At 37.4% G+C, this 103,764-nt stretch overlaps 2 protein-coding genes across 2 annotated transcripts; one reads left to right on the top strand and one right to left on the bottom strand.

The window, feature by feature from the left end:
• Positions 1-13,546: 13,546 nt before the first annotated feature.
• On the bottom strand, positions 13,547-32,451 carry LOC117334314 (regulation of nuclear pre-mRNA domain-containing protein 2-like). Its single transcript, XM_033893841.1, has 9 exons — positions 32,074-32,451; positions 29,503-29,632; positions 28,848-28,948; positions 27,742-27,908; positions 25,028-25,154; positions 21,459-21,634; positions 19,751-19,952; positions 19,169-19,258; positions 13,547-18,673 (listed from the first exon to the last, which is right to left on the bottom strand). The coding sequence occupies exons 1-9, from the start codon at positions 32,234-32,236 to the stop codon at positions 16,671-16,673; spliced, it is 3,159 nt and encodes a 1,052-aa protein (XP_033749732.1). The 5' UTR covers positions 32,237-32,451; the 3' UTR covers positions 13,547-16,670.
• A 238-nt stretch (positions 32,452-32,689) lies between these two features.
• LOC117334852 (chondroitin sulfate synthase 1-like) lies at positions 32,690-93,140 on the top strand. The gene is given in 3 exon segments (XM_033894676.1): positions 32,690-34,149; positions 91,251-92,495; positions 92,497-93,140. Coding segments are annotated over 3 exon segments (2,460 nt in total). The 5' UTR covers positions 32,690-33,252; the 3' UTR covers positions 92,815-93,140.
• Positions 93,141-103,764: the final 10,624 nt, after the last annotated feature.

The raw sequence follows: 103,764 nt of genomic DNA on the forward strand, positions 1-103,764 counted from the left end.
TGTTTGAAACCGAATACACAGTATTTTACTGAACGTTTAATAGTTGTTTGTGTGTATCTATTTGTTTAATTTGTGACTGAATGACATTCCAACTCTCTTGTTACTTGTGTCTTGTCCTGAGTGGCCCTATTGAACAATATGTCCAGATGTTGTATCTTTGATCGCCATTCAAGTGGATTCTGCCTCATATTTGTTCCTGAAATACATTCTATAAATGGTAATTATATCGTGTTTTTTCGGTGTCTTCTTGTCAATATCCTTGATCACTGTCACTGGGTCTGTGGAGTCAGTGACAATATCATATTATATGTAAAAGTGTGTTTTAATGCATAATGTACAGTGTATCTGTAGTAGCGTTCGGATACTTTGAGATTTCTATACCTAACAACAAAGAATACCGACACAATACCGAAACCGCAATTCTAACTCAAAGTCTAGAAAACAAGTTAGAGTATGAACAGAAAACACAGATTTGCATGGAGACCCTGGGAAACAATTACAAGGATGATAGAACCAGGAGTTCCGGGAGGGTAAACGTCGTCTGCTTCATCGACGACACTCGCCATATAATCTAGACTAAATTCGGGTTAGTCACAATCTCAAAATCATAATTAGATTGGTGATATTGGAATCAGTAGAAGTGGCAACAAGCGTCTGACTTCATATCGCATAAAGAATACTGTCTAAGGATATCATAACAAGCATAAAACTTTCTCATGACTTTCATCAACCTGTATTTCTTGAAACCTTGTAATTTCTGTCAGTAGTCACGGAAATCGTGACAATTCGAACAAGTCCTTAAATATCGAATAAGCTGGGACATGCAAACGTCTAAGGTAGGGAAGCAGAGGTGTTACTACAAACCTACTTTTCATCATAACACCATAAATTATAACGACAGCTAAGGTTGTGCAAACAAGTCTGTGGCTGATACAACACTCATCTATGTTATAATAGTCGTACATGTTAATAACTTAAAACAAACAGGCGTCACTGTACCTAACAGATAATATAACACTATAAAATACTGGAGATAAAAATGATAGAATGGTGTCAGAGGGATGAAGACCAGACAAGAAAAGGTATGTCAGGACACGGAGGATACACCAAAACAAAACGAAAGACAACATGATAAAACCAAGAACGGCGAAATCTACATTGTTGTCATAACCAGAAATATCTATGGCATGATGCAATTTGAAAATGGCATTATCTAAATTTCATGTCTGGCTATTTTTCCTTTCTTGTTTAAGGTCTGTATAGTTTGCAACTACCATCGATGGTATTTTTTTAATGGTTGTTACTCAACAGTCAATTTACCGAAAAATAAATGAACTAATCAGCATGACTGTGACTCCCCATGGACGTATAACAAGGAGGGCTCCCTAACTAGATCTTTAGGTTAATTAACATGGCGGTGTGTAACTAGCTACATTTTTATTCAATAACCAGTATTAAGACTTGGTAACTAGCTTTGCTAATTAGGTGACATGACTAAGACTTGATGTCTATTAGAACAGTAAGACAATCCCTTTTAACATTGATTGCACACACTAGTCGGCCTTATTAGTGAGGTTTGATTTAGTTTTGCATTGTTTAACGTTCAATCAACAGCTAAGGTCGTTAAAGGACGGCCTCCACTGCGTGTATACTGTGTCTGTGTATTATATGTTTTGGGAGGCTGGGGTATATTCATGTTTGTCTCCTTGTGATAGTGCGAAACTGATGTCGACTTTATAGTGCTACCCCACTGAAGTATACTGCCGACGACACCCAGCAAAACACAGAAAATGCTGAGCGTTAGACAAGAGTGTTAATATTTTTATAGACTCTGGTATGTCTCGGTCAGGGGACAGAACCCAGGGCCTTCCTCACAGGGACGAACGCTCATCTGAAAGCTAAAAGTGGGGCAGTGTCAAAGGAACAAGAAAGAAGAGAAAAGATAAGATCCCAAATTTAGTCGCCTCTTAGGATCATACGATGGGGCGGCAGGTACGATTGTTACGCCCTACCTACGAGTCAGTTAAGGAGAACATCACAATAAACCTAGGTGTTGTTAACTTTTAAACCATATTAAAACCCTCGTTGGTCTTGTTAGCTTTTTTAACGTTACTTCTAAGCTAGTTAAGTTTTGAAAAATAAAAAATTAAACGGATTTCGATTATTAATGAGATTTATATTGTTTCACCAGTTTGCGAAGATTAGAAAATTGTCTTTTCTTCAGTGACTATAGGTAAACGATGATAGAATACCAAACACCAAATTAGAAGAGTCATTGGATCCAATGTACATAAAATTCGAGATAAAAATATATTCGGCTCCCATTGCTGTCCCTTCCTCTATGAAAACATCTTTTGTCTTAAATTCTAACCACGTTTTATTTATATATATATATATTTACTGTGCGTACACAAAGGACTATATTCTAAGCTGTTTAATTAATCTTGTTTTATAATTATATGATAATGATATACAACATTTATATAGCACATTAACCAAATTGCAAAATTACTCTAATGGCTTCACATCACCTAATATAATAATAAATTCTGAGAGTTTTTGAGGAGTAATGACTTAATGTCCATATTGATAACATATAACGTTAAAAGCGATAAATAGTGTTCTCCTATTCGATGTAAAAACCCTTTACACGTTTCGTCAGTACATCTTAACTCTACAAATCAGTGAGTATGTGGCTGCTGTTATTCCATGGAGCCCGGAGGATGTTTATTCCCATTGTCTTGTGATAATACCCGTGTAGTGGCTTACCACATGACAGGTATTACAGTTCTATTGACAAGGCTGTGTTAATAAGGAGAGTATTGGTATCAAAATGACACTGATGTTGATACAAGGCACTAAAGAATATTAACACTTTCGTCTTTGTCAGTATTGAACGCAAACGAATCTTGTATGTTTGGAAAATACAGAGTAAATAAATTTTCTATAGAACTTTGAGTTCATTGAAGTACATTTTTGCTCATTAATACCCTTAAAATCCACAGATATTGAAATGAGAGGATGGAATAACGGCCAGTAAGTCAACACAATCTTACTACATTAAAATCGCCTTTAATCACACCGGTCTGTAAACCTACCCGTAATATTACAATTTGTAAAATAGCACACCACTGTTTTACATGTAATCCAACTTAATTGAAAAATGAGAATCATTCTAGCATGCCTGTCCCGAGTACGCAGGAGTAAGCGAACTGAGAGCGGTGTGGGCTGTTATTGGAGAGGAACCGGTTCAACCTAACACCGTTACCTCAAATTCTATCGACAGACAGAGTGTTACAATTTATCATTAAAAGACTGGGTGAAGTTCTATCATTACATTAGTTATTAATGAAGCTATTGAAAATAAACATTAAATGAAAAATCACTTGTCCATTTTATAGAATAGGTCAATAATTTGGAATGATTATTGCAGTGTTGTGATGTGTGTTCTGTCCGACACTTCAAAGGTATCTACTCATATGGAAGGCGTTCTGTATCAAATATGAAATAGCTCAAAATAATTTAAGATAAAACTATACAAAGGCTTTGTTCGATTTTCATTGTCATATTCCAATGTTGTTTATTGACATTTGGATCCTAGTCACCGTCAAGGTTTCAAACCGCACAGGATTCCATGTCGAATCTTCCGTAACAGATTACGGAACCTGCCAGCGAATCCCGATTAAGCACTTATGGCAATGTTTATTATATTTGATTATATTTATCAATTACTGTTTCTCTTTCACATTAATTATTTAACACGTAAACTAAAAATACCACATATAAGTTTTATATCTGCATTTATCATGTTTGTATCGTGGAAATGGCGGTCAGTTCATGGTTAACGAGACCTAACACTGCGACAAAAACTAGATTAAAACCACGCGAAATTCCATTGTTCTTCAGAAAGGATCCTAGCACTATTCTGTTATTTGTTAAGTAAATATTGAAGAGAAAAGTATATTTTAAAACCAATGTTACAATTTAAATTTGAGTAAAATCGGACATTTATCACCACTACACGATCTTCAATACAGTACATTTAATAAACAAAATAATATCACGTCCTATATTTATAGCAGCAAAATTCATAAAACCAGTAACAAGAGCCATGATAGATTAAAAACTAACGGCGCCATGTATAGTTATTCACAGTTTGTTTTTATCACCAAAACATAAAAAAGAAAAATCAATTAAAATCCAGAAACACTAGAATTTATCTGATATAACGTATAGAATTTCTATAGACCGTATATGAAAACATATTAACAATCATACAACAAAACTATGATATAATCTAACTAGGAAGAAGTGGTATTTACAGGAATGTAAATGCCATCTAGCGCGTGCCTTTTAAAACATCATAATTGTAGCAACGGAAACGACAATAGTTCAACGTCAAAATGGCTGTCCTAACAAAACGAGCACGCATGTCAGTAATGGAGAACTTATCTTAGTTCAAACCTGTTTATGATGTATATAATACATGTATTATTTACAGCATAAACAGGTTTGAACTAAGATATATAAGTAAGTATTGTAAGAAAGTGTAAATATAAACAATATCTACCTTACCATATTTTATTTTATTATGTCTCTTCAGATGTATATAATAAGTAAGTATTGTAAGAAATGTAAATATAAACAATATCTACCATATTTTATTTTATTATGTCTCTTCAGATGTATATAATAAGTAAGTATTGTAAGAAATGTAAATATAAACAATATCTACCTTACCATATTTTATTTTATTATGTCTCTTCAGATGTATATAATAAGTAAGTATTGTAAGAAATGTAAATATAAACAATATCTACCATATTTTATTTTATTATGTCTCTTCAGATGTATATAATAAGTAAGTATTGTAAGAAATGTAAATATAAATAATATCTACCATACCATATTTTATTTTATAACGTCTCTTCAGATGTATATAAGTAAGTATTGTAAGAAATGTAAATATAAACAATAGCTACCTTACCATATTTTATTTTACTATGTCTCTTCAGATGTATATAAGTAAGTATTGTAAGAAATGTAAATATAAACAATAGCTACCTTACCATATTTTATTTTACTATGTCTCTTCAGATGTATATGATAAGTAAGTATTGTAAGAAATGTAAATATAAACAATATCCACCTTACCATATCTTATTTTATAACGTCTCACCAGATGTATAAATATAAACAATATCTACCTTACCATATCTTAATTTATAACGTCTCACCAGATGTATATAATAAGTAAGTATTGTAAGAAATGTAAATATAAACAATATCCACCTTACCATATCTTATTTTATAACGTCTCTTAAGATATTTATAATATAGCATTTAATAGTGTAGGAAGTGTAAATATAAACAATATCCACCTTACCATACCTTAATTTATAACGTCTCACCAGATGTATAAATATAAACAATATCTACCTTACCATACCTTAATTTATAACGTCTCACCAGATGTATAAATATAAACAATATCTACCTTACCATACCTTAATTTATAACGTCTCTTCAGATGTATATAATAAGTAAGTATTGTAAGAAATGTAAATATAAACAATATCTACCTTACCATACCTTATTTTATAACGTCTCACCAGATGTATAAATATAAACAATATCTACCTTACCATACCTTAATTGATAACGCCTCACCAGATGTATAAATATAAACAATATCTACCTTACCATACCTTAATTTATAACGTCTCACCAGATGTATAAATATATACAATACCTACCTTACCATACCTTAATTTATAACGTCTCACCAGATGTATCTCTTGTCTTTTTTGTATCGAATTTTAATGTTTTTATCATGGCACCTATCTTAGAAAAGTTTCAAAAATCTACCATCGATTCTAAAACCAGTCAAAGGGACGCAACTATAAGAGTCGCAAAAATCTTTATCAATCAAAGTCGGTCAAAGGGACGCAACTGTTCGTCCAAAATCATTCTATTTTCCGAAATAAGACCTTTAAATCCCAATGATATATATATATATATATAAATGAATTCCATCATATCTATACATGTATACATCATTTGCTACTGACGTAACGCGCTGTGTTTGTGATAGCATGCGTAACATAAAATGAATACAGGTCGTTCCGGCCCCCCGAGTCGTTACGGCCATTGTCGTTCCGTCCATAGTCGTTCCGGCCCCTACCCGGTCCGGCCCAGTATACTTAGTCGTTCCTGTATGCTGTAGTACAATGTAATGTATGTATATTGAGCATTGCATGTGTTAATACCAACTTAAGAAGTACCTCTATCGACCACAGGACTATAATTAGGGCCCCGCATCGAGAGATGCGGGTGCCCTATAGTAATCAGGTTGTCCGTCCGTCCGTCCGTCTGTCCGTTTTTTTTCTTCTACACAAAAATGATTGAAGGAGATAAAGGATTTGTATCAAATTGGAACTGATGATTCCTCATGCATCCTAGATCAGATGTGTAGTATTTCATGCAAATCGGATTCAAAATGGCTGTTAGGCGGCCATATTGGATTTTAACATTAACATGAAAATACTGGATCTTTGTTGTTTTTAACTGTTCACTATTTGATTATGCAAAGTTGTCAAGAAATAAACCAAGAGTTAACTGACAGAATGATCAAACTCATAGTTCAAGGTCACAAGTTCAAAGGTCAACGGTCAAGGTCATCCTGGGTCGGCTTCAAAATGCCAGGTAATCGACCCTTTTGGATTTTAGCAGTCAAAACAATTTTGACATTTTCTTATCAATGAATGATCTTGTTCTCAATTGGAAACTTTGATTGCTTCAACAATTTAAATTCGTTTGAAGGATTTAAAAGGTCTAAAATTGTCATTTACTTTTTTTTTAGAAAATGAATGTAATCCTATCATTATTCAAAAGGCTTTATTCAGCACAAATCATCTAATAACATGAAATGTTTGTGCTTACTTAGTTTTCCGACGTGATATCACCATCAACTTCTCCTATACTAATAACCTAAGTTGAATATAATATTATATAACTTATTGTAGTTTGTACTAATAACCTGGTTAATTATATAAATTTCCCATTGAAGTTTGTACTTATAACCTGGTTAATCTTATAACCTGATTGATTTTAATTTGTAGCAATAACCAGGTTAACTGTAATTTTGTTTAATAAATAACCTGGTTTATTAGGGCCCCGTATCGAAGATGTGGTGCCCTATAGTAATCAGGTTGTCTGTCTGTCTGTCCGTCCGTCTGTCCGTTTTTTTCTTTTGCGCCAAATTATTGACAAGAGTTGAAGGATTTCGGTGAAAATTGGTACCACTTACAAAACCGTCTGTTGCCATGGTAACAAATGGAGGTTTCTGATTGGTTGAAATTTCTATATTGTTCGATTTCGGTGAAAGTTGGTACATAGTGGTTTTTAGGGAAGCCAAACACAATGGTACCACTTATGAAACCGTCTGTTGTCATGGTAACAAATGGAGGTTTCTGATTGGTTGAAATTATTGGGAATTTTCGAGTTGATTTTGGGAAAAAATCAGGCTAAAACGCATTGAGAATGGGGTCGTTTGGCGCACCCAGTTATATAGGCAGGAAAAACACTGACAATAATTATTACATTTACCCTGAAGGGTCAGACACATAGCGGGGCCCTTTCTGACGTGTCAGTGTTCTAGTTTTATTTTTATTTCAATACATATGCAGGCATATAGCTGCTTGACTGTAAATACCGGTAAAATGTACAAGTATATTATCATTATAATAGTAGTTTAAAGTATTCCGTGTCGACATTCAACATACTAGTAGTTCCATACAGCTCCTGTCGACATTCACCATAGTTCCATACAGCCCCTGTCGACATTCAACATAGCTCCATTCAACCCCTGTCGACATTCAACATAGTTCCATACAGCCCCTGTCGACATTCAACATAGTTCCATACAGCCCCTGTCGACATTCAACATAGCTCCATTCAACCCCTGTCGACATTCAACACAGTTCCATACAGCTCCTGTCGACATTCAACATAGTTCCATACAGCCCCTGTCGACATTCAACATAGCTCCATTCAACCCCTGTCGACATTCAACACAGCTCCATACAGCTCCTGTCGACATTCAACATAGTTCCATACAGCCCCTGTCGACATTCAACATAGTTCCATTCAGCCCCTGTCGACATTCAACACAGTTCCATACAGCTCCTGTCGACATTCAACATAGTTCCATTCAGCCCCTGTCGACATTCAACATAGTTCCATACAGCCCCTGTCGACATTCAACGTAGTTCCATTCAGCCCCTGTCGACATTCAACATAGTTCCATACAGCCAATGTTGACATTCAACATAGTTCCATACAGCCCCTGTCGACATTCAACGTAGTTCCATTCAGCCCCTGTCGACATTCAACATAGTTCCATACAGCCCCTGTCGACATTCACCATAGTTCCATACAGCCCCTGTCGACATTCAACATAGTTCCATACAGCCCCTGTCGACATTCAACACAGTTCCATACAGCCCCTGTCGACATTCAACGTAGTTCCATACAGCCCCTGTCGACATTCAACATAGCTCCATTCAACCCCTGTCGACATTCAACACAGTTCCATACAGCCCCTGTCGACATTCAACATAGTTCCATACAGCCCCTGTCGACATTCAACATAGTTCCATACAGCCCGTCGACATTCAACGTAGTTCCATTCAGCCCCTGTCGACATTCAACATAGTTCCATACAGCCCCTGTCGACATTCAACACAGTTCCATACAGCCAATGTCGACATTCACCATAGTTCCATTCAGCCAATGTTGACATTCAACACAGTTCCATACAGCCAATGTTGACATTCAACACAGTTCCATACAGCTCCTGTCGACATTCAACACAGTTCCATACAGCTCCTGTCGACATTCAACATAGTTCCATACAGCCAATGTTGACATTCAACATAGTTCCATACAGCTCCTGTCGACATTCAACATAGCTCCATACAGCCCCTGTCGACATTCAACATAGTTCCATTCAGCCCCTGTCGACATTCAACATAGTTCCATACAGCCCTTGTCGACATTCAACACAGTTCCATACAGCTCCTGTCGACATTCAACATAGTTCCATACAGCCAATGTTGACATTCAACATAGTTCCATACAGCCAATGTTGACATTCAACATAGTTCCATACAGCCCCTGTCGACATTCAACATAGTTCCATACAGCCAATGTTGACATTCAACATATATATATAGTTCCATACAGCCATTGTCGACATTCAACATAGTTCCATACAGCCAATGTCGACATCCAACATAGTTCCATACAGCCAATGTTGACATTCAACATAGTTCCATACAGCCAATGTTGACATTCACGACAGTCCTCACAGCTTGGTATATGCTCAAACTTACCTTTATTTTTTTCCTCACAATCTACAGTTGTGTCTCTGATAAACGCATTCATTGGTTAGTTAAAAATATCATTCACGACAGCCTAAACTTTTGCATTCCTAACAAGAGGTCCCAGAGGGGTATTTCCGTCCCATTATTGAATGGTCCATATCAGTCAAATGAAAGACTGATCTTTTCTCTTCGTTTCCCTTCTTTCACGCTTCCTTCAAAACATTAAATAACTCTATATAACACATCAGGAACAACCTGCAATTGTCACAGTCCAAAATGACCATACTCTTTAATCATCCATTTAGTTCTTTCAATCAGACTTGAATGCACACCTGGAGATCAAGGGGAACCTCTACATACAAATTAGAGAAAGACTCATAATGACCAGTTGTTTAAGAAATTGTTAATGAAGTTTCGATTATCAAAACCTATTGTGGCTGCCTGTCGGCAGGAATATGCATAAGTAGGTATCAAGGGGAACCTACAAATGGAATTTGAGAACTACCGGTAACAAACTTCAATTGTCAAAATCCAAGATGACCGTTTGTCGGCCATATTGTTTTCCGATCGGTACTGAAATGCAACATACACAACTACGAACCAAGGGAAAGCTACATATGAAATATGAGAAAGATACCTTCAGAACTTTCTGAAAACTAGCAGTAACAAGAGATCCCAGAGGGATCTTGGCGCCCACCATTGGATGATCTTTATAGGTTCCAAGTCAGATTTATCTTTTCTCTATTTATCCCTTCCTTTTACTAATCTGTATAAATTGAGAAACATCCCTCCAGTACTTTTCAAACAAGGGGAACCTATATATGAAATCTAAGATTTAGCGATAATGACTGTCTGTTGGCGATGCTGTTTTCCAACTGGTCTGACAATGCATTATATATTATAAGGGACCAAGGGGAACCTACATATGAAATTTGAGAAAGATCCCCTTCAGTACTTTCTGAGAAATGGCGATAACAAACTTCAATTGTCAAAATCCAAGATGGCTGCCTGTCGGCCATGTTGTTTTCCGACTGGTCCCAAAATGCAATATGCATAACTAGGGACCTAGGGCAACCTTCATATGGAATTTGAGAAAAATCCCATACGCACTTACTGAGAAATAGCGATAACAAACTTCAATTGTCAAAATCCAAAATGGCTGCCTGTCGGCCATGTTGTTTTCTGATAGGTCTCAAAATGCGATATGCATAGCTCGGCACCAAGGGGAACCTACATATGAAATTTGAGAAAGATTCCTTCAGTACTTTCTGAGAAATAGCGATAACAAACTTCAATTGTCAAAATCCAAGATGGCTGCCTGTCGGCCATGTTGTTTTCCGGATTGGTCTCAAAATGCAATATGCATAACTAGGCACCAAGGGGAACCTACATATGAAATTTGAGAAAGATCCCTTCAGTACTTTCTCAGAAATAGCGATAACAAACTTCAATTGTCAAAATCCAAGATGGCTGCCTGTCAGGCCATGTTGTTTTCTGATTGGTCTCAAAATGCAATATGCATAACTAGGCACCAAGGGGAACCTACATATGAAATTTGAGAAAGATCCCTTCAGTACTTTCTGAGAAATAGCGATAACAAACTTCAATTGTCAAAATCCAAGATGGCTGCCTGTCGGCCATGTTGTTTTCTGATTGGTCTCAAAATGCAATATGCATAACTAAGCACCAAGGGAACCTACATACATGAAATTTGAGAAAGATCCCTTCAGTACTTTCTCAGAAATAGCGATAACAAACTTCAATTGTCAAAATCCAAGATGGCTGCCTGTCGGCCATGTTGTTTTCTGATTGGTCTCGAAATGCAATATGCATAACTAGGAACCAAGGGGAACCTATATATGAAATTTGAGAAAGATCCCTTCAGTACTTTCTGAGAAATAGCGATAACAAGAATTGTTTACTGACGGAGGGACAGATGGACGGACCACAGACGCAGGGCGATTTGAATAGCCACCATCTGATGATGGTAGGCTAAAAACCAAGATGGCCGCCTGTTGACCAAATTGAATTCCTTTCAGTCCCAAAATGCAATATGCATAACAAGGGACCAAGGGGAACTTACGTATGAAATATGAGAAAGATCCGTTTACGACTTTTTGAAAAATAGTGATAACAAGAATTGTTTACGGACGGGCGGACGATGGAAGCTGGGCCTATTTGCAAAATGTCAGGAATTTCGTCCTTTTAACGTCTGTATATTAAAGCCAAGTAATGAAATAACTTTTAAGAAAAGTTCTTTTCAATATTAACGTTCATTATTATACATCATGTTATCTCGTATACAGATTTAGGGCAAACAAATTAATAGATTTTAGTGGAAACCAAAATTCAACGAAATCACACATAATTGTAAATGTCTGCCTAAATACGTACTATAAATCTGTACTATCTGTAACTATCGAACAATCTATAACAAGAATCCACAATCTGGAATTAATTGAAAGTTTGTAACATACTGAATTGTTTTTTAATCTCGCACGGAAACCTCTCATATGCTTCCTAGATTGTATAATGTACGAGGGCAGATTGATATGTTGTAAGCCTCATATTGAAGGATTTGAATTTTGCCGGACCTATTATATTATTTTAAACATAATCCCCTTCAGTATCTTTACACTTTTGCCAGCTGTGTTTAAAGGCCTCAATGCCACTTTATAGAACTCCTTTTCTGGACTGTTCAGAAAGTCGTCCACTGCATGTATGACGTCATCATCGGACTGAAAGTGGGTGCCTGAAATAGCTGTTTTACTGTGGCTGATTTGTGCCATTTCGTCCTCAAATCAAATATATCAATTCTCGTTCTTTCGAAAGACGAAATTTAAGTTTTGATAATTTTCGTCTTTTCGGGGCGAAAAGACGAAAGGACGAGAAATAAGATATTTGATTTTCGTCTTTTCGCGCCCCGAAAAGACGAAAGGACGAGAATTAAGATATTTGATTTTCGTCTTTTCGGGGCGAAAAGACGAAAGAACAAAATGGCACAAATCAGCCACTGTAGTTTAAAGTTTTGAAAATAGATGAAAGTCTGATGGAGCGAGATCAGATGAATACGTGGATGCTCAATCAATTTAAAGCCACAATCGTGAATGGAGCCATGGCAATGACAAACTTGTGAACAGGAGCATTGCCCTGATGAAATAACACACCTTTAGTAAGCTTTCCGCGGCGCTTACTGGTAAGTTTGATATTTTCCCGTAACTGCCTCAGAAGTGAAACACAGTATGTGCCATTAATTATGTGTCCCTTTTAGACATAATCTATCAGCAGAATACCATCTGCATCCCAGAAAACCGAGGCTATAACTTTTCCAGCCGATGGAACAGTCTTCGCTTTCTTTGGCGGAGGAGAGACAGGGTGCTGCCGTTGTTTGGTCTCTGGGGCCCATGTTTGACCCATGTGTCATCCATATTGACAACACTCTGAAGAAAGTTGGCAGGATCTTCCATAAAAAAGTTAAGATTAGCACGCGATATCGTGCGCCTGGTGTGCTTCTGATCAACTTGTCATCAAAAGTCATTTCAAGATTCAAACACATTTGACCTACGATCTTGAAAGTGGCTGAAGGTAATTCATGACAACAAATTTAATAGCTCTTTACCTCGGTATATGATTGGAGAAGCAAAATCAATGTGCACTTATGTTGAGTAGTTATTGTCAACACCTTGCCAAAATACTATGTCCATCAGGATCCCACTTTATGCAAGTTTTAAATTTTTATACATGTTTCATTGTGTTCATATAAAATCACTGCCCATATATATATACCTTATAAAAGTAAAGTGAGCAGGGGCTCATCAATAAAATAAATCTGTCCTGGAGCTCACATAAATAAACAAATATCACCCCCCCCCCCCAAAAAAAAAACCATGAGATACCATGTTAACCACCTTTCTATTTTTAAAGCGGTAAAGTGCAGCCTTTGATGCTTTACTTTGACCGATGACCACCAAAATCTTATTAGGTGAAGAGCTTGATTCTTTGATGTTATAATGTGAATATGAACTTAATCTGATAGGGATTGATACATCGTGTAGACAACCTTATCACACAGACAATTACTATACACCGCCTTACTTAGGTGGAGGTATTTCTGGGTAGGCAGTCATTTGTTGTCAATACAAAATCATAAAAAGGAAAAATAAAGTTGATTAACCCTTTTATTATGAACAAACTTGCTCATCATTTTCATTCAGCCCTAGTGTATTATCAATGATGATAAAACAGTCTAATTCAACAACAGCATCACATGAAGATGCTGTTTAAAACATGATTGCAAATGTAAAATGGCCACACACATTTCCATGAACAAGTATACACCTTCTCAACCAACCAAACAAGGCCAACACTATCACACAATGACTGTCAATGACTTGGGTCTAGTTCTACTCTACCCACAGTATATACGCGAAATCATGATAAATGATGCACAATGAATAGTTTTCTTACCTACATCAACACTCGGTCACATAAAATCTTTCACTCCAATCTTGCTAAGCTAGAATATGTTCCCCTTCAATGATTCTTTACCATAAAATGAGAGTTTTTAATTAGATCTCTTAATTGAACAAAGACATCTAATGCAAAAATATTTTCATCATACCATACCTTCTCGGCAAAATCTTTCAATTTTAACATCAGTTTCACTATCATGAATTGTCTTTAATCAAATACCATATTACATAACACAAACTATTCGGTCTTCTGCATCTCACAAATTGTGCTTCAAGATCACACATAATGTTTGTGCTTCTGGATCCATGATACAGTCCACTTAAACTAAACCAGACTATTTTTAACTAAATGAATAGAATTTGGTTCTGATAAATAAATACAAATGTATTTAACAAGATAAATCTGTAGAATTCAGAACTTTTTACAAACCAGCCAGACTATATTGTTCCAGCAAAATATGGTCTAAACAGAATACTATGTATTGGCATCTATAAATAATTTATTTAGCACTCTTATGATTTAGCAAATAATTTGAAAATATTGTAATCATTTACACAGGCACAGAGTCATATTGTTGTAAATACTATTCCAAATGCAATCTCTTAAAGACACTTAGCTCAACCTGCTCCAACACTACTGAAGCATACAGTGAGAAAATTTATTGAATTACATTTCTGAATCACCTTCCAAACTAAGCAAACAATTGTACAGTAATTTTGATCTAACTTACTCACTGATCAGCATGATACGAAGATTTTCTCAATTATTTGATAAAAGCAATAATGATAACCAAGTACTACACAACAATCAAATAAAGTCATGTAAACAACAATTTCATGCTATACTAACCAAATAGTGAAATGTTATGATCAAAACATGAATTCTTTTGACATATATGAATTAGATACAGTCAAACCTTGTTATCACAAATTATGATAACTCAAAGGCCGTGCTTAACTCGAAGAAAAATTCAGCTCCAACAGTTAAAATTATGTAGAATTTATACTCGCCTACCTCAAACACTCGGGTATCTTTTTTTATGACCCTCGTTGACTTCGAGAAGTTTGACTGTACTTGTAATAACATATATGTATGAATTCATTAGATATCTAACTGCAAACAACTGATCATGACTAGAAATAGACACAGCTTAATTCATACAGCAGAGTTCTTATTTTCGTTATTTTCACACCAAATGCTAAATGACAGCATGTTCAACGTTTTTCTCTTCATACCAGTAGCACTATGAATGGAGCAATCAAACTTGTGTGAGTAGAGAATATCATTATAGATGTCTATATAGCCGACAGAAATGAGGTATGTAAGTACACAAATAGAATGCACTTTTCACTTATTATGAATTTTTTTCTTCGGGTTGGAAAGTATGAACGTAAATAAATTTTGGTATATCACAACTAGTGTTAGACTTGTGATGTTTTGGGTTGTGACATACCAAAGTCTGTTCAGGTCCATATTTTGCACTATTTCCTAAGAAATATCAATACAGTGGATTCAAATTATTTTTTTTTACATCAAATCAATTTTTATAACAATGCTGTTTGACTACAGCATATTGTTGCGTCCTTTATAGAATCAAAATGCTGATAGGAATTAAACGTTAAAGTGGAGACTGTGTGTCTGTGTAAAATGAAAAAATACAGTGTACCTAGATATTATAAAGTCTTAATGTGACACCAATGTAGTTAATAACATTAACATTCACATATATAAAACTTCCAAAATGGCACAAAATGGTGGGCAGCTTCTTGATTTTGAGAGTTAAAATATAGACACAATAAAACCCCGCTTCACTGGAACTCATATGGTCCAGACCACTAGAGTTATACATGTGTATGTGTAAAACAAAGATGAGGTTGGGCAGAGTTCATCAGTTCAGTTTAAAACAGGGATAATTTACAGCTCTGATCATTGTCTCTATGTCCCTGATAGCAGAGAGTGATGTTTGTACATCTTCAGGGTATCCAGTTTGATTTTTAGTAATTTCAGAAGTCATATCACTATTTTTCAGATTTTAAAGGGTAAAAATTTCAGAAGTCATATCACTATTTTTCAGATTTTAAAGGGTAAAAATTTCAGAAGTCATATCATTATTTTTCAGATTTTAAGGGGTCAAAACATTGTCAAGTACACATGTCCCTTCAAACCGAGTCAAGTGTCAAAAACATACAAGGGTACAGTAGATGTTCTAATCTTGTATTTAGGAGGAAAAGCTTATCAACAAAGAATTGCAACATTAAAATTTAATTACACATAGGATCGAACATAAAACAAGGCAAGCACTCTGTTTGATAATTCAAATTAGGTAAATAGAACCCATCTGTTTGATAATTCAAATTAGGTAAATAGAACCCAAATAGATTTAGGGTTCGAGGAGATGGAGTTTCATGGACATTTTGACAAGTGTACCTAAGTAACATATATACTTTAACAGTCAGACATGGTATTAAGTGTATATAGTCTCATCTGAGACATTTTAAGACCAGATTAAATGTAGTACTAAACAAAATTAATATTTTCCAATATTTTAAACAATTTACATTCACATTATTCAGTCTGGGAACATATAGAAGTTACAGTTTTATCAACAATTCATTATAGCAATATCACAAGACAGTTTAACTGCTATTTGTTACGATCTTAAAAAATACTGTAAAATAACTAGCAATAACAATAAACTGCATTTCCATGAGAACATGATTTGTAGCTCCATCATACTTCAATCACCACATGACACTTACACACACCGGATTGCTGCCAGTCCCAATCAGACAACATGACAATAACTAGCTGTTAATATCGGTAATATGGTCTAGGAGGCCTTCTGTGGGCATCATACGGATCTGGATATGGCCTTTTTGGAGGAGTTGGGCCTCCGTAAGGGCCTCTGAAGTATGGATCCCTGTATCGATCATAGAACTCCCTACCATGAGGAGGAGGAGGAGCGGGACGACCGTAGCGTTCATAGTCACCACGATCCTCATATGGCCTCATCTCATGACTTGGAGGAAAGTTATCATGGTGGCGTCTGGGTCCACCCACATGTCGAATGTCATCTGGATCATGTTTATTAACCATTGGATCCCTGGGATTACTGTCTATAGTACTAATCTGGGTGATGATGTCATCATTATTGTTCTCCTGCTTACTTGTATCTTCAGCACTTTCAGAGTCTTTAGGCTCCTCGAGGTCCACCGGTGTTATAGTTGTCAGGTTAGACTGAGAAACATTACGTGTGAACACAGGAATTCTCGACTCATCTTCTTCCTGCTCCATTGAAGGAGGAGCAGGTCGAGCCATATTGCTCGTAGTTTTCCTCTTTAGTTTTTCTAGGAATTCCTTATGGTCATCTGGCACATGACCCGTAGAAGAGTCTGAATCCTCCCTCGACAAACGTAGTGACCTAACATGATCTGGGCTTGGAGGTTCCATGGGAGGCTTTGGAATACGTGAATTCATAGGGGAATGTTCAATAGGATCCCCTGGGCTAGGAGTGAGAGGAACCTCTCTCAAACTAGACTTTCTGTTTCTAAGAATGCTTTTGGGAGGAGCAGAGGGAGGTGTAGGGGGTGACTGGAGTGGAGATGTGGGGACAGACGACTGATCCTGCTGTATAGGAGGCCCACCCTGCGGTGGACCCTGTGTTTGGTGCCAAGGAGGGGACGAACTATGGTTTGTCTGACCCTGAAATCCACCTGGAGGTTGTCCATGAAATCCTGGATTGGGTGGTATAAAATGGGGCTGTTGGGGAACTGGGCTTTGTGGTGGACCATGTGTCGGGCCCATATTTGGTTGAGGAGGTCCCTGTTGTGGCCCCTGAGAAGGCTGCCCTTGTGGGCCTAAGGGAGGACCCTGAGGAGGCTGTCCATGAGGGCCAAGGGGAGGACCCCGAGGAGGCTGTCCTTGAGGGCCAAGTGGCGGTCCCTGAGGAGGCTGGGGGAAATTCCATCCATCTGGTCTGACAGGAGGCGCAATTGGGTTTGATGACAAAGAGGTTTGGGGATACCGAATATTTGGAGGACGAACTGGCGAGATAGGTGGTGGGATGGGAGGTGGTCTAATGCTTGTGGGAGGGGATAACATGCCGGGAGTAGATGACTGGATGGGGTTTCTCATCTGAGCAGGGATGAGGAGCTGAGGAACAGGGGGACGGGACATGGGTGCCTGTGCTAGATGTACAGGAGGCTGTGAAGGTGGCATGCTCTGGGGCTGTGACATTGGGAGAGGCTGTGACATCGGGGGTTGGTGATTGGGTGGTTGGGAAGTGACTGGCATAGGGGGAGGAACACCGGTTGGAGGCTGGGGAGTTGGGTCACGCTGTGCCTTCCACTCAGCCCAGGAGTTAGGGGGTTGTGGGGGTGGACCAAGAGGGGGTTGGATACCAGGTGTTGGTACAGGCCCGGGAGGTAGAATGGACTGAGTAGTTCCTTTTTGAAACTGAGATTTTACTGTATTTGTCAAAAGTGATAAATTTTCAAGAAAATTTGACCCGGTTTCTGAACCTTTAGTAGTTTTGGCCAAAATCTGTGTAAGAAAGTCTATGGGATTTTGATTTTTTGGTCGTGGAGGTGAACTTTCAGGCTTTTCATCCATCACTGGAGTTGCGCTTCCTTCATCCTTGACTGGAGTGTTTTCCCCATCGTTGCCATTCTCTAGTTGAATGGCTCTCAGGGCACTGTGTTTTGGTGGTGGATTGTAGACGGGAGGAGGATTGTACACCAGACTATCACCAGAGGAGCTGTGCTGCTGTAGGGAAGGGAGCATTGTAGCTAACCTGGACTCCAGGCCACTGTCTCCTACAAAACACAGCACCAAAGTCAGACATACTCGTATCAGTTCAAACATGATATATGACCTACACAGATATTCAAGTTATAATGGAAACCTCTTTATCATACTGACTCCTGTGACCTTGAAAAGTCATTTGAATGGGGAAACTTTATAACTCCTCATCTGGAATTCTGCTTAGATGAAATATTCATGTGTACTCTCTTTTTTGTAGTTTGTAGCTATCAAATTATTTAGGGGTTAAAACTTTATGGTTACCCCATGCAACAATAATACATACAACAATATTCATTGTATTTATATCTGTGGTTCCTAGCTACCTACTGGCCAAATATCAGGATTCTAGGTATTTAATTAAAACATTTTATCAATAGCTTTATATCATAAATGGTGCCTTAGTCTTATCACTGCAATAGGAAACATTATCAGCTTAGGACCATACTCAATCTGCAGAATGTGAGCAGGTATTTATTAAGCTGGTAGCATCATTGATAAATATATACCTTTATTAGCTGCAGCATTAGAGTTGTAGGCATTTTCTGCATTGTAGTTAGGTATGGTAATCCGATCTGGCATAGGGACAGGTGCTGATGCTGTGAACAAAGTATACCATATCAGTCAACAATCCAATTTATTGCACACTACATTTATATACATAACGTAAAAATGAATTCTTTGTGAAAGGAAATAAAAATAAATGAAAAAAAAAAAAAAAATTCAAAAGGCGTTTCTGACTTCATAAGCTTCTTCAGGATCTCAAATTAAAGATATTTTTTATCACAGAACTCCAAAAAACTTTTTTTTTAAATGGATTAACATGCCAACTATAACTTTATCAAACATTCATCATCTAATTCTTAACATATCCTGATACCATCCCCGCAGAGAGCATGATCACCTTAATTCTAATGTGATAACCTCACACTATATATTGCACTACTGCAAAACTAACCAAAGACAAAAAGCATTTTGTTTAGAAATAATCAAGAGGAGTTTAATCACACAAAAGAAAGGAATCTGTTAAAAATATAATATAGAAGTGTCATTATCTATTCCTTTTTGATCCAAAATCAAGTTGTACATACAGACAATGTGAGTGTTGCTCTCATTTTCATCATCTAACTCCATATCCACAGATTCAGTGTTGTCATCTTTGAGCTGGGGTGGAGTGTTTCCTGGAGATGGAGCATCCATGGATGGAGAAGGGATTGGACTTGGAAGTGAACCTTTCAGATCATCTAACTTCTTCCTCAAATTATTGATTCTTGTTCCAAAATTCTTATAGGCCTGCAAGACAAAATATCCAATCACTTTTAAATAGATACAAGTAAAATGCCAAACAAGAGGCCCAGGGGACCTGTATCACTCACCTGGATATTTTTTGTTTGTTTGCATTTGGACTTCAAAAACATACACCTACTATGATGTGACTCTTGTTCCACTCCACCTCCACAATACCTGTACAATACCCATACTGTTAGCTTTGATTTGATTTATCTAAACCCTAATGACCTCCCCACTAACAGCCAAGATCATTGCCAAATTGTCCCTGACCTTTTACCAATGACCTTAATTTTGGTCAGTTGACATCTTTTTAAATTCCTACTAACTTTGACATAATGTCATAACAAAATATTCATCAGTGGAAAGATACAAAATGTGACCTTGACCTCTTTACGTTATGACTCTGAATGACATTGATGTCAATATGTATTTTTGAAAACTGAAAATATTCACCAAATTTCAAGTCAGTCGGTCAATAAATACTAAATTAACAGCTGTGAACTTTAATTTGAGGATAAACAGACAAGGAGGCAGACAGAGATTACTATAGGGCACCAAAATCACAAATATGAACCTAATTAAGAAATGAAGAAATATTTCAAAGAATTAGACCAATTTCCCCTATTGGGCTCATCCCTCAAAGGTTGTTGCAGTTAAAAATGTAAAAACAGTCACCTGAGTTCTGATGTGTACAGTGATAAATGTTGTTGAAACTTTTTACCAATCTTTAAACACATCTCCGCCCGGTAACCTTGAAAGTACCTGTAGTTTAAGGTAATTCTTTTGAACAAACTTGGTAGCCCTTCATCCCAGCATGCTACTGACCCAATATCATGACTCTAGGTCTCTTGGTTATCGAGAAAAAGTTTTCAAAATATTTTAAGTCTTTGACCACTGTGACCTTGAAAGAAGGTCAAGGTAATTCATTTCAACAAAAATAGTAGACCTTCATCCCATCATGCATTGGTCCTCTGGGCCTCTTGGTTAAAAATTCAAAAGTTAGAATACCACAGACAATGGGCACTGCAGCATGCCATAAGCTCAATTTACCATTTGGGCTGAGTGAGCTAATAATCCAATCATTTCTAAATTAATGATAGTACCAAATATCCAGCCATCAATTGAGGAAAACAAAGAGAAATCATGACTGATTTTTTATACAATACCAAAAGTTACATACCTTCAAAAAGCTTTTGCTTTTATATTTTAAATTTTAAGTGAATACATATTTAGTTGAATCATTTCAGACATTTTAGTGATTACTTGAAGGTTGTTGTTAGTTCCATTTGCCTTGTGTTAATTAGATTACTGTGGGTGCCAGTTTATGCTGACAATCAATATCCACTGTTGGTGGTGTACTATATTGAACATTTGCTACACTATTTCCATATTTTTATAGCAGATATATAACTATTTTTTTAAATTGGAAGTATGTATTTTCTATTTTGATTGTGTTTTCCATAAAGTAATTTACATCTAATTTTTTTTTACTCTACACTGATCACTTACATTGGCCACAATTTTCGCCTCCCTGTACTGCTCATCATAAAACAGCTCACTCTGCTCCATGAGTTCGATGAGAGCCTTCCTGTCAGCTATCTCACGCTGTGCATGAGAAACACAGTCTTCCAGTTTGTGACTGGAATCTTCAAACTGCTTCGAAAACTGTTTACCATGGGACCGGTCTGGAATATAAACAGCAAAATTAAAAATGAAAACAAAATCTACATATTTAGATATCCCAGAATATAAAGTCAAAACCGGCACAATAAATTATTTTTAAAACCTCTATCTATATGTCAAAGTTACATTTACCAGGAAATACTTTCAGTACCAAGCTAATAGTATGAAGTTGTGTAATTATCACATTCTAAATGTGTATATGTGCCTTGCTATGTAAACTGTTGATATAGCATCACAAATCCCATTTGTTATATAATAATTTAATAAATTCACACTAATTGGACAATATGCAACCTTTGTTCAATAATTGAGTTTTACTTTTGGTATATGTAATGACATTAATCCCAATGAGACAAAATCATTTCATACATTGCATTTCAGATACAATATTTACAATATATTACAAAGAACATGACCATAAAACCCGACACCACACATACTTTTGGTAGGTTTTTTAGATGGTCGTTGTCATTATTACATAATATAAAATATTAGAATGTCATAAAATTGTAGAATATTTAGTCAAACAAGTAAAATTTTATAATTTACACATTTCATTCTGATACCAAACACAAAACAAAGCTTGCTGTTTTTAACAAATAACCTAGAGTTACCTCCCTTCACCTATGATTAGTAGCCCAAACAGCTACCAAAACACTACAAACTATATTTTCTTTCAGTAAACGACCATCGAGTAAGGCATTATGATAAAGTGTGAGCTTAAACAAAAGGCTCACAGGTTTTGATGTTCACCTTAAAAAAAATGAGAAAACAAAATCGGCTTGTTAGCAAAAACATTCCTAAATGTTTTCTTCAGGTTGAATAGTATGGTTTATGGATTTTCAATACACAACCAATAAATTTTCATCTTCATCAGACAAATGGCCAGGGCAGCATGTGTACACAAAGTTGTAAAACATGTACGAGTTGTCTGCGAAATTTGAAGATCAATGTTTTCAGCTATGCTGTTGTGTTACATTGCTATGCTGTTGTATTGTAATTGGACCAAAAGTATTCTATTCTGCGTCTCTTTGCCTAATACCTGGTCATATATGTGCGAAAGTATGTGTCCCCTCATCTCAAATATCGAAGACAACTTGTACACATTTTACACTTTTGTGAACACATGCTGCCCTGGTCTTTTGTCTGATAAAGGTGAGGTATCGAAATATCAGGCATAAATATTCATTGGCTGTCTAGCAAAAATATCAGGCATAAATATTCATTGGTTGTCTAGCAAAAATCCTTAAATAAACAGTCATTTGACACTTTTCGGCCCAACCCCTTAGTCCACTGAAGGTCAGACGGGCCAAAAATGTTCTATGATATACTAGTAATTCTTACCAAGTTTGAATCATTTCTAATGAAAATGAAACAAATTCTTCCCAATAATGTGATTATCAATAAGCTTATAAACAATAATGAACTTTACCACCTCTTCTGGAGCCAACGTAAAACCATTTGGCGATGAAATTTACAATCATGATACATAAAGCATATTCCGTCTGTATAGACCAAATATCATTTATTGTGTTTTTCATCTTACATAGTGTAATTACAGAAAACTAAGCTTATTATTTCCAAAAACCTGTTATATCTGATACAAGAATACATTATCTAACAAAACCTGTTATATCTTATACAAGAATATATTATCTAACAAAACCTGTTATATCTGATACAAGAATATATTATCTAACAAAACCTGTTATATCTGATACAAGAATACATTATCTAACAAAACCTGTTATATCTGATACAAGAATATATTATTTAACAAAACCTGTTACAGTGGAACTTCGTTAACTCGAAGTCGACGGGACCACGAAAAAACTTCGAGTTATCCGAGTGTTCGAATTAAGCGAGTTATCATTTTTGGTGAAAAGTTTGGTCAATATTTGTCAACATTATATAATCATTATAACTTCGCTCTGTCGCTCATCAGTTTAGTGTGAAGACTGTTCAATACATGTAAATATATATGTAATGTTTCGTTATGTCACTTGTAATTTGGTGTAGTTTTGCCGATATACAGTCACGATAAAGTTTCTTTCACTTAGTCACTTCAATAACGATCTGATGTGCAAGTCATGTTTGCAAAAGGTAAAAGATAAAACGGAATTCGACAAAATAACAAGTTATTAATGTCAAAACAAATAACCGTTTAAGTTTAACACAGATTGTATACAAAACGTATCAGAACCATTACCTTTTATTGGACATATATAAAATACTGTTTGATCGGCCTACTTACTTTTTATTGATAACCACGCCATTTCCATGTGTATTAGCACCGGAAGTTGGGCTGCGCATGTGCGTATAAAATGTTACTGTAACTGAGTTGGCATTTTATCCGATTTAATAGACAGCACTGACCGTTACAGTTGTACTCTGAACACCTCGGCAGTAATTACGCTATTGTTTCAGCAGTTTAAAGATTTAATAGGCGCCGGTGACTGTGTCATTTCTACACCTGTAAAAACATCAGCCGGGTAGATCTACCGGTGTGTCAGAGATTAGTTCCGCTTGAGCGAACGGGTAGATGAGTTGTTGACTATCGTGTGTACTGATATCGGCGACCGCCTTGGGAAATTACCTGATGTAAGTAAAGCAGTACTTTTTATCACCAAGACTTGTTGTTATAAGATTCAACCGACAATTTCTTTTATGAATTTATGAAACACTTATAATAGCATGTAGGTTAGTAGTGCCGATATGTTCAGTATTACAAACGGAATTTAGCTCTTAAAAAATGTCGGCGTTTGCCACCGATCGACGAAAATTAAACTTCGAGTTATTCGAACATTTCAAGTAGGATTTTTATTGTTGGGACCAAATTTTTACTTCGTATTATCCGAGTTTTTCGAGTTATCCGAGTTCGAGTTAACGAAGTTCCACTGTATATCTGATACAAGAATACATTATCTAACAAAACCTGTTATATCTGATACAAGAATATATTATCTAACAAAACCTGTTATATCTGATACAAGAATACATTATCTAACAAAGCATGAAGCTAAAACTACAGGTTATCCAGGATGATAAGCAAATTTTTGAAGTGAACATTGATGGCTAACCATGTAAACGCTTGCCTTTATTCGAATGTTTTTGTGACTCTGGTGACTAACCAGTAAAACTAACATGCGGGGCAATTTTTCAGACCTTAAAGGCAGCTGACACATTCCCATTTATTTCTATCATAAGCAAGATTTTTACCATAAAACTGGCTAACAGCACATTTAAATGAGATGCGTGCTGGCCTGAGAACAAAGTAATTGATTTTTGGCCTTACTGGTACACTTTCACCTAAAACACCACCTATTTTATTATTTTGTAAATTTAAACTGATGTTTATATATCACAGAGACTTCCACCAACTTTAACAACCTTACCTTTGAGTTGTTTGACAGCTTCTATGCTGGATGCGTCCAGCTTCAGACTTGACAATTGTTTACATTTCAATTCCACCTCTCCCTCTAAACGCTTAAAATTGTTGATGCGATCAATCAGGGTTTGTGGCTGTAATAAAACAAGTTTACAATAATCCCTCATGTGTTACAAGAACGCTATCACAAATAAAACAGTATTCCTAAACAATTTTGTTACTCCATTCCTCTCATATATACCATGAAATGCTCTCTTCACAAACACAATTTGTTGTGAATGTGTACATGAAAAGCTGTCCTATCTATGCGACGTGCTTGTGTCAGCTTGTCCTTTGGGTGATGTGTAACATGCTCGACCACATACAGTGAGGTCTACACTTGGTCAAGCCTCTTGGATGTCTTATGTACTGTTCTGGTATGATCATAGACGGCACTTGCTTTATAGGCTTATCATTAAGGTTGGATACCGTTAAGGACGAAACGATAAGATACAGATACCGACACTTTTTAGGGAGATAAATCGTAACTGTAATGTTTGAATTAAAAAGCTTCTTATTACAATAACCAATATGCAAGCATGAATTTCACTTTTGTTTGTGTTTTGAGCATTGTCATGATAATGGTAATGCACCAGTAGCTCAGGAATAAAGATACTAATGTAGAACAAGGGCCCAATGGGCCCAAATCGCTCACCTGCAATGCAGTGATCTTTTCATACATGGATCCTGCAGTTATTTGAAAGCATGCTACAGGACCAATATAATGTCTCTCTGCACTTTGGCTTTTCACTAAAAGTCATTTAAAGATTTAAGCATACTTGATCGACGTGACCTTGAATGGGAGTCAGGGTCATTCATTTGAAAAAAACTTGGTAGCCCTTCACCCCAGCATGCTGCAGGCCAAATATTAGGTCTCTGGGCCTCTTGGTTATTGAGAAGAAGTCGTTTAAAGATTTTAGCCTTTTTGACTCCTGTGACCTTGAATGAAGGTCAAGGTCATTCATTTCAACAACTTGGTAGCCCTTTACCCCAGCATGCTACAGACCCAATATCAACTCCCTGAGCCTCTTGGTTATTGAGAAGAAGTCGTTTAACGATTTTAGCCTTTTTGACTCCTGTGACCTTGAATGAAGGTCAAGGTCATTTATTTGAACAAACTTGGTAGCCCGTTTACCCCAGCATGCTACAGACCCAATATCAACTCCCTGGGACTCTTGGTTATTGAGAAGAAGTCGTTTAAAGATTTTAGCCTTTTTGACTCCTGTGACCTTGAATGAAGGTCAAGGTCATTCATTTAAAGAAACTTGGTAGCCTTCACCCCAGCATGCTACAGACCCAATATCAAGTCCCTGGGTCTTTTGGCTATTTAGAAGAAGTTGTTTAATTTTTTTTTAGCATATTTGACCCCTGTGACCTTGAATGAAAGTCAAGGTCATTCATTTGAACAAACTTGGTAGCCCTTCACCCCAGCATGCTACAGACCCAATATCAACTCCCTGGGACTCTTGGTTATTGAGAAGAAGTTGTTTAAAGATTTTAGCCTTTTTGACCCCTGTGACCTTGAATGAAGGTCAACGTTATTCATTTGAACAAACTTGGTAGCCCTTCACCCCAGCATGCTACAGGCCCAATATTAGGTCTCTGGGCCTTTTGGTTATTGAGAAGAAGTTGTTTGAATGGAAAGTTGACGCCGGACGGACGACGGACGGACGACGCGCCACGGCATAAGCTCACTTGCCCTTCGGGCAGGTGAGCTAACAAACCACACAAGATGTTTACATGTAAAGACTCTACATTACTAGAACATGAAAGCAATGTCTCACTCAGAGACTAGAAAAACAGGAGCAAACACACACACACAAAAATCAAAACAAGAAACTTCTAAGTCTGAAAATTATTCTTTACATGTGTATGTCAAAAAATTAGTCAAATCTCACATTTTCATCTTAATTTAATTATATCTTTTTTTGATACGAAAACATAAGATAGTCAATCTAAAAGAGATTAAAATCTTTAGTCAGTTACTGATTTCTGATTTCAACATGTCCAACTATTAACATGGAACATTTGAATATTAAACTACAAGTAAAGCTAGGATTGAAGTTTACATCGAAATGGCAGTAAAGCTGCTATGCCGTTTTGGGAAGTGGTTAAAACATTTATTGAACAAAATAACAGTTTTTGTCGGTTCTTTATGTCAGATTTTAGTATTTCATTCTTGCATATATCAATAAGGGTACCAGTATTTTCTAAAATGAGTAGGTACCAGTATTTTGTGAAATGAGTATTGGTACAGTACCAATCCTACTTATCATATATTTCATATAAATATTAGATATGGTCCTATTTTCCTCAATTCTCATTGGCTAAAGCAGGACCATGTGGAGTCAATATTTTGAGATACTGACCTAATATTTCTATTTTTCAAAATTGTATTGAATTATTCTGTTTTTAGTATTTTAACATCCGGACCATGGGTAAATACAATAGCACATGCTTGGTCAGACAACCAAGAATATTACTCCACAGAGATTTCTCTATTGACATGACAGGTGAAGACTTTATCAACTTGTGTATGTTTCCTGGATGCCATCAGCTATCACCCAACCCTTCCTAACTCTAACCTTCCCAACTATTTTGGTACCATGTTTGAAATTGTGAAGGCTTGTTAGGGTCTAGATAGAGGCTAGCTAGTTTTAGATCTACCAAACCAATACTTACCTTGAAATCAGCAAGGATCTTCGGATCAGCCTTGGCTCTCGTGTGGACTGGAGCAGGTTGGCTCTGTGTCGTAGCTGTAGTTGCTATAGAAGCTGTAGATATAGACGTAGTTGGAGCGTTTGTTACCACTGGTGATGGACGCATGGCAACGAAAGGAGATGTGGTCGCTAGGAAAAATAAACATTGATAAACTTATAAGCATGCTACATTTCACTAAATAAATATTTCTAATTATAGGTTCATTAGACTTATATCATATACAGGGCCACATAAAACATTTGTGCCAAATGACTTCTATCATAACCTTGAAATTTTGTAATTTGTAAACATATTTAACATATTTAACCTCTGTGACATAAAAAAAAGTTTATCAAAGTCATTTCATGATAGGTCTTCAGCTCAGTATGCTACTGGCCACAATATATGATGTCTGTAGGCCTCTCAGTTATTGAGAAGAATCATTCAAATATTTGAACAACCTTTGACCCAATTGACATTAAAAATGGATCAAGGTCATTCATTTGAAAATCCTTGGTAGCACTTCATCCAAGTGAGATACTGTCACAAGACCATTGTCTGTTTTTTTTGGTTAATGAGAAGAAGTTGTTTAAAGGGAAAATCTGGAGATGACACTACACCAATGCATCAACACATTATCATTTGCCCTTCAGGAAGGTGAGCTGTAAAACGTACCTCATATTTTTTTCCAAATTAAGACCACAATATGTAAGGTATATTTGGCTATTAGGTATGTGCTAACTATAAAGCGTCTGTAAAATCATGACCCATTAATGATTTTCACTTCAAATTAGTAACTATGATATATATCAATCAATGCTAGTTTCTTATTACAAAATAATCAAAACTTGAATTTACCAGTACCGGCAGTTCCCACTAAGGTACATCAGGGAAGACCTTTACATTTAGCTTTAGTTACTAAAAATTTAGGTACTACATGTACAACACCAAGTTTACAAATCATGCATCACCAGTCTGAATACAGACAGGTAAGTATTGATGCATCATATTATAGCACTAGATTTTCTTTTATTTCAGTCAAATGCAGTACAATTGGTGCAGTATTTTTACAACTCAACATGACTTACCAAGGGTATCCTGAAGTTCTGTGACAAAAGCTGGAGGGAATATATTCCTTTCTTTCCATATTTTCAAAATCCTTGTAACATTGTTTTTGATACTTTCATCTCTGTTGAAAAAAAAAGACAAAGATAAGAACTTAAAATATGAAAGTGCATTTTGTTTCATTGTTTCTTAGTATTAACAGAATCTGTGGGATGATATATATATTGCAGTGTAAATGGCATGGTTCTGTTCACTGTATTTTTTTCTCACATCACAGTACCCGGTGTCCCCAATGGTTTTCCTGATCAGACTGTTTATGGTTTTCTGTATGGTAATTAGTATTGTCCAAAACCAGCATGACGACAGAAAGACCTGCCTGCTTCATTTAAATGACATATTTGGAAACATTTTAGGTTCCATGTAACTGAAGTTTTCTAGGATTTTATCTTATTGATTATTTGCAAAATAAACGAATCAGGAGACAAGTATCGCTATACCTACTATATTGTGAGGGAAGTGAATCATTGCAGTACTGAAGTTTCATGTGTTATCACATGCCATTACAGAAAGCAGATGTAGTTTTACACTAGTTTTTTTGGCATAGGTGAAGCATTCTAGTATATGCATGTTTTCAATCAATAACTTTCCTGACAGTTTTTCTTTAATGTTTAGACTTACCGTACTAGTGACACAGCTTCTTTTAATACCTCCTTGAATCCATCCAAATAAATCAATGCCTTTTTTCTCTTTCCATTTTGAACCACATCATTGCAAACATTGAAGAGAGTTAGTCTGTGTTTTGTCGTTGCTGAAATAATGTATACATGTGTTAACTATCTGTCAAGTGAATTGAAACAGAAATATTAAAGTTTATACATTTTGATTTCAACCACCAAAAACAAGAAGCCAGGTTGCGTAGTACACCAATTGCATTTGTAAGATACCGTAACTGTACATGTATGCATGGTAACACAAGTGCCAAAATCTTTTTTGAATAATGTAGCATTGTTATCCTTTTAGGTTTTTTTTCTTATTTGTTCTTCTTTTGTGTTTTATTCTGTCTATTTCTATTTTTTATTTTGTAATATACATACATGTCTGTTAGACTATATACAAGTACATACATACATGTCTGTTGGACTTTATACAAGTACATACATACATATCTGTTAGACCATGTACATACATGTCTGTTAGACTATATAGCTACGTACATGTCTGTTAGACTATATATATATATATAGCTACATACATGTCTGTTAGACTATATATATATATATAGCTACATACATGTCTGTTAGACTATATACATACATACATGTCTGTTAGACAGATACATACGTGTCTGTTAGACCATAATTTTACGTTGGACCATATACACATGGAAACGTGTCTGTTAGACCACACATATACATTGTATATAAATTAAACCATATACATATACGTCCGTTAGACCATATATGTACATTCACGTCTGTTAGACCATATATATACAAGTCTGTAGGGTTGTTTTGTTCAGCTTCATATATATACTGTTATTGTTTTAAGCATAATTTATGCTAATTCATCTAGCTTCTTGTCATGCAAATCATTATACTGAGCTAACATATGCATGAGTTCATTAGGCCTACCAATTGCAGGGTTGCCACCTCTAGAGATGCCAAAGTGGGAAATCTCCCACCAAGGGATTGTTCAAAGTGGGAGATTGAGCGCAGCGACATTTCAACAACATAAAATTGTTTTTGTGTAGTCATTTTCATCATAAAATGCCCTAATATTGTTTTTTTAGTCTAACAGGATAGAGAATTAAATATTTCTAAATACACATCTAGATGCCATATCGTAAGCGATACTAGGAAAAAAGTGACTGTCTTTTATTTATAATGATCAGTATATAAATTATAATCTTAGAATTTAAGTGTAAATTCAAGCAAATTTAGAAATGCTTAAATTTAGAAATGCTTATTCAAACAATGACCCAAAGCAGTTACATACACATAGATCCTACATATATTTATATAGATCTATAATATTCAGGATTTTAAAAAATTTCTTTTTAATTTTTGGGTTTGATCTTTATCTATTTTATTTATTTTTTTCTCTCTTTCATTTGTATATATCAATCCAATTTATTTGCTAATCAATTCCTTCTATCTGAACGCGATATAAAAAGATCCGGAATTGTTATAGCGGCTGCTTGCTCTTCTTTCACTTTTACAAAAACAAAGATTGCAGTCCGTAGAAATGTTATTGTCAGTACGATGTTTCCACATTCATATCATTTTCATGTGAGCTAATCATTGTCAATCGTTATAAGTATTTGTTTTTGAAGTGATGGCCTGTAATTCTTATCACAAACATTATTAATTAATCGTGCCATTGCTTAAATGACCAAAGGGTATGAGACTTGATTGAAAATGGTAGGCACTGCATTGATGCCATGCAATCTGGTACATTACTAATGGCTTGCATTGACGCGATATATATGGAGGGAGATATTTTTGAAAAACATGAGATTTGTCTCATGTCGCGTGAGAGAGGTCTTCGTGGGAGAAAGCTTTCGATATTGTGAATATCCGACCGAGGATGTGAGAGGTGGCAATCCTGCAATTGGCAAAATAAAATGATAATTAAGATTCAAATCATTTTGGAAAACTGTTTTTATGCTTCTGCTTCAGATTTTTCAGTACTGTGTTTATAATTCGGGTGAAAAAGTCTCATCTTAAACCATATATAATTGGACAGTTGTAAACATTTACCGAAATGCTGTTGCTGATATTTTATTGAAATGAATTGAATGAAATTCATGTGATAGCTAAAAATGTATGTTATAGTGTATTAAATAGATGTATAGACTTTGATTGGTATTTCAATTATTAAATAGAAACTATGGTAATATTTAACTTTACATATTATATTAGCTCTCAGTCGAATGGGAATATAGTTCATCAGTAAATAGCATTATAGGGCATTTAAATGGGTTTTGTATAATTTTACTGTAGCAGTTATAACGGTATCACTATAATTGTATATAGAAGGCGATTCATTTCTTATCAGCTGCCGAAATAAGAAAACATCTGGATTGGGTATATTAGGGAGGGAGGAAGAGGCAATCAGAAATTGCGAATAATCGTCTGCATATCGTACACTGGCATGTAATCAATAATTATATATGTATACAGTATAGCCTAATTTCAACAAATCCAAAATGACACAACGATGTTATGAGTGCGGAAGCATGAAGCATACATTTCTTTAAAACCTTCAGCCACGTATCGACGACTCTTTTGAAGGCAGACTTGTGGTGAATGATCCACAGCGATAAACCCTGCACGCCATCTTGTGTGTTTGTAACATTTTCAAATTTGCGTTCCAAGTTTTCCTCGCTGGTTTTCAATGGGGATGCCGCCATGTTGTTGAACGCTGAGAAGGTCTTGCACGAAAAGGGGCGATTACGTTGTAGATTTGGGCATAATTTCTACTGACATACAAAGTTAGGTGTCACTGATATATGTGCGCAATAATTGGTCACGATAGGTTTGTAAATTAATGCATTCAAATCAAATTATCACCAAAATAAACCTGGCAAAACACACTGCATCAATGTCGGCCATATTGTAGTGTATTCACGCCGGTTCGAGATGAAAATTTTAAACATATGTTTTTTGTTATTCTATGTTTATTTACTGTAAACTTTGAAATTCCTATTTTTATGGTTATGTTAGCTTTTTTTCTAAATCAATTTCACTAAAAATCTTCAAAATAGATTTGACCCCTTTCGTGATTTCAACCGGAAGTGATGTCTCGCTTGACCTATTTTCAGACGTTTACTGTAAGGCCATTCATTCATGAGTAGGTATGCTTGTGAAAAGGTGTGAACATGAATGTAAATAAGGGAACCACATGGTTGTGTCACACTAGGCTGTCACGGCTGAGTTACACATGCGACGAAATAGCCGAAGTGTACATGGAACAGTCTTAGTGTGATCATGGCAGCCGGTCGGCTAATAACTTTACATGTGTATTGCACTTGTGGGAACTTGACAAATTTCTTCAGCGGACTTCTCACGGTTGTGAACCCGTCTCTAGTTTGTATGTCGACAGACCTGGCTGACCTTTGAATCAGGCGATAATCGCACGATGGAACAACAATAGAAAACGTGTGTTCCCTAGACTGGCTTAAAGCTCACGTTTGACTCTATGGGGAAGCCACATATTCATACCAAAACATGTGTTGAGTAATAATTACCGTTCAGTAATTACATGTGTTATATCGAGAAAGGTTCCATTTCGAAATTGTGTGTTTTTATTATGAAGGAAACAATTTAAACGTGAATAAGTAAGTGCTAACATTTGCTTACTCTACCATTAGAACAACTTGAAAAAAACTTTTCAGTCTTGTCAACTTTGTGATTTTGGTATACTTTCATGAATGACGGAAGCCTGGAGTTATTTTGCTGGAGAATGGCTCGAAGACATGGCATTCGTATCAGCCACTTTGCAGGTACAATTCTGGGTTTATTGTTTGGGGTTTTGCTTTCATCATGGTGCCGCCAAAGACTCTTACCTTGTTCTCCTATGACAGGACCCTGTTGTACGGTGCATGTAAATTACCATGTTGACATCGCTGTTGAACATATACAAATTCAAAATGGACAATTCATTGAAAATGGTAACAACAATATGAACAATGATGTGGAGTCTCCTAAATCTCAAGGATTAGACTTGTCAACTTACATTGATAAAGAAGAAAAAAGTTTTCTTCTAATTGGAGTTATCACAGCTAAGAAGTTTTTGGATACTCGAGCAGTGGCAGCCTTCCAAACCTGGGCCCAGACTTGTGTTGGAACATGTAAAGTCTTATTTTTTTCAAGTGAAGGTTCAACAACGAACAACAAAATTCCTTTAGTAGGTTTAGATGGAGTTGATGATGTGTACCCACCTCAACGGAAATCACTTTTGATGTTAAAATATATGCATGACAATTATATCGATAATTTTGAATGGTTTATGCGTGCTGATGACGATGTGTTTATCAAGGGGGACAGAGTTGAAAAATTTCTTAGATCTATTAACAGTTCAAAGCCACAGTTCATTGGACAGGCTGGCAAGGGAAAAAAAGATGAAATTGGAAAATTACATTTGAGTGAGCAGGACAACTTTTGTATGGGTGGACCAGGGATAGTGTTCAGTCATGAAACACTAAGACAAATGTCACCTCATATTGGCAGCTGTCTCCACAACCTGAGGACGTCCCATGAAGATGTAGAGGTTGGACGCTGTATCAAGAATTACGTTGGAATTGCATGTACCTGGGCATTCGAGGTAAGACACAGTTACCATCATCAGTGTATACATTAGAAATGTACTATATTGTAGCTCAATCTATGTATACATACTGTATGTATTTTGGATGCAAAATTATATAGTGCCATGAGGTGTTTTATTTCCAATACTGGTACATTATAATTACATGTAATGGTCAGAATTTAGTAATTTCTAAGGCCTAAATTGATACATTAATCACAGTAATCGAAGATGTCTGACAGTCTTCCACCATCATCATGATGATATACAGCTAAGACAACCATGTGTATATCAAACGGCAAAACATCCCTGGAACATGACAATTTGTTTGAATTGAGCCTATCAGTGATGGACGTTGTTTCTTTTGGTGTCAAGTACATCAAGTTTACGCAAAGGGGGCAGACACACATTATGGGCATGTCTGCACTCCGGCCTGATATTGATAATTCTCCATATTCCCACTTCATCTGTGACATTTTTATTTTTACTGACAAAAACTAAAGACCAAAAGACTTTTCAATGTAAAGTGTGGACTTTGGGAAAGGTATAATGACAAGTTGATGTGAAAATACTTCAAATATGTGAATTAAAAATAAGGATTGTACTTTATAAACCCACATTACATGATCTAGTAGCTAGGTCATATGACACAAGTACAGTATTGTGTATACGTATACCAGTACACATGTATTATCTTCTAAACCCCTTAAATTCTGAAGTATTATAGGTCACTCACAAATTCATCATATTATCACCAATTTACACATGGACATTGTTTTCTCTACATGTAAAACACCTGGTACTTGTACCAGTAAATTATATTAGCACTATAGATACGAGTACATGTGTATAACATACCGGTAGCTAATGTGAAAAGAGATATTATTTTTGTGATAATAGAAAAATATGTACGGGTAATACAAAACATGCTCCATAACATACATTTACCAGTAGTATCAACATCACATACATGTATTAGCCCTATTTTTTCTGGGACTGCTAATTTCCCAAAACTCCAGATAATTTAATTCCTTCCCAAATTATGGCAATTCACCCAAAATGAGACAAAATGCCTCATCATCAGTTGTATCATATAACAGGTTTAAATAGCCCTGTGTTCTGATGCATTCTTACATATGTATGTGTAGACTTTTACCAAATGTACCATGTACTGTATTATACATATGTAATGGTTGACTGATTACCATTGTTATACATGTATATGAATATTGGGTATATATATATTACAAACAGACCTTACATCACAGATGACTTCCTGGGTGTATTATATTAGCTAGTACAACTTGATCTCCCATTTCATTTTTGACACCACTCACTGTTCTGACACACAGGTTTATAATTTTATAATGTTGTATATCGTGAGGATGGATTATTTGCTAGCTGTGCCCTGTTTATGTAGTAGCAGCTAGAGAAATGATCTCTCATGATGACTGTCACTTCAACATGGAGTACTTCAAGTTTCAATTTTAAACAACATATGGTATCAATATATAACTTTTACCATGTTGAGACATATGAATTAAATTTGGACAAAAATTATCGGGGTTGCAACTCAATTCTGCCATAATTTATAAAAACGTAAAAATTAGCATTAAAATGTCACCACAAAGGGAAAGTCAAGACATTTAAAACAACTTTATTTCATGAAAGACAGTGTGACATTATTATATGATAACCTTTATCACATTTTCACCTCAGGGTACAATTTTAGTTTATCTAGGTGTCATGTTATGTTTGATAAGCAGTCTAATGATATTGTTGATCAAACATATCTAACGACTGTATATATGACTTTGACCGACATTTTGTTACAAAGAGCTAGGACAGCAATATTATTTCATTCAGTAGATCTAGAGCATCATACAGACTAATGCAAATTAAACTACAGGCAAGATTAGAGGTGTGTGGTTCAAGCCCTACATTGGGCAGTTTCTCAGGATTAGAAACTGTGACCATGGATCCCGGACCATCCTGTATTTGTTTGACACAACTTAATCTGGATAACAGGCGACAATGCAAACCTCCTGTAAATATACAGCTGTTCATCAGTGATCATGAGGTAGCTACCAGCTACTAAAAGGAGTCCTGTCCCTGAATTTAGCATGTTTAGAGCTGGGTTGTTCAACTTGTTGAGGGGTTGATAAAACTCAACCAACAAACATCATACCAACATATTGTTATGACGATTTGACTGTATAGTTTGTACTGTGTGCAAGAAATATGTCATTATCATCCTGTCTGTATATTATATAAGTCAACTGTAAACATCTGTAATTTTTATCATCTGCTAAACTAGCATGTATGTATATATTTGGCAAATACCACTTAACAACGGAACATATTAGGCAAATACCACTTAACGACGGAATATATTAGGCAAATACCACTTAACAACGGAACATATTAGGCAAATACCACTTAACGACGGAATATATTAGGCAAATACCACTTAACACAGAACATATTAGGCAAATACCACTTAACAACGGAACATATTAGGCAAATACCACTTAACAACGGAACACATTAGGCAAATACCACTTAACAACGGAACATATTAGGCAAATACCACTTAACGACGGAATATATTATACCTTTTGATGAAAATTATGTATGTGATAATTTTAATCATAAGATAACTCATATTTCTTTATTGGCTGTTTATTGTGTATATGTAAATATAATATTATCTAACAGTAAACACATGTATTTTATTACCATTGAGGACCCTATAACTTATGTACACCAGTGTGTGTTAGTTTTGTATCATATTCAGCACAACTGATCAAGATCAACAAGGGTTAATGAACAAAATTCCAATAAATCTGTTATGGTTTGTAACTAATGTTCACCATCCTAGTCAAAATCAAATCCCTTTAGATTGTTCTGTACAGATGATGAACAAGTTAAGAAAAGGTGTTTAACCACTGAGAATCATTTTACAAACTTTATGATATAAGTCTGATGTGTGATAATGGAGATCAGGATGTGTATAGTGTAATAAAAACCTTACTGTGAGGTTAAGCACCCAGAGGAATGCTTTACTCTGGAGCAATATATATAGATGACAGCTTTGATGTTCAAAACTGTTGTATCAAAACAGTCCTAAGACTTGAAATGTTGGCCGAGAATCTGGGTCAGTAATACACACAGAAATGCTGACCCAGTTTTCTCCACATACTGGCTACATGTAGTATAGGTGGCTATTTCATTCTGAAATATAGATGCGATTGACATGATATTTAGATTTGTTCAAACAAATTTTGCAAAAATAGTTTTACAAAGAAATGTATATATCATTTTGATGAGGCACTGCTGGACTCAGCATCTCTACAGCACACCAACATCCCAGATCAGTATATGTGGCCTGGTGTCCTGTATTACTTTTTTTTATTATAAAGCTTGGTTTTATTTTAGAGGCACTCTGTATATCACTAGGTATTCTTCTGAAACTTAGTAAAGAACTAAAACACACATATGAACTTGGCAGGACATCTGGTTCTTTGAGAGTTTCTCCAACTGGAGATTGTGCTCGTCTAGTTTTCCTATCCTGTTTTTGTTGACTAGATGCATGGATCAAGTGTCCCATGCAGTGTATATCGCTCACCACATATGTATGTGGTGACTCCTAGCTACCATAGTTAGCACAGTAAGTGGAGACACTTTACAATTCTTTTATCGTTTCATCGATTGCTTATAGTGATGGTCCAATAATCGGAAAATCTTAATCATCATCATCTATCTGACTATGAATCCATGCCTATTGGGTGTAAACTGTAAAATTCAAAAAGGTATCCTAATTTTCACCTTGTGACAATTGCAAGTCCTGGAGGGGACGTAGGAATCTGTTTATTTTTGTGTATGTTGTATATATATGTAAATGGTAATGTATAATAACAACTCAATTTCCCATCTTTATAATTGATTTGATATGGGAAAACCAGTTAGATTAATACTGGTATATGATGAGGTTTCTGTTATTGGGACTATATGGTGATGCAGGCCTGGTGTCACATATAATAGTTCTGTCTGTCTGTATGCTGATCAATTTGAGAATCATGAAGGCCAAAGGTGTAAATGATGGCAGTTGAACATACAGTACACTGTTTTATCTTTGCTAATACACAAAAAAGTATTTTTCAAACGGGAATTTTTCCTGTCAATCAGATAACCAAAATTGCTTCCATCTTTGGATACATATTTATGAATGTTAGAGGGATGTCCAAGTGTTAGTAGATAAGTTTTAAGTTATAATTAGAAGCATCCAGATACTAAGTTTTGTGATGTATTTATTACCGGTAGTTCACATTGATTCAGTAATTGTATGCTGGTGTTTTGGCCTTTCTTGAAGCAAACGAAAAGAAAAATGGAGAAAAGTTTAAATATAGGAAATTGCCAACAGAAACGTTGATGGAATATTTTACCCTACTTACATCAGGTTAGGGGAATTTGTTGGGTGTTTTACGATCATATGTTCCCCAAACTGACAGCTGATAACTGACGGGGTCAACCCCCTCCCTGATTTATGTAGGGTTCGGTCACTGGTCCTACATATGTAGTACTTACACTGACTGTTGGAGTACTCCCTAACACAAATGAACAAGAAACTGGCTTTTCCCACCTACTGAGGAATTTCAGAAATATTGTTCAAAAAAAAGAAATCGGTAAAGTTCTGAGAAATTGAGTAAAATACTGAAACAAAAAAAATCTGAATGATTTTTATCATTGTTTATTTTTACCTTTTTTCTCTACATACATCATTATTTTTGCACAAAGTTATGTAAATTAATTGGTTGGTGATTTTCTAAAAATAGTAATGAACCCACTGTGACCTTGACCTTAGTCTTGAAATCCTTAGCAAATACAAACTTATCCTGATCTGACCGAACAGGGAGGGCAGGATGAGATCTGACCGGACAGGGAGGGCCGGATGGGATCTGACCGGACAGGGAGGGTAGGATGAGATCTGACCAGACAGGGAGGGCAGGGTGAGATCTTGCGGACAGGGAGGGCAGGATGAGATCTGGCGGACAGGGAGGGCAGGATGAGATCTGACCAGACAGGGAGGGCAGGATGAGATCTGACTGGACAGGGAGGGCAGGGTGAGATCTGGCGGACAGGGAGGGCAGGATGAGATCTGACCAGACAGGGAGGGCAGGATGAGATCTGACCGGACAGGGAGGGCAGGATGAGATCTGACTAGACAGGGAGGGCAGGATGAGATCTGGCGGACAGGGAGGGCAGGATGAGATCTGGCGGACAGGGAGGACAGGATCGATGAGATTTGACTGGACAGGGAGGGCAGGATGAGATCTGACCGGACAGGGAGGGCAGGGTGAGATCTGGCGGACAGGGAGGGTAGGATGAGATCTGACCAGACAGGGAGGGCAGGATGAGATCTGACCAGATAGGGAGGGCAGGATGAGATCTGACCAGACAGGGAGGGCAGGATGAGATCTGACCGGACAGGGAGGGCAGGGTGAGATCTGACCGGACAGGGAGGGCAGGATGAGATCTGACTAGACAGGGAGGACAGTATGAGATCTGACCGAACAGGGAGGGCAGGATGAGATCTGACCGGACAGAAAGGGCAGGATGAGATCTGACCAGACAGGGAGGGCAGGATGAGATCTGTCCGGACAGGGAGGGCAGGATGAGATCTGACCGGACAGGGAGGGCAGGATGAGATCTGACCAGACAGGGAGGACAGGATGAGATCTGACCAGACAGGGAGGACAGGATGAGATCTGACCAGACAGGGAGGGCAGGATGAGATCTGACCAGACAGGGAGGGCAGGATGAGATCTGACCGGACAGGGAGGGCAGGATGAGATCTGTCCGGACAGGGAGGGCAGGATGAGATCTGACTGGACAGGGAGGGCAGGATGAGATCTGACCAGACAGGGAGGGTAGGATGAGATCTGACCAGACAGGGAGGACAGGATGAGATTTGACTGGACAGGGAGGGCAGGATGAGTCAAATATGGGTATAACACCATATGACTGCCACTCAACAAAATGACGTGTCACTCAACAAAATGACGAAAATCTGTGCCAGTTATAAAAAGTTGTATGTTGTATTCTTAAAGTTATATACTAGTGTTACATAACAGCTAATATGTCGTATTGATTTGTGATGTCACACTAACAGCTAGGTCATTGGACAGATAATTATACAATTAAACAGTGTGAAGGAACAGGGAAAAACACACTGCCGAGTGCCCTGACAGTAATCGAACTCGGGTCTCTGGCAATTGATAATCCCAAGCACTACCTCCTGAGACAAAGAAGCATGCTCCGTCAGCAGAGTGACAGAGACTGTCTTTAACACTATGTACAAGTCACACTGACATGTTCCTTTCACAAAAGAAACTCCTTTTTGTGAAAGTTGGAGGTTATAGATAATTTCTCATTGGGAAAGTTGACAGCTTTACTGGGTCCATTCTTTTGTGTCTTTAAACAATAGGTCTGTCTCTAACACTTTAAAAAAAACCATGATACATCTTTGGATTCTTGCATTGCAATCTTTCCTTCACAAAATCAGGAAAAATATGTGTTAGTGCTGACATAGCTGCCACCAGACAAATGTGTTCGGAAGCTGGGTCAGGGCAGCCTGTCAGATATTTCATTCCTGATGCAATATAACAGACCTTTTTGTACAAAGGGACGGTGATTTATTTACTGATTTGACAATGGTTTTTTGCCTCAACACATAAAGTTAATCATAAAAGAAGACCACATGCAATGCAGGTGTAGAATTTACGTTGGTAATATCATAACTCTGTGGATTTTAAGCCATATATACTTGGCTGTTTGTCACCCATGGGCAACAACTCTGCAATTGTCACCAATAGACAATAACTCTGTAGTTTGTCACCAATAGACAATAACTCCGTAGTTTGTTACCCATAGACGATAACTCTGTAGTTTGTTACCCATAGACGATAACTCCGTAGTTTGTTACCTATAGACGATAACTCTGTAGTTTGTTACCCATAGACGATAACTCCGTAGTTTGTTACCCATAGACGATAACTCCGTTGTTTGTTACCCATAGAGGATAACTCTGTAGTTTGTTACCCATAGACGATAACTCTGTAGTTTGTTACCCATAGACGATAACTCCGTAGTTTGTTACCCATAGACGATAACTCTGTAGTTTGTTACCCATAGACGATAACTCTGTAGTTTGTTACCCATAGACGATAACTCCGTAATTTGTTACCCATAAACGATAACTCCGTAGTTTGTTACCCGTAGACGTTAACTTTAATTTGTCAGCATCTTTTTTTGTCAGCTTCCATTTCATTTAGCCTCAGAACTTTTCGAACATCACTGCAAATGAACTGTCGTTCTGCTGTCCATTTTATAAATTGTACTGTATGTATATATAGGTCCAATGCATAGAAAAGTCTTGGAATTACTTATGATTGAGCTTAATTATTACAATGAATATATCCACACAAATGATACATTAATTCATTGGTGAAAATCATCATCTGACCTAGTGGAGTTATAAACAAAATAAAAGGATATCATCATTTGTGTTTTATCTTTTCATTATTATCAAGTTAACCTAAACTGTGTCTTAGATCTTATAACAGTTGAAAACTTTTAATTAAGTGCTTATATGGTACATGTTCAATTAAATTGAATAAATGCCATATGCTTCATGTTGGTTTGTTCAAATCGTGCAAGCACCTGCAAGGCTAAAAGCCAAGAAATTAGTAATTTCAATCAAATGCACTGCCAAAATTAATAATGGACTTGTCAGTGCCACTTTATGACATTCCAACAATGTAAATGTCAGCATTTGAGGTAGAAACCTATTTAGAATATATAATTAGACCTTGTCATATGTATATTAATCAACTTTAATTTTGTATCTGGATTAAAGTAATTGTTGATATGGACAGGATTCAAAATATGAAAATATCAAATATCATAATATTTAAAATATGAATTATATAACATGTGAAAAAGTTTTGAAATAAAATTTTTGTCAGTTCTTATCAGTATCATAAAACTTTTAAGACCGAGAATATATATATAAGTCCCCAACTCCTGCTGTTCCGGTGGATGAATGATATGGCTCAAGTTCATTTTGAGGACCCACTATTAATTTCTTAAGTATACTGGAATTCATAAAACTTTTGAAAAAGTGTGTATTGATATAATATACCTGAAAAATTACTAGACAGCCATTTTTGGTACTTTGAGAGCAAAGTTGAAGAATTTTGAAATGCTTCCTATACTGTTCACACAGGTCAGATATAGGCATGTAGGGTTTGACACTGTCGCAGGTGAACTCTGCTATTTGGTTTCGGACCTGTTCCCAGCTGAGTGTCGGAGAGACACAATTAAATGCTCGGTTCCCATGCTTTGCTGCATAAGGTTTTTGCAGACGTAGAAGTAAGCATTATCAGTGTAAACCTTGATGATTACAACACACTGCTGATTCTGCTGAGATCCACTTGACTGTAATATACATGCTGTTTTTAAAAGATTGGAAAATAATTTTTTCCAGATTTTCCATTTTATTGGTCATGTAATACTATAGATAAACATGATAATTACGAAGAAAACTGAATGTTTCTTACACATTTATACATTTTCTGAACTTGTATTTATATTTTTCCCTGGGAAAACTTTAAAAACAGAGTTGTAGGTCTCAGTGTATGATAACCTTGAAGTAAAAGAAGAATTTGTTTTTTTTAGATGGATTTCTATGTCATTTAAAAATTATACATTAATGATTTATTGGGGATTTTGTATGTTGGATACATATGAGGGGCTGAAATTGGGTAAATTTCTTTAAATGTGCTGGGAGCCTGACCAATTAGAATTCAGGACAAGTCACTTGACCTAATTTCAAATGTATACATATTTACGTATACATACTCCTTAACTTGAATGTGCAGATTTTTATGAATATTATATCCAAGTGGTACCTAGCTGGTAGGGTACATGTATATATATGTAAGGACAGAATTTTGTGCTTGAATTCAGATTTGATTATATAATTCTACAGATTTCCCAATTTGGCTGAAAAGCTGTTTTGCCAGCTGGAGAAATTGATATAAGCTGGCAACAGACTATATATGTAATATTAGGTATCATTTTGGATACATTTCTCTAGAAGAAAAGTCAAACGGGGTGTTATACCAATACAATCTTTTAAAATATGTAAGTTTGTTCCTAAAGATCTGAAGGAAAAAGTAGCTCAACTGTATATGGTAGTATCCTTGAAGTGATATCAAACCTCAGTAGCTCTAGTGATCAGGTTCAGTTTGTACTACAGGAAAAGTTTACAGCACTTTCACAAGCACTTTATCCAAATAGAAAGAGTTTCACTAGTATTTTATGTTGTTTTTTACCTCAAATCTGTAAGGTAGCAATCTGTATCATTATCCGTGTATCGTTATCGGAGATTGTTGTACGTATTTACTCGTGGATGTTGTACTTACTTTCTTGAAATTGATATGTAGGGCAATTAAAACAGGTGCTTGTGAAATCAGAAAAATCCTTGCTTATAATTATTGCAAATGTTTCTTCATGTTTTTTTTTGATGACAGATCTGTAAAAAATCATAATTCATATTAATCTGGACATTAACTTATTTCGTTCTTATCTAAAAGGAAAAGTTAAGAAATATTAGATTTATTTGGAAGACATTAAATATAAGGTTTAAGTATTATTGACATATGGAACTGATCTAAACAGTTAAATTTTGAGACATTCTGTGGGAAAAACTTTACCATTCCGTTTCTGTGTGCATATGTGTATGTCGATTTAAATTTTGTGATATACCTAATCACTCAGATGTAGATAGTTTGAATTTTTAGCCCACCATCATCAGATGGTGGGCTATTCAAATCGCCCTGCGTCCGTGGTCCGTGGTCCGTCCCTCCGTCCGTCCGTCCCTCCGTCCGTAAACAATTCTTGTTATCACTAATCCTCAGAAAGTACTGAAGGGATCTTTCTCAAATTTCATATGTAGGTTCCCCTTGGTGCCTAGTTATGCATATTGTATTTTGAGACCAATCGGAAAACAACATGGCCGACAGGCAGCCATCTTGGATTTTGACAATTGAAGTTCGTTATCGCTATTTCTGAGAAAGTACAGAAGGGATCTTTCTCAAATTTCATATGTAGGTTCCCCTTGGTGCCTAGTTATGCATATTGCATTTTGAGACCAATCAGTAAGCAACATGGCCGACAGGCAGCCATCTTGGATTTTGACAATTGAAGTTTGTTATCGCTATTTCTGAGAAAGTACTAAAGAGATCTTTCTCAAATTTCATATGTAGGTTCCCCTTGGTGCCTAGTTATGCATATTGCATTTTGAGACCAATCGGAAAACAACATGGCCGACAGGCAGCCATCTTGGATTTTGACAATTGAAGTTTGTTATCGCTATTTCTCAGAAAGTACTGAAGGGATCTTTCTCAAATTTCACATGTAGGTTCCCCTTGGTACCTAGTTATGCATATTGCATTTTGAGACCAATCAGTAAGCAACATGGCCGACAGGCAGCCATCTTGGATTTTGACAATTGAAGTTTGTTATCGCTATTTCTGAGAAAGTACTAAAGAGATCTTTCTCAAATTTCATATGTAGGTTCCCCTTGGTGTCTAGTTATGCATATTGCATTTTGAGACCAATCGGAAAACAACATGGCCGACAGGCAGCCATCTTGGATTTTGACAATTGAAGTTTGTTATCGCTATTTCTGAGAAAGTACTAAAGAGATCTTTCTCAAATTTCACATGTAGGTTCCCCTTGGTACCTAGTTATGCATAGTGCATTTTGAGACCAATCGGAAAACAACATGGCCGACAGGCAGCCATCTTGGATTTTGACAATTGAAGTTTGTTATCGCTATTTCTCAGAAAGTAATGAAGGGATCTTTCCCAAATTTTATATGTAGGTTCCCCTCGGGGACATTTTGAGACCAATCGGAAAACAACATGGCCGACAGGCAGCCATCTTGGATATTGACAATTGAAGTTTGTTATCGCTATTTCTCAGAAAGTAATGAAGGGATCTTTCCCAAATTTTATATGTAGGTTCCCCTCGGGGACATTTTGAGACCAATCGGAAAACAACATGGCCGACAGGCAGCCATCTTGGATATTGACAATTGAAGTTTGTTATCGCTATTTCTCAGAAAGTACTGAAGGAATCTTCCTCAAATTTCAATGTAGGTTTCCCTCAGTGCCTAGTTATGCATATTGGGACCAATCCGAAAACAACATGGCCGACAGACAGCCATTATCGCTAAATCTTAATTTTATATATAATAGGTTCCCCTGGTTTGAAAAGTACTAGCTATAGAGGGCTGTTTCTGAATTTACACAGATTAGTAAGACTTAGAGGAAGGGAAAAGTAGAGAAAAGATCAATCTGACATTGAACCTATAAAGATCATTCAATGGTGGGCGCCAAGATCCCTCTGGGATCTCTTGTTATGATAGTGATATAATGAATAACTCATAAAATATAGTTTTTGCACTACTCTCCAGTTTAAATTTCTCTCAGAGTCTTTATAATTAGATAAGAATCTGTCCATGAACTTTTCTCAATCAGCCACAAATCTTACTCAATTTTGATTTAAATTATTTCTTCAGACAGGTTGCCTGGTTTCATTTGAATGTTGCACGTCAGATAAGTCGGGCAGCAGCGTGTCCTAGCTAGGTCTGGGTAAGAAACGGGAAGGGCATTGAATTTAGTGCTGGTCCTTATGTTTAACAGTTGTTTATTTATTTAAGGTGCAACAGACAGGAAACTGGGAGCATTTATCAGTGGCAACATGTTACAATCAAGTACAATTTAATGAAATCTCGCTTCTCTCACCGCTATGTGGTACAAATCTTGTAAGTCAAGAAATAATGGTGTTATCTTTCGTTTTGGCAAATTAAAACACTTTTATCTCTAGATGTTGAGTATTGCTTGTGGTAATATCTGTACCATCATTTACTACCCACTGTACTCTAAATTATCAGCTTTTATCCTAGTACATGTGAATTTCATTAAGATTTTGAAATTCATTAAAAACAAGAAAAAAAATTCCTCTCCTGTACTTCTTAACAAAGTTGTTAGATCTTGTTAACCAGCTGACAGAACAAAGTTTGATCAAACATGTCAGACAGGTATAGCCTTTCAATGAGGTTATTGAGTTGAGTGGTATGATATCGGTACATGTTCTATCTTTAGAGATATCTACAAACTGTATGTTAAGTGTTTGTGTGTTGTCATCACTTTACATCAACTGCATTTCTAATGATTTGTATGCCCCTGCCATGAAAATGGGTGGGGGAGGGGGGACTAATGGTGCCCATGTCCGTCCTGTCCCGTCCCATCCAGTCTCTGTCCCAATTCAATGTAAAAAAGTATCAACTTTGGTCAAACTTCATGCAAAGGTAAAGTATGAGAACACTTGGGACATCATTGTGTTTCAGGATTCTAAGGTCAAGGTCAAGGCCAAGGTCACACTTTCTATATATAGAAAACCATCAACTGATTCATTTAAACACTTAGCAACTTCATTACTTGATAGAATTTGGTCAAACTTGATGCAAAGGTTACATGACAGCTGACTGAATTTATATCTCGGAGACATTTTCTAGTTAATAAAGTTTTATACATTGGTCTTGTATGAGAACAGCATATAGACATAATTTGTTTTGTATTTACAGGGTGATGTTAAGTTCAAAGGTCACCTGAATGCTAGAGAAAGTCTTTAATTATCATAATTTGAGTATATAGCTATTAAATTGTAAAATAGATTTTTATCAAACATTATTGTTAGTGCCCTGAGCTGTCATGTTGAATTTGAGATATCTCAAATAGGTTTAGTTTACAATGTAGGTGTTCAGGTAAAGGTTATGCTTAGCATGTACACTATCAACTCTCAAAAACTCTTTGAAGACTGTGTTATTTTTAGATACACAGATGTTATGAAATTCCTCAGCAGATAAAAGTCTAGTTCAAACCATAATCACACAGGCTTCAACATTTTTCTTGGTCATAGTTAACATTATTTCTTCCCTGAATCCTGATTGGTCACCTGTTACATGTGACTTCTACCCTGAATCCTGATTGGTCACCTGTTACATGACTTCTTCTCTGAATTCTGATAGGTCACCTGTTACATGTGACTTCTACCCTGAATTCTGATTGGTCATTTGTATCATGATTCCTTGCTTGAATCTGATTGGTAACCTGGAGTTAAGGTATAGCCTATAGGTATAATCGACAATGATAGATAGATATAGCACAAATGTGCACAAACATATCTTCTTAAATAAAACATTGAGATAATTAACTACAACTACCTTGTGAGGAATTCATTCAGATGGTGGTTGACAACACATTTACGATAATCTTGCCAGTTATAGTATCAGTAATTGGATTATATGTTGTCTGGAACATATGAGAAGTTAAATTTAGCTGCATGTCTGGAAGCTGAACATCAGTCTGTGGCTATTTTTGTCTTTGTTTAAATCCTGCTGATTGTTATATCATTTTGTTGATGTCATTGTTCCACAGTCTGCTCTGTGTAGGTGGGACAAGCAGAAATACCAACACTTTGAAGTTATACTCTCTGTAAAACAGGCTGCATTGCTGGAGATGCTAAAAGACAAGAGTTTATGTAGATGAGGTATACATCTGACAAGTGTTTGGGGAGACTGACAAGTATTGTGGGATAGACTGACAAAGGTATGGGGGGAGAAACGTTTGATGTGTGTCCCACTGTCTACACCGTGGTTCTGTCTGGTGTAACACTGGTCCACATACGGGGTAATTGACACGGTATACAACAGGTACATTCCACAGACTGCTGCATTGTTTGGGGAATCCTTATCATTGTGTATAATGCTGTCAACATAAAGATTATTATAGAGGCATAGAGGATTCTAATACTCATGTTTATCTCTAAGAATTCATTGTTTAAAAGCAAAAAGTAAGTAAGCCCATGCCAGACTTTGTGTATATATTTGCCATTGATCTGTGAAGAGCCCTGGATCCCTAACTTTGAGTCGAAGGGTATGTGTTAGCCCTCTGGGCCTTATATAGATAATGGATGAGAAATTTGATCCACTTTTATAAATCTGTAATGTCCAAATTGTAAAGGAAACTATATATATTGGAGGAAGCAGGAGGATCAGAAGAAAACTGACATAATTGGGCAGGTACCATGGAGGTCCATTTTTGTTCACAATAAGTTGTAAGTCAATAAGTAATACTCAAAATATAGCCACATAAAGATGTGATGTTTTCATGGGTTATTTTAGATCATGACCTGAAAATGCACAGACATATGGCTTTACACATACCATTAACAACTTGTCAAAATGTCTCTCTTTCAAAGCCTTTGCAAAACAATTACAAACATTTTTACTGAAGCTTATTGCTAAATAGCTTCTCAATTATCACCTTGGTGTACTATAACTAGATGGGATGTACTGTAGCTTAGGAAGCTGTGACTTTAGTTTGATGATTTTTGCAGATCTCTGTTTCGGCTAGGGATATGTAGCCATCAGTTCTCAATATGGAGACTTGTTCTGTTAGCTAAATGAGGTATGTAAGCTCCATCAGAGCTGTTGATGTGTAAATGTGGCTTTTTTTATGTTTGTTTTTTGTTTTTGAATTTCGTACATGAACCTCAATTTTTTACAAGACTGTTGAAAAACTTGCTCCACAACTTAATCATTAACTTGCAGATATATATAAATGTTTCTTTTCAGCATTTCACAATTTTTTTGTTATTGTGTTTTATATTGTTATATACAATATTAATACAAGCATTTATTTTGAATATTACCTCTTAAAGTTTGAGATATTCTATTCTAATAACAATAATAATAATAAGTTCTTTTACACACGCGCTATAGTCATAGCAATGTAGCCATCTCAAAGAAGTGGGCTGTGGTGGCCGAGTGGTTAAGGTATCCCGACACTTTAACACTAGCCCTCCACCTCTGGGTTGCGAGTTCGAAACCTACGTGGGGCAGTTGCCAGGTACTGACTGTAGGCCGTTGGTTTTTCTCCGGGTACTCCGGCTTTCCTCCACCTCCAAAACTTGGCATGTCCTTAAATGACCCTGGCTGTTAATAGGACGTTAAACAAAAACAAACAAACCAAACTCAAAGAAGTTCACAATTATGATCCATAGTTATCAGGTGTTTTAGCTACCTGCCAGTATAATATGTTTTCTCAACTCCCTGGGAGCTTACAGTCGGAGCTGCCATTCGGCACTAACGGCTTATAACACAACATTTTTGCACTGCTCTATCACATGCTCATTTACAGCTGAGTTGATTTGAACACAATGGAGTACTGTTTGTCTGTGCTGAGACTCAAACTAGCAACCCTTCGATCAGGTAACCCATATCATCCTACAGCTAGACCACCGATCAGGTAACCCATATCATCCTACCACTAGACCACCGATCAGGTAACCCATTGCATCCTACCACTAGACCAATGTGCCTCAAATTAAACTTAATGATATATCCACATAGTTGGGTGATAAGGATGACAATCTGTTACAGTTACTTTAAAATATCTCAATACATTATTATAATTACTTAATGTTTCATCCAACCATTAAAGCTTTTATGATGTATTACTTCCAAGGCCTAGAAGGTCTAGAGAAAGGACATAAAGTCTTAGTTCAACAGCACAAACCTCTATAAAAGGACACTGTCTTATTCAAACCTCTATAATAGGACACTGCCTTGTACCTACCTCTATAATAGGACATTGCCTTGTACCTACCTCTATATTAGGACACTGCCTTGTACCTACCTCTATAATAGGACACTGCCTTGTACCTACCTCTATAATAGGACATTACCTTGTACCTACCTCTATAATAGGACACTGCCTTGTACCTACCTCTATAATAGGACACTGCCTTGTACCTACCTCTATAATATAGGACACTGCCTTGTACCTACCTCTATAATAGGACACTGCCTTGTACCTACCTCTATAATAGGACACTGCCTTGTACCTACCTCTATAATAGGACACTGCCTTGTACCTACCTCTATAATAGGACATTGCCGTGTACCTTCCTCTATAATAGGACACTGCCTTGTACCTACCTCTATAATAGGACACTGCCTTGTACCTACCTCTATAATAGGACACTGCCTTGTACCTACCTCTATAATAGGACACTGCCTTGTACCTACCTCTATAATAGGACACTGCCTTGTACCTACCTCTATAATAGGACACTGCCTTGTACCTACCTCTATAATAGGACATTGCCTTGTACCTACCTCTATAATAGGACACTGCCATGTACCTACATCTATAATAGGACACTGCCTTGTACCTACCTCTATAATAGGACACTGCCTTGTACCTACCTCTATAATAGGACACTGCCTTGTACCTACCTCTATAATAGGACACTGCCTTGTACCTACCTCTACAATAGGACATTGCCTTGCAGTAAACTCTATAATAGGTTCTAAAACATTCAGATTAGAAAACTTCAAAGATGACTCATTTGATAAACACTGCATGAGTTTTGTTATAGATCTCGAGTCTCAATATCTCCTTAATCTAATTGAAAACATTAATCCTAATGGCATTTGTATCAAATAACTTTTGTCCTTGATATGGTTCAAGGTAGAGTTCTTTAACCCAACAAAGGTAAAATAAGTCTATCAATGGGAAAATAAATGTTTGCCAATTAAAACATGTATTTGAAGAAAAAGTTCAGAAGAAAAATTAAACCTTTACACCAAATGTCAAGGTCCAGACTAAAGATTAAGATGGTAAACACTTGATATTGGTACTTCTTGTCTACTCAGCAATTATATATTCCTTTATGTCAGAGGTTTTATATAAAGGGCTGCTTGAAATTGGTTTAAGGGCAAGATTTAGAGGTCTCTAAGTTCATTATGCTGAAACATCATTTTATATGTAATAACAAATTTGGCCCTTTAATGTCAATTTTATATGCATAAGGTCACTAGCTGACCTTGATACAATTCTTGAAGTCAAACATACTGGTACTGTTTCTTTAATATTCCCGACTTTGTCCCTTTTTCCATCCTTGATCTTGATCCATGCTGTATTATGTGTCCTTGACCTTTCTTACAGATGATGACACACCGATCTGTATTCGGTAGTGATTTGTCGTACTCTGTACTACATAGGACAGACTGACAGTCCCTGTCAACAGAGATCAGCATCAGAACCTGGTAGTTCGTGTGTGTAAATTGTCCCTCAAATGTGTGACCTATTGGTATGCTTGGCCTCACAGGGGTTGTTATATAATGATGATGGGCATGTACAATGTGTTTCTTGTAAAGGTCATCATACCAAGGGCCCAGCTCCAGCATTTGATCAGGCCACACTTATACACTATGGTGTAATACCATTGGCATTTTATCAAGTTAATGGGTCTTGGGAAAGAACGGCAATGTCTATTGTGATTATAATGAGTGTTATTCCATTATGATTATTGGAAGTTGTTAATAATTAACAAAATATTGAATTTTTATCTTTCGTTGAGAATACATGAAGATAGAATTTTTCCTGAAAGCAGGATATGAAGAAAAAGAAAACAATTCATTTATATGTTACAGTTAATTTCTTTTCTGAGTTTATTGTCTGATCAGCCAGGGTTATTTTGAGTTTATTGTCTGATCATGCAGCCAGGGTTATTTTGAGGTGGGATGGCATTTTAGTAGCTCAGACGGCTACTTCAATGACTAACATATAGGAAGCCCGTCATATGCTATCCAGAGTATTAGTGGGTTCAATATCTTGTCCAAATTGTCCATGACAGATGAGAATGGAAAGTGCCCTGATTGAAGGGATCAAACGACCCCCTAGGGTAATTTAGTAACTCCCATGCTACATGTACCAACTATAATGCTATCACAGCCCAAAAAAGGCAGTAACCTTACTATCAGGAAACTTTGTAATAATTAAGAACACAGACTATTCAGATAGCTATACTGTAGTATAATAGCTTATCAGTTAAAAAATCATATTGGGGCAACCTGAAGAAAGTGTGTGTTTACAATTACATATTAAATTTAAGACTGGATCTCTAGCTTTGTTGTATTCTGTGTTTTGAGTCCCACTGGGACCATGTTGTGTTCTATGTTTTGAGTCCCACTGGGACCTTGTTGTATTCTGTGTTTTCAGTCCCACTGGGACCATGTCGTATTCTGTGTTTTGAGTCCCACTGGGACCATGTTGTATTCTGTGTTTTGAGTCCCACTGGGACCATGTTGTATTCTGTGTTTTGAGTCCCACTGGGACCATGTTGTATTCTGTGTTTTGAGTCCCACCGGGACCATGTTGTATTCTGTGTTTTGAGTCCCACCGGGACCATGTTGTATTCTGTGTTTTGAGTCCCACTAGGACCATGTTGTATTCTGTGTTTTGAGTCCCACTGGGACCATGTTGTATTCTGTGTTTTGAGTCCCACTGGGACCATATTGTATTCTGTGTTTTGAGTCCCACTAGGACCATGTTGTATTCTGTGTTTTGAGTCCCACGGGGACCATGTTGTATTCTGTGTTTTGAGTCCCACTGGGACCATGTCGTATTCTGTGTTTTGAGTCCCACCGGGACCATGTTGTATTCTGTGTTTTGAGTCCCACCGGGACCATGTTGTATTCTGTGTTTTGAGTCCCACTAGGACCATGTTGTATTCTGTGTTTTGAGTCCCACTGGGACCATGTTGTATTCTGTGTTTTGAGTCCCACTGGGACCATATTGTATTCTGTGTTTTGAGATCCACTAGGACCATGTTGTATTCTGTGTTTTGAGTCCCACGGGGACCATGTTGTATTCTGTGTTTTGAGGCCCACTGGGACCTTGTTGTATTCTGTGTTTTGAGTCCCACTGGGACCTTGTTGTATTTTGTGTTTTGAGGCCCACCGGGACCATGTTGTGTTCTGTGTTTTGAGTCCCACTGGGACCATGTTGTATTCTGTGTTTTGAGTCCCACTGGGACCATGTTGTATTCTGTGTTTTGAGTCCCACTGGGACCATGTTGTGTTCTGTGTTTTGAGTCCCACGGGGACCATGTTGTATTCTGTGTTTTGAGTCCCACTGGGACCATGTTGTGTTCTGTGTTTTGAGTCCCACTGGGACCATGTTGTATTCTGTGTTTTGAGTCCCACTAGGACCATGTTGTATTCTGTGTTTTGAGTCCCACGGGGACCATGTTGTATTCTGTGTTTTGTGTCCCACTGGGACCATGTTGTATTCTGTGTTTTGAGTCCCACTGGGACCATGTTGTATTCTGTGTTTTGAGTCCCACTGGGACCATGTTGTATTCTGTGTTTTGAGTCCCACTGGGACCATGTTATATTCTGTGTTTTGAGTCCCACTGGGACCATGTTGTATTCTGTGTTTTGAGTCCCACTGGGACCATGTCGTATTCTGTGTTTTGAGTCCCACTGGGACCATATTGTATTCTGTGTTTTGAGTCCCACGGGGACCATGTTGTATTCTGTGTTTTGAGTCCCACTGGGACCATGTTGTATTCTGTGTTTTGAGTCCCACTGGGACCATGTTGTATTCTGTGTTTTGAGTCCCACTGGGACCATGTTGTATTCTGTGTTTTGAGTCCCACTGGAACCATGTTGTATTCTGTGTTTTGAGTCCCACCGGGACCATGTTGTATTCTGTGTTTTGAGTCCCACTGGGACCATGTTGTATTCTGTGTTTTGAGTCCCACCGGGACCATGTTGTATTCTGTGTTTTGAGTCCCACTGGGACCATGTTGTATTCTGTGTTTTGAGTCCCACGGGGACCATGTTGTATTCTGTGTTTTGAGTCCCACTGGGACCATGTTGTATTCTGTGTTTTGAGTCCCACCGGGACCATGTTGTATTCTGTGTTTTGAGTCCCACCGGGACCATGTTGTATTCTGTGTTTTGAGTCCCACTGGGACCATGTTGTATTCTGTGTTTTGAGTCCCACTGGGACCATGTTGTATTCTGTGTTTTGAGTCCCACTGGGACCATGTTGTATTCTGTGTTTTGAGTCCCACTGGGACCATGTTGTATTCTGTGTTTTGAGTCCCACCGGGACCATGTTGTATTCTGTGTTTTGAGTCCCACTGGGACCATGTTGTATTCTGTGTTTTGAGTCCCACTGGGACCACTCAGGGAGACAGCTATTTTATCCACACTCTCACTCATTTATATAATTAAGTGGTTGTTACAGCGAACTTGCCTAAAATTAGGCTTAGAAAACTTAATATTGTTGATTTGTAAGTTTATCAAGAAATACAAATGGTTAAGCTGATTGTGAGTTTGAATGTGTAGGTCTGGGATTTTTAACGGGCAGTCTGTGTTACCTTACATCAAAAGTATTCTCCCATCTCCTGTAATGGATAGGGAAATCATGGGAATCAAAACGTAAGTGTCTCCTAATAGAAAGTCATGAAGTGTAGATTTAGTTACGTGAGTGTTCCAGTGACACAAATCCTACATCTAAGTGTGAGTTGAACCTAGAATTTCACCTTCTCATGATGTTACCAGTGACTTGATCAATTGACATGATACTATGATACTAGATTTAGAGACAAATTTACTGAGAAAAATGGCTGGTTGTAAATCAAGATAAGACAACTTAACAAAGATGTCACAAAGCACAAGCAATTTCCTGTTTGAATCGGAAGTGGTATAGGTGCATGTACTTTCCATGAATTGAGCAACGCCTTGTAGTTTTATAAAAATTGGCAACATGTAACTCATATCTGTCTATGAAGGTTGATTTGAAGGTCAGCTGTTGTCCACTCAGCAGCTGTCCTGTATTGTCACTGCCATTGTTAGCTGTCCTGTATGGTCACACCCATTGTCAGTTGTCCTGTATGGCTACACCCATTGTCGTTGTCCTGTATGGTCACACCCATTGACAGGTGTCCTGTATGGTCACACCCATTGTCAGCTGTCCTGTATGGTCAGATTCATTGTTAGCTGTCCTGTATGGTCACACCCATTGTCAGTTGTTCTGTATGGTCACACCCATTGTCAGTTGTCTTGTATGGTCATACCCATTGTCATTTGTCCTGTATGGTCACACCCATTGTCAGTTGTCCTGTATGGTCACACCCATTGTCAGTTGTCCTGTATGGTCACACCCATTGTCAGTTGTTCTGTATGGTCACACCCATTGTCAGTTGTCTTGTATGGTCATACCCTTTATAGGACGCTTATTCGATCAAAACTCGACTATGGCTCCATCGTTTATGGATCGGCACGAAATTCTTACCTGCAGATGCTTGATCCTATCCAAAACCAAGGATTACGTCTAGTACTTGGTGCTTTTCGAACAACACCTGTGCAGAGCCTTTATGTTGAGGCAAATGAACCATCCCTAAATGACAGAAGGAAAAAACTTTCTCTTCAATATGCCGCCCAATTGAAATCCAACCCGAAAAATCCGGCTTTTGACCTTGTTGTCAATCCGAAATACCAAAACATATTTAATCAAAACCAAAAACTTTTACCAACATTTGGCATTAGAATTTCTAACTTTCTTCAGGAACTTAACATCAGTTTAGACAACATAGGCGAGTACACCGTAACTGATGTACCACCGTGGCTTATCGAAACACCTGATGTTAACCTTACTCTACATGAGAGGGCAAAGTCGAGTGTATTACCCGAAGAGCACAAATCTTCTTTTCGGGAGTGCATTGCAGATTTTCCTGATCATGTTCAGATCTACACTGATGGCTCAAAAGATGGAGTAAAGGTCTCCGCAGCATGCTATTCCGATCACCACTGCTCTTCAATCCGCTTACCAGATGGTGCCTCTATCTTCTCTGCGGAAGCATGTGCCATCGATTTAGCCCTCGACCATATCGAAGAACAACGCATCAGAAAGGCAATAATTTGTTCCGACTCTCTATCCGTCCTTCAGAATTTACAATCACGAGATCCAAAGAACATACTCATACAAAACCTTGTTTTACGAATATCTCGTATCTTAAAAAAATGCAAAATAACATTACTTTGGATTCCGAGCCATGTCGGAATTAAAGGCAACGAACTTGTTGACCGCCAAGCAAAACTTGCTCTAAATCTGCAACAAACAAATATTAAAATACCATATACAGATTTCAAACCTCTAATTAGTTCTGCCATTCAGAGTAAATGGCAGCAACGCTGGTCTCTCGAGACGAGCAACAAACTTTTTAAAGTACAACCAAAACTTAAAACATCAAAACCAAGCCGGAAGGATCGTAGAGAGGAAATAGTCCTCTCTCGGCTCCGTACCGGGCACACATATCCTACTCATTCGTTCCTTTTGAAACGAGAGGATCCACCGGTGTGTTATGCATGTGATGTTCAATTCACAGTGCAGCATTTTTTAATAGAATGTTCCGATTTTAAGCACATTCGTGATAAATACTTTCGAGTCCCGGATATGAAAACCCTTTTCAGTTCCGTGGATTCGAAAACAATATTTAGCTACTTGAAAGAAATCGATCTATTTTATAGACTTTGATGTCTTTTACGTTACTGTCTTTGACGTTCTATTTATAACAAAGTTCACATAATCTATTCGTACATATTATTTCACATAATGTACATATATATATTTTACCATTTTTAACCACCTTTTATTATAATGATGTAAATATACAATACGGATGCTTTTAAAAAATGACAAATTTTATCTGATTTTAACTTTAAAAATAAAACATGTTAGAATATTGTTTGGCCCTAAATGACCCTAGTTGTCGATGGGCCGTAAAACATAAACAAACAAACAAACAAATCATACCCATTGTCATTTGTCCTGTATGGTCACACCCATTGTCAGTTGTCCTGTATGGTCACACACATTGTCAGTTGTCCTATATGGCCATCCCAATTATAAGCTGTCCTGTATGGTCACACCAATTGTCAGTTGTCCTGTATGGTCACACCCATTGTCAGTTGTCCTGTATAAGTCACTAGACATTGTCAGTTGTCCTGTATGGTCACACACATTGTCAGTTGTCCTGTATGGTCACACCCATTGTCAGTTGTCCTGTATGGTCACATCCATTGTCAGTTGTCCTGTATGGTCACACCCATTGTCAGTTGTCCTGTATGGTCACACCCATTGTCAGCTGTCCTGTATGGTCACACCCATTGTCAGCTGTCCTGTATGGTCACACACATTGTCAGTTGTCCTGTATAGTCACTAGACATTGTCAGTTGTCCTGTATAAGCCACTAGACATTGTCAGTTGTCCTGTATGGTCACACCCATTTTCAGTTGTCGTATATGGTCACACCCATTGTTAGTTGTCCTGTATGGTCACACCCATTGTCGGTTGTCCTGTATGGTCACACCCATTGTCAGTTGTCCTGTATGGTCACATCCATTGTCAGTTGTCCTGTATGGTCACACCCATTGTTGGTTGTCCTGTATGGTCACACCCATTGTTAGTTGTCCTGTATGGTCACACACATTGTTAGCTGTCCTGTATGGTCACACCCATTGTTAGTTGTCCTGTATGGTCACACCCATTGTCAGTTGTCCTGTATTAGTCACTAGACATTGTCAGTTGTCCTGTATTAGTCACTAGACATTGTCAGTTGTCGTGTATAAGCCACTAGACATTGTTAGTTGTCCTGTATGGTCACACCCATTGTCAGTTGTCCTGTATTAGTCACTAGACATTGTCAGTTGTCCTGTATTAGTCACTACACATTGTCAGTTGTCGTGTATAAGCCACTAGACATTGTCAGTTGTCCTGTATTAGTCACTAGACATTGTTAGTTGTCCTGTATGGTCACACCCATTGTCAGTTGTCTTGTATTAGTCACTAGACATTGTCAGTTGTCCTGTATTAGTCACTAGACATTGTCAGTTGTCATGTATAAGCCACTAGACATTGTCAGTATCTACTTAAGTAGTCCTAACTAAATACTTTTGTTATTATCAATAATTATAGGTTTGATTTGGTGCTTTCCAAAGATGTCTCTGTATGTAGATTGTTACACTTACAGTTTATTCTTAAAATTACCATCATTTGAGCTACAGCTTTTACAACCTTTGTCAAAGCCCTACTCATGAATATACATTATTATTTCCAAAGACCCATCAACTTTAAGATATAAGGCAATGATAGTAAATGACACTCTGTCACTTGGTAAATGGTTAACGTGATTTTAAGTGCAGGTCTTCTCCTTATTTGTTCAACTTGATTTAACGTTGACAATTTGTTATCATATTGTAAGGTGGACTACACTGATACCATCAAACTAAAGATTCTCCTGTTATAGAAAAGTGTCTTCTGTAATTGAAACTTTAATACTGTAGCTGTCATTTTTGGTGACCCATGTAGTTTGTCTTTTGATACATATGACAAGAGAGTAATATAAGGAAAGAAAGAAAGAAAGAAAGAAAGAAACTATGCTGTGTTTGTACAAACTGTTGGTTATAATAGTTAGTACAAACTGATGGTTATAATAGTTAGTACAAACTGATGGTTATAATAGTTAGTACAAACTGATGGTTATAATAGTTAGTACAAACTGATGGTTATAATAGTTAGTACAAACTGATGGTTATAAAAGTTAGTACAAACTGATGGTTATAATAGTTAGTACAAACCAACAGTTATAATAGTTAGTACAAACTGATGGTTATAATAGTTAGTACAAACTGTTGGTTATAATAGTTAGTACAAACTGATGGTTATAATAGTTAGTACAAACTGATGGTTATAATAGTTAGTACAAACTGATGGTTATAATAGTTAGTACAAACTGATGGTTATAATAGTTAGTACAAACTGATGGTTATAATAGTTAGTACAAGCTGATAGTACAAACTGATGGTTATAATAGTTAGTACAAGCTGATAGTACAAACTGATGGTTATAATAGTTAGTACAAGCTGATAGTACAAACTGATGGTTATAATAGTTAGTACAAACTGATGGTTATAATAGTTAGTACAAGCTGATAGTACAAACTGATGGTTATAATAGTTAGTACAAACTGATGGTTATAATAGTTAGTACAAGCTGATAGTACAAACTGATGGTTATAATAGTTAGTACAAACTGTTGGTTATAATAGTTAGTACAAACTGTTGGTTATAATAGTTAGTACAAACTGTTGGTTATAATAGTTAGTACAAACTGATGGTTATAATAGTTAGTACAAGCTGATGGTTATAATAGTTAGTACAAGCTGATGGTTATAATAGTTAGTACAAACTGTTGGTTATAATAGTTAGTACAAGCTGATGGTTAAAGTTAGTACAAACTGTGGTTATAATAGTTAGCGTACAACTTGATGGTTATAATAGTTAGTACAAACTGATGGTTATAATAGTTAGTACAAGCTGATGGTTATAATAGTTAGTACAAGCTGATGGTTATAATAGTTAGTACAAACTGTTGGTTATAATAGTAAGTACAAACTGATGGTTATAATAGTTAGTACAAGCTGATGGTTATAATAGTTAGTACAAGCTGTTGGTTATAATAGTTAGTACAAACTGTTGGTTATAATAGTAAGTACAAACTGATGGTTATAATAGTTAGTACAAACTGATGGTTATAATAGTTAGTACAAACTGATGGTTATAATAGTTAGTACAAACTGTTGGTTATAATAGTTAGTACAAACTGTTGGTTATAATAGTTAGTACAAACTGTTGGTTATAATAGTTAGTACAAACTGTTGGTTATAATAGTAAGTACAAACTGATGGTTATAATAGTTAGTACAAACTGATGGTTATAATAGTTAGTACAAACTGATGGTTATAATAGTTAGTACAAACTGATGGTTATAATAGTTAGTACAAACTGATGGTTATAATAGTTAGTACAAACTGATGGTTATAATAGTTAGTACAAACTGATGGTTATAATAGTTAGTACAAACTGATGGTTATAATAGTTAGTACAAACTGATGGTTATAATAGTTAGTACAAACTGTTGGTTATAATAGTTAGTACAAACTGATGGTTATAATAGTTAGTACAAACTGATGGTTATAATAGTTAGTACAAACTGATGGTTAAGACCACCATTCTACCTAGATCAAGGTTACCTGCTCTGTTATATTTGAAACTGAAAACACAACAGAATTTATTGCTTGCCTTACTTGGGGGGGGGGGGGGGGGGGGGGGGGGGGGGGTCATGCTGATAAACAGTCATTCCAAAAAAAAGAATGGCTGTAATATATTGTAATCTTAATCATCACAAGTCATGACTTGAGAGATATAAATAGAATCTCCTCCCTGCTGAAGAAATGCAGATGTCACAATGATTTTGTGTCTTTACAAGTGCTGACATTGTCGGAGTATTGTTGCCTAGCCCGCTAGTAACTAGATATGGAATTCATGATTCTGTTCAGATATAGGTCGGGGGTACACCCTCCTGTATTTAACTGTCTGACAGGGTGGGAGGGGTCCTGGTCTACACGTGTCATTTATTGACCTCCTCTGTTAATGTTTTAGAGTATCTACAATAGGCTGCATATTTTATAGGTGATTAACTCTTGTTTGGAAAGAATTTGTTTGGATCTGAATCCCAAAATAGCTCCTGAAGACAATTAGGAGAATAGAGATTTTTTCATTTTATTAATTTTTTTTTTATACTTTTTTTTGGGGGGGGGGGGGGGGGGGGGGGGGGGGGAGGGGGGAGGGGGTAGTGATTCTAATGAAAATGCATTGAATGTAAATTGTAGCATTGAGTTATATAAATAATTATCTTAGGTGCATAGTCTGTTCAGATTTAACTCAAAATTTATGTTGTAGGCCAGAATGCAGCACCATACAGTGGTATCACTCCTAGACTTAGAATAGAGTCTGAAAGTACATAGAAATATATGTGATGTGTGTAGCATTTACTGAAATACAATCATTTTTGACTTTATGATTCAACCAGGTGCACCATCTGTAGCTTTAACATAAATAGTGTACAGTCAACTTTGCTGATAATTTCTGTGGACAATGAAAAGCAGTGTGTTATTTCCTGAGTTAGTTATATTCCCAATTCAGAAGATATATATACTGAAGCAAATGGGGTCTTAATTCTTCAATAACACTTCAGTGTTGTTAAAAATTTGGTTGTTCCCCACTTTGTTTACTCTCAAAGTGGACTATATCTTTTTATTCTGGTCTTGTGTTTGTGAATTTTGTTGTGTTTAATCATGGATTGCTGGGTTTCTTTGTATAAACTCTATTGAAGACACCATCCCCTTCATTTTGAAGTTACTATGTAACATTAATGCAGCAACGATGCAGTCAACTGAAGTATGAAGTAGGACTAGTTCCTGTATGAAGTTGGACTAGTTCCTGTATGAAGTAGGGTTATAGTTCCTGTATGAAGTAGGGTTATAGTTCCTGTATGAAGTAGGACTAGTTCCTGTATGAAGTAGGGTTATAGTTCCTGTATGAAGTAGGACTAGTTCCTGTATGAAGTAGGGTTATAGTTCCTGTATGAAGTAGGACTAGTTCCTGTATGAAGTAGGGTTAGTTCCTCTATGAAGTAGGGTTATAGTTCCTGTATGAAGTAGGGTTAGTTCATGTATGACGTAGGGTTAGTTCCTGTATGAAGTAGGGTTATAGTTCCTGTATGAAGTAGGGTTAGTTCCTGTATGAAGTAGGGTTATAGTTCCTGTATGAAGTAGGGTTATAGTTCCTGTATGAAGTAGGGTTAGTTCCTGTATGAAGTAGGGTTATAGTTCCTGTATGAAGTAGGGTTAGTTCCTGTATGAAGTAGGGTTATAGTTCCTCTATGAAGTAGGGTTAGTTCCTGTATGAAGTAGGGTTAGTTCCTGTATGAAGTAGGGTTATAGTTCCTGTATGAAGTAGGGTTATAGTTCCTGTATGAAGTAGGGTTATAGTTCCTGTATGAAGTAGGGTTATAGTTCCTGTATGAAGTAGGGTTAGTTCCTGTATGAAGTAGGGTTAGTTCCTGTATGAGGTAGGGTTATAGTTCCTGTATGAAGTAGGGTTATAGTTCCTGTATGAAGTAGGACTAGTTCCTGTATGAAGTAGGGTTAGTTCCTGTATGAAGTAGGGTTATAGTTCCCGTATGAAGTAGGGTTATAGTTCCTGTATGAAGTAGGACTAGTTCCTCTATGAAGTAGGGTTAGTTCCTGTATGAAGTAGGGTTATAGTTCCTGTATGAAGTAGGGTTATAGTTCCTGTATGAAGTAGGACTAGTTCCTGTATGAAGTAGGGTTAGTTCCTGTATGAAGTAGGGTTAGTTCCTCTATGAAGTAGGGTTATAGTTCCTGTATGAAGTAGGGTTATAGTTCCTGTATGAAGTAGGGTTATAGTTCCTGTATGAAGTAGGACTAGTTCCTGTATGAAGTAGGGTTATAGTTCCTGTATGAAGTAGGGTTATAGTTCCTGTATGAAGTAGGGTTAGTTCCTGTATGAAGTAGGGTTAGTTCCTGTATGAAGTAGGGTTATAGTTCCTGTATGAAGTAGGGTTATAGTTCCTGTATGAAGTAGGGTTAGTTCCTCTATGAAGTAGGGTTAGTTCCTGTATGAAGTAGGGTTATAGTTCCTGTATGAAGTAGGGCTAGTTCCTCTATGAAGTAGGGTTATAGTTCCTCTATGAAGTAGGGTTAGTTCCTGTATGAAGTAGGACTAGTTCCTGTATGAAGTAGGACTAGTTCCTCTATGAAGTAGGGTTATAGTTCCTGTATGAAGTAGGACTAGTTCCTGTATGAAGTAGGGTTAGTTCCTGTATGAAGTAGGGTTATAGTTCCTGTATGAAGTAGGGTTAGTTCCTGTATGAAGTAGGGTTATAGTTCCTGTATGAAGTAGGGTTAGTTCCTGTATGAAGTAGGGTTATAGTTCCTGTATGAAGTAGGGTTATAGTTCCTGTATGAAGTAGGGTTAGTTCCTCTATGAAGTAGGACTAGTTCCTGTATGAAGTTGAATGTCTGTTAGTTCCTCTATGAAGAAGGGTTAGTTCCTTTACAAAGTAAAATGTCTGTTATTTCCTCTAGGGTTAGTTCCTGTATGAAGTAGGACTAGTTCCTGTATGAAGTTGAATGTCTGTTAGTTCCTCTATGAAGAAGGGTTAGTTCCTTTACAAAGTAAAATGTCTGTTATTTCCTCTAGGGTTAGTTCCTGTATGAAGAAGGGTTATAATTAGTTCCTGTATGAAGCAGAGTGTAGTCAGAACACCATAATTAGGATTGTAATAAAATCAAATGGTGCGCTAAAATACATTTTTTTATTTTTTACCGAGGCCTACACATGGCACTCAAATTTGCAATGAAAATCTTAATAGTTAAATAAGATCAGTGATATAAAATTTCAAATTCTTTCCTTGGCCAAGGTTTGTCCTGACATCAAAGTCACATGAAACATGTCTTGATAACTATTTAATTTGTGCACGTGTACTGTAAGTTAGGCAGTGAGGTTTTCTTGGTTTGGTCCAATTTTATTAGAAAAATAGCCCAAGGTGTTAGTGTACATTAACTGGAAAGTTGTCTCCCTTGTCATTATAAAGTTGTCTCCCTTGTTATTGCAAAGTTGTCTCCCTTGTTATTGCAAAGTTGTCTCCCTTAAGAGTTACCGACCATTGTTATTATAATTGTCTGGTTTGTTATCCAGTACCACAGTATCAATGGGGAATGTAGTATAAACATGCTCCCTTCCATCCTTCTTTCATTTGTCTGTTCATCAGTTTATTAAGCTTCCCTAGATATAATCAGTTTTACATCATGTAAAAACGTTTCCCAGGGGTAGTAAAGGTTGGGAGAGTCAATCATTAAAGTAAGTGAACTTTAATGCATATTATATTTGTGATCAACTGAACTCAACAGTGATAATCTTATAATCTGTATTCCTTTAAAATGTGTATAGTTTGGACTAGATTGCTAACCCAGTCTCCTGAACTGCAGGATTAAAATGCTCCTTCCAGTGTTTTTTTTGTGAATTGAGGGGGGGGGGGGGGGGGGTATATATATATACAATATATGGGTCAAAGAAGTAATATCGAGGGTAATAATCCGGATAACACTGGATCCTTGCAAAGGTATGTCTGCATCAGTACTAGAAAATACAATAAGACACTGTAAGTTAATATATATTCAATGAATCAGTCTGTTTATCTTCTCTGTTTGTCCAGTTATATTCTTGACAGATATATATACAACTAGATCAGTAGCTTGGATATTGAGTTTTAGATGATGGATGACTTTTTATATCAACAGTTGTTATGAGAGTTGTATAAATGTTTTATGATAGGATCAGGGGCTCCATTAGCTCAGAATTCCTGGTTATAAGCCAGAAAACTTTTTGTCCTGAGTACTGGCAACCAGATTTGTGTCAATAACACTTATTCTTTGGGTCCCCTGTGATTTGTTGTAAAATGATGTTACGGTACTGAGAAACAGCTTATCCACACTTTTTGTTAAGGATGACTCTTGAAAAACTAACTGATTCATTAGTTGTGAAATGTACATCATGTCTAACTATTCATTCTTCTCTCATAGACATGCCCTTTACAATGTGCAAATGTTATGCATTAATTGTGCAGTAATGTGTAAGACCTGTGGTATTTAGTCCTGATTAATATATACTATAGGAGGAAGATTTCTGGCTCTGGTAGAAAGGTGGGAGGGGAAACCCAGACAGGATAATCTCCTGAGTTGGGAGATTATATCATCACGTGGTAAGTTAGTATGGTGGGATTATTGCCGTGGGTACTGTGGGGTGATACAGATTTAGTGTGGGGAGATTAAACATGTCACACCATGTGAGCTGATGTGGTGTTAGAGGCAAGGGCTGACGGGGGGAGGGGAGAGGCATTGGGTATATATTTAGTGCTTAGGTATTATGATGGAGTATGGTGGATTAGGGAGGGGGTACATATGGTGGGATGGTTGAGGATTAGAGAAGTGGGGCAGCTAGCTAGAATAAAATGGTTGGATGGGATTGAGTAGGGAGGGCAGAGGATTATAAAGAAGGGGCAGGGGATTATAGTGAGGTTGAGTAGGGAGGGCAGGAGATTATAGAGAAGGGACAGGTATTATAGTGGGGTTGAGTAGGGAGGGCAGGAGATTAAGAAAAGGGGCAGGGGATTATTGCAGGGTTGGGTAAGGATCAGGGTAAATGATTCGAGAAGGGGCAGAGTATTATGATGGGGATGAGCAGGCAGGGCAGAGGATTAGAGAATGAAGGGGTAGAGTATTATGGTGGGATTGAGTAGGGAGGGCAGATGATTAGTAAAGAGGCAGGGTAGGAAGATGGTGGTAATATAGGATATTATGTTGGGGTAGTGGAGAAAGCATGAAAGGAATATGTTGGGGTGGCGGAAGAGGCAGGGTAAGAGTATGGTCGTGATATAGGAGATGTAGTATATGTTACGGCGGAAGTGATGTGTGAAGTTGTTTTTCTGTTCATTAATGGCCAATCCAATGGCAGGTATTGTGTTGCCTGTTTCACCAACTGGACATAACATTCAAGTCTATATCAATTACAAATATCTACTTTAGGGGCTATCAAGACATCTTGTAAAACTAAATACCAATACAGTGTATGTCTTTTTGTAAAATGATAATTAAGTATCATATATAAATCATGTGTTTATGTGATGAGACTGTGGTTTTTTCTCACCCACAAATATTCTCGGTAGACTGATATGGACCACACAAAGGCATTCTGACCCTGTGGTGTGTAGTGTAGCTGTGAACACGGATACTGTACAGAGCTTACACCAAATGATTGTCAGGATAATGTTAGGTCACATCATCACACATCTCGGTTAATTACCCCGACAAACAATTCATGTCACTCTAAGTAAAACGATTTACAGTGTTATCGGTAGATAAGAAAACCTTTGTCAAGATCAAATACAAGTTATCTCAAGAGATAAAAACAAAAAACTTGGATGAGATAAAATATAATGGATTTTATATGTAATGGTAACTCCTACATTGTTAGTATTAGGGTGGTCGGGTGGTACAGTGGTAACGGCCTTTCACCTATCGGGCCAAGGAGTTACCTTTCCCAGTGTCAGATGTGAAAATGTATGGGGTCATCTAGCTGCCCAACCATATGGGTTTCCCTGGATACTCTGGTTTCCTTCCACACCAAGAACTGTTACATACTTCCATCTGGGCCAGCAAGTATGATTAGTATAAGAATATATACCTTGTTTTGCAATTGTTGTAAAATTGAATAAAGTTTACATATCTTTTTATTTAACATCTTACTATTTCAACAATTTGCATGAGTCTGCTTTCACCTGTCACATTTGATAATTGGGCCTTATCCCACAGCTGTAGACACTTAAAATAACATTAATGTATGGGAAGTTTTTCTATTTCTCTCATGCACTCATCATAGACAGGGCAGGAAAAATAATGTTTTCACAGGAAGATGTGAGTCTGATATCACTTTATAATTGGGAGTAATAAGTGATGAATTATCTTCAAACTTACCCATGAAAGCTCAGACTGGTTTGATAACTATTGTTATGTCACCATTAATTTTCTGAGTTATGGCCCTTTATAGATGTCCATTGTCCATTCTTTATCTTGGTTCATTATTGATGGATATCTTGGTTCATTATCGATGGATTATATTACAAATTTATAAGAGGCTTATGAAAGATCAGACAAGTTTGATAACCATTTTTATCCAATGGTTATTTTTATATATATGATGTAAATCACTTTATCATGAGACAGACTTAGGTGTTGTGTTCCCCTTACCAGTACTCGTCATTTTCAGTTTTATAGATTAATGATTCTATTAGGGCATTCTATTAATCCATATATGTATGCAAGAGATGTTGTATATGTTATTTTATATGTTGACATTGTTCACAGAGGTCTTTGTTATATCCAGGCAAATAGAGAGTTAGATAAACTGATTTTAGGTCCTTTTCATTCCTGTAAAGTAAGAGATTTGTCAGGTAGATAAGGATTTAGATTACTTTTCATCCCTGTACAAGTGGCAGTACTCCTTTGTGTTTTAGAAGTGCAGGAACACATATCTTGTTCTCATCCTACCCTTTTCTGTAGAAGTCATGTCTTAACTATAAATATAACCAGACAGATTGAGAGACATCTCTAACCCACTTAATGATATTTTTTGTCATTTTATACATTAACTTTTTATTGCATTTTTTTTTTGTATTTTAATCAAAAACATTGAGGGGAAATTTACAATATATATGTATAGAATATTAATTCAGACACATTGAATGAAATGAATACTGGATAGAATTGTGTGGACACTATTGCTAATGGAGAAACTAACACGGTATATAAATCAGACTATTTCCCATACTTCACTGCCTGATATATAAAGCGTATAGCTTGGTGCTGGTAAAATGTATATACATATATGCAATTAATGAGGATTTATTCTTTGAATTTCTTACATTATCTTTTTTTTTTTTTTTTTTTGAAAAAAATCATTAATTGAAATGGAGGCAAGCAATCTTGTTTGCATCAGATATTTAAATTAGTTTGAATTGAAGTGAATTATTAAATGTCTCCAGTTCTACATATTAATCAAGAAAGTTTTCTGATGAAATCATCAAATTTGATACATTGAGTACATGGTGCATCCTCTGATACATAGATTGCATGGTATATTATAAATATTTAATTGTGCCTGGAAAATTATCAGACAATTCTAAAATGAAGAGGTTATAGTATAGTTGAAGCAGTTTTATCATGTTGGGAGGGGCAGGGTATAAGAACTGTCTTCACCATACAGATACAGGAAGGGGTATCAATTGATGGTGTCTCGATCCACTGAGGCAAGTGATGGAGGTTGAGGTACTGCTGGACTCTCTTGTAAAAGGCTAATAAATTGGTTTGTTTTATTTTGTTTAATGTCCTATTAACAGCCAGGGTCATTTAAGGACGTGCCAGGTTTTGGAGGTGGAGGAAAGTGGGAATACCCGGAGAAAAACCACTGGCCTACGGTCAGTACCTGGCAACTGCCCCATGTGGGTTTCGAACTCGCGACCCAGAGGTGGAGGATAGTGATAAAGTGTTGGGACGTACATCTTAACCACTTGGCCTCCACGGCTCCTTAAAGATTAATAAAGTTAAAATAAGATGACAGGCAAAATGTTCCCATCATGATATTATATGGTTGTTGGGGGTGATTAGGTACATATGATGAGTGTTATTGTATATATACCACATGGTCATCAAAGTCCCATTATATGTCTAGATCTTCCATATATGGTATAAATTCCATTACATGTCTTCCATATATGGTATAAATTCCATTACATGTCTTCCATATATGGTATAAATCCCATTACATGTCTTCCATATATGGTATAAATCCCATTACATGTCTTCCATATATGGTATATATATATGGGTAAAATTCAAGAAATTGAAATAAATCTTTTGTAAGAGAGGGTTTATAGATAAGCATTTATACTCTGATTGGTTGAAAGTTTCCTTTTAGTTATATAACCTAGCTTATTTGAACAGATTCCTGAAGAATGAGTTTAACATTTTTAACTCAACATATACAATTTAATATAAACCAAATCTGATATTGAGGGAAATCTGCTTGTAATTAAATAGCTTTAAGCAATTAAATTGGTTACCATAGTTAGGAAATTTATAATGCATTGAGTTTGTAAGAGGAGTAGAAAATAGCACGGCCAGACAAGGGTTCAAACCTAGGACCACCGAACACTAGCCGGATGCTCTACCAATTGAGCTACCTTGTCGCACCAATGATCGACCCTAGTCCAGCTCTGCTACAGTTTATTGAATGACAGTTAAATTGAAAGTGAGTCTTGCTTTATATAATCTTCTAGTCACAGGAGGTGTGGGTTAGTACTGGAATGAAGGTATCCGTCCATCACATGAGCAGTATATGTACTCAAGTTGAAATTTATTTTTTGATTTGATAGTTTTTTCTCAGTTATTCCCCTTTCATGAAATCTCATATCAATGTTAATTGGGAAGTTTGGAGTGTATAAAGTTAACATTTGGCTTACAATCTCATTTATTATCAATCATTCCTGTGATTATTTAGAAAGAATTTTTACTTATTCCATAAATGATTTATTTTGACAAGGGAAGAGAACTCTTATATAGTGAACAAAGCTAAAATTCTTTTACCCAATGATTGATGATAATAATGTATCACACAATTTTAACAATCAATTATACATTCCACTTGATAATCAGTGAAACAATGTTTAAACAAACAGAAATAATTAATTTGTAATATGTTTTTATCAAAAATGTGCTGATAAATTTTTAGAGGATTTTCATGATATTGTTTTCACACTCTTCCACACCTGCCAAGTCGTCATTTATTACTGCAAATATAATGTTGTGTCAAAGTAAAAGGTACTGATGACTAATAAGAGCAAAAGACATAAAAACAAAATGTCTTCCCTCAGGCACACAGTTTTCTTCAAAGTGCACAAGACTAAAGTTCACAAGAACATCAGAAGATAAGATGAGATATCATTTCTTGTCTGAAAGTTTATATGCAGGATGAGACATTTTCTTATTGTTGTCTGAACCCTGAACTTGTGAACTTTCGATATCTGAACATTTACAAATAGCATCATATTGTTCTCTGATATCAGTGAAATACTATACAACATAAACTCCATTTAAAGTGATATTTATCAAAATAAATGAACCAAAAAATTCTGTGTTTTTTTTTTTCTAGTTTCAGGTTTTCTATAGAACCAACAAAAATATAACATGTCTGTGGTGGGTTTTTCAGTTACGCCTGGTATTGTGATATGGACTGGTCCATCCATTGATGTAGGTGGTACTATCCTAGCCTGGAGTGATAACAGGGGTAGATTCTCATTTAAATATATGATACAGTGTCTGCAGCTCAAGGTCATTCACATTTTGAAGAGTCTGGGGTCACTGAGGTCACATCATAAGTGGTCTGATGAATTTAAAGGCTTGAAAGGTCACATTTCAAAGGTGGTCTGGGAGACTAGAGTAAGGTTCAACGTAGGGGCTGCTTAGGGTCAGAGGTAGTGGTCACTGGTAGTCGATCATGCAGAACTACATGGAAAAATAATTGGTGGTTTCGTAGTATTATGGTTTTCGTAGCATTATGGTTTTCATATCGTATATCATGAAACTTTTAGCAGTGTTCAGGATATACAAACTTAGGAAGTTAATTTCATCATTGATTTTGAGAATTTGTATTTGTTTCATTTCATACCTTATCATATGTTCACATTTTCAGATATAGCTAGCTGGTTTCTAAATGATATAATCAACACAATATATCTGTAGGATTTCCAACGTTTCTGTTTTGTTACACAATGTATATCAATTTCTGATTTAGAAAAAAAACATTTCCAAATCATGTTGCCTCTTCTAATGTGCCATACCTACAATAATATTGTATATATATATTTGTGATCACAATAAAATATTGATATGTAGAAACTGTGATTCTCAAAACGTAAATTATTACAATTGTATACACCAATTTACAAATTTTAAAGTTTGAATTATACTGAATGATTGCATAATGATATGGGTTGATCAGCATGTCCCTTCACCTAGCTATACATCCATACATATATAATTTGTCAGAGATAAAGAATTCAGGGCAGGTATGGCACATCTCACAATGACCATATTTGGTAAGATTGCAGTTGAAAGTAATTCAATATGGGTGACTGATGACAGCTCAATGATGTGTATTTGAACTGTTGGGGCCATGATCTCGGTCATAGACCCCAAGGGCTCTCTGCTTTGTCCATCTGTGGGGTCAGTTAAGGTCAGTGCCTGACCAGACTGATTTTGGAGGTGTGAAGGCTAATGAAGAGGAACACCAAGTAGGGAGGGGGGAGATAAGGGTCATGCTCTCCATGGGAGAAGGTAAGGAGGAGGCAATAATTAGGGGCTCCACACAGCTGTGAACACACACTCTGTTTAGCCAGCAATACAGAAGCTGTTATAATGTTTGTGTTTTAGTCAGCAACCAGATTGATTAGCCAGACATGGCCTGGTCATCTTCATTCCGTCTCATAATTACAGGTATTACTATAGTTATTTGAAATAAAAATCCAATAATGGAGGTTTTTATTGATTACAAAATATACATGTCAAATGACATGGGATATGAAATGCTTATTAGATTGTTTGAGTTCCAGATTTATCAAAATAAAAAGTGAAACATTTCATGGTTTGTTTGAAGCTAACCAGGCTTGGTATTGTGAGAGCCAGGAGGTAACAATTGGTCAGGCCCTGTAGACACAAAGGTTACAGTTTATGCCACTTGTATAGGCTGACCTGGATTCATCAGACTGCCCAGCCACTGTACCCATACAAGCTGACATAACCTCACACTCCAACATCTCTATAATGTAGGACTATAATAAACCTTAATGGTGGAATAGATGATCAGATAAACAGGTGACTGTATGGTGGGATCCTGTAGGGAAGTTTACAGGCCAGTCGGTTCACTGGTAGTTAATGTGATGGCTGTAATGGTGAAGAGACTGTATACTTTAATCTCCAACAATTACTTGTAACTTCATACTCCAAAAAAGTTGGCATCAAGTTATCTCGGTTATTTCGTATTCTTTCCTTCTTTTAGAGACCTATAACTGTATTGTAGGCTTCTCATATTAGCACTTTAGGAACACCTAAGTGCCTAGCCGAGGTCTTGGGAGTCTGGAATATTCAGAAATATCTTGCCCTTAAGAAAAACTTTGATTTGTTATATTAATTAGCTAAAGGATCCTGGATATCCTACCCTTTATGAACACATTGGTATTTGCTAAGGAACCTTGATGAAACTGGCCCCAGAAATGCCCTGCTATACTTTTTGGACAAGCTGTAGGTGCTAGCTAATTAAAATAAACTTACAGCATTGCCTTACCTATTAAGAATAGCTAGCCAAGGACATTTCTATGCCCTTTTAGGACACCTTACGGTGCTGGCTAGACTTCTGTAGGAATGTGTCTCGGCCTATTATGTTCAGAACACCTTTGGCACTTGCTATGATATTCTACATATTAGTCATGAAGTACAAATTAAACCATCTCAATATCTAGAGTGTGTGAGTTCCCGGCTTGTTTAATTCTATAGAATTGTTATGTTGAACTGATTTTATAGCCACAACAATTTCAATCTAAGAAGGATTTCACTGGATATAATGTGGTAAACAACTTAATGAGTTATTGATGAAGTTGTGATTCCATGACTATGAATGTTCTGTAGTGTATACCATTGACAGGGCCGGTGTCATATAAAATATTGACCCCCCATAAAATACCGACCCGGGTCAGTATTTTATGCATAAAATAATGACCTACCCCATAAAATATTGATCCCCCCTACATTGTGATGAAACAATTTACATAAAAGCAAACTTGACAGCATTATTAAATCATCTAAGCTTTTATACATAATTCTTACATGTCAGTCCTGCAAGAAATAAACAGGTTGTCAGTCTCACACCTGAGGATAGGGCCAGGGGGCTAATTATAATCAGCTGCAAAGGTGAGATCATGACCAGTTGCTATAGGTGACCATGCACTCAGGTGTGGCCTTCAGGCCTATACAATCTGACCATGCAGGTATATACATACATGTATATGGCTAAAGAAAGTTTATAGTGTTAATCATTTAGTATCAATTAATCTATCCATATTTGTTCATTTGAACATGGTATACATGTATAAACAAGGATTTCATATCAGAAATCTGTATAACTATATACTGTATATACAAATGAAAATGAAGTAAGTTATATATATACATCTCTGATTATATATATTAATTGATTCTTTAACTTAATTGACAAAAGAAAGTTCAGTGCTGTCTAATGTCTAACATCTGCATTTTCTGTACTTTACAAGAAAAAAATTATGTACATAATTATGTATTTTAAATCAATATGGCAAAAGAAGATTTTATGTTTAATATATAGTTTTGGGGTAAATCATACTTAAAAACTTAAGATATATAAGTTATGATGCATAAATTGAAGATGTTTTAAACCCTTCTTTAAAACAATGTTTTGTAATTATATATATACATGTATATACAAGTATATTTTCATTGCGTATATGAGGATATACATGTATATAGATAATATTACTTTCAAACTATAATCTAAATAAATAAAATAAATGCCTCAAATAAAATTCAATTATCATCAATGTGTCATCCTGTTTTCCCAAAAACTGAAATCCTGGATGCCCCAAAAACTTATAAAATTTATAGAATATTTACCAATTTTACTTTAATACATACATATAATTTGTGTAGAAAAAATACTTCACATTGCATGGTTTGATGAATAGGATGAATAATAGGGAGACCAACTATTGCAATTAAGACTTTCTAAATAGACAGTGCATGTTGGCAAATACTTTAGACATATCAATTTTTATAACTAACTTTTTTTTCCTAGTGATATATTATATTAGAGCTGTAATGTGAATAAATTCATACCATAACCATCTTATTATATGCCAGAAACAGTCCCCAATAAAGAACACCAACCTCTATGAGGCATCCTCCTACAGTAACAACCTGTATCACACAGCCTCCCACAGTAACAACCTCTATCATACATCCTTTTATAGTAACAACCGCTATCATACATCCTCTTATAGTAACAACCTCTATCATACATCCTCTTAAAGTAACAACCTCTATCCTACATCCTCCCATAGTAACAACCTCTATCATACAGCCTCCTACAGTAACAACCTCTATCACACAGCCTCCCACAGTAACAACCTCTATCATACATCCTCTTATAGTAACAACTGCTATCATACATCCTCTTATAGTAACAACCTCTATCATACAGCCTCTTAAAGTAACAACCTCTATCATACAGCCTCCTACAGTAACAACCTCTATCATACATCCTCCTACAGTAACAACCTCCATCATGCATCCTCTTACAGTAACAACCTCTATCATAAATCCTCCTACAGTAACAACCTCTATCATACATCCTCCTACAGTAACAACCTCTATCATACATCCTCCTACAGTAACAACCTCTATCATACATTCTCTTATAGTAACAACCTTTATCATTCATCCTCTTATAGTAACAACCTCTATCATACATCCTCTTATAGTAACAACCTCTATCATACATCATCCTACAGTAACAACCTCTATCATACTTCCTCCTACAGTAACAACCTCTATCATACTTCCTCCTACAGTAACAACCTCTATCATACAGCCTCTTATAGTAACAACTTCTATCATACATTCTTTCATAGTAACAACCTCTATCATACAGCCTCCTAAAGTAACAACATCTATCATACATCCTCTTATAGTAACAACTTCTATCATACATCCTCCTACAGTAACAACCTCTATCATACAGCCTCCTACAGTAACAACCTCTATCACACAGCCTCCCACAGTAACAACCTCTATCATACATCCTCTTATAGTAACAACCGCTATCATACATCCTCTTAAAGTAACAACCTCTATCATACATCCTCCTACAGTAACAACCTCTATCATACATCCTCCTACAGTAACAACCTCTATCATACAGCCTCCTACAGTAACAACCTGTATCACACAGCCTCCCACAGTAACAACCTCTATCATACTTCCTCCTACAGTAACAACCTCTATCATACTTCCTCCTACAGTAACAACCTCTATCATACATCCTCTTATAGTCACAACTTCTATCATACATTCTTTCATAGTAACAACCTCTATCATACAGCCTCCTACAGTAACAACCTCTACCAATTAAGTAATATGTACTCCCATAAAATACTGACCTACCCCCATAAAATACTGACCTACCCCTGATAATATACATATCATCACCAATTAAGTAATATGTATAATCCCATAAAATACTGACCTACCCCTGATAATATACATATCATCACCAATTAAGTAATATGTACCCCCATAAAATACTGACCTACCTCCATAAAATACTGACCTACCCCCTATAATATACATATCATCACCAATTAAGTAATACATACTCCCATAAAATACTGACCTACCCCCATAAAATACTGACCTACCCCCGATGATATACATATCATCACTGTTTAAGTAATACATGCTGTCATATAATACTTACCTACCCCCTATAATATACATATCATCACCAATTAAGTAATACATACTCCCATAAAATACTGACCTACCCCTGATAATATACATATCATCACTGTTTAAGTAATACATACCGTCATAAAATACTGACCTACCCCATAAAATACTGACCTACCTCCTATAATATACATATCATCACCAATTAAGTAATACATACTCCCATAAAATACTGACCTACCCCCATAAAATACTGACCTACCACCTATAATATACATATCATCACCAATCAAGTAATATCTACTCCCATACAATACTGACCTACCCCCATAAAATACTGACCTACCCTCTATAATGTACATATCATCACCAATTAAGTAATATGTACTCCCATAAAATACTGACCTACCCCGATAAAATACTGACCTACCCCCTATAATATACATATCATCACCAATTAAGTAATACATACTCCCATAAAATACTGACCTACCCCCGATGATATACATATCATCACTGTTTAAGTAATACATGCTGTCATAAAATACTTACCTACCCCGTATAATATACATATCATCACCAATTAAGTAATATGTACTCCCATAAAATACTGACCTACCCCCATAATATACTGACCTACCCCCTATAATATACATATCATCACTGTTTAAGTAATACATGCTGTCATAAAATACTTACCTACCCCGTATAATATACATATCATCACCAATTAAGTAATATGTACTCCCATAAAATACTGACCTACCCTCTATAATAGACATATCACCAATTAAGTAATATGAACTCCCATAAAATACTGACCTACCCCCATAAAATACTGACCTACCCTCTATAATATACATTTCATCACCAATTAAGTAATATGTACTCCCATAAAATACTGACCTACCCCCATAAAATACTGACCTATCCCCGATGATATACATATCATCACTGTTTAAGTAATACATGCTGTCATAAAATACTGACCTACCCCCATAAAATACTGACCTACCCCTGATAACATACATATTATCACCAATTAAGTAATACATACTGTCATAAAATACTGACCTACCCCCATAAAATACTGACCTACCCCTGATAATATACATATCATCACCAATTAAGTAATATGTACTCCCATAAAATACTGACCTACCCCCATAAAATACTGACCTCCCCCTGATAATATACATATCATCACCAATTAAGTAATATGTACTCCCATAAAATACTGACCTACCCCCATAAAATACTGACCTACCCCTGATAATATACATATCATCACCAATTAAGTAATATGTACTGTCATAAAATACTGACCTACCCTCTATAATATACATATCATCACCAATTCAGTTATATGTACTCCCATAAAATACTGACCTACCCCCATAAAATACTGTAGTGAAAATCGGGGGAGTTATCTCCCTTGGTTGGAGCTCATTCCGCACGTGAGCTAGTATAAAATCCCGCGGGGTGTCAGAGAGCGGTCTCTTTGATCCTGAACCCTGCAATGCACACATACAGCCACTAAACGTGAGTACTCGTCACTGTATTGTATGGGTTTTGGGATACGGGAGCATTCATTAGTCTTCTAGAGAAGGCTGGTGAGAACCCTACACCAGTTTTCTCTACACTGGTGTCAGAGTGTGTGAGAATTTCACGCCAAATTCTATTTTTTTCTACATGTTTGTTCAACTTAGTGTCGTCCTGTTCCGGACAGCACGTGTCAGCGCCATTTTGTTTTGACCTGCACATGTTGCCTACGGAGCAGAACGACACTCTGTCGGACTATTAGGGTTTTTTTTGCTAACTATTTGTAGGTTAGGGTAGGTTGGAACGATTTAATTGTCGTTCCAACAGACATTTTTGTTTTTTTTCCGTGTTTTTGCTGGTACACTTGATCGTGTGGGCCGCCCATATCGGCGGCATACAAAGGCCGAGTGTACAATTATACAGTGACATAGGTTTTTTTTAATTAGAAATTAGTTTAGGTAGTTATTTTTATACGGCTACGCACCTGTGCTGTGGGCCGCCCATTATATTTTGGCGGCGTACGGAGGAGGTGTGTTATAATCGCACGTATTTTAGGTTAGAGTAGTTAGTGTTAGGAAACTTATTTTTAGTTATAGGAAATTAGTGTTAGGTTAGTATTAGGATAGCATAGATTAGATATAATTACATGTATTATTGGTGTTATTTTACATAGCACCACACAACAGTAGCTTTCAAACACATGTAAAAACTGTGTTGTGTTCTTTATTTACACCACCCCTTTTGCATACAAAAACTGTGTTGTGTTCTTTATTTACACCACCTGTGTTGCCTTCTTTATTTTTCCTGTGATAACCATGCCTTGTATTAATTTAAGGGAAGCAACAGAGGAGGAACTCTGTTCCCTTCCAGGTATAGGGGAAGTCTATGCAGGGAAGATAATAGAAATCAGGGGGAGGGAAGAATTAACATTGTCTTCCCTAAAGGAATTAAGAATTAGTAAAGACACTTGGCTAGATTGGATATGCCAGGGGAGGATTACAGGTATGAACCTGAGACCAACCTCACCACCCCATTCACCCAGTTCCTTGAGAGGGTCCCATTCCCCTGGGAAAAATTTAGAAAGTCGCCTGGATAAACAGGACGATGCAATGAGGGACATGAACCTCAAGTTTACAGAGTTATGGGGAAAATTAGATAAATTTATGGTAGACAGGGGGACAGCGGAACTCTTGAAGGAGGAGTCCGCTGTTACCAGGTCAATTCCTGGTAAGGTGGTACAACCGGGAACAATTCAACTAACCACCCCTAGTGGGGCGCAGTACACCCATGACCAGGTACCACTAGACCCCCAGCCCTTAGAACCCACAGTTCCTGACTTTCCGCCAGTATGGGGGGAACCCACCCAACAACGGGAGGCACCAGGGGGGTTGGTCATGTCGGGGACCCTTCCACAAGGTAACCCTTATCTGGACAGCATCATAAATGTACTACCTAGGGATGGTCGATACATAAGGGATCAAGTTACCTCATACCCTCCCCAATCTAAAGCCAATACATGGGGGATACAGATATCGCCTCAACAACAAGAAATTAAAACATCTTGGGGTTTTCCAGAACCTCAGAACAACATGAACAGTTCTGTGGATCAGTCACCGGTATCTATGGGCATTACCAGATCCTATGTTGGGGACAATCTACCATGTCAAGGTATTCAACCCATAGCCAATGCCATACCTGTAGGTTATGGATTTCAACCAGGTCCCCAGGTAACAGGCAGGCACCCAGTATCTGCTGGAGTCCAGACATTTGCTGACTTAGACCCTTTATGTTCCAGGGACCTGGGTGGTTATGGTGGTAACATTACTACCAATTTACCACCAAATGATTATGGGGGGTCTACACCCATGCCACACCCACAGATACATGACTTGCCCACAGCCCCTGTATGTAGGCCCAATGTAGAAACTCCCTTATTAGGGTACATAGATGGCCTCACCATACCAAACCGTATTAAACCGGATAACTCGGGGGATAGTAAACCTCCTCCCAATATGGGAACAGAGACCCACGTGGGGAATACAGCTGTTAAGTATACCCGTAGAGGTTCAGTAGACAGACAGTCAATATACCATAGAGACCCAGGGGGGGGGAGGCACACATATGATAGGCATAATCGGGACGACCACGGTTCTCGGCGCGGCTCAACCGATCGAGGGGCCGCTGACAATAGGCGTGCCCGCAATCCGCGTCGTGCCCGAGTGGAAAACCGCCGTGCCGACTCATCGGACAGTGAACCATCTGACTTAGATCTCTCTAGTCAGGAGGAGCCTAATGTGGAGTCATCCAGTGACAACCTCAACCGACATCGGAGAGATGGACACCGCCACCACCGACATCGCAGTAAAAGCCCGCAGCGCCACAAGATGCCAACATTTACTGGTAAGGATAGATGGGAACCCTTCATCCTAAAATTTGACCGCATAGTAGCCGACAACGCATGGTCAGAGCGTAAGACAATTAACCGGTTCTTTGATTGTCTAAGCGGGGACGCGCTAGAATATGCAGATAAACTACCCGGCGCGCTCTCCTTTCATCGGCTAAAAAAGAAGATGAAGGAGAGATTCAGTGACAAGGATGTACCTGTAGTAGCTAGGCGCGAGCTCCAGTATGCCAAGCAGGAAGAAACGGAGACCCTTGCCGAGTACGCTCAGCGTATCCAAACGCTTACCAATGATGGGTATGCTTATGCTGATGAGACCACCCAAGATCAAATCGCGACAGAATCCTTCTTAAAAGGATGCCGGGAGAAGGTGGCGGCTCAAAAAGCAATGGAAAAGAATCCCAAGACGGTTCATAAGGCCCTTAAATATATAAAGGCCTCGGTAGCGAACCAGCGCGCGTTATTTGGCACGCGCTCATCACATTTTCCGAGTAGACAGGTGGAGTTCGCTGAAGGCACCAAACCCGGGGACGGTGAGACACAGCAGGAGATTATTAAAATGCTAAGCGATGAGGTAAATGATCTCAAACGGTCGCTTACGCGTGGTGGGACAGCTAACTCGCCGTACTACCAGCCTCAGCCCCCACCTCCATACCATAATCAGGGTGGAGGTGAGGTGGCATCTCCGTATTACCCGCCGGCGGGGGATCCACGTTGGTATCCTCCGTATCGCGAAGGGAATCGAAATCCCGACCGAAGACCTCGATCTCCCGGGTACGACGGTTCCCCGCGGCGCTTCCAACGGTCAACGGATAATGACGGCCGTCAATTTCTGCCTAGGGACCGGGATTCTTCCCCTACTGCTGACCGGAAGACGTGGGACCGAGGACGTAACTCTACGCCACCAGGATGGAGTAATGGTAGGAGCCAGGGCAACACGGAGGACAGCCGCGTCCCGGTAAACAATTCCATGTCCCCAGACCGCCAGAAAAGCTTTCCTACGCGGTCCCGCTCTCCGTCACCATCAAACAATGGGTTCCGGGATCCATCCCCCCATAGGGAAATAAAGTTGGTGGTCTCTGAAGGCAGCAGCCTCACTATACCAGTAACTTTGAATGGAACGTCCATAAGAGCAGTCGTAGATACAGCCGCCACCATGACGTTAGTCCGGAGAGGATTGTTGGACCACCTGAACGGGCCGTTAATACTTGGAAAGCGCGTACAGCTCCGAGGGTTCACCGGCAACGTGGAGAATGTGTGGGAAATAAAAGATCTACTCATCGGCGTGGGAGACATAGTAACCCCCTGGACGGTATGTGAAGCACCGATTACCGACGACATGTTGCTGGGGGTAGACTTCTTAGCCAAAAATAACTGCGTTCTGGATATGAACTCCGGGAGGCTCCTGATGGCAGATCAGATAATTCCCTTCACCCCGTATAGGGAGAACAAACAGAATACCACTAAGGTGTCGGCGACTCAGACCACCACTATCCCTCCAAACTCCATAGGATTTTGTGATGTCAGCTGGAACGAGACCACCCGGCAGCCGGTCATGGTCCAGCCCAACTCCAGTGCAGTGGGGCCATTATTTGGCAACACATCGGTATCCTCTGGGGTGGATCATGCCATTATGAAGGTGGTCAGTGACTTCAAAATTGCAAGGGGGAAGAACGTCATGAGAATAGAGACAGTGGAGCCCCATATACCCCTTCCTGTCAGGGAACCACACACTGAGCCGCCAGGAGAAGCCCATTCCAACAGAGACGTGTCATGGAAGACCCAGAATGATCCGAACCCAGGAGGTGGATCAGAGCTTCTTACAAACATGCCGGTAGTACCCGAGAACGCGCTGAAGGGCCGCTATCTGCAGTGTCGTGGGATTTCGCGCCAACAGAACCAGGGTCCGCTGAGTATGTCTGTCAAACCATGGAAGATTGACCCCGGGGGTACCTACTCATGCAGTCTAGGGGAAGAATGGGGACCCTATATCACTCTCCTATACAGGGAGACAAAAACCTAAGACACAACCTCCTACCGGGGGCCGCGTACGATGATTCCTCACGGACCGAAGTACCCTCGGACGAGGAGGACATAGACCCGTGTAACGCGAGTTCAGGGGAGGACAGTGACGCTCCGACGGCGAGTCGTGGGGGGGAACACCCCGGAAGCGGTAGTAACACACCGCCAAGTGTGGTGTCCCCAAATAAACCATCAACAGGCCCCGGGGTCTCGAACCGCTCGAATACCGTTGGCTCTCCCGATAGCATTTTGAGGGGGGACCAGAATAAACCAGTAACGCGTACGGGGAGACAAACCAGACAACCCCGTAGATTTGACAACTACTTCCTACCCTAGGTTACACTACGGGAGGGGGGAAGGTAAGTTAGGCAAGCGAATACAGGTGGTGTGTGTAGGCACAAATGCAGGTGGTGAATAGGAGTATATAGATAGGAAATGCTACTATTCCGATCCATACAATGCAACTCTCAGTCCATTCCGTTGCAGGACTATAAATGGACATCCTGGAATTGCACCACCGGGAAGATGGGCTCGAGGACCTCCTTAGGGAGGTCCAAGGGTTATTAGAACCCGAAGCCCCATGGCCATCGACCCCTTAAGGGCCGGTGGGTGGGACTTCTCCCTCAGGGACTCCACCGTCCACAGGGACAGAGGAGTCCAAAACGTATGCAAATCCGACTCCTCAATTGGAGTCGGAGACTTCCTCGCCCCCAGGGCCCGTCTGTGCTCCCCTGGCAGAGCCGGAGAAGACAGACCTTGAGGGCGACAACATTCCCCCTGAAACGTCTGGGGGGGATGCCCCTTCACCAACCCGGGGCCCCACTAAATCACCAAACCCGATATCCACCTTACCACCGCTTTATAGGAGCTGGAGGTGACGGTGGAGCCCCTAAATATCCAAAATAGAGAAATGCCTCCTAGGGTTCCAAATTATTTGTAGAACCTCAAGGGGGCAAGTCTTAAAAGTCTATGTAACCAGTAATGTGCACCGCGGGGTTCCAGTGGAACCTCAGCAGGCAGCATCCCAATTGATATTTATATACTTTATGAAATATCGGAATTCTCTAATTCTCGGAAGGAGGGTTTAGAGTTCAAGGCACTCTGGTGCTGATGGAACTTTAAGTCCCTCAAGGGGGGCGTGCAGTCACACAGAGATCTCTCCTCAATTTGTGGGTCCGAGAGCCTCTAAGGGTGTGCACGCTGCCACAACACCAACAGATTGATAAGGTGTGAGGTTCTATACCTCCAGCACAAGTTCTCAAGGTCACCGCAGGCTCCCCCCTTGAGTATTCAGGTGGAGAGGGAGGAATCTGTGGAGACAGGTATATAGCTTACCTGAGAGACCCTCCCCTGAGAACTAATACATATAATTAAAATTCGATCAGGTCATCAGGTAGCCATTGGTCACAGAGAGCACACCTCATCTTAAGAGAGGGGGTGAGGAATGGAGTACACTTCTAGTATAAGTAGTTTTTTATCAAGAGTGCTCTCCAATAAAAGGGGGGAGGGAATGGAGTGACTACACTCCTAGTATTTTTATCCTATGAAACTATCAGTTTTGGTTTAATTGGTCAAAATACATCTAATACATGTATATAGGATCAGTTATGGCTTAAGTGTTGCCCATAGAACCGTCGGGTACTGGGACCTACCACTTAGTAGTGGAACCGTCATCCGAGTGGGGCTGGGACTTAACAAGCAACTTAAAGCCTTTCCTCACATAGGGGAATGTAAATATTGTACATATATCAGTTGCACAAATAGTTATTCTTCATCTCAGCAGGTATAATTTCATGAAGTAAGTTGCATTAACCCTCAATAAAATCCCTCCACATAAAACAGTAAATGGTTGTTCAAGGAACCCCTGGGTTTTCTCAGGCTGGGGCCTTCGGAACAACCCCAACTCCCTTAAGTTTGGATATTTAAATATATACTCAGAGTTAAATGTTAGTTAGGAAGTCTGAGGATAAAAACCCTCTGACCGTCGTCTAACACAGCAGTCATATACATAGCTGCTATTAGTAAAACAAAAATAGAATTTCAGAAATTAGGATCTCGGCTATTCTGAAAGAATCTCCCATGTGAGTAACGGTTCCAAAGTGCACCGTTTCCAGTCATGGGAGTTAGACAACAGACATAGGATTAGATCTAGCTTAAGGAGGCCCACACCCTCGTCGTCCCTCGGAAGATCATCAACCCTAGAATCTGGAGCCCTCCACGCCATTGGAGCCATGAATGCTAGGACACCCACCAATTCTTCCCAGGGAGTGTACAGAGTCCAGGAGGGGGCCTTCATAAAACAGGGAGGAGTGTAGTGAAAATCGGGGGAGTTATCTCCCTTGGTTGGAGCTCATTCCGCACGTGAGCTAGTATAAAATCCCGCGGGGTGTCAGAGAGCGGTCTCTTTGATCCTGAACCCTGCAATGCACACATACAGCCACTAAACGTGAGTACTCGTCACTGTATTGTATGGGTTTTGGGATACGGGAGCATTCATTAGTCTTCTAGAGAAGGCTGGTGAGAACCCTACACCAGTTTTCTCTACAATACTGACCTACCCCCATAAAATACTGACCTACCCCCATAAAATACTGACCTACCCCTATAATATACATATCATCACCAATTAAGTAATATGTACTCCCATAAAATACTGACCTACCCCCATAAAATACTGACCTACCCCCGATGATATACATATCATCACCAATTAAGTATTATGTACTCCCATAAAATACTGACCTACCCGATAAAATACTGACCTACCCCGATAAAATACATATCACTAATACCCTTTATAACACACCTATCAACTCCCACAATGTATACAACCACCCTCTGTTTGGCTTACTAAGAATATATCCATGAAATACATTTTTTTTGTAAAATACTCATGTATTCTTTTTTTATACAGTTGTATGCATCCATAAATGATGATGTGATTTACATTATCATTGTTACTATGTTATACAGTGATGTCAAAAAATAAAACCTTTCATTTCGCACAAAGAACTTTTAATTGCTCTGCAAGCAGGTGAAAATACCTTGATAACAATATAAATATCATCAGTAATAATATATATTAAAAAACACGGATTCATTTAAATTGTTATATTGGTATAAAACTTGTTTCACTTAATTTAATTGTACACATAATTATACAATAATGTTGTCAAGTTCCTCATTACAGGACAGAATAAAATCACCTTTTTTTTTGGGGGGGGGGGGGATGCTATATCTTTGGCAAATGATAATTGTATTAATGTTATTGTTATATATTAAATCTATGGAAACTATACAATAATTATAGATGCATGTATGCCAATCAATTAGAAAACAAATTTACCTATATATGGTCACCTACTTGGCAACATGGTGTTTATGTTCAGTTCTTCAATATCGAATGAATTTTACAGCATCACCAATTAAACCAATGAAATAATCAATGATTGATGGAATTCTATAATCTTACCATCAGTAAAAACTTATTTCACTTACACACCTCCTTCCAAAATTTGTTTAAAAATATGAAAATATGAAGGAGAAGTTTGCATTGTATATATAATTAAACATATCATAAAGCACTCATCTACCCTCATAAAACTCATGTTTTGTTTGAATGCAGTATATTCAAAATATAAGATATTAATGTTTATAAAAGTAAAATTTTAGTGTATAATCTTAATTCATTTCACTTCTACAGTATTTGATAATTACAAGCTTTATAAGGCTTCAAATTAATTTCTCTTCAGTAACATATCACATCTATATAGGTGTGCTGGTCACCTGTCTGTGTCACCTGCTCACACCTGTACTGTTATAACTATCAATAGCCCCCGGGGTCCCCAACACAGGTACACATATATGACACCCTGTGTATTACCTGGGCTATAACTTGTGGAAACAATGAATTACAGATTAGATGATTTAATAATGCTTTAAATCTTGTACTGATGTAAACTGTTTCAGCACAGTTAGGGGGGGTCAAGATTTTATGGGTGGGATCAATATTTTATGCATAAAATACTGACCCGGGTCGGTATTTCATGGGGATCAGAATTTTATAGGACACCGGTATATACTGCTTTTCATCCATTAAATGACAGCCATTGTATAGAAATCTAATTTACACCAGCAAATGAAAAATGATACACAGCGTCCTAATAATGATTGCTTATAAATTATAAATTATGTACACAATGTATCGAAGCAGAGCGTGGTAAAATTTCTTCAGAAACAATTAATTTCTTATCACTTTAAATTCAAAAGGTAAAAATTAGAAACTCAGACTTTTGGAAAGTGGCAATAGCTATTTAATTAGCATAAAGTATGTAACTTTTGGTATCTTAACAAAAATATGCAACAGTCTTCATTTGTGTTTTCGATACATTGTGATTACATTACTGTAAATCACTTATATTTCGCGTGGGATTTATTTTCGCGTTAATTCGCGAGTAGAGTACAACGCGAATTCAAATCCCTCGCGAATATTTATATAAGAATGACAAGAATAAGTGGCGTCAATTTTGAATCTACCGTTATATTTAGTTGGTGAGCAGACATCGCCGTTAAAGTAATAATAAAATGATAAATTATATACTTATATCAGGTTGTAATTTTATATCACAAAACACTACATATGAACGGGCGTGAAAGCTTTATTTACATTGAAAACAACTCACTGCACTCTCCACATGGAAATATCGCCGACCTGTTAACGTAATCTGCGAATTTAAACTCATTTTGAGATCAGAATTCGCGAAATTATGTATTCGCGAATAAGTCGCATGAGGTGAGTTCGCGAAATTAAGTACTCGCGTAATATATAAATGATTTACAGTATTATTTATTGGAGATATAGCACCTTTAATGTGTATGAGTGTCTGGACATAAGTGACCCCTACCTATGAGTGTCTGGACATAAGTGACCCCTACCTATATATGGTTGTCTGGACATAAGTGACCCCTACCTATGGGTGTCTGGACATAAGTGACCCCTACCTATGGGTGTCTGGACATAAGTGACCCCTGCCTGTATAGGTGTCTGGACATAAGTGACCCCTACCTATGGGTGTCTGGACATAAGTGACCCCTACCTATGGGTGTCTGGACATAAGTGACCCCTACCTATGGGTGTCTGGACATAAGTGATCCCTACCTGTATGGGTGTCTGGACATAAGTGACCCCTACCTATGAGTGTCTGGACATAAGTGATCCTACCTATGAGTGTCTGGACATAAGTGACCCCTACCTATGGGTGTCTGGACATAAGTGACCCCTACCTATGGGTGTCTGGACATAAGTGACCCCTACCTATGGGTGTCTGGACATAAGTGACCCCTACCTATGAGTGTCTGGACATAAGTGACCCCTACCTTATACCTGGTAGGATATCCATTACTGTGTATGGGTGTCTGGACATAAGTGACCCCTACCTATGAGTGTCTGGACATAAGTGACCCCTACCTATGGGTGTCTGGACATAAGTGATCCTACCTATGAGTGTCTGGACATAAGTGACCCCTACCTATGGGTGTCTGGACATAAGTGACTCCTACCTATGAGTGTCTGGACATAAGTGACCCCTACCTATGAGTGTCTGGACATAAGTGACCCCTACCTATGGGTGTCTGGACATAAGTGACTCCTACCTATGGGTGTCTGGACATAAGTGACCCCTACCTATGAGTGTCTGGACATAAGTGACCCCTACCTTATACCTGGTAGGCTATCCATTACTGTGTATGGGTGTCTGGATATAAGTGACCCCTACCTTATACCTGGTAGGCTATCCATTACTGTGTATGGGTGTCTGGATATAAGTGACCCCTTCTGTATACCTGGTAGGCTATCAATTACTGTGTATGGGAGTCTGGACATAAGTGACCCCTACCTATAAGTGTCTGGATATAAGTGACCCCTACCTTTTACCTGGTAGGCTATCCATTACTGTGTATGGGAGTCTGGACATAAGTGACCCCTACCTATAAGTGTCTGGACATAAGTGACCCCTACCTGTATGGGTGTCTGGACATAAGTGACCTCTACCTGTATGGGTGTCTGGACATAAGTGACCCCTACCTATGGGTGTCTGGACATAAGTGACTCCTACCTATGGTTGTCTGGACATAAGTGACCCCTGCCTATGGGTGTCTAGACATAAGTGACCCCTACCTATGACTGTCTGGACATAAGTGACCCCTACCTATGGGTGTCTGGACATAAGTGACCCCTACCTGTATGGGTGTCTGGACATAAGTGACCCCTACCTATGGGTGTCTGGACATAAGTGACCCCTACCTATGGTTGTCTGGACATAAGTGACCCCTGCCTGTATGGGTGTCTGGACATAAGTGACCCCTACCTATGAGTGTCTGGACATAAGTGACCCCTACCTATGAGTGTTTGGACATAAGTGACCCCTACCTTATACCTGGTAGGATATCCATTACTGTGCATGGGTGTCTGGATATAAGTGACCCCTTCTGTATACCTGGTAGGCTATCCATTACTGTGTATGGGTGTCTGGACATAAGTGACCCCTACCTATGAGTGTCTGGACATAAGTGACCCCTACCTATAGGTGTCTGGACATAAGTGACCCCTACCTTATACCTGGTAGGCTATCCATTACTGTGTATGGGTGTCTGGATATAAGTGACCCCTACCTTATACCTGGTAGGATATCCATTACTGTGCATGGGTGTCTGGATATAAGTGACCCCTTCTGTATACCTGGTAGGCTATCCATTACTGTGTATGGGTGTCTGGACATAAGTGACCCCTACCTTATACCTGGTAGGCTATCCATTACTGTGTATGGGAGTCTGGATATAAGTGACCCCTACCTTATACCTGGTAGGCTATCCATTACTGTGTATGGGTGTCTGGATATAAGTGACCCCTACCTTACACCTGGTAGGCTATCCATTACTGTGCATGGGTGTCTGGACATAAGTGACCCCTACCTTATACCTGGTAGGCTATCCATTACTGTGTATGAGTGTCTGGATATAAGTGACCCCTACCTTATACCTGGTAGGCTATCCATTACTGTGTATGGGAGTCTGGACATAAGTGACCCCTACCTATAAGTGTCTGGACATAAGTGACCCCTACCTATGGGTGTCTGGACATAAGTGACCCCTACCTGTATGGGTGTCTGGACATAAGTGACCCCTACCTATAAATGTCTGGACATAAGTGACCCCTACCTGTATGGGTGTCTGGACATACGTGACCCCTACCTTATACCTGGTAGGATATCCATTACTGTGTATGGGTGTCTGGACATAAGTGACCCCTACCTGTATGGGTGTCTGGACATAAGTGACCCCTTCTGTATACCTGGTAGGATATACACATTACTGTGTATGGGTGTCTGGGTGTCTGGACATAAGTGACCCCTACCTATAAGTGTCTGGACATAAGTGACCCCTACCTGTATGGGTGTCTGGACATTAGTGACCCCTACCTTATACCTGGTAGGCTATCCATTACTGTGTATGGGTGTCTGGACATTAGTGACCCCTACCTTATACCTGGTAGGCTATCCATTACTGTGTATAGGTGTCTGGACATTAGTGGCCCCTACCTTATACCTGGTAGGCTATCCATTACTGTGTATGGGTGTCTGGACATAAGTGACCCCTACCTTATACCTGGTAGGCTATCCATTACTGTGTATGGGTATCTGGACATAAGTGACCCCTACCTTATACCTGGTAGGCTATCAATTACTGTGTATAGGTGTCTGGACATAAGTGACCCCTACCTATGAGTGTCTGGACATAAGTGACCCCTACCTATGAGTGTCTGGACATAAGTGACCCCTACCTTATACCTGGTAGGTTAATATATATAGAAATCCATAGCCATGAGGTGGTGACCTGAGGTCAAGAGATGTCAGTCTGTGCCACAGGGACAATACCAGTCGGTGACAGTACACAGTACCACCCCGGCCTGTAGTCTAGAGGTTATCCTTGTGTTTACTGGGAAAACATCACCCAAAACACACTACTATTTTTGTATTTATCTGACAATTAGCCCATGCTTGTTAATAAGTCCACCAATGGCTAATATAGTTCAGTAAAATAACTACCAGGTACTTCATTTTCCTCGAACCCATACTTTGATCCCAAATTGATGTGTTTTGTGGTTTTATTACAGGATGTATATGGTGTATCTCTGATTGATGCTATCTGTATGTATGTCCAGGAATAGCACATATATTGCTGCTGTCTGTAATAATTATGTCCGGTGATAGAATACATTAGTTTTCCCGTTTGTCATATAACCTGCTGTGTTGACCTCGGATCTCAACCATAACAGAACAAAATGAGTCAATCTTCAGGTTTGGTAGTATTTAACAGCATGGTAGATCTATCGGTCAAATAGAGTGATAAGATCAAGGTTAAATGGTTGTGACATCCCTGAGGGACAGATTTACTGTATATGATACACCTGAGCAGTGAGAAAATTGGACACACCTGACAATTCTATATTTTAATCACCTGACATGCCATTTGATCAAAAGGTCAGCTCAACAGGTCATTTTGGCCTGACAACCCCAGGTAGCACTAGACATTATAATTTGTTGATAGCATAGAGGCTTGGATTATTTTAATCCTTCAATCTACTATTTGCATTAGTGGTATTTTAATCTCTCCTATGACAATATACAGGTCAGTGTAATTGTTTATTTTACTTTAAATTAACATACATATTAGTTATTGGTATCCGTTTTGGAGTAAAATCCTGAAAGTGGCAACATAATGTTTTCTGTACAGGTACCAATTAAGAATTGGCCCTGATAGCCATTTGTACACTAAGAATTGGCCCTAACAGCTAGACATTTGTACACTAAGAATTGGCCCTGACAGACATTTTTACACTAAGAACTGACCCTGACAGCCATTTGTACACTAAGAACTGACCCTGACAGACATTTGTACACTAAGAACTGACCCTGACAGCCATTTGTACACTAAGAATTGGCCCTGACAGACATTTGTACACTAAGAATTGATCCTGACAGACATTTGTACACTAAGAATTGGCCCTGACAGCCATTTGTACTCTAAGAATTGGCCCTAACAGCTAGACATTTGTACTCTAAGAATTGGCCCTACCAGCTAGACATTTGTACTCTAAGAATTGGCCCTGACAGCTAGACATTTGTACTCTAAGAATTGGCCCTAACAGCTAGACATTTGTACTCTAAGAATTGGCCCTGACAGCTAGACATTTGTACTCTAAGAATTGGCCCTAACAGCTAGACATTTGTACTCTAAGAATTGGCCCTAACAGCTAGACATTTGTACTCTAAGAATTGGCCCTGACAGCTAGACATTTGTACTCTAAGAATTGGCCCTGACAGACATTTGTACACTAAGAACTGGCCCTGACAGACATTTGTACACTAAGAATTGGCCCTGACAGACATTTGTACACTAAGAATTGGCCCTGACAGCCATTTGTACACTGAGAGTTGGCCTTAACAGTCATTTGAAGTTTGTTATCGCTATTTCTCAGAAAGTACTGAAGGGATCTTTCTGAAATTGCCTATGTAGGTTCCCATTGGTCCCTAGTTATACATGTTGTGTTTTGGGACCAGTAGGAAAACAACATGGCCGACAGGCAGCCATCTTGGATTTTGACAATTGAAGTTTGTTATTGCTATTCCTCAGAAAGTAGTGAAGGGATCTTTCTGAAATTTCACATGTAGGTTCCCCTTGGTCCCTAGTTATGCATATTGCATTTTGGGACCGGTCAATATGCAACATGGCCTAGAGGCAGCCATCTTGGATTTTGACAATTGAAGTTTGTTATCGCTAATTCTCTGAAAGTACTAAAGGGATCTTTCTGAAATTTCATATGTAGGTTCCCCCCTTGTTTTGTTTAACATTGATGTTGCACTGTTAGAATGTGTTTTATAAAACATTTCAATTTTCTGAAACATTTTGAACATTAGATTGTGTATTTAGCTAACATTACAGGAATGAGGGCATAACTTCTGTAGTTTAAATAATTTTACAATACTAAACAGTTGATGTTGGATATTGATTTCTAACATTTGTTTTTTAGATGCAGCAGTTGTTTTATCAGAACTACAAGGAAGAAATTGGATCATTCCAGACAACTTTAAAGGACAAAGCTGTTCGGGTAGCACTGACCCTCCACTCAGTCAAGGAACCAAAGCAACAGTATCGCATTGCAAATTACCTTCGTTCACTTCATATAGAGGATCTCCACCAAAAAGAGCTCAGTCTACAAAGGGAGATAACTGATGTTGACAGGATAACAGGTTTACATAAAGGTAATAGTGTAGTTAACAAACAGGGTCTTGCGCCGTCTGTGTTGAAGTATTTGCCTAAGTCCGCTGATGAAATTCTTTCCTGGGAATTCATATCTAAGTCTGTTGTTTCACACCGAGACTCCAATCCTCGACATGGTTTAACACTTCCCATCAAAACGACTATGGAGGATGTTATTATCCAAATGATGCAAATGGTGAATAAAAATGCTTGTCGAAAAGGTCGGACAATAGACTTCAAAAGTCTGTGGTATGGCTACCACAGGGTAAGTCCTTTATACGGAGCAGATTATGTGCTCGATTTGTTACTCACTTATAGAAAACATAAGGGACGTAAAATGACCGTGCCTGTGCGAAGGCATGCCTATATACAACAGGTGTTCGGTAGTATAGAATCCATTGAGGATCCATTCACAGCACACAAACATTCATATGAATCGGATTTTGAATCACCGTTTCTGTACAAAGATCTAGGTGCAGGAAGTATCTATGAAAATCTACCTTCAAAAAATAAATTGACAGAGACCATACATTTCATACTGCCTTTATCAGGCCGCCTTCATATATTCAAAAGATTTTTAGACAATTACGAGAAAACATGTCTCTTAACCAAAGAGAACTGCCAGTTGCATGTGGTTCTATTTAATAAAGATATGGAAACTAACGATGTTGACAACCTTGTGAATTTAGTTGGAAAGTACCAAAAACAATATGGAGGATCAAGTGTAGAGTTGACATTTGCAGACGGTCCCTTTGCTCGTGCAAAAGCATTGGATATGGGGGCTGCCCAGTGTGGGAGTGATTCTTTGCTATTTTTTATTGATGTGGATATTAAGTTTAGTCGCGAGGCATTATTGAGGATTCGTCTAAACACCAGGAAAGGTGTCCAGGTATATTACCCCATAGTGTTCAGTCAGTTTGACCCTGTCCTTATATGCAATAAAACACACCCATCTTGTGAAGTGAACTGGCGAGACTTTTCTGCAGAAATGGGGTACTGGCGTAGCTTCGGCTACTGGCATAGTAAGCCTGTATGGAAGTGATCTTTCCGCTGTGGGAGGGTTCAACACCTCCATCCAGGGATGGGGGAAGGAAGATGTAGATCTCTACTCAAAGTTCTGTGACAGTAAGTTTACAGTATTCCGGACGATAGACCCACACTTAGTACATGCCTTCCATCCCATTTTATGTGACACAAAACTAGAGGATGCTCAGTATCAGATGTGTTTAGGTTCTCGAGCTTCCAGCTTCGCCTCTGTGAACAAACTAGCAAATATAGTATACAACCAACCGAGAATTCTCAATAGGAACCAACCAGTGATGGGACAAAGTTGATGTTTGCTATGCTTAGATACATCGTCATCATCACCTTTCTCATCGTCATTTCCGTCTTCATTTCTACATCTACAAAGTCATCACAGCCATGAATGCCATGTCTACAAATCCATGCCATTATCATTGTATTGATATGTTTTTATAATTGTTTTTTTTACATACAGTTATATGTTTCCTTGTAAGCTTTATATGTGATGATAAGAGATTGACCTTGATGAACCTCAATAGATGTTTTTTTCTTAAGTTATGTAAAATTGTGTTTTGTTAAGTTGTTCATGTGTGGATGTTCATTGTATTGCAAGGAAACATCAGGTATATAAATAATACCTTTATAAATTTAAAAGTATTATATACATTTCTAGGAAGTCTCAATTTATACATATTTATATAAAGTCACATTTTATATACATTTGTAGAAAATCACACTTTTTACACATTTCTACAAAGTCACAATTATGCACATTTATATAAAGTCACATTTTATACACATTTATATAAAGTCACAACTATACACATTTATAAAATGTCACATCTATACACATTTATATAAAGTCACATTTTATATACAGAACATTTTTAGAAAGTCATAATTTATACTACATTTGTGGGTGAGAACCAGTCACAAGTTTGTACACAATATGTACAAGTTAGCAAAGTCACAAACAGAGGTATGAAACAGGAAAATATATACCAAAAGTGGAAGTGATGTGTACCGAAGAGACATCACACTCACTGCATGTGCCATTATTATGAAGGGAACAATGAAGCATTCATCTACAGTTCATTGATGTTTGATAAATTATGGCCTATGGTTTTATATCAAATGAACATACTATGTAGTGACTAACATTTATAAACAGCTATTTCCTCTATTTGGTTGATTTTCTCATATATCTGTGACACAAAAACCTTTGTTTAATTGTTTAAACATTTCTTTATAAAAGGATAAATTTCTGTTGTTTCCATATCAGTGCCAAATTTTTTGACATCATATATACTATCCAATGTCACACAATAGTGGTGTAATTGACCACTACATACATATAGTTCTAACATAGACAATGCTTTATGTATGTCTGTTGTTGTAACCAGGATTACTCCCCTAGATACTACCAGAGAGGGTCAGGTTTTACATTTAGACATCAGTGCTTCTTTTTTTTCTGGGGCATATATAAATATATATGCATGTTCTTTAAAACGTTTACCTTCATTTGTCAGTTTCCATGCATGTATGTCTAAGGATCGTGGGGTCTCAAAAAATTGCCCCAGTATGAAGAGTTATGGCCCTTTTTTTTTTTTATCTGCTCAGCATCAAATTGTCTTCTATGGCATAGTTCAAATTGTGTACATATATTTGAAGATATCTTGAAATTGGGTCATGTGTGCCTCTTTGAATTCCTTGACCCCAAAGATTATCAATAATGAGATTGGGGTGGGGGGGGGGGGGGGGGGGGGGGGGGGGGGTTACTATTGAACATAGATTACAACACTGTTTAAATTTCATTCCCTGCTGAAGGTAGTTTCCATTAAATGTTTAATTATGTCAGCATTTTATTGATCATTTTTACATTGTTAAATAATACCAAATGTAGTCAAACATACTGGCACATTTCTGTTCAGATCTGAAGTTGTCCCATCGAAAATAAGAACCTGACGGTAGGTTGATGTATGTGTCTCTAAACAGACACTTTTATGATATGCATGTTTTGCTATACATCAATTATGCAGTCTGCCTGTCACTGGAATCGGGAGCATTAATCAGATGTTGGGAACTTCCTGATGGGGGAGGAAACTAGACAGACAGAAGTTGTAGTCCAAACAGTTCTTCACATCAGGAAACCATATCGAATGATTTATCTATCCTAGCCTGTCCCAAACTGCCAACATCCAGTTCCTTATTGTTTCAGGATCAGGAATTATAACACAATTTCACTTTACTTTCACTGGGTTCTCTATGAGATTAATTTTGTACTTTGCATGTTCCAATATATATAAATACAAAACCCCTTCCATATCACACCACAGATCTCTGTACAGACTACCACCAAACTTGTTTTAACCTTTGATTGTTAGACATGCTTGCTTGCCAAATTGATTGAACTGACAATATATGCTATGCTAATTAGACTTAATTAAATTGACAGGTGTTATGGTTATGATTTAATTTTTACCTGTGTCCTAAAATAAAGATTCTGTTGACACTTGGTTCTCTACATAGTAACAATTGATTTACCTGACAGCAGCTTGAATACATAACTGACACAGGTTACATTATTACATGGTAGCATTGTAGTACTTCAAATATGCTTGTCAATAAACATTGCTAATTCATAAGAAACATATTTAAAAAAAAAACGAAATATGAAATCAATTTTGGACAAGTTCTAAATAAGAACAAAGTACCCAGTATGTTTGTTGCCTTCATGAACTGTGTGGATACATAACGTTTACCAGTATTCCTTTATCTAACTCATTGATGTAATGAATTACTGAGACCCAGATAGAGGTGAAGTTTATAGTTCAAGATATCCTGCCCCTTGTGAACAAACACTATCACTGATATGCTATTAAAGATTGCTTCTATTTGAAGTCTTAATTAAAAGTAACGACCTGCAGATGTTGGGTGTACAAAATGATGCAAACTTTCCATCCATATCATTTCTCTCCACAATAATAGTTAGAAAGTGTCTTTGTTCTCGATTATTGGCATGTGTCACTTAGTACAACCATTTAACTAGCACTGATGAAATAAGCAGCACACAAATTTGAAGCTTGATCAACTTAGTCAAAAGAAAACACACAATTTAAAAAAAAAAATTTTTTAGAAAAACAATTTGTAAACCTGATCATACTTTTGTATGAAATATTTGAAAACCCATATAATTCCTAATGATTCCTAATTCTCTTGATTTTTTCTTGACTTTGAAAATGTATGAACAATTTGTATTTATCCAGTACCATTATAAACCAGGCATACTTTGTAAAACTAGGGTGCCTCCAAACATTACAAAGCTCTCAGATAGAATATCTATATTTATATATGCTTTATTGCATACTGACTAACTTTTAAAAATCTCATGATTGGAGATTTGCATCATGGTAATGATCCATGTTTGACAATTCATGGTACCAGGTTAAGTCTGTAATAAGACCAGGGGTGCGTCCAACACAATTTTTTACCCAATTAAGATAATGAGCCTACCTACTGTAGAACAATGCAATACCAGGTATGTAAACTGACTGTAGATTACCAGGTATGTAAACTGACAGTATATTACCAGGTATGTAAACTGACTGTAGATTACCAGGTATGTAAACTGACTGTATATTACCAGGTATGTAAACTGACAGTAGACTACCAGGTATGTAAACTGACTGTATATTACCAGGTATGTAAACTGACTGTATATTACCAGGTATGTAAACTGACTGTAGATTACCAGGTATGTAAACTGACTGTAGATTACCAGGTATGTAAACTGACAGTAGACTACCAGGTATGTAAACTGACTGTAGATTACCAGGTATGTAAACTGACTGTAGATTACTAGGTATGTAAACAGGTAGGCTCTGATGAAACAATCATTATTCAACCAAAGAGAACTTGTTGTTATACAATTTTGCAAACAAATAAACTACCATTTTGTGAAGTTTGTCAGCAAATGCTGGTTTAACCAAAGATCATTTATTGTTATAGTTTTCGTATTAAAATATGACCCGTTATAGCCGATTTGATGTAAACCATAGGATTTTTGTTGTTATACAGTACTGGTATTCTCACAAAGAAAACAGTATTTTCGCAAAGAAAACAGTATTTTCACATTGAAATTTACCCCTTTTAGCCTCAGTTTGCGTCAATATTATATCAACATACACAGAAATCCCAGGATAAGTCTGACTCATCTCTAAGAGGATGGGGGGCATCCACCGAACTTTGACCTTGGACTGCTGAAGCCAGTGGTTTCCGAGGTCACAGAGTACCTTCAGCACAGGGTGGTACTGTACCAGTAGTATTAGATCTACCATCAGTATAGTGGTACAGGACTGTCAAAAACCAGGTCAACATCTGTTAGCCTTTCACTCGGTCATTGTTGAACGACAATCTAAATTTTTTCACATTTATAGATGACAATAATATACAAATTTTGTGAAAAGGTAATTGCTTCACTGGTTATTATTGCCCATATTGTATCTGACCATTTTGACTATGTGGCCGTGAAAAACTAACTTTTGTCGCTGTTGAACATTTAACTCAATCAAGGGAACATTTTTTGGGGTTTCAGGTGCGTCAACAGTTTGAGATATTAAATTTATCAGTGTAATTACAATGACAATATTAGTGTTTTTTTCTCAATATCTTAAAGATATTGTTATTGTTATTTTTGATTGTTTACTTTTTAAATAATTTCCTTCAGATACAAAGGTTTTATGCTCTCAATACCTGATGTTTAATGTGACCAAAACATGGGTGTTGTAATAACGTTATCATTAACAAAAATATACTCATAAGTTGCCAAAGTTCTTGTTTCTCTATAGAAAAATTTAAGCCATAAAGTTATAGTGCTATTATATGAGATAGTTGATAGGAAGCCAATTTCGAAGAGAAACAGTTGCCTTCATACATGGTGTTAAATAAATGTTACAGTAACCTTTACAAAGGTCAAACTCAACCTTCAACTTAAGGCACTGTTAAAGGCTTTCAGCTTGTGACGGCCACCTTTTTAAAGTTTTCATTTTAAATGTTATCAATAACAAAATAAGAGTGTTTGTCCCAGGAACCCTTACTGCATGCTGATCAAGTTAACATTGCACATTAGATGATAATTTTTTTTTTTTTTTTGTATTGATATTTTATATATTCTGTTTGCACATTTTGACTTTATATCAAGGCTGATAAAAGGTCTATTTCCAGCATAATGTATACATACAAAATGATGATTGCGGGGGAACCTATTTTTTGTAGAAATGTATGTGTATAAATATGATGCTACAAGATGTTTACAGATTTGTTTATATGTGTATTTTGTATGTGATGTGAGCCTGACAGATGAGAATAAACTTTGCCTATTGTAAAACATCTAATTTTATAACATGTTTAATTTGTATATTTTTACAAATGAGAGATATTTTCATGACAACACAGCTGATTCACATGTATTTTCTTTTGCACAGAATTTTGAAAGTTGCAGTCAACATTTGAAAACATTTATGTATTTTGTATTTGTAGAGTGGTAATTTCTTTAAAGTATCAACCAAATTAGATTATCAAGTCTGGGTTCTTTAGTTTACGTTTGGAGCCAGGTTTGACTGGTTACGTTTGTTTCAGGAAATATACAATTCTAAAAAAAAAATACATGGATCATTGAGATTTTGTTATATATGTAATACTTTTCCTCAATTTATTACATTGTAAAGAATATTTTTCTGTGTAGTTTTACATAACAATCAACATGTTTTTCATGGATCTGGTATTAATAAAAAAAAAATGGCATTTTGAGGTATTAAGAATAGATGGAAAAATGAATCCTACAAATTACTATTTTTGTGTACAGAAAAAAATAAAGATTTAATTTTAGGGAATGTACTGCATATTCTAGAGCATTGAATTGGAGGTCATTTTCTGTTACATATTTGTGTCGCCACTACAATATACCACTGTATAGACCTTGTATAAAACTGTGCCTTTTTTGTTGCCAGACATTGGAATAGTCGTAGTATGCTGTAAAATGCTGAATGTACAAGGGTGTTATGCAATATTTGGACTACACTGCCTTTCATTACTAGGTGAACACACCGATACCACTCATTGTAAATATTATCATACCACTATTTAATTCCACCTGTGTTTGTTCACTTGATGCTGGCCATATTGTACACACAGTTTGTGATGACTATAAACAGCTGTTGTTTTGTAAATATAGATGTTTTTGTTGTTTGATTTGGGTATCTATTTTTGTATTGCTCGACTGTAAATACAATCTGTATGTCCAGAATTACCTCCCCTTTGTATGAGGGAAAACATGGTTACACAAATACACTGCATTGACTACTGTCTGTAAAATTAATTCAGTCGAGTCAATGTATTAATGCACAAGTAACAAATTATCTTTTTATTTGGAGGCATGTTTGGTTACCAAAAAAAACTTACTTTACTGGCCTTTTTAGAGTTTGGGCCAGAGGAAAATTTTTCCTCAAATGCTTCAGTCAAAGGAAACTTCCTTATGATGTTTGAACCAGAGGAAAAATTCTTCTGGTGCTTGAGCCAGGGGAAAATTTCCTCTGATATTTGGGCCAGAGGAAACTTCTCTGTAGTGTTTAAACAAGAGGAAAATTTCCTCTGATATTTGGGCCAGAGGCAACTTCTCTATGGTGTTAAAACCAGAGGAAAATTTCTTCTGGTGTATAGGCCAGTGAAAACTTCTCTGTGTTGTGACCAGTCAGAAAAACACTCTGGAGTTTGAACCAGGACATTCTCTAAAATTGAAGCCAGAATATACACTTTCCTCCAGTATTTGAACCAGAGGAAACTTAGGCTAGTTACGGAGTATTGTGTGATTACATCATGACTTTCTGTTAGCTGTTATGTCCATGTGAATGTGCTTCTCCATGTTCAATGTGACATTTCTCTATTTACCAATTTTATATGTGATGTTGAGAACCAGCCTGAAATCCAATACTTTAGCACTTAATGTGAACATGCATTGCTGTCATACATTAAACATTATTTAACTGAATTATGTTTATTAAAAAAATCTCTCTTTGAATTCCATGCTTAGTTTTATTACAGATAATAAAATTTCTGTAACAAAAGGATTTATACAAATCTTTAATAGCCATCAAAGATTTTGAGAGTGAAAGGTGAGTTGTAGAGTTGTCTGCATGTATATATGTTTAGCATGAATCACAGATAGAACTTCACAAGACATTAAAAACACCTCAGGTACATGTACAGGCAATCAAAATATATCATATGAAAAACCTATGGACATAAAAATACAAAATGACACAGTATTTAAATGCTGTTTTTATCTGGGTAGTCACCTAAAGTGGAATTTCATTAAACTCAACATGCATAAACTGAGATAAAAATTGGGATAGATAAACACATTATATGCTTCTTGCTTAACTTTCTTAAAAAAATCATAAATGATAATAAATAATTGATCAGATTTTGCCCAAGGAAGCTGATTTTCCTAGTTACACTATGCCCAGCCCCTCTCTAATCCCCCACATTCGCATTTCCCCAGCCCCTTCCTTCCCCCCACTTGCACCCCCTCCTTCACCCTACCCCTTCCCCTCCTGTCGTAAGATGTCCTACTTCATCATCAGGTGACATATTCTCCAGACTGATCTCCCATTTAAAATTCTTGTCTGTTATTTTTTCCTCCTCAAAAATAACACGCCACAATAGCCCTTTGGCTTTGTCAGCCTGACAACTGTTCCAGGTTGGGTTACCTGCCAAAATAACCTTTCCTTGCTACGGCTAAGAAAACACACTACTGACGGAAAAATCTGCTATGAACTTTGTCTTCTAGGTCTCTGAAGTCTTGTAAATATATTTATTTAGAAAAATTATCAATTATAATTGTTTTGTTCAATCAATCTACAAATCTATCACATTAGTGAACAATATACAAATATTTTTTTTCTACAGATTGTATGTATAAACCTTCATACTCGCTATTACAGTAATTTCTAGATCTGTACAAAAATTTCTAGATCTGTACAAATCTCAAGTGAATACTATGTGTAGTAAAAATGTTTCATATAAATGCTTTATGAGAAGCTAGATTAATTATGTTCAGATGTTTTCTGCAACATTAATCTTCCCTTGAATAGGTTTTGTATACATGTACATTGTACATGCAATATACAACATGTATTATGTATGTATTTGTACCTATTAAGAACAAATATTTTCATACAAATCATTGCCTGAATAAGACCTAGTTTGTACCCATTGATATGCCATGTATAGCCTGAATTGGTTCCCTTGGTTATAATATTGCCCCATCTCCACTTTCCCTTACACCTGAATCAGACCCCATTGGCTCACCATTATTTTCTCCCTCTGCCTTAGATTCACCCCGCTTGAATTTGGCCCATTTTTCTTAGCTGTTCCTTTCTGAGCTTGAATTGGCTTTTTTGCTGACTGTTCTGTCTCTGTTCCTAGTTTGAATTGTGACCCTTTTAGCTGGACTTGGCCCCCTCAGCCAGACTTGGTACCTGAGTTACTTCCCCTGGCTGTGTACGCCCCCACTCCCCCCGCCCCGTATGCTACTGTAGATTCAGGGTAAGAACTTATATCAGGTGTGAATTACTGGGTACACATCACTTAGTAATGTCATGATTTTGATTTTATCAACGGTAGTAATTTGTACGTAGACTAAATGAGAAACATATTCGTGAAATTACTTACATGTGTGGTTTTAAAGTGATGAATGTTGGAAATCAAACTCTTGTATCTGATACCTCATACTGCAATGCTAGAGACCGGTGTAAACTTTAGATATCTATGTCTGTAATTGAAGCATTTCAGGCTCTAAATGTTTATCTATAAAATGAACAGTCTAGACAGCTATATTTATTCAAATTATTTAAGGCTCAGATGCAGTGCAATTTGAACTTTATTTAAAGACATGGAATTTGTAGCATTTACGGATGACTTGAAAAGACACAAAAGGTTTAGTATACCATTTCAGTAGTATATATTTCCGTCAAGTAATGTGAAAGAAAAAGTACTTCATTACAGATACAGTAAGTGTGTTTTATTACAATTGAAAGTGGTTATGAAGGTTTGCTTTATTAAAGTCCTAATTTTACCTAGTGGCAATTTATGGACCCAGGTTGCTACCTCAGACACAGGTGTCTCTCGTTCACCAAGTACATGTTGTATCCAATTACAATACACCTGATGGCAATGTCGAGATGTATATTTCATATGCAATACAGTGTACATACATGTTAAGATCAGGTAATTATTTTCATATACATTTTGTAATTTAATGTGACGACACATGAATTTCTATCACAGGTATTTCAAATAGCCATTACTGGTTAGAAATACATGTAATAACGTGAATATTATCTAGTAGAATTCATAAAACAGATATAAACTTAACACTTCATATGTAAATTTGAGAAGAAAATGACATTTAATTAAAAAAATATTAATAACATAGATGCTTCAGTGAATATATTTATTCAACATGTTTTGCCTCTGTCTCCCCTTTGGAAGTAAGACCCCTCTGTATTTGAGAGAAAGACACTAAATTAAGACATGGATTATACTGTAAATCTTTGTTTTGTTCATTGTAAGTTTTTCCAAGAAGCTCTAAGTTAGGGTTTCCCACTGTCCTGTACTCACTCCTGTATACACCCGTTAACTCGTTAACTCACCTGATTCAAACCCACAATTAGACTACTGCATGTTATACTCGATGTCCCTATTTACCCGTAAATTGAGGTTTCTCGAGTCTTTTATCAAAAACCCTTCCACCACTGACCAATAAATTGTAGTTTTCTAGATTGATATAAACATTTTCCTACACCTACCAGTCCACTTGGATCATATAAATCACCAAAACAATTACTACAGTGAATACCTGTATACAGAATCATCCAATTTAGACAGACAGATACAATAGACTAGCTGGTCACTGATACAGGCAGAGATCTTGTGTCAAGAAGTGATATATTGTTACTGATAATTCAGCAGGCTTAGTGTAACTTATCTGACCTTAGAAATAATCTTGCAATGTATGATTTAAATCTTTCACGCTGTGATCAAAACATTAGCATTCAATAAAATATGTTTAAATAAAAAAAATAAAAAAAATAGCAAGAAATGCAGATCTCCAGTCTTCTGACTGTCCTACGGCGAACATGTCCTGTATTCCATATCTCATGTCCTATATTCCCTATCTCGATCCTGTCCTGTATTCCCTATCTCTATCCTGTCCTATATTCCCTCTCTCGATCCTGTCCTATATTCCCTATCTCTATCCTGTCCTGTATTCCCTATCTCGATCCTGTCCTATATTCCCTCTCTCATGTCCTGTATTCCCTATCTCAATCCTGTCCTGTATTCCCTCTCTCATGTCCTATATTCCCTATCTCTATCCTGTCCTGTATTCCCTATCTCGATCCTGTCCTATATTCCCCTATCTCTATCCTGTCCTGTATTCCCTATCTCGATCCTGTCCTGTATTCCCTATCTCGATCCTGTCCTATATTCCCTATCTCTGTCCTGTCCTATATTCCCTATCTCTATCCTGTCCTGTATTCCCTATCTCTATCCTGTCCTATATTCCCTATCTCTATCCTGTCCTATATTCCCTATCTCTATCCTGTCCTGTATTCCCTATCTCGATCCTGTCCTATATTCCCTATCTCTGTCCTGTCCTATATTCCCTATCTCTATCCTGTCCTATATTCCCTATCTCTGTCCTGTCCTATATTCTCTATCTCGATCCTGTCCTATATTCCCTATCTCGATCCTGTCCTGTATTCCCTATCTCGATCCTGTCCTATATTCCCTCTCTCATGTCCTGTATTCCCTATCTCAATCCTGTCCTATATTCCCTTTCTCGATCCTGTCCTATATTCCCTATCTCGATCCTGTCCTATATTCCCTTTCTCGATCCTGTCCTATATTCCCTATCTCTATCCTGTCCTGTATTCCCTATCTTGATCCTGTCCTGTATTCCCTATCTCGATCCTGTCCTGTATTCCCTATCTCTATCCTGTCCTATATTCCCTCTCTCATGTCCTGTATTCCCTATCTCAATCCTGTCCTGTATTCCCTATCTCAATCCTGTCCTATATTCCCTATCTCGATCCTGTCCTATATTCCCTTTCTCGATCCTGTCCTATATTCCCTATCTCGATCCTGTCCTGTATTCCCTATCTCGATCCTGTCCTATATTCCCTTTCTCGATCCTGTCCTGT

This window comes from Pecten maximus, chromosome 9 (genome assembly GCF_902652985.1).
Source record: "Pecten maximus chromosome 9, xPecMax1.1, whole genome shotgun sequence".
Taxonomy (NCBI): Eukaryota; Metazoa; Mollusca; class Bivalvia; order Pectinida; family Pectinidae; genus Pecten; species Pecten maximus.

Excerpts from the sequence above, each read along its gene's own strand:
- LOC117334314 (XM_033893841.1), bottom strand. The coding sequence starts at position 32,236 with ATGGCGGCATCCCCATTGAAAACCAGCGAGGAAAACTTGGAACGCAAA. Across the intron at positions 25,155-27,741 it reads AGATCCTTGCTGATTTCAAG|CCACAAACCCTGATTGATCG; the intron begins GTAAGTATTGGT and ends GTTTTATTACAG. Across the intron at positions 19,259-19,750 it reads GAGCAACACTCACATTGTCT|CATCAGCACCTGTCCCTATG; the intron begins GTATGTACAACT and ends CTTTGTTCACAG.